This window comes from Juglans regia, chromosome 1 (genome assembly GCF_001411555.2).
Source record: "Juglans regia cultivar Chandler chromosome 1, Walnut 2.0, whole genome shotgun sequence".
Lineage (NCBI taxonomy): Eukaryota > Viridiplantae > Streptophyta > Magnoliopsida > Fagales > Juglandaceae > Juglans > Juglans regia.
In genome coordinates this window covers 36,961,022-37,076,289 of record NC_049901.1, presented here as the reverse complement: position 1 = coordinate 37,076,289, position 115,268 = coordinate 36,961,022, and the positions used below count along the sequence as shown (strand labels likewise).

Here is a 115,268-nt window from a genome sequence, read left to right as displayed (position 1 = left end):
TCTTCTTTGAACCCTATTACCTCATTGATAGCATCATCAATGACTATAGCTTCCCCTTCCTCCTCCGTCAAACAAAACCTCCCCCCACTATTCCTCCAGATCATTCATTGATGAAAACTTTTCTCACCTTCACACCTACAACTTCCTCTAGCTTCCCCCGTAACCACCAACACAGTGCGAATTACTCATTCGTACTCCACCGTACGTTTCTTTCACTCAGCTACGTAACCACTCACCTTGAACGTACGTAACCTCTTCCCACCACCTTTCCGTTGGGAAATGGTGTGGTCCCCCCCACTTCACCTCAGCCTCCCACTAGGAGAAACAGAGAGAAGAATATGATTGAAGTGTCCTTAATATAACCCTTATCCTTTTTTTTTTTGGTATATATTATGAATTATATTTTTCTCTGCTCTTTAATATTAAGACAAAACGAGTGATATCTAAGGTCGTAATTAAAACAAGGTTAATAACGCAAATAAATTAGATTTTTTTGGGGTGTAAGTGAACCATGTATATAATTAAAATGGCATCATTTTATATAAATCATAGAGATCAGAGGGCTTTAAACGAATATTCCCCAAAAATAATTTGGATTTAATAATAGTTGAAAGTCTCATGAGCATGATATCGACCAGCTTCTTGCATTTAAACCCAAAATTAAGCAATTTGGATTAAGATAATTAAATGAAAAATTAATGACTACTACTACTATATACGTACACATAATGGGAAACTAATTTAATTTAATTAAAACATATATATAATATATTTGACATGGAATTAAGTCTTTTAATTGGGTGATTACGCACTTTAACACAGATCAAGAACGTTTGGTTGCCAAACGTTGCTCTGAGAGATGATAAAAGCAACTGAATCCTTAAATTATTAATGTATCAGAAAATGATCTTTAATAATTATAACTAGTTGAATTTAGAAAAAAAAAGAAAAAAAGGTTGTTAATTAAAGTCAGATTAAACTAATTTAAACTTCATATAAAAATATGTTCCAAACCCCAAAGTGGGATAGCTAGCATGAAAGAGATCACCGTCAAAAATATTTTGAAAAAGAGGAATTCTATACATCATCCACTATTTACTTTCACATCCTACACGGTCTATAGCTTTATTGGTAAGTTTTAATTACTATTGGTCTCATGTCATCTCTAAATTATATAGTAGTAAAAACAACAAATAATAATTATCGCCAAATATATATAAGATCAATATATATATATATATATGGCACACCATAAGATATATAAGAAAATGATTATGATTATGCTTATAATTTACAGTACCCTTGGTTGAAGGATTATATATTAAATATTATGATAAGATCGTCTTCATGATATATATATATATATATATATATATATATATATATATAATTTTAGCCAAATCTGTTTGCTGCCTCTAGTTTAAGCTTGATCAGGTTTGGTCACTAATGCACTAATTTCGAACGGTATGATCACGTGGTTTGACTATTGTTTGGTGTAAAGCGTCGTTGTTTAAGGAAAGCAAAGCATGATATTATGTATATCTAATCACATCTTAATCGAGCAAGATTAGGTAAGCCTGACATGACCATGACAAGTTGATCATCAGCTTTATACCTACACATGATCAATTGTCAAAGGTAAGAATTAATTAGTTCCGATGATCGATCTCCAGTACTATATTAATGTTTAGCTGCAAACTCAGAAACAAACTGTATCTGCATAAAGATATCATTTGTTGCAGTAGTATTTATTACAGTTGTTAAAAAATATTAAAATTAATAGTATTTTTTTATTTATACTAATTTATATAGCAATGATTTCAAAATAAATTATACATAATGTGCAGGATGTATCTAGAAATTCTTCATAAAATACTTGTAATTGAGAGAGAAAAAGTTCAGCATGCAGTGGTACTTTTTACTTTTGATCAATATACAAATGGAACTTCAGGGAACTTGCTTTTGGCAAAGCAAGAAAACACTAATACTTTCGAGTTCGTTCTGTTGTACAATATCATGAGTATAATAAGTACTAATCATGAGACAATCCCAAATGTTGAAATGGGTTATTTTGTAATGCAAAGAATCAAAATGGGTAGAACCATTTTTTTTTTTTAAAAAAAAGTGAAGATCACTGAGAAGAGATTACTAGATTTCCATCTCTTTCTCTAATTTGTTCCATGAAATTGTGAATTCTTTTCAGTGCAACCTGTAGTGCTTGCTCGCTCATGTTGGCAAAACACACCCTGAACCAACCTGGTTCAGAACAATGGCAAGAAGATCCTGGAGATATATTTAGTTTCACTTCATGCAGCATAGGGTTCCAAAGAGCCAATTCACCTTCTCTTGTTTGGTTTTGCAACAATGGGCTTAGATTCATCCAGCAAAACAACCCTGCATTTCCTTTCAAACACTCAATCCCAGAGCTCCTTAGGCCTTCAATGATCATTTCATACCTCTTCCTTAGTCTCTCTCGGTTTGTCTTTATGTAATTCTCTGTGAACTTCTTGTCAGACAACATGGAGGCCAGGAGATGTTGTGTTTGGGAAGAAATTAAGGTGAAGCTCGACATCCTCCTAGCTGTAGCCACAACCTTGTCGTTGTAGGAATATATTGTCCCAACTCTAAAACCTGGAAGGCCGAGGTCTTTGGAAAGACTATAAACAATGTGTACTCTCTCTGAATCCTTGTATTGACGGGCTTCAAGGACTTCAGCAACGCTTATGAATTCAGACGATGAGAAAACGGATCCTGAGTAGATTTCATCAGAGACAAGATGGATGTTCTTGCGAGTGACAAAGTCAAGAATCTCCTCAAGAGTTGACCGTTGGATTGTTGCTCCTAATGGGTTTGAAGGGTTTGTGATTAGCACCCCTCTCACTTTGATGTTCATGGCTTCTGCATCATTATATGCAGCTTCTAAAGCCTGTGGAGTGATCTGAAAATTGTTTGAGCTGTGGCAGTGAATTGGTACAATTTTTACACCCGTCCTCCACCTTAAATCTCTATCTAATCTGGAATAATAGAATCATAAATTGACATTAGTTCAACAAAATGGACATGATAACACATGATCAGATGAACTTGAAAGTGATCAGAAGTTTCATGAGGCAGGATATATAACTTTTTCCTACCCTGGATAGTATGGGGTTGGAACAAGCAAAGCATCTCCAGGATCTGCCAGAATGAAGGTCAACAGCTCATTAGCAGCGGTCGCACCTGCAGTCAGGACTACTCTTTCAGGGTCGAATTTTGCACTCCCCCCTCTTATTTGTTCCATAAAACTTGCCATTGCCTTTCTGAATGATTGAAGTCCATGGTAATCTTGAAACAAAGCATTCTCTCTAAAGCCAGAGACACCTTTTCCCCAGCTAGAGGCTTCTGCATGCTTTTCTAGGTACTCTTCCAACAAGTCAAATGAAACCTGTTTAAGAAACAACAAAGAAAGTTACATGCAAATTCTTTGAAGTGAGGAAGTGAAATCAACAAATTTTCTAACTTTGCTTCTGCACTTTTTATGAAAGCTCTTGCAGATACTCACTTGATTTTCTGCCAGCCCCATCTGTATGACACCCGATGGATTACTAAGTTCATCATAAGGGTTTTCATCGTATGCTTTCCAGCCGGCAAAATACGGGGAGTCTTCCCCATGAGTGTCAGAAACTGCAACTTTTGATAGCCCCACATGAGCAGAAGCTGGTTGCTCAATCTCTGTAGCCATAACTAGCTTGTCTTGTAAATAATGAAGCCTCTTTTGTATTTGAGTAGAAAGCTGCTATGGCTATGAGAGATAAGAGATAAGAGAAGAGTGCTGAATGAAACTTCAGTCTAAGACCCCCTTATATATAGAAAGCCTATGACATAAAAAGATCCTTCACCAGCTCAGAAAAACGAAATATTAGAGAGAGAGAGAGACAGAGAGAAAGAGAGAGAGAGGGAATTAATATCAATCATTGATTCTGTAGTGTAAGCAAGATCAAACTTTTTAACAGATATACTTGTTATGTATATATGTGACAACTTTTAGCTAGTGTCATCTTGTCAAAGCTTTCTTTGTCCAATCTCCATGAGATCCATACGAATATATAATGGTAGTTGATGAGGAGTTAAGTTCTGATGACCTGACAAAGATACCAATTTACGCAAGATTAATTAAGATTCTCATGATTTGCTAACAAAATTGTGACAAAGTATAAGCTCCGGGAAGATCTGATGGCCCCACATATGTATTAATTCCAAACAACAAAATTTATAACCTCAATCGGGTTTTGAGGAATATTGCAGACCGGCCTGTGTTCTCGTGATCTAGTATCGTTTACAAGATTTGATTTGTTCTTGATCTGTTGCAGTACTTTCTTATAATGTTCTAATCATATACAAGATTATAGATCATCATCCATAAATATTCCACCTTACTTAATGAACATACATGCTATAAACATGGCTTAAATAAGTTACACATATATATAATATAATACGTACGTAGATTTTATGTTGAAGACTGTAATGCGATGTGTGTGCATGCAGTATACAGCCTATACAAGAGTATAGATATTTGTCAAGATTGTGTCGTTTTTGTGGAATATTAAACAACATTCAGAACCCCAAAAAAAAAGAATGCAAGATAAACTAATAATGAGGAGAATATGCTGCAATATTAGATCGATCGATCAACGACGTGGGGCTCAAGATATATATCATGGATATCCATGTGCAAGTACTCAACGGCATGAGATTTGCATTAATATTGATAGATATTGAATCCAATCGGCCTAGTGCGAGAAAGAGAACGTGAATGGATTGATTATGACGACTGTTCGGCGACTTTCGGCCTGTAAGGGAGGGACAAGTATCAATCGAAGGTCTTCACCAGATATGGGATTTCAATATTATATCATTTTTCTTATGATCACTTTTTGTTTTAAATTTTCAAAACGGCAGCATTGTCATGGGCACGAAATTACAGTAATATCTCTTTCTTACTGGAAGGCCCTTTTTTAACTCTCGTACGTCAAAATTAAAGAATCCCAAATCATTGGTTAGAAAGCCTGTAGTTGTCCGAATATTAAAATATAAGTACCTCATGATGCTTCTTGAGCTACGGCTTATGGCTAAGTACTAAAGCATTATTGTAGACATATGTCTCAGAAAAATGGGGGAAGGACTGTTTTGAAGTTGTCTTTCCAGAAACAAAATAAGACTTGGATTGCCAAAAGGATAATCAAGCAGTTCTATGCACAGTTTCTTCCATCTATAGTCAATGATGTGGGAGAGTGGGGGATCACCAAATGAAACTGGCTTTTTTCAGCTATCAAAAGCTCTAAAATATATATAATCATAAAGTTATATGAATATGTTAAAGTGTGTTAGGTAGCTTGCTAGGGAAAGCAATCTCATCACGCAAATTAAGCTCATTGCCGAGAAAGTCAGGTGTTTGTCATGTCCAAACTCCAAGTGGATTCCAAGTACTGCGAGGGAGCTAGCTAGCTAGCTAGCCGCTAGGGAGAATGTCATGGGAAGCACCCTTGACGTTAAGACTTGCACATATAGATGACTATGACAGGCCAATTGCATGGCTTTGTAGGGATCGAGCTGCTTACAAGTGTCCTTCAGGAATATGTCTTTTTCCCAACATAAAGTACTGTTTTAAACCAAAACCGGAAAAAGAAATCACGGGGCGGCTTACAAAAGGTTAAGATGTGAGCATTTTCTTTATTGTCAACACCCAGCTAGCTCACCAATGTCAACTCGTTGGAAAGTACTTGTTGGAAAGTACGAGCGTTGTTGCAAGGAGTTAGATTGTATAAATCTATGCACTGTACGCACATTATAATGGAATGTGACTCTAAGATCGTGGTCGATTGGTTGAAAAAGAGATGCTGTAGTTTGTGGTATCTTTGGGATTACTGGGATGATCTTATCCAGGAATTAGATGGCTTGCACTATCAGGTGGTTCATCAATTTAGAGAAGGGAACCAAGCGGCTGACTACCTAGCACGGAAAGGTGAAGAGGGACTTATTTGGAGCTTCTGTCAGAGTGGTGGTCTGCCAAGAGAGCTGAGGGGTATTCTTAGATTGGATGCACTGGGTTTGCCGTCAATAAGGAAGTCTGGAAGTTGAGAGCACGTACGTAGTACTGTAGCTATGGAGCTTTTCGATGGGGTTTAGTTTGGTTTGCTGGGTTTTATTTCTTTTTTGGTTTTAGGTCATGTTTCATAGGTTTTTTCTTGTTTGTTGGAGTTGTCTTGTTGTTTGGGATGTTTTATATATTCCACGTGTCCCACGGTATTACTCCGCCAGAAGTGAGAGATTTTAATAAAATTCGAAAATGATCATTCTTAGATATGTGACTCTGACTCTTTCTTTAAAAAAAAAAAAAAAATTACTGTGTCACTTCTTGTTGTTCAAATGAACTACAAGCAAAAAGAATGTGTTTTTTGTCTTAATTTGCATATGCATATATATTACCAACTGCATGCAGAATTGCCATGGAAGATTAATATGCAGAGTAGTACTTCAATATTTACATTTGATCACGAGTACTCATCAATGCAATGAATTGGCTAGCTAGCTAGGCTTCCCCATATTCTGGTATATATCCATTTGGATCTTCATGACATGTACACGAGTTTGAAATTAGTAGTACGTACTAATATTGAACATGATTAATCCTTGATATATAAAATGAGGTAAGATAATGCATGAGTGGGGTAGTACTTTCCTATAATATTTTTGCAGGCAAAGGTAAACTGTATCCGAAGGTGTAATGAGCATGAATCTGGTGGGAAAGATATAATACCAATTACAAGATGCCACGTGGAAATTAAAGATTATATTGATCTCATGCTAGGATCATGCCAATGAGATATTAGAACTTCAGAATATTGGGTAGGTCAGATGTTAATGTACTGATTCTTGGTCTAGTAGCCATAGGTATGAGGTTTGTAATGCCTCTCACCCGCTCCCTATCTTTCATGAGCTTCTTTAATATATATATATATATATTCAACGCGGCATACATACATATACATACATATATATATATATATATATAGATACTGAAAGTTTATATATTTATAGTGATGATTCTTAGCGTGTTTGTAGAAACACGTTTTGAGAATCCCATCGGATCCATGCAATGACATTTGAGGTAGGCAGTACTGCCTGCTGGTGTTCACAGATGCCTTAGCAGAAACTCCCCAATAATTTTCTTTATATTAGAAATTTCATGCAGCTCTTCCAAAATGTCATGTACTTTGCCCTACAGTACTATGCTTGATCTGCATATATATATATATATACGTGGTACCCAAAAGATGTTTTTCTCCTTGATTTCTTAATATTGATGCTGCAGTTGTAAGGCATTAAGTGTGATATATCTATATCCACCGGCTTCCACATAAGCTAGTTTGACTACCAACTACAGATCATGACCATTCAAAATCAATTTATATGATTCCTTTCTGCACTTATATTTTGTAGCTTTTTTTCTCATCCAGTTGCCTTATCGATTCCTTTGTTTTTAACTGTCAGTGAGCTTTAAAAACCAGTGTTTCTACTTTCTATGTATGCGCCAAGAATAACCTTTTTGTGGAGATGTGTCTGCTTCTACCCGGCCCAAACCATGTGCCTCTCCCCCACACCATGACCACTCAAAGACTCTCCCTCGATCAAAAATTTAAGTGTATATATATTTGCATTATTGGTTGAATTATAAGTTTATCGTGACTAATTAATATTTGCATTTTTTTAAATCCCTTTAAATATTTTTTAAAAAAATTACAAACTCATTAAAAAATACTTTATTATAAACCATTAAGTTAAAAAAAAACAAAAAAACACAATTCGGTAGAAATTCTCGATACGCATCCTCATCAGTGGCTTTATCATTTTTCTTATACATGAGATTAGATGAGATAAAAGTTAAAAGTTAAATAAAATATTGTTAGAATATATAAATTTTTTAATGTTATTTTTGTTTTGAAATTTGAAAAAGTATAATTGTTTATTACATTTTATGTGGGAGTTTAAAAAAATTATAATGATTAGATAAGATGAGATGAGATGATTTATGTAACATTCTATTGTCCAAGAGAACATGCATATGATCATGATAGTGATCTATTAGGTGATGTTTGGATAGTGAGACGAGATGAAATGAAATGGTTTTAGATGAAAGTTATAAATTAAATAAAATATTGTTAGAATATTATTTTTTAATATTATTATGATTTTAGGATATGAAAAAGTTGAATTGTTTATTATATTTTGTGTGAAAATTTAAAATAATTATAATGATAAAATTAGATGAAATGAGTTAGAGTAATTCTTGAATCCAAACCGAGGTTTTAACTTCTCCTCCCTATCTTTTCTCTTTACAATTTTAGAACATTCAACACTTAGATCTGAATGCGTTTGAGTGATTGCAAGAGAGCCTCAACTCCAATGTATACCTAATTAATAATTTGTACGTACCTAGGAAGATTGTAATAAAATAATTATAAATTATTTGCCTCAAAAGAATGACCAATTAATAATATCATTACTTAAAATAGCCTAGTCTTGTACTCCCTAAATTGTGATCCAAGAACATCCACGCACAGGCCAAGAGATAGGATTATTGATCCTTAATTTTAATTATTTCATTTTTTAATTGGCCTTTTTAATTATATAGATTTTAGTGTAATCCAGCTCCTCGCCAACCAGGCTTATGATACGAGTAATGCTAGCTATGAGTTTATATATATATATATATATATATATATATATATATATTTATATATATATATATATATATAAATAATATAAGATGCAGTACTAATTAATTTGTTTAATAACACATGCATGAATATGATACCTCATGCACACATCATGTCTTAAAACGAAAAGGAAAATACAACAAAGATGATGACTTTTTCTAATATTACTTGTGCAAGGAAGTACTACTAGTAATTCATGCATGATATCATCATCGTCATGATCATCTTCCCCGCCTGAAAAACCTGATTCATGGACAAAAGGCCACAGTTCTTCGAAGATCAGCACTTGGAATCTTCGAGGGGGACCTCAAAAGCCATTGGAGGCCGTAATTAATTCGTGTATAGATTGCTTGCTGGGGAGGGAAACATAAGATGTAGTTTATATATAAGGTTGTGATCATGTAATATATCTTGATCATTTAATATATTAAGAAATTAGTCTACAACTATGAGTTTTGGGTCAGATAATCATGTAATCAATATCAACTTCTGACTGTTGGGATCGATTAACATAACAAATCAGAAATAATAGTACTTATTCTTCATTTAAATTTTATCATTTTTATTCGCGCATGTAAGTTGTTGACGTGACATATTTTATGACTTTATAGGTTAATCACTCGAATTATCAATAATTTTAAATATGTTACATCAACAAAAAAGTGTTCCAGATGACAAATTTTAAAATGAAACACAACATCAGGAAATTCAAATTGAGGTCTAGATCAATAGACCAGACAAGTATCGTGTCGCCCTCGACCTCTACGCGTGATTTGAAGGGAATCATGATGTCGAAGTGTTGACCTTACGGATCACACATCCCAAACGTAACGCGAAAGCAAGTCATGTGAATGAGCATGCAACTTAAAAGTGTACAGTTATAAATGCAGCAGAGAAATAAAAAGGGCAGTCTGAATAGATAATAGTACCAGAAATTCAAATTACAAATTCCAGCAAAATAATCAATGAATTAATACATATATCCAACTAGATAAAAAGTAAATGCTAAATCAAGCTGCATGAGGGAAAAGTTCTTATGTCTTCACTCCTTAGGTGGGGCCGATCTTCCAAGCTCATGACCATCATCTGCATCAAAATGATCCTCTGCAGAATCGCAAGTGGGGACACCACAGTGAGATTTCGCAATCTCAGCAAGTAAAACCGATAGAATGACACCAAAAAATACAAACAAGAAAAAAAAAGACATATCACAACATTATAAAAAATAAGAGATTTACCAAAATTGCACAAAGCTAACGTCCTTCTAAACAATTTACAAAAAATGTCACGCATGCCATAAATAAACATTTTCATCCATTTAATCACTTTAAGCACCATGGTCTCTCCTAGGGATCATCCACATACCCTGGTTCCCTTTGTCACATCACGGGTGACGACCGTGCATGTGAATTCGTAATGAGTGATGTCCAGCTCCACACCCAATGCATACGTGACCAGACATCCTCTAACTTTTGCCAGTAGAGAGGCCACAATGTCGGCACAAGAGTGTTACCATCTCGTCAGAGCTCGTTGTCGCTCTACGACAATGCATGAGACGTCACTTAGTTTTACATGCTATCAAGTGATCAGAGGAGATTCACCGAGATAATGCTCCATCTCGACTTGGGATCGTGATACGCACACACCCATAAAAAATGCTTTTAATCTTTTGACACCAAAACACAATTTTTTCCAATTTCACAGCACAACCATAGAATAGAGCACAACTAATAAAATCATGACAAGTAATAATAATTAAAATGCAGATGTATGACATGCAATTATTGGATGACATGGCAATAGGGACAGAAAGAGATGAAGTTTAGGGTTTTACTTACCTTAGGCCAAAACAATGTAGTTTTGGTGAGGGTAAGAGGTTGGGATTTTAGACTCTAATTTATGGGTATAAGCACACGGATTAGGCCCCAATTTGCACCCATATCACACTAAAAATTTTCCAATTCAGACAAAATAAAAGAACACACTTCACACAATTAAACCCACTTACCACAATTTGGGCTCCAACCTCACCAAAGAAAAAAATACACACACATGAGCAAGCTTGGGCTTCACAGGTAGTGAAACTTTTTCTTCCATGGGCTATTAGCAAAAAGCAATAAGACACCCTTTAGATTTCTGTTTTTTAATACTTTAAGTTGACTCAAAATAATCAAAATGCTTCTAAATATCTGTTTTTTCACAAGAGGGACCAATGCAACCCTGTAGATTCTTCAATGTTATATATATAATTTTTGGGGGGGCCAACATAGTTCCGCCCCTGCGTATGATGGTGATGAAAAGGGTGATCTAGTTGATGAACTCAAGCAATAGAGTAGTGAGGCACGGTTAGCATAAAGATCCTTGAAGTGGGCGCCACTTGTGATGCAATTAGGGTTTGGATGATGGGTGAGGCTAGGGTTTGGATGGAAGAAGGGTTTTCAAAATTGTAGGAGGCAATCTTTGAGTGATGGGTTTCGGCTATAGCAAGATGTAGTAGATTGACTTGAAGAATGAGTGATTCTAGGAGGATTCCTAGAATCAATGGATCAAATATGATAAGTATGACCGGTTGGTCAAATAAGGGGATATTCGATTATGGAAGGGAATCGGGATTCCTAAAGTTTAGGAAACCCTATAAGGAAAGTGAGAATTCTGCTAAGTCAATGGAAATGGATGAAAATAAAGATTCCTAAAGTTTAGGAATCCTATTATGGTAAGTAGGGTTTCGATTAGGTCAATAGATGATGGAAGAAAGGAATTTATGAGAGGTGGCCAAATATGGTAAGTAGGGTAAACACTATGGTGGTCGAATAATGTATTTGGGGAGATGGAATGGATGCAAGGAAATTTATGAACACAACAGCAAAAAATATGAACACTCAAGAACTTGAATGAACACAAAGATAAACAAATCAATCTTGATTCACAAATTGGACAAAGTTGTAAAGAAATCTCATATATTGATAAAATGAATCACACATATTCACGAATTACAATGTATGATCCTCTCTTAAAAGATTCACGAATTGCACCTTAAAGAGCCCAAGTGCGTATGCACCGAAAAAGTGATATCAAGAACAATAGCCATCCTATAGGAAAATTATCAAAAGATGTAAATGAAATGACCAATGATCATATTTATAGAGATTACAAAGTGAAAATCCCAAAAGGTCCATTGAAAAATAATTAAATAAAAATAAATTAAAGCAATTAAATAGTCTTGCAAGGGCCATGGTGGCCTATGGCATGGAATGACCCATGGGTGGGCTAGTGTGGTTCATGGTCCACGGCTGGGCTGGTCTGGCTCATGGTCATTGGGGCACAACATGGTGCCATGCATGAGCCTGCTGGTGGGCACAACATGATGATGTGCATGGCCTTCTAATGGGCATGGCATGATGTCATGCATGGGCTTGTTGGTGGGCACAACATGGTGTCGTGCGTTGAAGTTGCATGGCCCAAGCAGGTGGCCTGGGCGTTGGCTCCACATGGCAGGTGGCCTAGAAGTTGATGCTGCAAGGCATGGGCTGGTGTCATGCGCTGGATGGCATGCCTGGTGGGCATGCCACTGGCCTTGCCTGCAGAGCACGAATTGGAGTCGTGCGCTGGATGGCATGCCTACTAAGGCATGCCACTAACCTCGCTGGGCTACTACTGCTAGGACGCGTGCATGGGCGTGCACAGGGGGTGCGCATGGGTGTGTGCATGCTGGGCCACGAGCTCGGCTGCGCGCGGTCACTAACCTTGCTAGGCATCTGCATGCTGGGCAGCGCGCTTGGCTGCACGCGACCAGTAGCCTCATTGTGCCCCTCATGTGTGTAAAGGCATGGGCCATGACATGCATGAAGGCTGGCTCTCGGGTTGTCTTGGCATGTCAAGGGCAGTGTCGAGGCGTGACCCAATGCCACTTTCCTAGGGTTTTGACAGAAGGTGCCCCATACTCATTGAGGGGAGGGGGGATTGGCCCCCTGGTTCATCCATCTCCCGCCATCCATCGCCCACCCATAGTAGAAAACAACCACTAAATTAAAAAAAAGTCGAAAAGCAACAACAAATCTATATATCTATCCCTAAAATCCATAGATCTATCATCCAACAACAAATCCAACAAATTAAAAAGTACAAACAGTGGCATACGACAAAAACAAAATATGAAAATAACTGCCATAGCAAATGAAAAGACCACAGCTTGAGCAAAGGAACTACAACCACGAAAAAACCCATGGCCACGCTTCAAGAACGCTGAAAATGTGGCATGAATCATTGATGATTTGAGGGTGGAGAGGAAAATTAGGAGGAGGAGAAGAAGAAGAAAATGAAGAGGAAGAGAGAATGGCAGACTCATAGAGAGAGAAAGAAGAGAGGAGTGAAGACGATAAAGGGAGAGAGAGAGAGAAGATATTAGAAGTGGGCTGGGGGCTAAGTTTTTTTTATATAATAATTCATAAATATAAAATGATGTGTATATATATATATACACAAGAATTAATTTTTATATATGTATGTATATATATATATATGTAATTATATATAGTAATTGGATTGGGTTGGGGCGAGGTATAATGCAGGCAGGCTTAGGCCTAGCTTGACCCTCACTCCCGCTACTTCAAATGTTGCACCCCCCGCATGGTGCGAGCAAGGTAGCCTGCGCCGCCCAGGCAGGATGACGGGGGGCGTGGGGTGGTACCCTACCGCCCAACCCTAGTCCAAAATCCGAGTGGAAAGCAACTTACTTGGCTTCTAAAATGTTGAGAGCTTTACAATGCCGTACTCTAGGCCATTTTATGAAGTAATTAATTAATGAGATCCTGCATTGACAAAGAATATACTGATTTATACATGTTCTCAGTATATCAATTAACAAATAATACCAAGAGATCCTAACATAACTCAAAAGTCTTTATAGTGTCATTAAGCTTTAAATAGATTATTGGGTGTTCGTAAAAGGGGAGTTTGGACGCTAGAGACACTCCAAAAAAGTTGACCATTTGCCTCTAACCCATTAAGGCTTCTTCTAAACGATGCCCATCCTGTCCATCTCCTTGCACCAAAATGCTAATGAGCCAAATGAATCACATGTCAACTTATTCCACACAATTTTATGCAGCTAATTAAAAAGAGTGATAATTGTCAACATCCATCTCGGAAGATAGAATCGGTATGAATCAATCGTGAGTGACAAGTATTGTCGTTCTTCATTTAAAATTTTGTCATCCCGAATCACACTTTCTGATATAGCACGTTTCAAAATGGTTAAGAAGCCACTTAAAACCACTAGGAGAATTTCATGTAGCATGAAATATAATTAGAAATGACAAAACTTTATAATAAAGACTAATAGAGAGAAAATATACTTGAGAGAAAATGTGTGAGCTCGTGTACGTACAATAAGCTCCTTTCAGAAACAGAATGCACATTTTTGCAGTGCAAGTAATCATCCTCTTATCCTAATAATTAATTTTTGAATTATTGATACTTCACGACTTGGACTGGAAATTGAAGGTCATGATCATAGGGCCTTGGCCCAACAGCACATTTCAAATTTCAATACCGTAGAAGACTATTTATACACAAGCTAATATGAACCTATTTATATAGCATTCTGTCAAAACAAACATTTATAGCCCAACTATCCATTTAACAGCCCAATCAACCACTTATTACAAGACAGCCCAATCAAATAAGCAAGCCCATGTACAGATAGGATTTTGACCCATAAAAGTTAAGAAGACCCAAGCGCTTACATCATCATCATATAACATCTTCTATACAATGGAAATATAATGGTAAAAACACTCAACATGTAACGTTCTAATGAAAGGTCTAAATTACATGATCTATATTTCAAAAAGACTAATTAATGATACAATTGGAGTCCTATTAGAATCTTATAAAGAGTAAGAACTTCTTATTCTCAAATAATGTGAGATCTCATACACTACCTATCCTTATTCATATCAAATGGGATATCACAGTAATGTTATATATAAGCTCCGAACCTGCAAATCCAAATCCTTTAAAAAAAAATCAAATCCTACAAAAACAAAAAAGTGAGAATTTCTGGTTATTTTGTTTATGTACGTGATACCATAAAATTCATATAACAAACTTTGAAATCACTTCATCCAAAACTACCTACCTACCCATAACTGTTTTTAACCAGTTAGAAGCAGAAGCGTTCGAATTGAGAGTGACGTGGTACGCGCACGTATATTATTATATAAATATGATGGCTCGGCTGCGGAAGCAAAGCATTCTGTACTGTGAAGTGTAAACCCTACAGAAAAACCCTAATTTTTGCTCGCAATAAAATGGTTCGCCGAAAGGGCAGCAAATCCGACGCGAATCAGAGCTCGAGCAGCTTCGGCAGCTCGCATCAGCTCCAGAACACTAAGATTCGCTTCGAAGACCCCGAGGATACCACCGAGAGCTCCAACCTCGACGACTCCATGTCCGACCCCGACGGCCATGATAAACCTATTGATGACCCCGCCTGCGACCCTGAAGACGTTTCTATTGTCCAAGACGATGATAAAACCAGTGCCGACTATTACTTCGATTCCTACTCTCACTTCGGTAAGGCTCCAGTACAGTCTTTCGGTTTGGTTTCCAAGAAAACTGGGGAAAAGAAAACTGAGAAAAAAATGAAGATTTTGAATCTTTCGTATCGCATTTTTTGGTTCGTTTATTGCTGTTTTCTTTGTGGAGGAAGGATTAGGGAAGATAACTGTGATTTTGGGCTGTCTTACTTCTCTGGGGCAACTCGCGTAGAAAGTGCTTTTGTTGTTTTTGAGTGGAAGCTTTTGTTTTGTTCACCGCAAGTAATGGAGCATGAACATATGTTTCTTTTTTATTAACTGATTTTTCCCCCAACATTGATGGCTTGTCATTTCTTTTAATCTAAAATATAATTAAATTTATTCCATTGCTTGCTTCCATACTATCTATTTAGATGTGCACGAATTTAGAATGCATATAACCTAACCATATTCCGAGTCTTATGTACGTCTTGGAGGGATGTTTTTTATATCTTCCTAGATCCACCCTACAATGTTGGCAGCAGATTCAGAGTTGTTCTGTCTTGTTTTATCTCTTTTTCCTCTGCTACAGGTATTTGCTCCCCCTTATGAGTAGGGGGACTGCCTTCCTTCGGATTCAAAATACCTAAGTGGTGCTTCACCTCTGTCAATAGTACTTCAACAGATTTAATACGTACACCCTAATGCGAGTTTGAATGGCTATGCAAGGAGCAGCCCCACTTAAGTAATGGCTACAGCCCAGCTAGGCCATTAAAAAAAAAAAAATGTCTTGCTGTTATGAGCTAAACAAGCTCGAAGTCTCCATTTAAGAGCTGATGCAATAGTTGTAGCTCCTTAATGCACTACTCTGACTTGGCAGTTAACCTACCTATGTTGGGTTTATCTTAGTTCCTGAATTGTATATGTGAGAGTGGTATTTGTTGTTGCTTGTAGTAATATTTTATATGGATGATTGGGTTCAAGAATGGATTCAGGTTGTCTTTTGTTCTGTTCCCTTTGCATTAGTTTATGTCTTGTAAAAGCTTATTTTGGTTTTTATGTGTTTTTGTAGGTATTCATGAAGTAAGTTCACACGATCTGGATGCAGGGTGGTGTTAGATTTCCTATTGCTAATACTCTGATTTTTTTTTTTTTTTTTACCATCCTTATATTGCAGGAGATGTTAAAGGATGTTGTGAGAACTAAGACATATCAAAACGTTATTTATCAAAATAAATTTCTATTCAAGAATAAAGTTGTTCTTGATGTGGGAGCTGGGACAGGGATTTTGTCCTTGTTTTGTGCAAAAGCTGGGGCAGAACACGTTTATGCGGTATTTTTTTCATGGTTTTTTGGCTTAAGTTTATTTGTACAGTTTGTTTAATAAATCTGTAAAATATGTTGTCTGTGTTTATTTGATCATGTAATTTGGTCACATCTGCTAAAATTGTACTACTTTACAAATTTTTCATTTCCAGGTTGAATGCTCCCAAATGGCTGACATGGCAAAAGAGATTGTTGAAGCTAATGGATATTCTAATGGTGATATTATTGGTGTTGATTTTTTGATTTTCTTGATCTCTTTCAGTGTTTTTTGGAGTTGCAGCTTGATGCATTTACTCATTCCTCATTTCTTGTTGCAGTTATAACAGTTTTGAAGGGAAAAGTCGAAGAAATTGAGCTTCCAGTCTCTAAAGTGGATATAATTATTTCAGAATGGATGGGTTACTTTTTACTGTTTGAGAATATGTTAAACACTGTCCTCTATGCTCGTGATAAATGGCTGGTAAGTAGTGGCTATATTTTAAATTCCAAATTGTCTAAATAGCTGATATTATGCTAGTGGCTTCAGCAATTCCAATCATGTCTGTCACTCTAAAGATATTTTGTAATTATTCTAATATTTGACTTCAGAAAAATTTCACCAATGATTCTAAATTTCACTAAGGGTTATAGCATAACTTTCTTCACAAACTCGAATATATGAAGGGAAAGTTGTTTCCTGAGAACCTTTTGTTCACACACATGGTCTGTAATATGCATGTTGCAATTATGTTGTCTGTATGAGGTTTTAGTGGCCTTAGAGTTGGAAGTTCTGTTGAAACATGTGAAATTTGGGCTATAGCTTGAGATCATTCATTTAGTTGTGGACAGAAAACTATGGTGGTGACAGTTGTGAGAGGCATTATCTCTTGCTTTCATATTCTTACTGGCCAACTTCCAAATACTTCATTCATTTGATAACTAAGGTTTCCAAGATAGCAGACTTCATCTTGCATTGTCATGCTTGGCTTGGTGTACTAGGCTGAAACATGTCTTACTAATGCATTCTGTACCATAGTTTCCATTAAATCTAGGTATAATTTATAAGAACTGATTTAGTTCCCCTTAGTGTGTTGGAAAAATCTTGATGACATTTGCTCATGCCCTCAGTCCTCTTCTGCATGCTCTATCCATCACATATTGGACTTACGCATACCATAATTAATCAATATCACTTTTACTTATAGAAAAGATTGATTAATATCACTTCAGTTCCTTGCATTGCTGGTATTTGTGTCCACATGCTCACCTCCATGGTTGTCTATTGTTATCTGGAAATTATGTATATTGGGAGTTTTTTTCAATCTTCAAAGTGGGGTGGTTTGTGTTAATTCAACCATGCTATAGTTTCTCTATGTCGGGAAGGTGGATTTTATTTGTTTTAATTCTTTACATCCATCCAGGTCGAGGACGGAGTTGTGCTACCTGACAAAACTTCTCTGTACCTGACAGCCATTGAAGATGCAGAGTACAAAGATGACAAGATTGAATGTGAGACTATTGGCAGTTTGCAAATATAAAGCGGATAGTATAGGAGCCATTTTTTATGTCTGAATAGTACAGGAACCTGTTGATTCTCATCTATAGTGTTGTGAAAAATTTAAATGCTGTCTTTTACTACCGTAACAGATGGTGCAGCATAATTTCTTTATGCTTAACTTTTCCCCTTGCCAATTTCATTCTCCAGTTTGGAATAATGTATACGGCTTCGATATGAGCTGCATCAAGAAGCAAGCCTTGATGGAACCCCTTGTTGACACAGTTGATCAGAATCAAATTGTTACCAACTGCCAGCTACTTAAGGTGGGAATCACAGGAACATGCTCAGCCGCAAACATATAAAACACTATTAGATTTTTTGGGCAGCGTATTTAGTTTGCTTTTTGTTGATGCTTTCTCACTGGGCCCTCTGAAGCGGTTACTTTGTTTTTTGGCTGATGTTAGTTGATTTGCTTCCATTCGTTCAGACGATGGATATCTCCAAGATGGCTCCTGGGGATGCGTCCTTCACGGCTCCCTTCAAGCTTGTAGCAGAACGTGATGATTACATCCATGCTCTTGTAGCATATTTTGATGTATCATTTACTAAGTGCCATAAGTTGACAGGCTTCTCTACAGGTTAATTTTATGTTCTTTACCGGTTTTTCTTTTGTTAATTTTAGCTTCTTTATATATTTTTTAGCATGTGGTGATTATGCTCTTTATGGCTTCAAAATAAAAGTCGTTTCTTTATGCCTGAGAGTTGGCATGTTTCATTATGCATTTGCTAATGCCCCTAGTATAATAATAGGTGTTATAAATTCATCTGACAACAGTGTCATGCCAAATTACTGAAGCATTGAGTCGATCGAATTTGTATTCATGATACCAATAAGACTTTTTTCTAGATTGTATGGTCAGCAGCACACTTGTGGTGATGTTAGTTTAACGAGCATGTCTATCTGGACTCTGCTGTTGTCATCAGATGGCATCTTAAAATGCTGCTGCTCTGATGATCTGACCTTCATGATTGAAAGGTTGAAACCAAGTGACCAAAACTTGTGGTTAACTTATTGGGGCTTCGTGTCTGCATATTGCTCGTTTATGTTTGTTTATTATGCCATTACAAATGCTAGGGGTTTGGATTAAGCCAAGTCTGTCCAGGTTTCAGTAATACAGGCTTTGGAAACAATTATTCAATATGTTTCTAATAAATCTGGAATATCACGCAGGTCCAAGATCAAGGGTTACTCATTGGAAGCAAACAGTCCTGTACCTGGAAGATGTGCTGACCATATGTGAAGGTGAAACATTAGTTGGGAACATGAGTGTTGCTCAAAACAAGAAAAATCCTCGCGACGTTGATATAATGCTCAAGTATTCCTTGAATGGTCGGCGTTGCGTGGTGTCGAGAATTCAATATTATAAGATGCGCTAGGATTTGGGTTGCCAATTCTTTCCGTTATAGAAGAACTTGAGAAAGTGTTGGGTTAGAGATCGTTGCACTTCCCACTAAGAACGGTTCAAAAGTGGGGCTAGTTTTCATCAGGAAGAGCAACTTCTCTGTAATTTCAGATTCCAAAGGATAATAGTGTGATGTATAACGCTAAAAAATTTTGGAATTTCATTTGTATTCACTGCTGCTCAATTAATTTGTCACGTTTCCGTGTGATTGATGCAAGTTATATCGTGTTTGCACTGTGTTTAGAATCTTTAAATTCCCTGTCACCAAAGAATTTTGTCATTGTTTGAGGTGTAGGAGCGCACTACATCAATGTGAAGAAGCTTCGTCATCATTTATAGGCTGTACGACATAATTATTTTTTTCGTTCTTTTTTTCAGAAAAAACACTTAATTTTGCTCCGGTGATCATTACAATGACATAATTCTGTGTTGCAGTAGAAATTAACAAGCCTAATCTCAAAAAGGTTGCCCCTTCAGCGAGAAAATAACCAACAGATTGATGATATAAAGGGAAAAGGTTACATAATATGGGCTTTAATCTGTTCTCAAATTCCTACCCAAATGTCACATTTTCTGTTTTACTCGTCCAAAAAAAAAAAAAAAAAAAACTCAGACTAACAAAATCGTGCAGATCCTTGCTTTTTCTGTAATGGTGTGTGTGATTAGGAGGGAGCTAAAGATCTGATTTGCTGGACTTTGAATTCTTTGAACCTGCTGTTTTCATTTCTCTCCACCACTTCCTCACCCGGTTGTTGACTTTGTATGCATGTTTCTTTAATGAGTCCCTTGCGTCTGTGATTCCTTTGGTAATCTTTTGTCTCCAATCAACCTTTGTATTCTTTTTCTCCCTCAGAACTTTTCCCTGTTTAAAAGGATTGTTTTAACTTTTAGTGAAAAGATATAACATATTCTCACAAACCAGAATCAAAGATGTGACTTTCATATTACCAATTTTGAGGGGAAGTTTTCGTCGTCGTCGGTGTCGTCATCGTCCTCGTCATCTTCCTCACCAAATTTATTCATGTTCATCAACTCATCCCTTGAGTACATTTTCATGCCAGGTGCTCCTGGCATACCCTGAAGCACAGAGAAGCAGAATAAAGGCCAATTCCAGCTTATAAAGAAGGCAGATGTTATAAAGCAATGACAAAATGATCACCTCCATAGATTTCATTATCTTTTCCATTTCTGCCTCTTTGGATGACTTGGGCACAAAAGGTTCTCCTGGAGTCCTATCCTGTACAACAGTAAGAAGATAATTTAGTGCTATACTGAATTTAAGCTTTAATCAAATGTATAAAACCAATCTTCTCGTTAACAATCTCAAATTACTTGATAGCCAACTAGTTGAATTATCTAATGATGGGACGAGTTTCTTCACGTCCATTCCAAGACATACAAGTATCCAAGTAATGGGAACTTTGGGCAGAATGAACTTGTTCAGATATGATACAAAAATGTATGGTCACATGTTAATGCAAAGCTATTCAGGGCTTTATTGCCAATCAGACAGAAGATAAAATGTTCAGAGATTTGACTTCTAAGCAAAAGATATGCTCCGTCTATGAAGGACTTCATTAGGACTTCATATTTTCTTTGTTTGGAGGTACAAAAGCATCATCTCTGGAAACCATTGTCACTAAAAGGTATTCCTCTTTTTTCATAACAGTACTTATGAGGTGCATAGGCCACATGCATGTATATGTAAGAGTCATGCAACTTATCAAAAAAAAAAAAATGTAAAGAGTCATGCAGACCAACTTGCTTAAGACCAGAATCATCCAGACTTAATTGATGTATACAATCTATTCCAAGACAACCAGTTTTTGTTTTTGGCTCCAAAAGCTCTAAATCATCACATATTGAGGATGTAAATCAAGAAAGCAATCGAATAATCACGGGGTTGAAAGGAAAGAAAGCACCAAGATTGAGCCATTTCACATGATTTAGTGAAGACGGGATGAAAGGTGGTCTACATAAATACTTATCAAACAAAAAAAAAGGTGGTCTACATAAACAAGTTGCCTACAAGAACAGTTACAGAATGCAGTTACCTTAGGAACTGGAGGTGGCTTGGTACTGCATGCTTTAGAAAGGTCTTTACATAAAAAGTTAACCAACGAATCAAGTTGTGGCTTGGAGCTATATAGATATTCAGCAACATCAGTATCAGAATATCCCATGACCTGGAAAATCCAAAAACAGTGATTTGATCATAATGCGAAGTGTGGCGTCCAAAATAATGTAAAAAGAGCCAAAAACCAAACAGAATCTTCTGGACAGTGACGCAATCCACATGAATGCCACAATTTAGAAGATGTTAAACATCCCATTTAGCTTTACTTGGCAGTATCTTAACCTGTGACCTCACCCAAACACAACATCAAACTCAAGTCCACCTTTGTACCACCTGGGCAAGATCCAGGGGCAGACAACTTGGTGCCAAGAATTCCATTAGATTTTAACATAGGACCTCTCTCATACTATTCAAACTCTACCAATTTAAATGGTAAACCAAATAAATAAAAAAAAGAAAGAAAACAATTAGCCAGTTTTGTCCATATTATAGCTACTTACTTTAAGGAAAAAGAACTGTATTGCCAATATAGAGTTACATTATAATAAGCAGACCAAGACATAAAATAATGCATATCAAGTGGCAAAATCTTACCTCTTGGCAAGCCCGCTCAATTGTTTTGCACTCCGAATTGCATTGTCCTTCAGAGTCTTGTTCCACCAGCTGAAAACAGACGAAAATAAAATGAGTAGCCAATTCAAGGCATTGAAAGTCAAAATTATGTTTTAGGTTGCCCCGAAAAGTAGAAATACATCAATACAAACTGGACTTATCATAAAGAAATTGTAAACTCATTTACAATCCTACCAAACACCAACCCCATAACTTCTATTAACAGTAATAATTGACAAAACCTAACTCAAAATACAAAATTCCAAATACGCAATTCATCAAACAGCTCCAAAACAAACCCAGATACTAAATTCTTCTTACCTCCAACTTATTTCCTTGTTCCACAACATCTATCTGTAAAATCCAATCCGCTTCAGCTTTCTTCAGATTACAAACATTCTCCGCTATCTCAATTATTTGATACTCTGAGATCTGATGACAGATACACAAGATACAACAAAACCACAGTGAAATTCAATGAAGGATTACCCACTTCTAAAATAAGCATATCGAAGGAAATACGAGGAAAACCCAGATGACAAAAACAATAAAAGTACCTTCTTGGGAGCGATCTCAGCTTGCTTCTTCTGGACCTGGTGGTACAACTGCGCTGCGAGCTTTTCACAGACCTGGCATCTGATGTAAGGAATGTCTTCCTTCCTAGCAACCGTCGCTGGTTTCTTGGAACAATGAGAGACAGGAATCCATGCTGAGACTAGCAGAACATAGACTCCAACGAAAAGCAGAGACTTCAAATACGCCATCACAGACGATCTCTCTCTTCAGAATCCGAAGAGAACAAGAACGCGCAACGAACAGTTAGCGGGAAAATTTTGTTAAATCTGCTAAGTGCTAATACCCAATTTGAGATCTTTATAGAACAAATTTCACAAGTCTACAAATTTTTTTGTTTCTCTGCCTCCTATAGTTGCACCGTCTCTCTCTCTCGCTCCGTGTCCCTCAGCTTACGTCTGGCTACGGGGACTGGAAAAAAACACTCGTTTCGCTGTTTACTCGTTTCCCATTGGATCCCTAGAGCCACGTAAAGTAGCTTCTACCAATAGAGTGCCAGATACCACGTGTTCAGCGTTTGTGAAAAACACGAATGCCCCTTTCCGTGTTGTTTGATACAGTTGCGTTTAAACTTGTGAAAAGTGAAAACTCAAATTATATTAAGATTGCGTTTGGATGTTAAAATGAGTTGAGATGATAAAATATTGTTAGAATATTATTTTTTAATATTATTATTATTTTAGAATTTAAAAAAGTTGAATTATTTATTATATTTTATATTAGGATTTGAAAAAGTTCTAATAATGAGTTGAGATGAATTGAGAGATGTTTGTGATCCAAACGAAGCTAAAGGAATAACGAAAGGATTACTACCACTATCATCTATTATTTTTTTTGTATTTGATTTTTTTTAATTTTTAATTTTTCTTAATAATTAAAAAAGTGTATATTAATAAGATTATATATTTTTTAATTTTATTTTAATAATTAAGAATATTAAAAAAATACTTAAAAAATCGATAAAAAAATAAATAAATTTGAAATGCATTTGGAAAGTAGAGCCTATATTAAAGAACCTAAAACTCACGCAATGTGCGCATTGGTTATTTATGCGAAAATTTATAGATTTATATTTAAATAAGGAGTAATATTATAGATCACATTATTATCCTATTTTGATCATATTAAGTGGTATGTAATACATTCATATTTATTAGATAATAAAAAAGTATATAATAAATGATCATTTAATAATGATAAATATGTCACATCATATTTAGTGAGATGGTAGTATAGTGTATAAAATTTTCCTTAAATGAGTATTGCTATTTGAAGATATTTACATTACAGAACATCCATATGACATAATTTGATTTATAAAATATAAAATTTTAAAATTTATCTTTTAAATTAAATTATATTATGTACATAATGTGTCGTGTAAAAGCTTTTAAATAGAATTATTCTATTTAAATATAAAGTATACATAAGTACTATTACACTATTCGAAATTAATAATTATAATAATTGGTCAATATATAAATACGTGAAAAACGTTAAAAAAAAATGAAAAATGCTACTCTTACCACTCATTTCTACCGCTCTATCCTACTGCTGTGATTTTTTTTTTTTTTTATTTAGTGATTAAGGAAGTGTTTTTTAATAATATTATGATTTTTTTTTTTTAAAAAATATTTAAAAGTGTTAAAAAATACATATAAAAAAAACAAAAAAAAAAATTTTTTTTGCCTAGCGGTAGCTCCCAGCGGGAGCTGAGAGTGGTGGACGTAGCAGCTCTCAAAAAATATATATGTCTATTTAAAATGAAGCATATGTATATTGTATTTAAAGCTTTGAGTGAATAATTAATCAGGTTTGTGAGTAAAAACTGTTAAACTATAGACAGAAGAGAGTAAAAGTAGTGTAATTTATCTATAGATTTTAAGAGGATTTAAAAAACACATTCCATCATTTTTATAAACTTTGGATGCTTCCAATGCCAACCAAATCTAGATAAGTTATCTTTTCCATATAACAAAAAACTAAATACTGAAATATAACAACCAACCAAATAGGGTAACCCAAACCTAAAATTTCATCATTTCTTAAAATTACATAAACCAAAAACAGAATTTATGAAGCAATTACAGTACTATTTTCTCTTTTGAATGTAGTTTAAATATCAACGTTTTTCAAAAATAAAATTTTTTTATACCATCATGTTCATATATAAAATAAAAACCACCATTTTCATCGTTCACAGATTCAATGACAATTATATATTTTAATATATTCAACATTAAGATTAACAAATAACTTGTTATGTTTTTCTTTTAATCCAACACTCATTTTTTTTTGTTCCGTAGAAACCATACTCAATATTGATATATATATATATATATATATTATATATAATACACAAAAATTATCCAAATAAAGAAACCTAAGGAGAATTATTACACACAAAGCAATAAATATGAAAAAACAAATAAAATGAATCCATAAAACTGTACCAAATCAACGATCAAGGAAAAAATATAGAAATTTCATGAGATTTGGTATAAATATACCTAGACAGATCGATTATGAACACCCATCATCATTCTATAAAAAGATAAATAAGAGAACATTCACACCTCTTCAAGACGTTTTCAATGGAAAATATGCCCGTTTGTTTGCCTCGATTTCTTTTTCACATTGCTTGACATTTATTTGCCTCTTCAATTTCCTTTTATATCGCTTGGCTACTGTTTTAAATATTGTACCGTAATGGTCAGTACGGTCGAAATATACTATACCAGCCACTAGTTTGATATAGGTATTACATATATTTCGTATCAGTCTACATACCGACCGTACCGACCTATATTTCGGCCCGTACTTGCCAATATTTCTGCTTTTAATTTTTTATTTTATTTTTTCATTTTTTCAAATAAATGAACAACTTGAATATTTTAAATTTGTTGAAAATTATTGAATTAACGTATATCTTTTAGTTAACAAGTTCAATTAAATTAAATTAATAGAAAAGTAGGGGTGTGCATCAATTTAGTTGGAGTTGGATTTAAGGGGATTCCCCTAAATCCGATACCAACTCTAACTTTGTCGAAATTCAAAGTCGAAATCTGATTTTAACTCCTACTTGTGTAGGCTCCAGTCTGACTCCGGCTCCAGTTTGACTCCGGCTCCGATTTGTCAGAGTGGAGTTGGATTTGGATTTTCTTTGGAGTTTTTTTTTTTTAGCTTTATATTTAACCCATTTTAAAAAAGAATTTTTTGTGTGATTTCAAATTTTAATTTTTTGAAAAAATAAAAAATTAAAACTAAATCATTCACAACTAAATTACTTCTATACTAATATCTACCTTATTTTTATACTAGACTTATACTATAATATCTAATTATATGTTATCATATTATAGTATTACATATTATTTTTTGTGCCTAATTATATGTCATTACACTATAGTGTTACATGCTATTATATTATACTATTATGTAACTTACTTATAACTTATTTCTACACTAGACTTATTTTTAATGTCTAATTACATGTTATTATATTTCAGTAAATTAGTTTATATGTTATTAATTTATTATACTAGACTTATTAATTATTTCTATACAAGATTTATATTACAGTGTTTAATTACATGTTATTATACTGATGTCTAACTTATTTCTAACTTAATTATATACTGGAATTTCTAGTGTTTAATCACATGTTATTATACTTTGGTAAATTAGTATGTGTTATTAACTTATTATACTAGACTTATTTAAATACTAGTGTCTAATTTATTTCTATACTTGATTATATATGGTAGTAATATTATGTATTTACATACACTAAACTATCATTAGTCTATTTATATTATAGTATAAATATATTATTTTATAATAATTAGCTCATACTAGTATATTATTGAATTTAACTATATAAGTTTTAGTTATATAACTATACTAGTATATATGATAAATATATGAATAAATACAAATTTTTATAACATATGTATAATATCGAAGTCAGAGTTAGAGTATAAAGTCGAAGTCGGATAGGATCGGAGTTGGTCCAACGACAGCTATGACTCCAATTGAAAAATTAAAAAAAAAAAATCTGACTCTAACTCTGTTTTTTCAGCGTTGGAGTGGAGTCATATTTAGAGTCGGATTTTCAAATTTTTGCTCCGTAAAGAGCCCAACTAATAAGTTTTTTTGTGTAATAAAAAATAGGAGAATCAAGCTGTGGGTTTTAATCTCTATAGATTTGTCATCAATTGGTATTAACAAAATGAAAGAGTAAAGTTTATGAATAATAGTAAAATAATAATGAATAGTTTAAAAATAGCAGTGAACTTTTTGTGAATAATAGTAAAATAGGAGAAGATCTGAGAACAATTGTGTTCCCAAACATAGCCTAAGAGTGACCATGAAAGTTTATATAAATCACTTTATTCAAATAGGGAGAGTACTTCTTACGGTCCAAAAGATTATAAACTCTTTGATTTGCTTTTAACAATAGGATGCCTAACTAAGAGAGATTGGGTTTATGTAGGTTGTTATGAGATATTCATAAAATAAATTCACTATTTTAATGGTAGATAAAGGAGCACACAGAAATTCCCCACTTCTCTTTCTCTAGAAAGAGAAAGTCCTGCTTCTCTCTAAAAGCAAAAGTCTTTTATCCTTTCCATCCTCCTGTTCCACCAGAGAGGAGGAGGATGGAACCTCTCTGTTCCATTTTTTATATTGCCTTTTTTCATAAGCTTTTTCTTCAGTTTTTTTTTTAAACTTTTTCTCTCTACCGGTTCGGTCTAGGCCCGACCTACCACTTTCCAGCGATTAATTGCTTGCATGCGTCCCACCATGCAACTCCTCAGTCACCAATCTACTGGTACATTCTAGAAATGGGGTGAAAATCCCAGCATGTGACTCTCACGCGTGGCTTGGCCCACACGTGGCCACCACACCTCGTCGCATCAAAACACCTCCGATAACTACACGTGCCATACCGATAGTTTCGTCATCCAAAGATCTATTAGATCTAACCCACCCCATCTCAATATCACCAGCACGTGGACGCCACACTCCATCATAGGCGAGAACAAAGAAATTTAGCCACCAACAATTTGTGCCAATCTATTTATCCCATTATGTTTTCACTTTCCTAATTGAAGATTTTGAGGCTAAGGACATTGGTCTCTTCTGCAAATATCTCAGGCTAACAACTGCAATGTACCACCAACAACCACCACCTCCAACGGTAGCATCACATTTTGCACAGTGAACTATAAAAAACCGTCATTTAGGACGACTTTGAAAAAAAATTAAAATGACTTTAAAACACTGGAATAAGAAAGGTGAAGGGAAAGGAAGGGTGGAAGGAGCTCTTACACCATTGGAATGGATACAAATTGGATGACTGGTGTTATTGGTTTAGAAAGAAGAAAAAGAAGATAGGCATACCAACTTTTTCCTTTACTGAAATGTTTATATGCATGGTGGATGACCTAGGGCTTGTTTGGATTCTAAAAATATCTCATAATATATATAACTAGTAGTGAAATGATTTGTAAATAATAATAAAATAGTTTGAATTAAGATGTTTAATTGAATTTTTAAAAAGGAGAGAGAAAAAGCTAAATAAAAATATTATAAAGTTAAAATATTATTTTAATAAAAAATTTTAATATTATTTTTTAAAAAATTTGAAAAAGTTTTATACGGTTTTGTATTTTGTTTGGGAGTTTGAGAAAGCTGTAATGCTTTAAATTTTTAATGATTAGGTAATGATTAGATAAAAAAGTTGAAGATTGAAATTGAAAAATATTTTGTGTTTTAGTGATGTTTGAAAAGAAAATATTTGAAAATAAATTATAATAGTTATATTTCCAAACGGGCCATTATTATTTTGTTTTTGTTTGACTTATCCCCCCTTTTGTGTTTCCATATTGCAGAGATCTTGGTAATTAAAATTTATTTCAAGAAATGTTTTCTTCAAATAGAATTTATTATGTGGATGGAAAATAAAAAAGATATTTTGTTGGGTGTTATTTTTAAAATTTTAAAGTTAAAATCCCATTTGACAAGGAATTACATTGTTATTCTACTTGTGACTCGGCTGTTAGGATTGTATTTTACTTTGTGCTTATAAAATGTGTTTTGGACATATGTCTGCTATTATTTAGATTAATATTGAATTTACTTCTTCCCTATGTTGGTAATTTATAAGGGCATCAATTATTGCTTTCATAAAAGAATATAAAGGAGCTTGGTAGAGAATTAAACTTTTTATATGAGCTATATTAGAAATCATCAACTATGTTTCGAATGTGTTTCGTACGTGCCACAAGCCTCCTCGGACAACTGGGGAATGGGCTTCTTAACCTGCACCAACACAAAGTCAAAGAAAAGCCCAGGGGTGGTCAGGGAACCCTCCGATGCTTAAGTCAGTTTTCGGAATTTTGTTAAGAGATTTTTGCCTGAATTCGTATGTACCTGGTGGTCTTCTTTTATACCAAGTATGGGGAGCATCTTGCATCTGTTGTCAGGGAGCAGTCTTATCACCTTCATGCTTCAGCCACCTAAGGCAGTTAATGCGACGTAGCGTACAGGAGGAAGGTAACTAATGCGGCATTGGTCTTTGACAAATATGTTGGTGACCTCTCAGCCTATGTCCTTTTCCACTCTCAGAGCGCGGGTGATGGTTACTTCTCTCGCACGTCCTTCAGAAGCTGCAACTCATGAGTGCCTAGGCGTTGCTGGAGGCAATCATTGTCACGTTGCGTACCGAAGAAAGGTAATTAATGCGGCATAAGTCTCTGAAAAATACGTTGGCGACCTTTTAGCCTACACAGATGGCGCCTGCCTTTGTCAACTCCTTGTCGAAGCTTCATCATTTTCCTCAATCCCCATTTTTATCACTTTGAGGGTTTCTTGGCCGGGTCGGCTCAATCCTTGGGCCGTTAGATGAGCCCCATGGGAAGCCTCTTGTTTCCCATGGGGCTCTGGGCTGAACAAACTCCTGGGCTGAGAGACAAGCTTCTTATTTTTTGTTGGGCTCAGCCTGTTGGGCTAAGGGGGATTTCATCCCTTCCATGCCGTCCTCATCCAAAATGTGAATACATCAACCATTCAATATGTGCTTTCTTTGATTACATGAACAAAATTTTCAATGAATTTAAAATTCTTAGAGATAAAACCTAATGTATGAGAGACGGGAAAAGAGAACGGACTCGTACAATTTACAAATTAGAAAAAACTAAATTAACTATTTTGATATAAAAACTTCTAAAAACATCAGAAAATCTTAAATGTCTTTATTTGTCCTTTCTTTTTCTAAGAAAAGTTTATTGTTTTGTTACTTGCATGATAATTTTGATGCATTTCAGTTAACCAAAAAGTTTAAATTAGTTTAGCCTTTTAGGAAAGATCTATAAATAAAAGCTTTATACCCAAAAGTTCTATTATGTTTTGGTACAATAATTCCAAACATACCCTAAAATGTTAGAGGGGTTATCTAAAGCATACTAATATTTATAAATGAAAAGATCACTATTCATTCTAAAAAACACACTATTTTTTGTAAATAGTAATAAAAGTGTCAAAGTTGTCATTTGGCTGTCAATTTAAGAAACAACTTGTAGTTATCTTTAGTAAACTCTGAGTCATCTGACCATTAAGATAGGTAAAAAAAATGCCATATGATACAATATCAACACTTCAATATAGTGCCTTTTAGCATATATAAAGACCACTCACATGCCAAAGACTTATTGATCCAGACCAAAAAATAATATATAAAGCTTCTACAACAAATGAGTGAAAATGAAAATCATACCAACTAAAGTTTCATAGCAAAGGGGCTGCTGCATACCGATTTCCACCATTGAAATTTCACATATTCAATTGTTCGAAAAACAGAAATTAAATTATCTTGTACAGAAATGTGAGATGTGTCATGTATGTAAGCATAAAAACAGTAGCAACAACACAAGGATATAATACTTTTTGGTTTGAAATTAAATTATCTTGTACTCAAATGATCAATGTTGCTCGTCGGAAAAGAAAGATAGGCTTAAAGGAACAAAGCCAACACCATGTCAAGAATGAAGGCACTTTTGTGATGGGCTGATGTTGCAAAATAGAGAAGGGAGGGAAATTCATTGTTCGAAAGGTCAGTTAGCTAACTTCACGATTCAAGATTCTTCTCTAACCGTTTTTCTCTTTTGTCGTCTTCTTGGAGGCGATTATGAGGCTAATGACCTAGGTGAAGCAGGTCAATCGTTCCTCACTCTAGTGGGGAAACTGCTGAGTCTCTGTATACTGAGGTACACAGAGGGTGGTGCTATGGATGGTTTGGAGAATATGTGGGAGAAACTGAAGCTGGGTGATGAGGAGAGTGAGCCTATCGATATTCCTTTGTGCGATAGCGATGAGCTAAAGAATTTGAGGGAAAGGAGTCTACTGGGGAAGGTCGTTGCTAAACGAAGGATTGGAAATAAGGTTATCAGAACTATTATGGAGAAGATCTGGAAGGTAAGTATACCACTAACTTTCCAAGAGCTAGGGAATAACTGTTTTGTTATATCTTTTGCCAATCGGAGAGACAAAATGAAGGTGCTGAGGGGGTGTCCTTGGTTGTTTGACAACCACCTATTTGCATTAATGCCTTATGAGGGGAAAACACAAATCCATTCGATGGATTTCTTCAATCAGGGTTTCTGGATTCATATGCACAATTTACTGTTAAATTGTATGAATCGTAGATGGGAGAGAAGTTGAGGGAATCTATGGGAACTGTAACATAAGTGGAAGTCCAGGAGGGGGAGGTAGTATGGGGGAAGTGGTTGAGGGTGAAGGTGATTCTGGACATTAGGAAGAGTTTAGGAAGAGGGAGAATAATTAATTTACATGGAGAAAAGCTGTGGATTTCCTTTCAATATGAGAAGTAACCTTGGATTTGCCTAAAATGTGGGTGTATTGTGCATAGGTTGAAGGGGTGTTTGAATGTGGAAGGGGGGTCTGGCCAATACGTACCCTGGTTGAAAGCAAAAATGGTAGGGAGGGGTAGATCTGAAAAAATGAGAGATGAGGTGGAGGAAGAGGAGGAGGAGAGTTTTATCCCTGAAAACAGTGAGAAAAACGAGGGAACTAAGGCTACTGGGCAGGAAAAAATTCAGAGTGAGTTAGAGAGGGTGACAGAGGAGGAAAGAGGTTGGGCTCACAATTTGGGAAGGGAGGAAGAGATACAGGACTCAGTAAATACCTCTATAGTTGAGTTTAACTTACATAGCGATGAAGGATGTGATGAGAAAATTCTGGGGGTATAGGAAAAAAAAAAGAAAAAAAAGGGAGGGCAGGTGTTTAAAGAAAAAGGAAGGGGAAAAAGTTGGAAAATGAGAGCTAGAGGGGAGGATAATAGAGGTGAGGTAAAATCTGTCCCCTCAAAAATAATGAATGAATGGAGGGAGGGCTGTGGGCTTGAGAAGGGAAATTAAAATAAAAAAAAAATAAAAAAAAAGATGAAAATGATGAGTATGGATTTGGTGGATATTGAGATTATGGCGGAGGCTGAAAGTCAGCCTCGCCAATTATTATGAATTGCCTTAGTTGGAACTGTCGGGGGTTGGGCAACCCTCGGATAGTTCAGGACCTTTGCAGTTTAGTAAAGTTAAATAAGCCCAATACTGTATTTTTAATGGAAGTTATGATAAAGGCAGGAAGAGTGGAAGTTAAAAAAAAAAAAAAAAAAAAGATTGGAGATGGAGGGTTGTCTAGCAGTAGAACCAGTTGAGAAAAGAGGTAGATTAGCTTTATTTTGGGGTAGAGGTATAAATCTGGAAATTGTACACTACTCTCAATGGCATATAAGTAGTATGATTAGGGGTGAGGGTGATAAAAATAACTGAAACTTCACTGGGTTCTATGTGCACCCTGATGTCTCGAAAAAGAAAATGTCTTGAGAGTTATTAGCTTCCTTGGAACCTAAGAAAGGTGAAGCATGGTGCATTGGAGGGGACTTTAATGAGATATTAATTCTGTAGGAGAAGAGAGGGGGTAATCTGAGAGATGAAAAGGGTATGGAAAATTCTAGAGATGTGTTAACAGAAAAGAAACTCTTTGATTTAGGCTTTGAAGGTTGCCCTTTTACATGGAGTAATAGGCATGGGGACCACACTTTCACTAAGGAAAGACTGGATAGGTTTGTAGCCAATCATGAATGGAGGGATATGTTTAAAAGGGTGAAAGTGAGGAACTTATCTGCTATTTGTTCTGACCACATACCTGTTTTGCGTGAGGCAAGGGATACACCTTTTGGGATTGGTAGGAGGGAGAGGAGATTCTTTTTTGAAGCCTCATGGGTGAAAGATGAGGAATGTGAGGAGGTGATGAAGAGGGGATGAGAGAGTTAGGGGTGTGTTTCTCAGCCAATGAGTAGAGTTCAGAGCTGCTTAAAATCATGTTGTGGAAAGTTAAAGGAATGGGCCAGAGATAAGGAAAATGATAGAGGGAAGGAAATTGACAGATTATCTGAGAAAATCAAGTTGTTGCAAGATAATGAGAGGCCAAGCAAAATTGGGATGATTAGGGGTTTACAAAAGCAAGTGGAGAATCTATTGGCCCAAGAGGACTTGAAATGGAGACAAAGGGCTAAGAAAGATTGGTATAAACTTGGTGATAAAAACACCAAGTTTTTTCATGCTTGTGCTTCTCAAATAAGGAAAAGAAATCATATTAAAAAGGTGGTGGATAATAAGGGCAAGCTATGAGAGAAACATGAGGATATTGAAGAGGCTTTCTTTAATCACTGTCAACAGGTATACCAATCTTCTTCCCCCTCGAGTGTGGTTATTGATTCTTATCTGTTAGCAATGGAGAAGAGTATTACTAATGAGATGAATGAAGATCTACAGAGAGTTTTTACTAGAGAGGAGTTGGAAATGGTTGTGAACTAGATTGGGCCTCTGAAATCTCCAGGCCCAGACGGTTTTAGGGCCTTTTTCTACCAAAATTAGTGGAAGGTGATGGGGGAGGAGGTGGTAGGGGCAGTACTTAGTTTTCTCAGGGGAGATGTAAACTCATTGTCAGTGAATCACACTCATGTGGTTCTGATTCCTAAGGTAAAAGAGCAAATAAATGTAGGGGATTTCAGGCCAATTAGTCTTTGCAATGTGTTGCATAAAATCATTGCAAACACACTTGCTAATAGACTCAAGGGGATGCTTAATCATGTGATTCTCTGAATCAAAGTGCATTTATACCGGGGAGGCTTATTATAGACAACGTCATTGCAGCCTATGAGATACTCAATTCTATGAAATTGAAGAAAAGGGAAAATAAGGGTAGTATGGCTTTAAAGCTGGATATTTCAAAAGCTTATGATAGAGTTGAGTGGAGTTTCTTAAGGGCAGTGATGGTAAGAATGAAATTTGGTGAAAGATGGGTGGGCCTAATTATGCATTGTGTACAATTAGTCTCCTATGCCATAGTAGTAAATGGTAAACCTGGTAGTTCTTTTGGTCCAACCCGAGGTATAAGGCAGGGAGACCCCTTCTCTCTCTACCTGTTCCTCTTGTGTGCAAAAGGACTAAGCACCCTTATAAATCAAGCTGAAAGGAAAGAGGATTTGAGAGGAGTTTTAGTGGCCAGAGGGAGGTATTGAGTTACACATCTGCTCTTTGCAGATGACTATTTGGTGTTTGGGCAAGCTACATGGCAGGAATGGTTGAAGATTAAAGAATTACTTGAGACCAATGAGAGTGCATCTGGGCAAAGTTTAAATAGGCAGAAAACTTCTTTGTTCTTTAGCTCAAATATCAGAGGAGATATAAGGAAAAGAATCAGACTAGATGTGGGAGCTGGAATTCAGAACAACTGTGAAACATGTTTGGGTTTACCTGTGATGGTTGGAAAATCTCAATACAACACATTTAGAGGGATAAAGGACAGGGTGTGGACCAAAATAAGCAATTGGAAAAATCTTTTTCTCTCACCTTCTGGTAAAGAAGTTTTGTTGAAGGCTATTATTCAAGCTGTTCCAACATACCATATGAATGTTTTTGAACTCCTTGTGAAACTGTGTAAAGAAATATATGCTTTAATGGCTAAGTTTTGGTGGAGTTTCCAGCAAAATGATAGAAAAATCCAATGGAAGAGTTGGGCTAAGATGGGAGTTGCTAAGTCAGAGGAGGGGGGAGGGAGGATTGGCGTTTAGAGAGCTTCAAAATTTTAATACTGCCCTACTTGCAAAAGAATGTTGGAGAGTTTTGACTATGCCAAACTCATATGTTGCTAGGATACTAAAAGATAAGTAATTTAGGTACCCTGACCTGTTGAAAGCAAAATTATGGTGTGGGCCATCAAAAATATGGAGAAGCTTATGGGGTCTCTTGAGTCACTAAAGGAGGGACTGGTTTGGAGGGTAGGGAATGAAGAGCAGGTGAGTAGATGGAAGGATAAGTGGATTCAAAATCTTTCTCAGTTTTGTATCCAATCACCTCAAAGGAATCTGTGTCCAGAAGCAAAAGTTAAAAAATTATTACTGGATGGAAGGTGGAATCACAAACTAGTATTCGATACTTTCCAGCAAGAGGAATCAGAAATGGTATGCGGTATCCCTATAAGTCAATACAATGCACCTAACAAGAGGATTTGGGCCTTCACAAATGATGGTTTATCTAGTGTTAAAAGTGGGTACCACTTGAAGAGGTCCAGGAAGGGCAGAGACAAAATGAGCTCTTTAGAATCTAGGATGGGGAAGGAGGTTTGGAATAGGATTTGGCAGCTCAATACACCAAAGTGGTGAATATATTTATATGGAAAGCCATTACTAATAGTTTACCTACCAAGGGGAATCTGTACAAATGAAAAGTAGTGGAAAACCCTATCTATCCTGTGTGTGAAATGGAGGTTGAATCTGTGTGTCATGTGTTGTGGAGTTGTAGTGCAGCAGGTGATGTTTGGGCTGATAAAGAAAGTCCTGTTCAAAAATGGCACAGAATGGAAGGGGAATTTATTGATCTGTGGTTGCTGATGGTACAGAAACTAACAAGGCAAGAAATTGACTTGGTGGCAATTGTGATGAGAAATATGTGGTGTAGAAGAAATGTTTTTGTTTTTTAAGCTAAGTTTAAAGGACCTTTAGAGTTGTTTCTACAAGCTCAAGGAAGTCTGAACACTTTTGCAAAGGCTAGAGGAGAACAAATTGGGATTAGTAAGGGAGGAGTGATGCAAAAAAAAAAAAAAAGAAAAAAAAAAAAAAGAAAACCTCACGATTCAAGTCAAGCCCTTTTCTTTGCTCACTTTTTAGATTTGGTCTCACTTTGTCACATCCAAAAATCAATTCCTTGGAGAAATTTTGTAACCCCCCGCTCCTCACGTTTAGTAATAAAGTCAATTTTAAAAATTCTTGGGAGCCTGAGTGCTATTACTGAACCTTAACTTAAAAATATTTTATTTTATTCTAAAGGAAGCTACTGGTACAAATGTTGAGATCATAAAAGAGAGTGCGTGGAAGCGTTTATTAAAATTTCTCAAAGACCGTGTCATAAAAATCATAACTTAAAATCTTTGTACATGATTTAGGCCACTGTCACGCCTCCCTGGACTAAGTTCCGTCATGCAGTTTTATCGTCATAATTATCCTGACCTAGGGTTATTTGAAAATATAAAAATAAACTAGAATGAGTCGATGACTCAGTAAGAAGCTCATCATAACGTAAACATACTTAATATAAAATTTTTCATAAAATATTTCATGCTGAGAACTTAAAATCATAACTGATCATAGTGATGTTTATGTTATGCATGAACAATTTATCTGAATTAACTGACTGATATGATTTATCTGACTGACTTGATTTATTTAGCTAGTCAACACACTTAATCATATATGCAAAGTTGTGCACTAACTTGCCCTGCTACAGCAGAGGAAGCTGACTGTGCAGTACTCTAGCATACAACGATGGACCACACTTACGTGGCCTGCACGCCTACCCTGAAACTGCATTGGTACCATGCTTCTGAATGGCCATTTGATTATACTGATATGATATTATCTTGCACTTGGATTTAATATAGCTTATGTGTCTTATGCAACGTAAGATGCATAATAAATACATAACTATAATATATGGAATGAAACATGATGAATGACGTGCTTGCAAATATCATGACATGCGTGCTACGTAAGCACCGGTTTCAAAAGAACTAGCTTTAATAATATTATATATAACTAGCTAACGAATGTTAATCCTAATTTATGATTAAGCTACTTACCTTGCAGTGTTATTTCCTAAAATTTCTAACCCAAAATCGATCACGGTGCTGGATTGAGAGGTTTATGTTTTTTTTTCAAATAACACGCGAAAGGGAAATGTTTATAGAGAGATTTAGGAGTGGGTGAAGACAAGTTTGAGTTAGACTCGGTCACAATCATTCAAGAAGAGAGTTTGAATTTGAAAACATGATCTAATAGTTTATTTAATATAGGATTGACAGTGGTTGAGACTATGTAGGGGACTTCAATCAGTGATGATTTTAAATTGAAATAAATTCTAATGGCCGATCTTTAACTTCTAAAAGGAGTCTAACTCGTTCAATAAATAATGAATAGAATTTAACCTAGTTATTGAACTTAATTAAAACTCCTAATCAACCTCAATAATTTATCGCTAATAAGCTTATCCAATATGGCCCATTAAATATAATTTAGGCCCAATAAAAATGATTAATAGCTTGACTTTAGAATTATTGGACCGAGTTGTTACGAATTTAGGGAAGTTTCTTTAATCATGAATAATTAGAATGACTTTTACAAGCATATGGACTTTTAAGTCTTGGCAGGATAAAAACTTCAAGGTATTTTCATTTAAAAACTTAATAATGTGAAAATCACATATATTCTTCTTATTGCAATCATTTATATAAAATCTTTGAACTTTTACACTGTTTTATGGGTTAAGAAAAATCTTAACTCCTGGAATGGATGGTCACAAGCCTAGACTAAAAGCTAAACAATGTCAACATCTTTCAGATTCTTCACTTTCGCGTGGTGGCCCGAAAGTAGTGCAAGATGATGGCCAACATCTTTAAGCTAAACAATGTCAAAAGCACACATCTTGATGTTTTGCATAACACTGGTACTTATGTCGCACATTTTGATGAATAAAATTCAAGAGTTAAGCAAGAGAGAGAGAAAGTAAGAGAGAAACCTGTAATGGATCAGAGTAGGAGGGAGTGGGGCAAATGGAGAAGTATCGGTGAAAGTGTGCAAATCTGGACGCAAGGTGGAGAAGCAACAGAGGGGAGCAGCAACGGAAGGTCAACGGCGAACAGCAATGGTGACAGTGAACGGAGAGGGTGGATAGGGTTTGGGGAAAAGAGAGCTAATAAGTCAATATTTTTGGTGATCGGTTTCAACCAATAATGGGGTGTTTAAACCCGGTATTAGACTTAGACCCGATGAACTTGACTTTGTTCGGGTGGGCCATGTAGGATATTACGGACGGATCGGGCCCAAGGTCTTTTATGCACAAGCCTAGATTGACCATTAAGATAGGTAAAAAGAAATGCCATATGATACAATTTAGATAAATCTTAAAGTAGGGTGAAAAACGAGATATAAGTTGGAAAGTAAGGTGAAAATTTTAATAGTTTGGTGGTACTTTGATAGAGTAAAGTAAGACAAGAAAAATGATTATTTGTGACAAGTTATTTGCAATGAAAATGATTATTTGTAATGAGAATAGACTCACTTTAATAAAAAAAAGTTATTTTTATCACAAATAACTGATCATGTTTAAACGGTTTTCTTACAATAAAATATAATTTCATCTTTATATATTCTTAACAAATTACATTAGAAGAGAGAGGAGGTGTTTTTTGTATCTGCTCAATTGACATTCACAAGAAGCATGGTGCACTTGTTATCATATAAACCTCAATATTTTACCAATCATGAAGCTAGTTTTTTTTTTTTTTTTTGTAAAGGTTTTGAGGCTATTTGTCCCGATTAATCCTATCCTTTTTTACATGATCTAGTAAACCATAATACCATGGCGAAGTCTTTTAATTATAATCTAAAAATCTCACGATGACCTAAAAAGATTATTGTGCAAGTGAAATTTCAAACTCTTAACATATAATATTGAAGTTAGTTTGCTCACTCAACCCAACAGCTGTCTAAATGAAAGCCTCCATTAATCACTGTATAAATCATGCATGCAGCTGCTTGATGAAACAATCCAGCTTTTAACTTTCCAAAATTCCAATAAAAATGTTCCATAAATCAAAGAGAGAAACATGGTGGGAGGAGGGAGGGGAAAGGGAAGGATAAATCCACTAGAAACGATTGCATTCTTCAAATGTTCTTGCATCAAAACCCGTGCCAACTATATATTTTTTAAAATTTTCATTCTTACTAAAATATTACAGATAAAATTAAGGGTAGGTGGCGGGCCACCAGATTTGGCCCGTATGCCCTCTCCCTCGATCTAGCCCTCGTCTACAGTGGGCGAGGGCACCTGTCTGCTCATGGCAAGGCGGGTGGGTAGGAAATTCCCACATACATTTGGGCATTAGGGGATGGGGATGGGGATGGGGCCCGGATTGGGCCCAAGCCCGCCTAGTGTTTCTCTGTCCAGCTAGTCCAAATTATATACATTAAAAAGTATATTTTTAATAAAACAACATCGTTTTGGTGTAGGGTTTTGTTTTAAAACCCTACTCCCTCCTCCCCTCGCATCTCTCTCTTTACTCTTCTAAGTCACTCTGCCCTATGTCTCGTCCATTCACCATCACAATATCTCTCTCCCTCTCCCTCTCCCTCTCTCTCTCTCTCTCTCTCTCTCTCTCTCTCTCTCACTCTCACACACACACACATATAGTGAGCGAGGGGCGGATGACTTTGGGGGCCAATCCACCCCTCGCTATCTGGACGGGGGCACTTGTCCATGAGGGGCAGGGGCCACCCGTCCAGGGGTGCTAGTTAAAATTATGCCACCCTGTCAGTTTTTTGCAAGTAACTTGGACTTTTAAACACCTTGAAAATAGGCTGTTGTTTTAAAGAAATTTTGATCAAATGCCCGTTGTGGTATGGGGTACATGAATTTTTCATCATCATCATCATTATTATTTGTAAAATAATCTATTATGATGAGTTTAATAGAAATACATTTTTATAATTAAAAACTGATTTTATATTTGAAAAGCCAGAAATTTAAAAAAAAAAATGTTGGGATATTGCAGCTATCACGGATTTTAAAAAAATTGCACATAAATTCTAAAACCAGGTACCTCATACCACAAAATATGTTTGACTACAGATTTTTATACTTTTATTGAAAATCATAAATAAATAAGTGCCAGACATGAAAGCTAAGAAGCTTTAAGGCCCACCAAATCCATGCGAATTGAACTAGAAATTTATTCAACATTGACCGATCGAGCAATACCTTTGCTTAGTAATTTGGCCACGATGATATCCATGATCTCCTGCGTTCTTTGTGTTGGCGTTTGCTTCAGGGTTAAGCTTTATTTTATTCTAAGAGAGATTTGAATTTGTCAGAGTTCTATGACGTAGAGTAAGATAGAGATAAACACATAAAATACATTGACCTAACTATCTCTCCCTCAACCCTACTGCTCAAACTTCAGCATCCTGGCAGTACTGTTTCCTTCCATCGATCATTTCTATTTCTTTTCTTCCTTCTCCCAATAAATATAGTCAACATCGTTTTTTAAAAATTCTATGTGTAGTCACTTTGCATACTTCTTTACGCACTCCATTAATATTATTAGTTGTGTCATTTTTTTTAATATAAAATAATTGTTTTAACCAATTACATTATTAGAATGCACAAGAAATATACAAAATTAATTGTATGTAACAGAACTCATCATTTTTAGATGCTAGTTATTGCATAGATCTCAAGAAATATATATATATATATATATATATTAAATTAAACGTACGGTGTGGTTCTAACTGAATGAATGATGCCTAATTTGGGGGAAAAAAATAATATAAAGTTATGAAGTATGTAATATGTATCGAAGTTTGGTATTCATGCATAAGATGAAGTGATTCGATCTAAATAATGTGGTCTTTACAGCTATAGATGAATTAATTAAGGCGCATGGTGGGTGAAGTCCTCAAAATTTCCAAACTTTCTTAAAAAGTATCTCAACAAGTGCTTCACAAGCATTGTCGCAATTAATATTTTTGTCCAAATCTATCCTCTCTCTCTCAAAATTATTTTCAGCAGCCACTATTCACCATTCCACATCTCACATCGTATGAAAAATACCTTACACCTTATGAAAAACATCATCACATTTTATGAAAAAACTATAAGTATGGAGTGTGGAAGTGAACAGTGATTAATGCATAACATTTATATATATATATACAATTCCGCTTTGGAGCGGTACTGTCTGTTTTAGCCTTTAGATTAGCAACCAATAAGATTTTGACATGTCAGCAATATACACTATAACACAATGAGGATCACTACATCAGAACATCGGGCAATACCCTACGTCTTTTACTTGTTTTTTTCTATACCCGTTGCAGTCATTGTTGCCCTCCCTGTACATGCCAGTAGCCCACGCTACAACCACCCACAGCCATTTCAACACCAGCAACAGCCACCTACAACCATTCCGACTCTAACAGTAGGCAGCCCGATGCAACCACCCACAACCATTTCGACGCCAACAACAGGTAGCCTGATGCCAACCAGTCAGCCACCACGCATTTTGTTGGCATCGACAGCCACCACGTAGTCCACTGTGACACCATCGTTGACCTCATGGATTCAAAATTTACAACCGTATCCCTAGATTCATCTTTAGCATTAATTAATGAAGTTTTATTACTCATAAAAAAATTTGTCAAAACTTGCAAAGTTGCTTGGAGATATTGAAATGGAGTATTAATGAAACCTTTTTCAGTTGATAAAATGAGGAGCATTTTGTCAGAACTTTGGATCAACGGGTTCTATACAAGGCCATCTTAAGCAAAGCAACTGTAATATTCAACACTAAAGGAAATTTTTTTGTGATTTGAGTCTCTGGTATATGCTAGTGGTATAGGAGCTAAGCCATGCATTAAGAATGAAGAGAGTGCAAATAACATGACATCCAAGGTGCAGGTTTTTGTGCAATTCGCTATCAAACACCGACGAGGGAAAGTTGCTATAGTTTGTTTTTTTTTTTTCCTGGTAGAACATAAAACTAATCGCTTTTCTATTGGTAATTATATATAGATGTAGATATAGTTTTCTTCAGGATGATGATGATCACTAAGATGAACTGGGAAAGAGAGGGATTGACTGATGAACTAGGAGAGTTAGAAACTACCCACACAATCCAAATCGACGTCGACTTCCTTCAATTCACGGCGTTACAATGGTTGCGGATTTGATGAGGGCGAGAGAGAGGGAGAGTGAGAGAGAGAGACAAGGGTGAGAGAATAGAGAGAGTGTGCTTTGGTGCGAGAGGGAGAGTAGGGTGAGAGTCAACGAGACAAGAATTTTTTTTTTTTTTTTTTTCATCGGTGTGTTGCATTCCATTATTAGTGAAATTGGTGGGTTACGTGGCCGGCTCTTATTGGAGGCTGTTTTTAGCTCAAGAATAGATGTACTAACTAGAATATTTTCCCATATATATCTTGCTTCTCGAGATTTCCGTGTATTATAAGGGAGTTCAACGCTATGCTGACATATATACTACACTCGATAATTCTTATCTCTACGATTTTCAATTGTTTTTTATTCAATTTCCCCAACATGGAAGATTTATTAAAAGTAAAAAATCTAAACGTTTGTGCTTTCGTGGGAAAGTTTTTTTTTTCCAAATTGAATAACCTAATTTAGAGATATACATGAATGATAATCTTATTCAGAATATTAAATATAGTAATGAGAGACACAATGATTTTTATAACTGTGTTTTAAAATACTAGTAAGGATTCTATGTTCAAGGCACGTATGCCTGGTTGAAAATGATATTACATTTTATCGAGATGAAAGAAACAGAAAATGTGAAATTATAGGACACGTAACAAATCAAATGTTTATAAATCATTATATTGAAGTCATGATAGGTCATTCAGTGCTCCCCTAGTTATAAAATCAATTAGACATGTACAAATTGATAATAGTAATTTTCTTATATATAAAATTAAAATAAATGCATTACAAGTAGATTAATTTGAAATACGTTACCATAGAAGGTAAAATAGTCGATATAATAAATTAAGTACCAACCATGAATTAATGTCTAAATTGGAATCTAAAAATAAGAATTGTATTTTGTAAAATAATAACAATATTAGTCCAATGACTATTATTCATATTTATGAATTATTGTGCAAAATATGATGAAGATAATTGCTATTTTTTCCAAATAATATTATATAAGAATAATAAAATATTTTTAAATCTTAAATAAATATAAAAAATATTTTTATAAATTATTATGCATAGAGTGCTTGCACCAGGGTGAGGAGTTTGCACTGGGACAAAAAAAGAAAATCGTGCTCACAAATCAAGACAAGCACCTTGAAGGGTAATTAATTATGGTTGCCCCAAGACAAGCACTACAAGAGAGGTGTGAAGTTTGCCCCTATGCGAGCAGAGACTAAAGGGAAAGTGTTCACCCACGGGAGAGAAAAAATATGCCCAAGGCAACCATAAATGTTGGCACGTAAAATGAGCAAAGAATGCTCATCCCTAGGCAAGCAAAGAGTAAAGGGAAAGTGCTCATCCATGGAAAAGGAAAATATGCCTAATACGAGCATAAGTGTTGGCACCCGAAGCGAGCAAAGAGTGAACGGCCCGGGTCAAGCAACAACAGCTCGCATCGAGTGAACATCTAGCACTGGGTAAGCAAACAGTGCTCTTAACCCTAGGTGAGCACCCTGAAGAGCAACAATGCTTGGCCAAAGCTAAGCATCGTGGGATGAGTGTGATCTCCACCCTTGGGTGAATAGAGTGGAAAGGGAGAGTGCTAGGCTTTGGGAGAGAGAAATTCACACTCGAGACGAGCATAAGTGCTAGCAGCCAAAGTGAGCAAAGACTGCTTGCATCGAGGCGAGCAACAGCATCTCGCACCTAAGCAAGCAAATAGTGCTTACAACTTGGAGCGAGCACCTTGAAGGGTAATAATGGTCACCCAAAGGAGAGCATTGTAGGAGGAGTGTGAAGCTTGCTCAAGGGGTGAGCAGAGTGGAAAGGGAGAGTGCTCGACCCTGGGAGGCCTAAGTTCACGCCCGAGCAAAAGTGTTGACACCCAAAGTGAGCAATAGAAGCTCTCACCGGAACGAGTAAAAACATCTTGATCTAGGGTGGGGGGGAATAATAGCTGGCACTAGGGTGAGCAAAGAGTGCTCGCATCACGGGGCAAGCACCTTGAAGAGAAACAATGCTAGTTCTAAGGCAAGCACCTGTCAAACACACATGTCGACCCAACCACAATCCAATGATAGAGATTTCAATGGCTTTTTATCACCAGAGTCACTCTTCTGATACTGCCTCGAGTTTCAGAGTTTGAAAAGCAAGAGACACAACTAGACCTAGTGGTATTCGTGTTGGAGATGTCATGTTATGACCATCCATAAGGACCAACAAACTCACACTCACACTTACGAAGAAAAGAAACGAGAGGAAAACTAAGCAATGACTTCATTTCAAACACAAAGGTCTCTATAACAGTGGTCCCTCAGCCATTCAAAGATAGAAACATTTGGAGTAAAAGAGCTGGGCTTTGGATTTTTGGTGTGAGAACAATTTGAGATCATGTGGAGAGGAAGCGTCTCATAGTTGAGAGAGTTGAGATTTTTATGGAACAAAAATAAAAAGGGAAAAAGAGAAGCATGAAAAAGAGAACAGTGGAAGAGATGATTATGTAAGGAAAAGTAAAAAACAATGTAAAGAAGGCATCGATGTCCTCGAACAAAGGGCAAGTAAAAGGACCAAAAAGGGCATCAAAGGCACATCTCCCGTTGCACAATCAAGGGTACTTTAGGCAAAAGCCACACGTTTTTCCACATTCGGCAGAGATAATCACGCTATTTCAAATCGGCTTCTACTATCAATCATAGGGATATCATCACGCAAAGCAAAACAAACATGCATTAGTCATAAGGATACCAACGTTTTCACCCAAAACACAACCGAATCGCAAATGATGATGACCGAGTTCTGAAGAATGATAGGTGTAATTTAGACTAGACAATCAAATGATGAAAAACACAACTAAGAGAAGTTAATTTCCCACGCAATACAAATTGTAGTCATGGAGCACAAATTGCTATTCCAAACTAACCAATCCTAAAGCTCAAGGGTAAAAATGTAATGTAGTCATCAAACACAAATTGTTATTCGTGGGCGAGAATCACTTTTATTGTAAAATAGATCAAATGATTCTATTTTATAGTTATTGTATAAGTTATTAAGTTATCTTATAAGCTATTTTATTAAAAAAACATATTTAATTTTAAACATAGTTGTAAAAAAGGATTGTGTGTTCTTTAGTTTCTTTAACCAATAAGTTTTTTCAATCTACTAAAAAAACATAAAATATCTCTTCAAATTTAGATAGAAAAGATACATGCAAGAAATAAATTTATAATATTGATCAAGTATTTAATATTGTCCGAATCTTTTTTTTTTCTTCCAAACAGATTAACTTCCATTACTTCAAAGGATTCAATTTACAGACCATCAACATACATTACATACATTAATAAAAATCTAACTAATAAACATAGAAACTTGGTGGGTCTTTCCTACTATGAAAATTCAATAAACATTGCGGTATTTTAATACAAGGTATATCTCCAAACACTGAGTTTGAGGATGCCCATTGCGCAATGGAATGCGCACATCGGTTCTGAACCTGATGAATCTTAACTTCTTTCTAGTTTTCAAAATTTGCAAGTAGTGTTCTTGAGTCTCTTATCAATCCTTCAATGATCCAATCTGAGTTGCTGCTTTGATACTCTAGAGCTGTGATTACCACCTAAGAGTCACCTTCAATAACAATATTCTTCCATTTTTTCCTTGTTGCCAAACTGATTCCAATAAAAGCTGCTAGTGCCTCTCCACAGTTTGAGTTACAATTTCTTGTAAATTCAATAACACATCCCACAGTATTTCATGTATGGTCCTTACACACTGTTGTTGTTGTGCTTCCTAATTTTCTAACTGCAACATCAAAAGAAATTGAAATCTGGTCTTTGGGCAGTGGATTCCACATGGAACTTTCAAGATTGTTTTTCTTTTCCCAAGTCCTACTATGCTCAGCGTAATTTCTAAGAACTTTTTCCACATATTGGTTTATAGAAATATTTTGGGATCCATGTGTAATCTGATTTCTATAAAACCAAAGATTATCCATTGCTAGGATAGCAAAAATTTGAAAGTTATGAGAATCCCAAGAAGGTATATGAAGCTTGGTGATTGAGTTCAAAATAGCCATAACCCAGTTTGAGATATCTTGCCCTACAATGGTTTCAATGCCTAAAGGCCAAGGTGAATTCCTCAAAAGAATTATTGAATATGGAAATGTTAAGAAAAGATGAGAAATTGTTTCCTCAGAAGAATTACAGATAGGACAAAGAATTTGATCTTCACTTGAGTGATGCTCTGTTTTAGCAAAGACCTAGTGGGAAGAATGTTATTGAGAACTTTCCATACAAACAACTTAAGACGATCCTGAACGTGCAAAGACTACAAAGCCTTCCAAGTTTGAGAAGAGTTATCATTGTTATGACTTTGAGTATGCATAGTTAGGGCAGCATATGCAGACTTAACAAAAAAGTTTCCACTAGAGTGATGAGTCCACTTCACTTCATCCCTCAGATTTTGGAAATTATACAAGGCAAGAGGAATTTTTTCTATTTCTTTGGTTGTTTCCTCTGAAAAAAGGGCTTGAAGCAACAAAATATTCCATCTTCTGGGCTCTTCAAGCATTAGCTCAGAAACCCTTAGAGTAGGATCCTTGAGAATTTCAGAAGAAGATGGAATAGAAAGTGGTGGAGACATAGAGGGGATCCAAGGGTCCTTCCAAACAAAAGTGGTTGCTCCATTATTGATCTGATAGTATAAACTAGAGGCAAGAAATTCTATTTGGTTTATCAACCCTTTCCAAACTTTTGATTGGTTTGGTTTGCCTTGAGCCTCTAACCTTGAGCTATTTTTTAGATATTTGTTTGAAAGGACCGTTTTTCATAGGCTTGTGTCTTTATTAGAAAGGGATCACCCTAGTTTGCACAAGAAAGCTCTATTAAAGCTAAAGGTTAGTCTGATGCCTAATCCTCCCAAAGATTTTGGTTTGTAAATAGAGTTCCATGATTTGGGAGTAAAGTTATGAGTTTTTTTTTTTTTTGGGATCGAATCCACACCAGAATCTCATAAATGATTTATCAATGCTTTGGGCAATTGATTTTGGAATGAGAATGCTGGATATCATATAAGTAGGGATAGAACTAGCTACTGACCTAATCAAAATAGTTCTACATGCTTGTGAAAGAAGTTTGGTTTTCCATTTAGCCAGCTTATTCTGAATTTTTCCCTTAATCTCCTCAAAAAGTTTTTTGTTACTCTTATCTAAATTCGAATGAGTGCCCAAGTACTTGGGATTTTTTTAGGATAATTTAAAATCCATGATAAACCTGATCTCTCTGATAGTGGATTGAGAATTTGGTTTACTAAAATGACTAGAGGATTTAGCTCTATTAATTCTTTGACCAGACCACTCCGAATATTTATCAAGACATTTTTGGAAAGAGTTTGCATTTCTAACTGAGGCATTGCCAAAAAGGATCAAGTCATTAGCAAAAAGAAGGTGAGTAATTTGAGGGGCTTGAATCCCCATCTTTATACCCTTTATGTTACCCAAACGTTCCTCTCTATTGATCAGACTTGAAAGAACTTCACTTCCTAAAATGAAAAGAAAGGGAAATAGGGGATCACCTTATCTCAATCTCCTAGATGACTGAAAATGCCCATAAGGTTCACCATTTATTAGAATAGAGAATGAGATAATGGTGATACAGGTTCTGATCCAATTTACCCAAGTAGGATGAAAACCAAGATAGTTCATAACACTAAGAAGAAATTCTCATTCCATAAAATCAAAGGCATTTCCATATCTATTTTTATCGCCATTAATCCCTTTATTTTCCTTGTTTTTTTTCCATAAAATGGAACATTTCTTGAGCAACAATAGTGTTATCCTGAATGATTTTACCAGGAATGAAGGCTAATTGGTAAGGAGAGATAAACTTATTGAGAACCAATTTAAGCCTATTAGCAAGTATTTTTGCAATAATCTTATAACATATTTGAGAGACTGATTGGCCTAAACTGATTAACAGTATTAGGAGAATCACTCTTTGGAATTAAAACAATGTGCGTGTGGTTAAGTTCTTGCAAAAAGTGACCAATTAGAAAGAAATTCTTAATAGTATGAATCACATCTTCCCTGACTACCTCCCAATAATGCTTGAAGAACAAACCAGTAAATCCATCAGGACTAGGAGATTTTGAATAAGGGGTTTGCTTGATGGTGACCATGATTTCTTCCTCCACATGAATTTTATAGAGATCTTCATTATCCAGAACATAATTTTTTTGGGAAAACAAATGCTCAAGGTTTGTAGGAAAATATGGACGAGAGGATTGGTAGATTTGACAAAAGTGATTTATGACCATTGTTTTTATGGTGGATGGTTCATTGACCCACTGATTAGAGGAGTTCTTAAGACTTGAGATACCATTTCTCCTTCTTCTAGTAGTGGCAGTCATATGAAAAAAACTTGGTATGAAGATCAGTGGTAGTTAGCCACTGCAGTCTTGACTTTTGTCTCTAAATGATTTCTTTCATTTTCAATTGCTCCGAGAGACACAATTTCAGATTTTCCTCTAGAAGCAGAGTAGCATCTGAGTGGTCCTCATATTGGATCTGAGATAGCTGAAAGTTGAGGGCTTTAATAGAAGATTGAATATGGCCAAAGCTTGTTCTGTTCTAGATCCTAATGGCTTTTCTTACAGCTTTTAGCTTTCAAGAAAGAATATAAGAAGGTGATCTTATATACACTTTCTCCCAATTTCTTTTGATGACCGAATGACAGCCAGGATCATGAGTCTAGAATTCCTCAAATTTAAAAGAATTTATGGCATTTTTTTAGACTGAAGTGTTTAGAAGGAGTGGAGCATGATCAGAAATATGAATGGGCAGATGAAAAATCTTAGTATCAGGGAAAAGTAAAGTCCATTTAGAATTTCCTATTGCTCTGTCTAGCCTCTCACGAATATGACTTTTCCCAAATCTATTGTTAGTCCATGTAAATTTTGAACCATCATATCCTAAATCACCTAACCCATGTTGATTCATGAAGAGACTAAGACCAATGAGGGTAGAGGGAGATGCAAAAGGCTTTCCTCCTATCTTTTCTTTTTGGTTTAGCACAATATTAAAATCCTCTAGTCCTAAGATTGGGCCTGGAAAAGCTACTACAATGGAATTTACCAGAGACCAGAAAGTCTGTTTCTCATGTGGTTGTGCAGGACAATAAACTAGAAGCAGTAACCATGGCATATGAATAGGATCCGAGTAAACTAAAACAGCCAATACATTACTTCCAACATGAACAGGTTCTACATCCATACCCAAACGCCACAAACACAACAAACCTCCCCATTTCTTCAGGGGAGGGACATGTAAATACATAGAGAAGACTAAGTTATTTACATACCAGCAGTTTTTTCATCACTTAGCAGAGTTTCATAAAGGAAAATTAAATCAGAGTGATAATTCATGATTTGAGCCCTCAAACTACGAATTGCTAGAGGCCGGGCTAAGCCTCTACAATTCCAAGATAATATTCTCATTTCTGGTGGGTGGCGGATTTGGGCCTACCACCTTAGCCTTTTCATCATCAGAAATCTCTTTCAGAGTAGGATATAGAGAATCGTTACAAGATATTGCTTTGCTTCCCACGACTTCTTCACTATAATCTTTTGCCAAACTTTGTGCAATCTTCTTCACTTTAATTGTCCTTTTAGGTCCTCGTCTTTTTATTGTCAAAGCTTGATCTGCATCCTCAATGTCTTCGATCTCAAAGTGTGAGTTCGACCAAGAGATAATCGCACAAAAGGTTGTTGCTATTTTCTTTGGAGGGATCTCCACCTCAAAGTATTCTAAACCCCTTTTAGTTGCTCTCTCTTGATTCCCCACTAGGTTTTTCAGTGTGCTCAGATTGGGGATATTCTCTGGAAGAGGGTTTGGTTTTTCCAATATTGGTGCTTTCGGGGTTGAGAATAAAGATAGAGATGTGGGTTCAGAGATGTGAGCTTGAGGTGAGAGTGTTTGATCTGTGGATTCTGTCTGAAGAGTTACGTTAGGCCCATTTGCAAAGGTGCTAAGAATATGTTCTTGGGAAAGGTCTAAAGAGAAGTATTCTTGGGCTGCCTTTGAGAGGAAAATTCTTTGAATGGTTTAGGGTTTATTATTTCAGTTAAGGCAGGCCCTTTATTAATTGTTGATGGGTCTTCAATGGGCTTTTAAGGTGAAACTGATTGGGCACTGAAGTTTGAACCTCCAAGAAAGTCAAAGTTTTTTAGGATTTGATGGTAAACAGATGGGCTCGAGACTTGATGTTTTATTAGGCTTCTGTAGTGGGGATAGGATGGGCTCCAGTTTTTTGGTTTTAGTAGACTTCAATGAGATGGCTTGTATTGTGTGTTCAGAGCTGAAGTGGCCTGCTGTACATTACAGAGGATCTCGTGAGGTAATTGCGGTTGAGGGCTCGAAGTGGGTTGGTTGTCAGGGGCAATTAGTGATGGGTTGATGAAATTTATTGGATTGGCAGAGGTTGTCTTGGCCCACTGTTCATCATTCCTTCCGCATGGTTTCACTTGCTTCATCTGAAGATTTGCACCCTTAGTCGCTTGCCATCCTTCATGGCTTTTCCACGATTCTGCATTAGAGATAATATTGTCCGAAACTTACATTATATGTATGGAAAATACTACTTGTCCCGAGAATGGGTTTCGAGACTTATTTTTCTTTTTTATTTTGTAATTAAAGAAGTATTTTTTAATGATATTGTTAACTTTTTTTTTAAATATTTAAGAGTATAAAAAAACAATAAATAATAAAAAGAAAGGCCAAATAGCCTTATCCATACCTATTCTCGGTGGGTGTAGCAATACTCTTATATGTATGTATAAGAGAATGTTGATAAATCAAAGAAATAACTAACAAAAAAGTGAAATAGATTTAAATGCATCGACAACAATTATGGTATGAGATTTGATATGCACGAGTCAATTTCCAGCAACCCGAGGCCGGACTAATTCAGTTAAGTAGGCCGCGTGAACTTTCGGGTTGGCTGTGAATGAATGGAAAACAGAATAAATGGAATTCGTAGCTGGCATTGTAACAAGTAGGCCAATCCACTCTATTTGTTTTGTAAAAATAGTTCTGTAAATGATTTTGGTTTTGGTTTTGATTTTTACTACATGCATTTTCTCGAGAGAATTGCCACAGTTATAAAGAGATTTTATGAAAATACATTTATAAATTGACATAGTTTCAAATGATATGTTAGATCTATTTTAAAATAAAAATAATTTTACAATATAACGTACCATATAAAGTGATGTATATTTACAAATTTATTTTTATAAAATCTCCTCTAGGCCATCAAATCTCTTTCCAGTTCGTGTATGAAATTAACTTTTAAGTTTATTTTGTTGAAGAATCGAAGTTTCATTATTAGTTTATTTAAAGATGATTTTCCAGCATCTTGTGCATATATGTATGGATTATATAAACCAATTTAGGTCTTTTAAAATTTTTTATATCAAATTTCTAGGGTTTAGAGTCGGGAAAAGATAGACATATAAACTAGATTTTACGACATTTAAAATTTTGGATATGAAGTGCTCGGTTAATATTAAATATTGAATAAATGTTATAGAACTCACTTCATATATTTATCGCATTTTCACGATAAGTTCTAGGATTTTGATCAAGAAATCTATGGAAGCTTTTATTATGCACACACTAAAACAACTGTAAGCTCAAATCAATAAAGATGAAGCTAAATAAGAGTTCAACATTGGGACCCCTTCAAAAACCACATGATCTTGATATCTCCATAAAACATCCTGTCTTTATTCCAAAAACAGCTCATCGGAAGAGGAGGAAGAAGTAGGGGCTCCTCGCTCTCTAAGCAGTCTCCAATGTCTTTGTTTCCTTCGAACAAGGATCCGAAGTTGGTGAAATTCACTTGAAAACCTTTAAGAAAAGCACCCAATGCCCTAAACTCTCTCGTTAGGCCTCGTTTATTTTCAGAAATGAGATAAAATTAAAGTTAAAAAGTTGAATACAATATTGTTAGAATATATTTTTTAATATTATTTTTATTTTAAAATTTGAAAAAGTTGAATTGTTTATTTTATTTTGTATTGAAAGTTGAGAAAGTTGTAATGATTAGATGAGATGAGATATTTTCCCAAAACAAACGAGGCTCGTTCTCTTACCTGCCTTTTATTTTGTTTTAAATCAAATCATGATTAGAATTATATATATATATATATATATATATATATATAGAAATGAAATTTGCAGTCTTGAGATGTGCACTTCATGCGCAGTTCCTTTAAAAAAAATATAAAAATCTAGAATCTATATGAAACAAAAAAAATTGTTAGAAGGAATTTACGAAATTTACACATTTTAAAATTACATTAATCAAATTCCAAATGGATTTAATTTCTTTTTATATATTTTTTAAGAAAAATCTAATTGTAAGCGATTCTGCGCACTAATAAGCGTACCCATTCAATATGATTGGTCAGAAAGTATATTTTATTGAAAAATAGTGTTAATTTGAATTTAAAATATGAAGACAATAATATTAGTATGCAGATTGGTACGCAAATTTGTTTGTACTCTATTTTTTATATCCAATACACTGTTTTCAAGTGTGCTTACATCATCAAAAGGACGAAAGAGTTGATCGGTCTCATGGATGGATCACATGCGTTAAAAAATGCACTTGATTTTAGGAGTGAAAATTGGAACAAACTTGCATAATATATTCTATAAGAACATGATATTTATTAATTTGGCAGTTAGATTAAGCAAGTATTGCAAAATTTGGTCATCAAAATTAGACTGATTAACCATTTGATCTCAATGAAAATCATAATTAGTATTACCCTATAGAATAAATCCAATGAAAAATCTCTATTTTAGTAAGATATGGGGGAGGAGGGGTTACATTGGTAGTTGGTGAAGATGTGAGGGGTGAACACAAAGGAGGAAAGATCCAAAATTGAGATGAACACAATGTATCAAAGCATTTATTAGCTTTATTTAAATGTGATTAATCATTGAGTCAAATGAAAGGCAAGCAACCCAAAATTTATATTAGCTTGAAAAGATTATGGGCCCACAAAAAATTAAGATTCGGTTTAATTTTATAATTTATCTCAATTTATCTCATTATTATTTATTATTATTTATTAATTTTAATTTATAAATTTTATTATTATTTATAATTCATCTTATTATTATTTATAATTCATCTCAATTCATGTTAGACCCAAACGAAACTTAAATAATATTTGAGTCAGCTGTGCAAAAGCCAAAAAAACTAGACACATTCATGGTCAAAAACCATAATGATTGGGCCACGTCACCCCAACACCTCGCCGTATTGTCAGGTTGAAAGTCAATAAAAGCCTAGCTTGGTGTTTTTTTTTTTTTTTTTTTTGGAGAAAAAATACTGACCAGCGTCACGGGGGGTAAAAAAAAAAAGAAATCAGTTGGTACGGAAGGTCTAAACGCGTCGGTGGTGGTTAACCGTAGGTTGTTTTTTTTAGAGAGAGAGTCGTAAATTCCCGAGAGAATCGCTTGGTATATAAGCCAAGGTGGCTATATTTCGATAGAGCACGAGACAGACATATAGAGAGAGAGATAGAGAGAGAGAGTCCTGGAGAGAGAGAGAGGCTGTGGGGGACTTTGAGACACAAAGAACTGCGGCCATGGCGGATTCAAATGATTCAGTTGCTGTCGATATAGAGGAGATCTATCTCGGCGGGAAGGTTGGTTTTTTTTTTTTTTTAAAGTTTTGTTGACGGATCAATTTCCAACTTTTTTCTTCTTTTCTTTGTTCCGATGGCTGGTTTTTAACCTTCGCGAGATTCTTTCTTTTTTTCCTGGTACCTTGAATGAATCGGCGGTGTTTAATTTATAAAAAAATATATATATATCGTTCTTGACTTTTATTATCAAGGGAAATGATTCTTTCCATCGATCTTTATTTGTTAATTTTTGTTCAATATCACAAATTCATTATTTTGGTGAATCTGTTGACGCATTTTTCTTTCTAAAAACTCCATTCATCATAAAGGGTATTCATTAATTTTATTCACTGTTTCGCCTTGTCTTGTAAACGTATTAAATGAGTGGTAGAATTAGATGGTTTTGGAATAATATTTTCTAAACTTTCCTTCGATTAATTTGGTATTCGATTTGAGTTGGGTTCTGGGGATTTTATATTTTCTTGTTATTCCCTGTCATTGTTTGTAGTTTTTTGTTTCTTGGGGGTGGGCGGGATGTTATGATACTGAGGGTTAAAGGCTTAACCGAATTAATATCCTCGTGAAAAGATTCCTTTTTTCTCGCATGATGCTTTTTAGCATAAGAGTAAACGCTTCCTTTAAGAAGTGAGTTCCTTTGATCAAATCGTGTTGCATCATCGAAGAAAATTAAGCTATACTCTTATTTTCTTATTTCTTGTTATTATATGGAAAACTCTAGCTGTTGCTTTGTGTTTCGGTTTCTTTCCCAGCTTTTCATGGTTTGATTGGTCTAAAGTCGATGTCTTCTCTAAGAATATGAGATTCAGTGCCTTTCTTTTAAACCATGTCTTTCTTTTTTTTTTCCCCTTGAAAAGTAAAGAATCAAATGAGTGAATCAGAATCGGTTGTTTGTTTTACCTATATCCCTTTGGAAAGTTAGATCGGGTCTGAAAAAGGTGTAAATGCACATGGGGAAGTTTGTTTTGGGAATTGAATTCTCTAGAAAAAGCTGGCGTTTTCCCCTTGACATGTACACAACAACCGATTCCTCTTTCTTAACTGAAGGCCATCTCTTTTCACAAATGCCTACACAGGTCGAGGATTTTATGATGACGAAACTGCTTTACAGTTCATCTCTTTGAATTTTAGTTTTATATGGTTATTTGCTTCTATGTTGTAGTAATGGGCTTATTTCTCTGTTCATAACACATATTATGATTTGTCATCTGCAGGAACATCTTGTCCAAACTGGCCGTGGTCCTGTGTCTGTTATAGTCTACGGAGATCAAGACAAGCCAGCGCTACTTACTTACCCGGATTTAGCTTTAAATCGTAAGTGCAGTGAAGTCAGTATGTGACCTTCTAGTAGCCCTTTTCTTCTAATCCTCTCTCACAACGATGATTCTAATATCAATAATTTTGAGCAGATGTGTCTTGTTTCCAAGGATTATTCTTCGTTCCTGAAGCAGCTTCTTTGTTGCTCCACAACTTCTGTATATACCATATCAGTCCTCCCGGACATGAGGTCTGTAAATGGTTGACTTGTCTTCTTATTTGGCTATTATTCTATCTGGAAAAATATATTGCATTCAATTGCAACTGAATGTTATTTTTTACATAGTTTTTCTGGACCTTTCATAAGAGTTCTTGCAGTTAGGAGCTGCTGGAATTTGTCCTGAAGATACTATGCCGTCTGTCGATGATTTGGCAGATCAGATCATTGAGGTTCTCAACTATTTCAGGTAATGATTAATATAAAATGTTTTTGGTGATTTATTTGTCAGTTTTTGGTATCCAAAGCTCATGAATTTCAATTGTTAAGTAGCATGCTGGATGAGGTTCTTTTTGTGCTTGTTAACGAGACAGAGTAGAAGGATTTATGCATTGATTATCTTCAATGGTGGTTTCTCAGGTGAGAAATTGTCTTTCAATTTGGTTTCTGATTACATTTTTATATCCTTCTTCAGGCTTGGTGCAGTGATGTGCATGGGGGTAACGGCTGGTGCCTACATCCTTACACTATTTGCGGTATGTACCCTTCTGGAGATAGTTTTTCCCCCCCTGAAGTAATCCAAGATTTTATTAGTAAATGCAAACCGCGTAGCCCAAGTAGATAGGAAGTATACAAGACGAACACCTAAATAGACATAGAAAAAGAGACAAGAAAATCATGGAAATCCAGTATGTTTTCAAACAATTCTATTATTTGGTACACTAAGCAAGGTTTCATGTTACAGATGAAATATAGGGAGCGCGTTCTTGGTTTGATACTCGTGTCCCCTTTATGCAAAGCTCCCTCTTGGTCTGAATGGATATATAACAAGGTTCTTTCCTCAGACCTCATTGTTATTCTTACAAAATAAACATGTATAAATCTGAATATTATATCCAAGGTCGTCTATTATCTGTAGGTGATGTCAAATTTTCTATATTTCTATGGCATGTGTGGCTTGGTGAAAGAGTGTTTGCTTCAACGGTACTTCAGCAAGGTACCCTACTTCTTCAATTGTTGTGGTTGGTAATTTCCTTTGCTCATACAACGTGGTTCTATTGGGTTGGTCGAGTGATGGGAAATTGTTGCAGGAAGTTCGTGGTGGTGTGGGAGTTCCAGAATCAGATATGGTTCAAGCATGCAAAAGAGTCAGTTTCTAAGCTAATTTTTAAATTCATATATGCAAAATGCATCCTCTGGAATTGGATTTGTCTTTCTGTTTCTCCTCTATATGGTGGACTGCTAAAAGGCGACACTTGTTTAATTCCCATGTTATATTTGTTTCCTCAGTTGCTAGATGAGAGGCAGAGCATAAATGTTTTGCGATTTCTTCATGCTATAAACAGGTAAGAACTGTGCCATAGCTGCGTTCTTAGAGTTATATATTTGTGCGCGTTTATATAAAAACGGTGCCAACTTTCAGGAGACCTGACATTACTGAAGGGTTGAAGAGACTAAGATGTCGTTCACTTATTTTTGTTGGGGATAGTTCTCCTTTCCATTCTGAGGCTCTCCACATGACCTCAAAACTCGACCGGAGATTTAGTGCTCTAGTTGAGGTATGTGGTGCGAAGTATGTGTAGGAGTATTCAGAAATAGTTGTTTTCTGCATTATTTTAAACTATAGTGCTCACATCACAGGTTACTCTTCTGATTTAATCCAGGATATATATGAAATTGAACAAGTGTACATGGGTGTGCATATCAAAGGTTGTGTTGTTTATGCAGGTCCAGGCTTGTGGATCAATGGTGACAGAGGAGCAGCCACATGCCATGTTGATACCCATGGAGTTCTTTTTGATGGGGTATGGGTTGTATAGGCCATGCCACTTCAATGACAGCCCAAGGAGTCCGCTCAGTCCATCTTGCATCTCCCCAGAACTCCTCTCTCCTGAAAGCATGGGTTTGAAGCTAAAACCGATTAAAACTCGTGTTTCACTCGATGTTTAAAGCCTAAGAGAGAAGATTGAATTACACATACTGCTCTTTTTCATCTTCCTGAGGTTTCAACTTGAAGGTCGACAGGAACTGCATAGATCATTTTAGTTCTTAGTACTAGAACTACATAAAGTTGATTCAGAAGATGTCCAATTTTTTTGCTCTTTTTTTCTTTTCAAGTTTAATTGAAAAGAATAGATTTGTTGGAGGGGTTGTAGATAAAGAAGGGAAGGAAGTTACAGAATGTATACATATAGGGAGCAGAGACCTGCATTCATTCATTTGTTGTCGAGGTAATCATTGACCCGTGTCTGTAAATTCTACAACGAACTGAGATATATTCATGTACGACAAGCAAATCAATAACAGGGTGGAACTATTCAATTGTTTAAGATGTGCTGTCTAAGCTCTCTCTCTCTCTCTGAAGCAATCAATAATTCTACATACAACTGTAAAGTGCGTAAACGTCGCATAATCACTTTGAAAAAGAGTGGAGTTCACTATTAAAAAATTAATTTTTTTCACGTGGATCCCATATTTTATTTATTTTTTTTAAAATAATTACGCGGTGATTACACAAATCACGATTGTAAATATCTTTTCTCATCAATAATTGGGTGGAACTATTCAATTTTATGTAGTTTAATATACAGCTTAATATTGAAAGAGAAACTTTTGCCTGGTGATGATACATATGTGCTAAGTTCTACTTCGACTTGGTCCTTCTTGTTTGGCTGCTGCCACTGAGACATGTATTTCCTTCTGTTTTGGTGTTGGAAAAAGGGTTTATTTTATTTTCTGATTAATCTAACTCTTGAGACATTTACAGAGTAGAATAAAAGTGGGGGCATGAATGTAGTATATAGCATTCCCAAAACCTCTCGGTGTTTTGGTTTGCAATTTAGACTTTCTGAATTTTGTGCCATTTTAGGATGAGATTGTTTGTGCTGCATAGTTTCTGGATGTTGATGATCCAATAAAATAAAAAAATAAAAAATAAAAAAGAGTAAAATATATTTAAGAATACTATGACTTCCTAGATGGATTTGTCATCAAGCATTTTCCTTTCTTCTTTGCTTTGAAGAGATAGATGTGTTGCAATTTAGAAATGCCTGCAACAACCATGTCTTTGCCATGCAGCAAAGAAGTCATTTTTTTTTTTGTTGATTGAGTGCTGGACTGCACAGTGCACACCCCTAAATATAGAGTTTGAGTATATAGCATTTAAGGTTTAGAGGGAGTAGTAATTAAGGTAGAGGGTTTTTTTAATGTTTAGGGAGTATGTTTTTCAATTTTCAGGGCTAAGGTTAGGTCTCGTTTGGATAATGAAAGTAATTTATCTCATATCGTCTCGTCTCGTCTCATCGTTATAATTTTTCTAAATTTTTATATAAAATATAATAAGCAATTCAACTTTTTCAACTCTCAAAATAATAATATTAAAAAATAATATTTTATTCAAATTTTATCTAAAATTATCTCATCTCATCATCCAAACCGCACCTTTAAGCTTGTTTAGTGTGATTAACTGGCCAACTAAAAATCAATATAAATTGGATAAATATGCTTTGGACGGTCCAATAACTTTGCTCGTGAGTCACAAGTGTGGCAAGCATATGCCATATGGTGGGTTGTTGCAAATTTGAGACTCACGTTTTCTTCTTATCTACTCCACTAATGTTAAAACCACAAAGCTTATGCTTGTTGACTCGGATTCAATATTTTGTAATCTGTCAAGTAAAAAGAGTAAAAATTCTATATGAAAGTCTTACACCACACACTTTCACCTAATCAACACGTGACTTCTCATTTTTGTCATTCTACCTTAATACTTAAATATGTGTGTTTAAATAGAATGAAAAAATTAACAAATGACATGTTGGTTAGGTAAAAGTGTATGGTGTAAGGCTTCCTTATAGCATTTCTCAAGTAAAGGTATTTCCAAAATATGGACATATGGTAATTAAAATTCATGATTACACAAGTAATTTTTTTTTATAGGAAATAAACTTCATTTCATCAATGAAAGAAGTTACAGTTGTGACTAGTCAATACAGAAAAAATTCTGAATACAAGTCAAACTACACATCTGTTGTACGCCTTCCCACACACAAATGTTTTTGCTACGGACATTGTCTTAACTTCTAGAAACTCTCATAAGAGAGTATCACTTTCTCTAAAAAAAAAAAAAAAAGAAACAACTATCCCCTATAGTAAAAGGTATCCAAACCCCCATTCTCCAAAGGAGGAGGAGGAGAAAACCACCCCATCCTCCAAAAAAGGAGGGGTTCTCTGCTATGGACATAAGTTCAATAGCCTATTTCTTTTATTAATAAACACAAACAGAGAAATAAAATTACAAACACTAAGAAAACACTGTAAAAAAGGGAGATACACAACACAAAGAGGCTGTAGGGGCGCTTGTAGGACATGCCCCAGTCGAGGAAGAAGCCAGCTAGACGATCGTGGATGTGCCGGAGGCACTAGATCCAGCAGTGCCGCGCGTGGTGCCCAAAAAAGAATCTTCACGATGGTGCGTGGCAGTCACGCACAGACTTCAATCGGCGCGTGTAGGAGACGCGCTGCTTCTTTGGACGCTGCGTTTGGTAGAACGATAGATCGACAGCCTCTGAATTCCCCTGTGAGGCGTGTGGTGTCCTCCGACCACCAGAAGGTCTCCAACCGGTACTCCTATTTTATTTGGCCTAAAAAAACAATAAAAAAAAAAAAAAAAAGTATTGGGCTGAGAGGAGTAGAAGGGAGGAGGGAGGGGAGGTGTTTCGATTTTTTGGTGAGTTTTCTAGAGAGAGAGGTAAGAGATTCTCTCTCTAAAAACGTCTAGAATATATTTCCTATAATTATATGATTACATAAGCCATTTTAATTACATGACATGCTATGATAAGATATGAATACCAATTCATCCATACTGAGAGTACTTAATAAACTTTTTGCAACAATATTTATCAATTTTTAAGTGTGGTCTTGGCAATTAAAAAATATATTTAAACAAATCTAGATAAAAGATTATACATTATTTTTGCAAATTGTTCAAGTTTACAACTAATTTATATAAATTTCTCAATATCAATGGCCTCATAATTAGAGGTACATCAAAATGTTAAATAGAGAACTTATTAAAAATATGTTTATATCTAGAAAAGAAACCTTGAGTATATTTTTATAAACAATAGTACTTACAGTTTTAGGATGTGCAAGCTTTATGCATTCTTTTTGAAAATGATAAGAAAAATTTGAAATCCACATGAAAAAAAATCAACTTTTTTTATTAGACTTTACTTTCTTCAAAATGATTGTACGGTCCTTACACAAATTAAGACCATATCTAACATTATTATATTTTTATTGAGATTTATAGAGCACCTTAAAAAAATTGTTTGAGAAAAAAAATAATTGTGAGCAATGTTTTCTAAATTTATGAATTCTTTTCAATTCTTATTCATTAAGAAAATCGAGACAAGAACTAAAATTATTAGACCTAATTATTTTGATGCAAAGATATTTGGACTAAAAACTAAAGAAAAAAGAAAGAACAAACAAACAAAAAAAGAGAGAAATTTTAAAAGCTTCTAATTGCCAAAGAATATCCCAATTCTCAGAAATTCGTCGCTGACTTCCACGCGTTAAAGGCAATGGGATCGCAAGTAAAATAGAAGACGGAATTACTTGAACGGAGCTGTACAACCAATCCCTTGTCATCTTTGCCAAAAAAGGAATCTTTGCAAGGGTGGGCTGCTCTGACCTCCTTGAAGCCCAGAAAATATAAAATCTTCAAGCTTTCGCACAGACCCGTCTCGATCTCTCTCTTCCCATTCCCTGTTGCCTAATAGTTCCTTGAACTACTCGATACCAGGAAATTCTTCTGTGTCTTTTCCTTAAAGCGTTGGTGAATGGAGAAGAAGAGGGACGGAGGAGATCAGATGGGTATGTTTTTTGATGGGGTTGTAGAGGCCATGCCAGTGTTTGCCAAGGAACTGGTTGCTGGGGGAGTTGCTGGTGGGATTGCAAAGACGGTGGTTGCACCCCTCGAGCGTATCAAGATTTTGTTTCAGGTACAATTGGGTTGGAGTCTAGATTCTCTTTGGTAGTATTGGATTCAGTATTGATTCCTAAGTTTCTTATCCTGTGCAGACTGCTAATGACGTTTTATTTTTGCTTTTTGGGGTTTTGTGTTTCTCTTCTTTCTTGTTTCTTTCGTTTGTATGTTCCGTCTTTTGTTAAATTGCCATTTGTGCAAAAGTTAAGGTATGACGAGAAGAAGTATGTTTAATTATTTGATTATATTCTAAACACTCACCTCTAGTGGATCAGACTTTTTCTTAATAAATTGGTCAAGGAATATTTAATTAGATGAAAGTGAAGTTTGAAGTGAGTGTTAACTATGTAAAATTACGCTTGCCCAAATGCTTATGCTCGTAAATTTAATCATTTGGTTTATATTCTAACATCTTAGACGGTTTATGCTTTTTTGTTTTTGAAAAAATGACTAATTTAGGATCTCTTGATTTGACTATAAATGACCACGTTTCGACTGTAATTGAAATGAGATTGTACGAGTTCAGAAGATGCGTTGATGGGCGTTTGTTGCAAATTTAGCGTGTAATTGAGGTAGTAATCAATTCTTGAGATAGGTGGATCCCCATTTCGAATCTTGCTTCAAGTTTCCATTTTCTTAATTCAACACATTGTGAGGATCAATTAAGTAGAATCAAGCAGGGGAAAGAAGAAAAAGGATGCGATATCCCAATAGTACACCCGGGCTCCCACCAGAGGGAGTGGTATTTTCTTTTGGGGAGGGGGAGGTGTTTGAATTACGTGCTTACTATCTTCATATTCTCTATGCATGAGCTTCTGAATGAAGTCCACGGGTTTGTAATTCAAACCATATAAGTGAAATGTGTATACTAGTTTTGATAGGAAAATGCATTTCTTATTTTAGAGTTTAATGGGGGAAATCTACTTGTTTCGCTCTTCTTTCCATGATATAGATAAAAGCTTATCACCTTTAAGTTTGAGGTTTTGATATTTTCTTCCTAGCCACTGTGGGATTTGGCGTTCAATGATGCCTTGCATATTTCTTAGTAATATTATATAGTTAGTCAAGGATTAACAACTAATGTACATATAACTTAAATCTATTCCTAGTCAAGTTCTTTTAGGTTCCTTGCAACATCATGGTCCATGGACGAGTAAAAGTCTATAACCATGATCTCTATAATTTCATATTTTGTTGACAATTATGGATCAACTATTGGAGAGTCTCACTCTGGTTTCTACCTGATGGTCCACATAAGATCAGTTTCATTTTCGTTTACCAAACAAATGGTGCCACTTTTGTCTTGCATGGCATTTTGCTCTGTGTCAAGATCTGGGTGCTGTCTAGGCTTCGTCAGTAATTAATTGAGCATAAATTCAGCACTCTTGGTAATAATAATGGTTACAAGGAATCATAGAGTGAAGGGATTAAAAAGGTAAGTTGATTTTTTGTGTGATTTAACCTGTGGTGGCCAGTGGTGAATTTCAGTGCTTGTTTTCACTGATATAATTGTAATATTTGAGGTTGTTAATTGAATTTATGATTGGATGCCTGTCACTATTTATGATTTTGGTTTCTATGGATCAATTGTCTTCTTTCTTAATGGTTTCCGGATTGGAAAAATAGTTTTAGCTAAAAATTATTTACTCAGCCTTCATGATTTTATGGATCACTGTCATAGCTCTCCTATGGCTTAATTATATTGTCATGATGGATTACTTTCCCATCCTTTGTGAGGCGAGAAAGGGTTGGGGAGGTAGGTCAGGGATGGGTTTCAGAATTTTATATTTTTTATCATGGGATACAGTATTTCATAACCAGGTCATAGGGATGGATAGGTCCAGATATTAACTAAGAGAGATATTGATAGAGCTGGTAAAAGCAATGATAACAATACTGAGATGTCTGAAGTAATTTTAAATTGGGGAGGAAATTCACTTTTCATTTATTGTGGGCATATTTTCATATAGCCAATTTCTCAATCCGTGATCCTGGTTGGGATGGGTGCCACAGAATCCAGAAATATAACAAGTTGGGACCTCACTGGAGTACATTTATTCATGTTCCATAAGGAACATCTTCCACCATGAAGTCGCCGTGAAATTGTGAGATGCGCTGGGCCATACTTGATTGTGAGTGCTATAAGTCACATGCCCAAGTTAACCAATCAGAACCCAACTTTTGTATACCAAGGCGAGGATAACTGACATCTTGTATTTGATTTTTTGTTCTTTGTTCTTTCATTTTCTTGCTTATGGCATGGTCCAATTCCATTGATTTATTCTAAGACTAAATTTCCAAGATTCCATGAACGTAACTTAAGAAATACTTGCCTAATTTTAAGAACATTTAGATTTCCATTTTACAGTGGCACAAAAACCTACCAACCTCTCATTCATCTCCTAGAGTTGCATAGGTTTATGTTGGGTATTTGTGAGCATATCCAACTCGGATAATTTTGGTTAAAAATATAATATATCTTCAATTTGAAAAGTTGGAGCCATTGTCTAGTGCAATGGTAAAGTCTCAGGCAGTCAAGTGCAAGTGCACGTGTTAAAAGTCTTTGAGAGTGGTCATTTCATGCAAATATATTGAAGGACGATCTCCTAGCCATCCCTTTGGGGAACCTATATAGGATCCATTTGTTGGCATATATCCAGAACGTAACTTTATGACTCGAAATCAATTTTAGAAAAAATATTTAATTGGAGTATTCTTTTCAAATGATGGGATTGGTTACCTGGCAATTTTCTCTTAAGTTGGTTGGTGCCCTCCAAGAAGTGGAAACAAACACCTAATCAAGTGGAATTAGCATTGAAAAATCACCTGTCTCTCTGATTAGGGTAGTGAATCAGCAATTTTATCATTGATTCTTCCTTGGGTAATATGATTCTGTATATTTCCAGCTTTATACTGCTGTTGAAGATCTATCATGGATTTAGATTTGATATATAGTTCAGTAATAAATAGATGTCCTTAAAAGCTGAAAAATATACATTTATAAATCCTTTTCAGACCAGACGAGCAGAATTCCAGAGCATAGGGCTGTTTGGTTCCTTTCAAAAAATTGCAAGGACAGAAGGGGTTATGGGTTTCTACAGGTAGATCCCTGAGTCAGTCTCATTTATACAGAGGTTGTTTCTGAACTATTCTGTTTCTGAGCAATGATTTATTTTGGTACTTGTCCTCAGAGGGAATGGCGCTAGTGTTGCTCGAATTATTCCCTATGCAGCACTGCATTACATGGCTTACGAACAATATCGCAGATGGATAATACTCACTTTTCCTGACATGGGGAGAGGACCTGTGCTCGATCTTGTGGCAGGATCATTTGCTGGAGGAACCGCTGTGCTTTTTACCCATCCTCTTGATTTAGTTCGGACTAAATTGGCTTATCAGGTAAGTGTGCTGGGGTGGATTGTTGTTGCAGAGATACCCGCTGGGTTTGGTTCCTCTAATCTGAGCCTTGTTTGAAAGTCTCTTTACATTTCCTTGGGCAAATGTCAACTAATATATATGTGATAGTGCAGATTGTTGGTTCGGCAAAGTTGAATGCAAAAGCAGTACTTCAAAATGAAAACATTTATAAAGGAATTATTGATTGTTTCTCGATGACTTATAAGGAGGCAGGGATTAGAGGTCTCTACCGTGGTGTGGGTATATATTTCTAAACTGCTTGCATCAGTTATAGCTGTTATTCTGCATTTTCTGTGGTTCTTCAACATCCTTGTGAGTTTTTTATATCCGACATGTAAATAACATTGTCAGCCCCATCACTATATGGAATCTTCCCATATGCTGGTTTGAAGTTTTATATCTACGAGGACATGAAACGTCATGTCCCTGCGGAGCACAAGAATAGTATTGTGGTGAAACTTGTATGTGGATCGGTTGCTGGCTTATTGGGTCAGACCTTCACATACCCTCTAGATGTTGTCCGGAGGCAAATGCAGGTTAATTACTGCATTTATATTTTGATTAGTGTTTTAAAGTGGAGCATCAATGGGAAGATTGATCGACCATCATAACAGGTTCAACGGCACTTGCCATCTAACAGTGCTGAGATAAAAGGAACAATAGAAACTCTTGTAATGATTGCTCAAAAGCAAGGATGGAAGCAGTTATTTTCTGGGCTGAGCATCAACTACTTGAAGGTTGGAAACATATTAATTGGGAATTCTTTATCATATATTTTCTCCATGGATAATTAAGTGTCGTTCTTCTTCAGGTTGTACCATCTGTTGCAATTGGGTTTACTGTTTATGATCTTATGAAATCCTACCTGAGAGTTCCATCACGAGATGAAGCTGTTATTGAGGTGGTATCCAACGGAAGAACTAGCCAACCATCATCACTTCCTTCTTGATAAAAACTCTTTACTAACATTTATCTTCTAGCGGCCTTCTTACAAGAGTCTTCAGGAGCTTCATAGGCCATTTTTTTCATATGCATATTCCATTCTTTTGAGTTGTATGATACCAAATAATGCCCATTACATCCATCAAAGTAGACCTCCTTCAAGGTCTAATTTCACAGTTTAGGAGTGAGATGATCCTTAACTTGGTGAACATCATTCATCAGGTATTCAGACTACCTCAGGCATTGTTTCCATATAGTCGTGATGTATTTCTCTGACAGGGATCACCCCAAAATGTACATACCAGTGGAAGATCAATAACAAATCTCTCTGCTGCGGTGACACAAGTGAATAATGATAATATCACAGAATAGTTTAGTCCTTCATAGTAATGTTCTTTTTTAATTCCTTTACTGATTAGTTCACTGGAACAGCCAGCCGGTACTACCTTGAATGGCAAAAAATGTCTCTTCTTTTCTTTTCTTTTTTCAACATATCTCTCTCTCTCTCTCTCTGTGCAGTAATTTTCGAGAATCTTGTTATAAATGTGAAAGGTCTGGGCAACTTAGGATTAATATCAAAGAAAGTGCTAACCATCATCTATTAGCAATATTAACCAACTGTTGTTTCCAGGGAGCCGGAAACTTAAATGTGAAGGGTTCAATCAATTGACGAGGGTAATTGAAATCTAGGAGGATGTATTTATCTTCATGTCAAGGATCAGCAAACACTACCTCTTGCGATTTCACACTTGGAGAACTCGATCAAGAATATTTATTATTTCAGGGCACCCATATTTGATCAGGTATAAGAACTGTCAAAATGAGAAGTACCATCCAACTTACTTCATGAAGCATGAGCCTTTGAAGAATCATAGAGCAAAAAAACACATTTGACCAGATGATGGCGAGTGCCATATCTGGTTCTTAAAGTTAATGTACAAAGATGGAGCAAAAGGAAGATATATTTCATACCGTGTTACATGTAAATCTTAGCATGCAAACACACGCTGTTTCAAAGTTAATGTACAACAAATTGGCAAATTACTGAACCTTTTTTCGCGTTTAAAGGTAAGAGGAATCTCAGTAGAACCATAATGCACGGTGAAAGAACTAACTACATTAGCATCAAGATGATAACTGCCTTACCAATAATCCCCACAAGAGCACTTTCCATCCTTGAAATGATGGAACCTCTTGTTATCCCTAACAATCAACTCCCTTCCAACAATTTTGGACATGATTTTTATGGCATTATGGCAGTCACCACAGATCCTTAGATTCTTAATGATCCTGAGAGTTGTCCTTGCCGGAGTACTAATCAAACCGTAGGCAATCGCCAAGCGCTCACTATGATACATTAAAGCCTGTTCTTTGGCCTCCTGATCAATGTCATGAAGCACGTATCTTGTATCCGGCACATATCCTGCTTCCCTCAACTGCCCATTCAGACCTTTCAACTTCTCAAATGCCTCTTCCTTGTAAGGACCGGCACACCGATACTCACTCAACCTATTCTTCTCCTCGATCATATTAGTTGCAGAATGCTTCTTCCTAGGGGGAATGGGGATCCTGTCAGCGACAGCTCTGGAAGGATCAAGACTAACTAACAACTCCTCAACGCGTTCTTCAAGTTCTATATCTCCATGAATTCTTGCATAATACCTAAGAGTGTCCCAAACCTCAGGCACAGGCTCAAACGGCATTTTCTCAATGAACTCTTCTGCTTCATTCAAATGACCAGACCCCCCAAGGACATCAATTACCGCTAAACAATGCTCCATTCTCGGAGCAATTCCATAGTCAGTCTTCATCGATTTGAAGTGTATTAACCCTTCTGCAACAGCTTCTGCACTAGCACATGCCGCTAAAACCGCCAAAAATGTATTCCCATTGGGCTGCAATCCAACCTCCCTCATCTCCTTAAATAACAACAACCCATCATTGCCCTTCCCATTCACTGCATACCCATTAATCATCGAGTGCCATGAACTCATATTCCTCTCGCGCATTCTATCAAACACTCTACGTGCTTCTTTCATACTACCACATCTCCCATACACCTCAATCAATTTGTTATTCAATTCCATGTCGCCACGAAACGGAGACCGTTTCAAGAACTCATGCACCCTCCTCCCAACCTCAACCGACTTAGAATTAGCACATGAGTCCAACAATGCACAGAAAACACTATAATCGGCACAAACACCTTGACCCATAAGGTCCACAACCGCTTCAACCTTAACCTCCCTAAACAAACTCATTAAATCAACGTTTGGTGTATCACGGCACAATGAGTCTCCGGAACTTTCGCTGCTTAGATTACTGTTCGTTTGTTGGTCATTCGAGCTGCTCTTCTTGTTGCTCTGTGAAAGATCAGGGTCAGTTTTGTACCGAGAATTGGACCGAGTGCTAGTGCTTTGGCGGTGAGAGACGCCAACGCGGTGGCTATAGACCCTGGGGTTGTGGGCATTTGGAATTGCGTAGTTGCAAAGAGGTTTGGATGGGGTGGGAGTGAAAGATAGCAGTGCCGGGGGTTGTGGGGTTAATGGAGGTCTGAAGTGAGAGGAGATAATGGAGTTTCCAGAGCGCTGAAGAGACATCAGAGAAGCCATTGATGGGAACTTGCAACTTGAGAGCAAGTACTTGCCGTAGCAACGCCTGGCTGTTCTGAGATGCAGATGCTCGACCACTTCGAATCAGTTCGGGCCCAATATAATTTCAATTTTTTTTTTTTTGGGGCAAATATAATTTCAATTCAATTCGTTTAATTGATGGATAATATAATTAGAGGAAACTACGTTTCTAAAAAGATATATAGATAGTTTTAATATTCATAAATATAATTATTTACATATGTATATATAAATTATATAATAGTATTTAAACAAATCTAAAGATTAATTATCAAAATTTTTAGATAAGCTACAACATATTATTAATTTTTGGTGATTATAATATAAATCTTGGTGTTCGAGTTTCTATAAAATTAAATGAAAAAATCTATTCATCATCAATTTTCTCGTCATCCCATGATATGACATTAAACGAGTTTAGATTGCGTTTGGGTAGTGAGATATTCTCAAGTATTCTGTGAATAGTAATGAAAAAATAATGATAAAATATTGAATAGTAGTAAAAAATATATGAAAAGTAATAATAAAATAATAAATAGTAATAAAGTATTATGAGAAAAAATACCCAAATTAGGCCTAAAACTTTAAACTCGACTAGCCTAAAAATAAAGTTTAACCACAGTCAAAATTAGGTTTGAACCCAAAAAATTAACCCAAGTTCAATTATTTATCATCTAAATGATTAATAGAAATAAAAACAAGTGAATGAAGTAGTTGAATTATTTATGTTTGGGGGATAATGAACTTAAAGTATTTCTATCTCTGTTTTTCATCTTCTATCCTTGATGAATATCTCAAATGCTTTATATTTCTCAAAAATCTTTTTCCTTCTCAAAGGCTAAATGAATTTTGAAGACTCCTTTTAGAGCCCTATATAAATATAAATATAAATATATTTATTTATATTGAATCTGTTTACAGTGAATTTTCTTTAAAAGAAATACTTTAAAATAGATCAATTTTCCCCAAGGGAAAATCTCCGGAACTGAAGTTTATACCTCCTTTTAAACAAAGAATCTTCTTTGCTCTCTTTTGGGGTCACAAACACTTAACCTTCTCCTTGTCTTCCTTCTCTTAATAGGGGGGATTGATTTTCTTATGTTATGGGCATGTTGTGATCCATAATATTGCACAAGCAAGGCTAAAGATTACATTAAGGCATGCCAATTTCATAGTCTATTTGAAAAAAAAAAAAAAAAAAGAAGAGCAATGTATCCTTTGCCAAAAGAAAGTCTAGTAGTTTTGGACTCGATGACCGCAGGTGAGGAGTTACAACAGATGGATGCAGGTGGCAAATTTGGCAAATTTGAGCCGCCTTTACATGAAGAAGAAGGTTGCCAGATGCACATTTGGTTGTCAGCAAAAATATTTGGCAGATATTATTTCCTCCATACAGTAATGTTTTCAGCACTGCCTGCCAGGACTTCAGAAAGAATGAAGATACGAACCATGACAAGGTTGATCATGCAGCTTGAGCTTTGATGCTTAGAAACCAAATTTACACTTGAATGCTAGAATGAAAATCCAAAGATATGATAGCCTACATACTGTAAATTATAGAAAAAGCCGCTAAACTTAAGCAAGGGCAATGCTTGAATTTGCGGACTCTGGAATAGAAATAAGAGACTAGAGAAACGAACTATGACCTCCCCCAAGTGGTACTCTTGGCTTGAATTCTGCAGATACAACCAAGCAAGGGCACTGCTTGAAGCCAATACTCTGAAACGAAAGTAATATACGATTCAGGTCCCAGTTTACACTGGACTAAAATTAGAGACTGTTTTCTTAAGAAGATTTAAGCCAATGTGCTGTGGCAAAAAGTTGAGAGGCTCTCTCTTTGTTATTTGATAGTTTTAAGATATACACAGGGTAGTCTCAGCTGCCTAGCTAAATGGGGCCTCAAAAGATTTCCAGAATATTTAATGGAAAGAGGAGTGGAGGCGAAGGCCAAAAAGTTTACTGCTTTAATAAACAGGTTCAGAGAAAATAAAGGATGGGAAGAGGTTCAATTTTCAGAATAAATCAGAATAATTTTTTTTTCTTTGACATTTGAAAAGAAAAGAAGATCAGAAGGACTTAAATTAGTTGCTATATTTCCTTGTTAGAAAATTGAACATGGTTGACTTACCGGGATGCTTTGTAACAGTCCTTGATGATTGACTAGGACAGGTAGGCCTGCTCTTGCAGCAACTGGGATAGATTTTAATGACAAGAGAGCTCTTTGTGCTGATAATCTTGCATAATCTAAACATTGATTGGTCTCCCCTGGTATTTGCTCCACTTCATTGTCTAAGAGAACTTGCTGTTGAAATTTCTCCGAAGTACTCGAGCATTTTGACAACTTGGCAAGATACAGCCAATCCGATTCAATCATGTGCCGCACATCAAATACCATATCATTACCAACTACGCAAGACCTACAATGACACTTCCAATGCTCCTCTCTTAAATCCAAGTTACATTGACCTTCCTCGGGAAATGCACTTCCCACAATTTCATCATTCAGTTTCCATGTGATGAAGAATCTGTTCATGAAGTAATATCCATACCCTGATTGAAGTGGTTCACTCCGCCATGGATTGGTAGATTCGAAATCAGGCTTTGCCTCAGAATCAGATGAGAGTTCAGTTTTACACTTGAAACGTTTTGTTTCTTCTCTCTGCAACAAGAGAATATTCCTGTATGTTGACTCACTGAGTATGGCAAGTCTTGTGGCTTCGCTTAGAACTGATTCTGATGTTACTCTCAGAAAATGCACATCTGATTCATTTAGAACTAGGCCATCTGAATACAACTTTCCATCCGCTATAATTTCCTCCAACTCACTTGGAGTACAGTTTCCTTGTTCTCCACGAGTGCATGCATGGACCGTTTCCATTTTTGAAGGCAAAGGACAATCAACAGAACAGCAGACTAAGATTTTGGTGCCTTTAGACCCAGGAGCTGGACAAAGGTAACAACCAGCTGCTGTAAGGGAGTTCTGCGTGTCAAGGCAGAATCAAGAATCAGTCAAGATCTAAAAATGAATGACTTCAGATACAGGTCATTTGCTTATATAAAAGATGAATTACATGTCTACAACTTCAATCTAATGGGAAACGCCAGGTAAGAGCGAAAAAATCAAAAGAAAATCAATATATTTGGATTTAGAAGCCTGGGAGCATGAATCAAGAAGACCTCTTCCATAAGCAAGGCCATCGAGTCAAGCTCTCTGTTTTAGGAAGCAAAAAAAATAATTGATATTTTTTGATAAAAAAAAATAATGAACAGAAAAGAGAGAGAGAGAGAGAGAGAGAGAGAATTACCTACCCAAAGATGCAGCAATGTTCAGAGCTGTAGCTAGAAGTTTATGGTATGGACCTAGTTCTATTTGTGATCTAAAGCATGTACAACATAATTACCTTGCAGTTGCCACTGCCATAGGAATGAAAATCTTTTTAAACGTTCCTTTTTTGATAGCAGATCAAATCTTGAATATAATTATTATTGTTGAAGAAAGTTCAAGTAAATATGCTAAATATTACAGATTACAGACATTTTTCAAGAGTGCAGATAAACATGAGTTTGACTATTAGGGTTGAGAATACTTAATTTTTTTTTATTGGCACCAAGTGTCAAGAACAGCATCCTGACTAATCCCATGGGTGCACAGGCTCTCGGCAAGGAGTTTCCAGCAAGTGCTCCTAGGGTAATTCAAGGGGAAAATCCCCCAAGTCCGATGGCCCCTAGAAATTGTTTGCACCCAAAGGAATTTGAGCCTTAGACCTGGGGTGAGAATACCCCCAAGGCCAAGGCCTTTACCACTTGAGCCAACTCCTAGGAGTTAGAAAAATATAATAGTTTTACTACAGGGCATGACAAAAACAAAAACATAGTAAACTCGAGAAAGAATTGGGAGGGGGGGGCGGGGTAACTGATCAAGTTCGCATAGAAGGGGTAGAAGGGAGAGCATGAAAAATGTGTGATTTTAGTCAAGCTTCTAGAGTTTCAAGCTTTTACCTCAAAACCCGAAACAAAATTCAATTTGACAATGAGTAAAATTACATCCTTAAAACAAACGTTAATCAAATGCAAATGATTTAAACTATGCACATTAGTGTGTAATTTGTGGACAGATCCATCTTTCAATGCATTTGGGCCATAGAGCAATGACCAAGACCAACAGATGACCACACATAGAATTAAGAACCATGAGTGAAAGTAGATGTACCTTGCATGGGAAAGTACGAATGTAGTCCAACAGCAATTTTGAAGCACTTCCTCTAACTGGCCGATACCTTTGTGAAATGAACTGAAAGATTCAAATGAATACAGTTTTAAAAAGAGCATCAATATATTACTTATAAAAAAAACAAAAAGAGCATCAATATATGCAATTCAAATCAGATGATTAGATAAAGAAAAAATAAATAAATCAACATGTCAGACAGCCCAGATGCTAAAGTGTTGTGGTACCTGCAAGACCAGGGCAAGAAACTTTGACATACATACGTCCGTAACTTTTGATGGGATAAGAGTCTCCAAATCAATAATAGCATATCCATGCTGCAAAGAAATACCATCAGAAACACCCCCCCCCCCCCAAAAAAAAAAAAAAAAAAAAAAAGAGAGAAAAAGGTCAAGAAAATGTAGGTTTAAAGAACTTAAGAATTCTTTTTTGATATACTGAACCCAAGTTTAAAATTTAGTTTATAATATATATAAAAAAAAAAAAAAAAGTGTACAAACAGCCAAGAAAGCTGCTCACCTCCACCACAGTCACTGCCTGATTTATCAATCTACTACAAGCTTGGTCAATATATGACCGTGTTCTTCGACAGGCAGAGATAACGGCTTGTAGCTCAGACTTGAAGATACCTGAAAAGTAAGAGGAGGATTATTTGAATATGTCAAGCCTGTGTTTGCAGTTAAGAAAAGTCAATCATATCAGTAAAAGAAGTAAAAATTTGGAGAAAAACACCACGTCTACTAGTAGAAAGTTAAAAGATTTAAACTACATAATAAAAGCTATCATTTTCATAAACTCACATGAGGAAAAATCCCTTAATGACATTCGAATCCTATTACGAGCAAATAAAAGACTTTGATTTGTTGGGTCTTCCACCCAATCCTGATGGTCCCCAAGACATATCTGCAAAAAATAGATCTGATGATTCAACACAAGTTCTGCGCTCAAGAAAATACATATTTGACAGATATTATATGGCTTCTACAGTCTAACCTTGTACATATCTTCTTTTGAGAAATTCAGGAGCGGTCGCACAAGAAGAATTCCGTGGTTATTTGAGACTCCACCAAAAGAATGTGTACATGTAGAGAAAATTTGAGAAGTGAAAGGCATGCCAGCAAGTCCAAGCACACCGCTATTGCGAGATAGTCTAAGAATGAATAACTCAGCCTGCATAGTGCCAAAGCAATCAATATATATATATAAACATATATAGCATTTGTAACAAGCCTTTAAAGTTGAAATCAACTTAGATGAAGATGGAGTACCATAAACACTATAAAATAACCAAATTATTTGTTTCAATTTTGAATTTACGAACAAGGACCTTATACATTCAGGAGAATACACACAAGTGCATGCATGAGCAGAGCTTTAGGCAAGCAGTTAGACTATTGTTTGGTTAAACCTGGTCATCTGCATGATGTGCAACAAGCAAAACACCAATCTGATGTTGATCACAAACTTTTTGAAATGTTTGATACCTGAAATACAACACAATTTCAAAATTTGCAAATCAACTAGCGGCTCTTCATCTAATTAACACAGTTTTGGATTTTTTTTTTTCAAAATTAAAAATATAAATCTAGAGATAACAATCAAATATTAGACCCCTAACTAAGTCTGCAAATACCTCATGTCTCGAGCCGCTTCTTGTAAGTGGCCCTGTTTTGGCCTACCATCTAACCAATCACAGCAGGCAATCTTACACCTGATTCCTACACATAGTATATGTTATACACTCTCCATATGTTGCCACTAAATATCTAATGTCATACACACAATTGAATCAAAAGAAGAGGGAGACACAAGGCCAAAAGGATGTCAATGCAAGGTTGTATACCCATTTGAGAAACCCGATTACAAACAAAGTTCGCCTCCTCTTTGCTTTCAGCACGTAGCCCATGATCAACAATTATTGCCAAAAGCCCATCAATGAAACCACTGCTATCTTCAGCAGCATTAAGGGCATTTGTTTTCCAATCGGCAGTGAGAACACAAAGTGCCATACTGTCAGGGCCTCCAGAGACTCCTAAACCTAAATATAATAAAATACCATTCATTCCTCAGCCAAAATGCGTTTCTGTTCTTATAGTAACAAGGGAGACCAAATGAAGATTAAAAGTAATGTTTTGTTTTTTTTTTCAAATTCCCAAAAACTCTTCAGCCATATCATTAGAAAATAGAAAAACTCTCTCTTTTGACAGGAAGATTTGATTTAAACAGCTAAACACTCGCCCAAATATTGAACGAAAAGAACAATTACACACCAATAATCGGAAATAAGTGAGAAATAAAATCATAACCAAACGAAGAGACAGACTTGTCTAAGGCAAACTCAGCAAACTGGTTAGTTAATTATATTTTCTCCTTAATAGTAACCACTCGTGAAAATTTCGTTTTTTATTTCTTCTTCTCCTCCTACATTTTCACAGGAACCAAACAGAAAGGGAAAGTGACCAACCTATTCGGTGGTGAGGTTTGAGGCCAGCCATGGCCATTCTCCTGGAGAAAGCTTCCTTGTACTTGGAGATGTCGATTGCGTCTTCAGCACTACGAGAGCACTTGCAGAGGAAGCGAGTCCAAATAAAAAAGTGAGGTCGAGCGAAGTTGTGACGGAACGTACGTGAGTTTTTGCATATTGGTGGGGTTAGTTTGGGGACGGGAGTTGAAATGAAGGTTGATGTGGTCGTTCTGGTTAGCCCTCGAGCCATCGGCTGCTGGGTGTGAGTGCACTCGTAGTAGTATTGCCGAAGCTGGAGACTTCAAAAATTTCTTCGTTATTTTCTGTAATTTTCTTTGTAAGCCTACCAAACCCCTGAATCAGTTTGAGAATAGTAAAGAACTACCATATTTTCCGCATGAGCATTGCTATTCATAAGCCCATACATCACACACCAAATTTTTTTTATTTTTTTAAAATTTTTTTAAAGTTTATTTTAGTTTTATTATTCTTAAAATAATTGAATTATTCTACTCATAATTCATATACCACACATTTAGTAAGAGAATAAAATTAAAAAAATCACAAAAAAGATGGTGTGTGGTGTATGAGGTTTAGGAATAGAATTTTTCTTTCCGCATTAATCCAACAGTTAAGCAATAGTTATATTTGCCCAGAAACAAAAGAAATAGCTTTATGCAATCTCAAAATGAGCTTGGTTTCAATGCCGGTACTGAAAAAACCAGCGGGAGTGAAGCCTACCTCGAGAATCTTGCAGTAAGACAGAGGCGAGCAAGTAGAAAGAAAGGTGCTGCTGGTTTCGAGGAAGAGAGACGAGACGATGAGAGAGGGAAGGGCGTATGCGTCGACAGACTCGACACCATATGTAACGTGCAAGATCTCTCGTAATTGATTAGTTCACTCTCTGGCAATTAGAGGAGCCAGTGGATATATCGGGAATATTGAGACTCGAAGAAGAAATTCGTTGTTGTAAAATGCAAACTTAAATACAGAAAATAACAAAGAGGCTTGTGTTAACAGCCGCACTAACCCCACACGAAACGTGGCCCAACATGGCCCGTACCCAACAATAAACGGAATTGACTCCACTAAGGACAACTCAGCCCAAGACCCGACTCAAAAAGACCACAATAACCTTAAACAAACAGACTAATTACAAGGCATATATAAGCCTCTTAAACGCAAACCCTAATTCATAACCCTACATCCTTCAGACAGCTTCCTCCCAAATCGGCGCACCTATTATTGTCTCCCCCTTCAGAAGATCTTGCCCACAAGATTTGGATAACACCATCGCAAATCACCAAGGTCCTCCCATGTTGCGTCATCTGTGGTGGCCCCCTTCCATTGTACCAGGAACTCGACTCCAGCCAGATGCCCTCTATTCACGAGTCTCCTCTGTAATATGGTCTATGGCTCTGGTGCTAGGGTTCCTTCAGGAGTTACTTGAGGGAGAAGAGGTATTGGCCGAACCTTGTCCCCGAGGTGTTTCTTAAGGCAAGAAACATGAAATGTTGGGAAAATCTGAGATTCTCGAGGAAAGTCCAGTGTGTATGCGAATTATCCTATCATTCGAAGGATCTGGGATGGTCCATAATAACGCCGTGACATCATCAAGTTTCTCTTCATGGCCATTGACATCTATTGATAAGGTCTTAGTCTCAGGTAAACCCATTCGCCTTCTGTAAACTCTCGTTCTGTCTTTTTTTTATCTGCGTATACTTTCATCTTATTATGGGCATCTTGCAAGTTTTCACATACGAGCTTGGCTATGAAGTCTTTGTTTCGAAGCTCTTTCTCCACTGCTTGCACACGAGTAGCTCCTGGGTCGTAAGGTAACAACCCGGGTGGGGGCTGCCCGTATACAGTCTCGTATGGTGAGATATGTGTTGAACTGTGCCTTGTTGTGTTGTACACATACTCTGCCAATAGTAACCATTTTGCCCAGTCTTTTGGCCTGTCACTAGAAAAACAACGTAAATAACATTTCAGATTTTTATTTGTTACCTCTGTTTGTAGGCAGAACTCATCAATAGTTCTGTGCCACATATGTAGAAAAGTTCTTTCCAAAATTGACTTGTAAATATGGGATCTCTGTCACTCACAATGGTTTGGGGCATACCATGTAATTTGAAAATATTTTCCATGAAAACCCTAGCCACTGACAGTGTTGTGTAAGGGTGTGTAAGTGACATAAAATGAACATATTTGCTTAGCCTATCCACTACCACCATTATAACAGTACGTCCTCCTGCTAGTGGTAACTCTTCAATGAAGCTCATACTGATATCAACCTAGTTTTACTCTAGTATTGGAAGAGGTTGAAGCAACCCTACTAGGTGGAGTGTTTCAACCTTATTCCTCTAGCAGACATCACATTTCCTGATAAAAGCTCTTAGATCACTACGTTGCCCAGGCTAGAAAAACTCTATTTTAACTCTTGAATTTGTCTTATGTACTCCTGTGTGGCCCCTTAATGGACTAATGTGAAAATGTTGCTGGATCTGTTACTGAAATGGTACGAGAGTTCCCAAATGCAATCTACTCTTATAAAAGAGTAGATTATTTTGGACCTGGTATAAAGCTAGATCCAAGGTTCCTTGATGGTAGAGGCTAATTAGCTTCTGCAACTGGGGATCTTGGTGGTAAAACTTCTTTTACTCTTCTATCCATGTTGCTTGCATCATACTAATTGCATGTACCTTTATGGTTGGATTGTATGGGATGCTGACTGGTTGGGTTAGTTTAGATGTGTTTGTGTCTTGGTGGATGGGATATGTTTGGTTTGGTGAATTATTTGGATTTTGGTTGGTTTGTTCTAAGTAAGGCAATATGGATAATACATCTGCTACTATATTTGTCTTCCCACTCTTGTATTCCACCATGAAGTCATACCCAAGCAACTTTGAGACCCATTTTTGCTGAGCTGGTGTTCCTACCCTCTACTCCAATAAATATTTTAAGGCACGTTGATCAGTGCGTACCTTGAAAGTTTGTCCCAATAAGTAGTGCCTCCACTTCCTAATAGCCATTACCAATACTAGCAACTCTTTTTAACAAGTTGATAGGGTTAAATTTCTTCCCTTTAAAGCTTGACTTAAATAAGCAATGATCTGCCCCTCCTGCATTAAAACTATTCTCAATCCCACTTCTGAAGCATCACATTCAATGACAAAACACTTAGTAAAATTAGGTAACCTTAACACTGAGGGTTTTATCATAACATCCTTCAATTTAATAAAGGCTTGTTGAGCCTTATCATTCCAACAAAATGTATCTTTTTTTAGTAAAGCAGTAAGTGGAGCTGCAATGCTCCCATACCCATGTACAAATTTTCTATAATGACCAGTAAGTCCCAAGAATCCCCTTAGAGCTTTAATTATTAGGCTCTTCCCAATTCTGCATTGCTACAATTTTCTGGGGATCAGTCTTCACACCCTCATAAAAAATGATGTGCCCAAGATACTCCACCTCATTACTTCCAAAAACACACTTTGAAGCCTTAGCATAAAACTGATGAAACTTAAGAATTTTCAAAATGTTTGTAAATGCTGCACATGATCTTTCAGATTTTTACTATAAACCAGAATATCATCAAAAAAAACCAACACAAATTTTCTTAGATAGGGTCTAATCACCTCATTCATCAACCATTGGAAGGTTGATGGAGCATTGGTAAGGCCAAATGGCATTACTAGAAACTCATAGTGACCCTCATGGGTCCTGAAAGCAGTCTTAGGTATGTCCTCAGGGTTCATCCTAATTTGATGATACCCTGAGCGTAAATCTAGCTTGGAAAACACTTGAGCCCCATGAAGCTCATCTAGTAGTTCATCAATGTTAGGTATGGGGTACTTGTCCTTCACAGTATCTTTATTAAGGGCACGATAATCCACACACATCCGCCAACACCCATCAGCCTTTCGGAGAAGAATATGGGTTTTGGCTGCTTCTAATAATACCCCCTTTTAACATTTCATATACCAACCTCTCAATTTCTTCCTTTTGATAATATGGATACTTATAGGGCCTTACACAAGTTGGTTTAGAACCGTATTGTAGAATTATCTTGTGATCATGACTCAAGGGTGAAGGTAGACCACTTGGCTCATCAAAAATAATTTTAAACTTGTCGAGAATTCTCTGCACAGCCATTGGAATGATTCTTTGAGGACATGTGTTATTTCCTTTTAAAAACTGAACCCAAACTCCTTTAGCAAAATTTCCTTTCAGTCCTTGCACATACTCAGCTTCTTCCACTACTCTGCTAGGTAACTATATCCCTCTCAATGTAACAACATCATTGTTCAGATTAAAACTCATAATTAGATCAGTGAAATTCCACACTACAGTCCCCAATTCCCTTAGCCAATCCATTCCCAACACAAGGTCACACACCCCCCCCCCCCCAAGCTAACGAGTACAAATCAGAAGTGTTGTTTAACCCTTGTAGTAAGAGTGAGACAGCCCTACATAAACCAAGGCAAGGAAAATTGGTTCCATCAGCCAATTTGACTGACTGTTGGGTTCCTTTTACTGGCAATCTAGCCTTCTTTGCTACATTAGAATCAACAAAATTGTATGTACTCCCAGTGTCAATGAGGACTATCACACTAGTTTTGTTAATAACCGATGTTATCCTCATGGTTCTAGGAGCCCATGCCCCCACCATAGCATGTAATGAAATTCCCAACAACTCCTTTTTTTCCTCCTCTCCTCCTTTCCCTTCTTCATTTTGAGTTATAGCCAATGACCCATCAGTCTTTTCCTCTTCCTCTATCTCTTCTATTTTCATTCCTTCTAAGATAAAAAGTTTGGGTCTATTACATCGATGGCCCAGTTGGAACCTCTCATCATAGTAATAACAGAGACATTTGTCCCTTCTTTCTTGCATCTGGGTAGGTGATATTCTCCTTATGGGTATGACTGGTTTTTTGTTATTATTGGGAAACCTGGTAGGATTATTTGGTAGTTTTGGTTGGGTCTAGGTGGTGGAGGTGGAAGTCTTAGGGTAGAAGGTGGTGATGGTAGTTTGGGAATCTGGTTTGTGTTTGTGAAAGCTGGGTAATTTCGGGTATTTAAGCCATGGTTTCTCCTTATAACTTCTTCTTCTTGTAATCTGGCTAGACCAAAAGCAGTAGGTAATGTAGTTGGTTTGAACATGGTTACTATGATCCTAAGATCTTCCCTTAGCCCACTCAAGAAGGTACTGATCCGAAACTCTTATGTCACTCCTTTTATTTTATTGGATAGTTCTTCAAATTGAGTTTAGTATTCTTCTATTGTGCTAGTTTGCCTTAATTTAGTAGATTGCCCCACAAGATCCTCATAGGCTAAGAGTTCAAATCTTATTCTTAGGGCCTCAACAAATTCATCACAAGTGTTAACTGGGCTTGAATCTCGAAGCCAACAATACCACGAAAGGGCCTTTGGTCATCTGGGGTGTTATAATAAGAGAAAAACTAATTGGCTTTTAGAACCCATTCAACAGGTTCTACCCCATCAAACCTTGAAAATTCTAATCTAAGGGATCTAGCTTATATACCCCGATTTCCCTCAAATGAAGGATTGTTACTAACCTTTGAATGCTGATTAGAAAAGCCTTCTCCATTATTTTGGTTTCCAGTCATCACCACTAGTTGTTCATAACTTGAAGCCAAGTTGTTCAGTTGCTGCAATACTGCTTCTAATATTTCTTTTTGCCTCTCTTGTTCTTCTCGCAGGTGCACATTCTCTCCCTTCAATGATGCCAATGCCTCATCAACTTGTGCTTGTCTGGTTCCCTCCACCATGTCGTAGGAACGCGGCTTTGGATACCACTTGTAACGTGCAAGGTCTCTTGTAATTGATTAGTTCACTCTCTAGCAATTAGAGGAGCCAGTATCCTCCCTCACTATATCAAGAATATTGACACTCGAAAAAGAAATTTATTGATGTAAAATGCAAACTTAAATACAGGAAATAACAAATAGCTTGTGTTAACTGCCGCACTAACCCCACACGAAACGTGGCCCAACATGGCCCGTACCCAACCACAAACGGAATTGACTAAGTCCACTGAGGACAACTCAGCCCACGACCTGACTCAAAAAGACCACAACAACCTTAAACAAACAGACTAATTACAAGGCATATATAAGCCTCTTAAATGCAAACCCTTATTCATAACCCTACATCCTTCATACAGCTTCCTCCCAAATCGGCGCACCTAGCACCATAGAGGATGAGATGCACGGAAATCGAAGGGTGTGAGCGCTCGGGAGTGGATTTTCTTAGCCCTTGCGAGCGTAGGCATAGAACATCCAATCCGATCTTAATAGAAAAATTCATACTCATACTCATGCTACACATAATTTTTTTATTTTTTTTCTCGTGACATACAATTAGTTTAAAAAAGAATAAACTAAAAAAAAAGTGTAGTGTATAAAAATAAGTGGAATAAAGATAAGACATTAAAATTAGATTTCATATTATTTATTGAATATTTAATGTCGTTCAAAAAATTTACCCGGACAACTATACATGTTGTAGAGTACATTTTACATGTCTATCACTCTCACTCTAGGCTTTAGAGTTCCATAAAAATTTTCCAAAAATATAAATCCACTAAGACTTACTTGATCTATTTTAACCAATAAGATTTGTATGTATTATACATCAGTTTATCTATTCTTTCTTTATATAAAGTAAACATTATTTTTTATATACATTACTAATTCCCAATTGCATTTTAATGTGTAGATTCCATATTTTCTATGAATGAACTTGTAGATGAATCTTCTCCAACTATAAGATTATCATATTTATCTACCAAAATATAGAAAAACTCACTTTTTTATTAATCACCAAATAAAGTAATAAAAGGGTGGAAATTATACAGATATTCAAACAATAAAATAAAACAATTATTTTAAAACACAGATCTATCAAAGCAGCAAATAATAGCACATCCACAGCTGAAGATTTGTGCAAGCAACATTCCAATCTACGCAGATGGAATAACCTAAAGCTCCTTTGTTAACGAGATTTATGACATATAGAAGAAGCTCCCGTGTCTTCTTATTGTATTCAATTCCCTTGATAACCAAAGCAATCAAGATAGTTTTTATAATGATCACCAACATAACAGCTGCTAGTATAATATCACAATGATTTCGAAGGAAACAAACATGTATTAGCATGGCAACGCTGGTGAGAAGAAAAACAGCAAAAATATAGCAAATCAGCTCAGCCTAATAGATAATTAACCCAATATAAGATTTGAGAAAACAGAAATCGTCAAGAATCTTGCAAGGTCCAAAAAATACACTAGTACACCACTTGTTCAAGTGTGTTGAGCAAGATCAGTTGTTAAGATCATCACTTTAGCAGCAAAGGAACAAGTTCAAGGCTCAACCAGAACACCATAAAGTCAACATTTTTACTGAATCCGTTGACAGAGATTCCAGGATATGCATTAAGACATTTCAGGTTAATAAGCTTAATGATAAAACACAAAATTACAGTAGCTCATAGAAGCCGAAGCATTTGTAGTCTCATCATATGGGCTAAACAGTATGTGTGATATTTGAAAAGTTCCATGCAGCTAGGCTCACATCTCCAGCTTCTTTTGTATTTTATGAGCAATTTTAAAAGTTTCGTAATTATAATATTATGTGTATCTTAAGTCTCTTTTGTGTTTTATCTGCATAATCCTTAGAAAATGTTTCATATCCAAAACAAACTACAAAATAATCGTCTTTTCCTCATGAAACATTAACAACTAGTGTCAATTAATGACAAAACTTTGTTAAGCAAAATTCCATGAAAACTATAAGCTCCATCATTTTAAATCCAAATGTTTCTAACGTATATATGTTTCTACTCATATGACGATCAAATAAAGACTGGGTGTTGTCTCACTTCAGTGCATCTATTGGAGGTGACTGATCCTTTCCTAAATTGCATAGACACCCCACCTTAAGCTAGGTTTCATCAAGCACAATGCTTGAGCCACATCCAGCCCAATGAGTCCCAAATCCTATGAAGAGTATTTATACTGTTTTTCCATAAAAGATTTCAAGACCTGCGGACCCAACAATATGAAACATGCACAGCTAGGAGTGAGAAAGAGACCTTCAATATCCACATTAATAAAGGCAAATAAGATAAACTAAAGAAACAAACAGAATAATGAGTAAATACAAATTCCAGAGTATGTATACATGCAAAGAACAGACTACATGATTTTGAAGCAACAATATGTCAATAATGGCAGACAAATGATGAGAAACCAACACCCATAAACCATTCGTAACGATGGCAAAACTGGAAGTTTGGTTGAGATGGCAAAGATAGTTCCACACCTGGACAAGCAATTTAATGCTTCCAGCAGCTCTTTATGGGTTGGTTGACGCAATTCATAAGTCAATCAGTATACAGACCAAAAAGGATGAGATAGTTTGGGGCCTAAAAAAAATAGAAGAATAGAAAACCAAAAAAAAGGAGAAGATAAAAAGCATTCCCTTCAGTCTGTAAATATACGAACAAATCTCTTATGGTCTATCAGCAAAATAAATTAGTTTAACTACAAGAAATGTTCAAAAGGTCAAGGGAGATGATTATCAAGTTTTCAAACACATTTTTTTTATAAAGCTGTTATTGGTTCAGCACTGAGGATATACTATATTTACTTATAAAAAAAATTACTTCAACATGTCTTTCCATATCTAAAGATTCATTAACATCACAAAAATATTAAAAAGGCATGAAAATACATCCTCTCATATCATAGATAAGTTTCATATTCTTACAAAAATAAATAAATATATATATATATATACACAAAGGTTTAAATCTACATTGGCACAACACATATTGGCAATAATGAGTCAATATATTACGTCAAAAATGAGCATAAGAAAAAAAATATGAATCTCTCCAATGATCGTTTACCACTGTTGTTGAAGACAGATAGGAATGCCCTAATAAATACCCCCTCAGAAGGCTAGCCACCACATAGCTGCATAAAGCACGCAGCTGCATTCATTATATATTCATCCTGTTCTGCAAGTTTACTTGTGAAGCCTCTCAAAAGCATCACAAAAACATAATTTTAAAGCAACATCATGAAAAAGGAACAAGCAAGTAGAGGGGCCAGAAAGATTAAAAAATAATACTGGAGCTGAACTTTATTTTTTTATTTTGTTAAAAAACAACCAGTTAATTCAAGAGAAATCAACAATCTCATAATTCCTCTTGGCATCATTTTTCTTGGTCTTCACTCTTGCAACAATTTCCAAAACCACCTGATAAATTAAACATACTAAGTTCAGCTAACAATGACATATAGACCAAGTTTTTGCTAAAGCACTAATGGTTAACTTGCTCAGTTTTTCTATCTTACAAGAGCTTAAGTTACTTAAGAAAAAAATCTTGCAAGAGCTTAAGTTACTCAAAAACACCTTCCATCGCTTCAAAAGCCATCCTAAAGTTCATAGCAGTTCTGAATAAACATGACCACCAACCTGCTGATCGGCAACACAAATGTCGAAGCTACCAGCATATGTGGCTGCACACAAAAAGAGAAAAAGAAAAAGAAAAACACATACACTCACAACACAAAAGATAGGTGGTTTCCATTTCTGTCTTCACTTCAAATACTCCACAATACCCTGTTTGGTAGGTACATAGGAAAAGGAAACTGAAAATAGAAGCCACCTATTTTCACTTCAGATGGGTTCTCATTGGCCACATTAACAGACTAAGAAAACTGGGCTAACACTATTTGTCTCTCCAAGGCAGGACCCTTCGAACCCCCAGCAGAGTAAACCTCGATCCCATGCACCACACTCTTGAAAGTTTCCCTACAACTATTTTGTCTCAATAAAACTGATATTTACAAAAATGAAAACATTACGGGGAAATCATTAGCTTAGTCGATTTCTATCAACTTAAAACCAGAGGTTGCACATCCAGAAAATGCCAAGTTGCACAATCCACATCAGCAGCGCTAGAAGATTCCAAAATTCCTTATTTTTGTATTTTACTGAATCAGTTGTAACATACTTATATTCCTTTTTCTACTTTTGCTCATCAAGCACTCACGGCACCTGTGCCTATATAAGCAATGCATGGCTCTTGTAAATGTCATCATCGATATACAGAATTCATGAATATTCAGGAAAGCATTCTCTCTTCATTTAACAATTTGTTACCATAAAAGGTCATTAGGATTTAACATTACAAAGCCAGCCTCAATCCCAAAGGCCTCTTCCACTCAAAACCATTTAAAAGTAGGAGAATTCAACTACATAACAGTTAACTATGTAATACAAATCAAGACTATCTCTCAGATTATATAATCTGACCATTCTGAGATGAAGGAAGTATGATCCATGGACTCCCCAGGCACATCCTCATGCTTGGCCGGCCGCTCCTTCCCTCCTACCAGTCTTGCTGGGTTCCCTACTGCTGTGGTCCGAGGCGGAACGTCAATCAGAACCACCGAGCCTGCCCCGATCTTCGCCCCCTCCCCAATCCTTACATTCCCCAAAATGGTTGCGCCCGCTCCAATCAGCACACCATCTCCAATCTTGGGGTGCCTGTCACCCCCAACCTTTCCAGTCCCACCTAGCGTGACATGATGCAGGATTGACACGTTGTTCCCAATCACAGCCGTCTCGCCCACCACCACGCCTGTTGCGTGATCAAACAGAATCCCTTTCCCAATCCTCGCTGCCGGGTGAATGTCCACTGCGAATACGTCAGAGACTCGGGAGTGGAGCGCCAGAGCAAGTGGCCGCCGCGACTGCGTCCACAGCTTGTGAGCCACTCGATGAGCCTGACAAGTAGTACATCATATACATAATTACCCCAACTTCATAGAAATATCATACCGCTGAATCTAAACCCCTATGCCATCCATTTCAATTAGGAACCTAGATGGGAGAAAAATAAGAGCGCTTAACACTGATCGGATACATTCAGTGAAGGTACCTGACAGGCCAAGAAGCCCTTGTAGTTGAGGAGGCAGTGGGAGAAGGAAACGCAAGCGGGGTCACGGACGTGGGCGGCGCGGAGATCGGCGACAGTGGCGGAGCGGATGTTGGCATCAGAGGATAAGGCGTTGAGGAAGAGATCGTAGAGGAGAGTGGAGAGGAGAGTGGAAGAGCACAGTTTGTTCCCAAGGTGGAACGACAGAGAGCGTTCCAGCGAAGAGTGAGACAGTATCGTCGAGTACAGGTAGCTCGCAAGCGCTGGCTCCGCCTCCGCATCGCGACGAGCCTCGGTCTTTATTTGAGTCCAAACCCATCCCTCCTCCCCCTCCTCCGCCTCCTTAATCTCCTGATCGGGCGGGTACATGAGCTCGCCAGCGGGCATGTCGTCGGTGACGGCGAAGGAAAGCAGATTTTATCCGAATCAAGACCGATACGTGTGCTTTTTGGGGCAAAAGGTGTGTTGAATGAATGAAGTGCGGAGTAACCTTTCAAGAATCGAAGAGATCTCGAAGGTATCGAGGAGAAGCCACATAGACCAATCGCGCGGAAAGACGTTTTGTTCTATGGCTAAGAACAACCGAGCGAGGCCACATAGACCAATCAGTAGTGCTACGGACAAACTACATTGACGTGGCAAAATGCAACGTCAGCAATTATATTAAAGGAAAAACAAAAATAGAAGAAGAATGAACAATTAAGCGGGAAGAGTGAAAACACAGCCCAATTCATTTTCAAGCGAAAGGGGAAAACGGCAGGTGCAATTCGCGGTTGGGCTCTTTGTTAGTTGCTAGTGAAGGTCTTGGTGCGATTCAAGCCGAAAGAGATCAAGGTCTGGTTCTAGAACTTAAGGTACGGTTGGTTGGGTAGTTTTGTAGCCAAATTTTGATTATCCTAATGTTGAGCTCTTTGTTAGGGCTCGTTTATTTTTAAAAAGAGATAAAATGAGATGAGATTAAAATTAAAAAATTAAATAAAATATTATTAAAATATATTTTTTAATATTATTTTTATTTTAAAATTTGAAAAAGTTGAATTATTTATTTTATTTTATATTGAAAGTTAGAAAAATTATAATGATTAGATAAGATGAGATTAGATGAGATAAGATATTTTCTGAAAATAAACAGTGAAGGTTGAAAAGCTCTTTGTGTCTCATTGTCCCAAGTTTCATTGTTTGGAGTCAGATTTTGTTTTTTTGGCTAAATGCATAAATTAGCTTCCCATCATTTGTTGGTCCACATTTCTATTCTCTTTTCTATGACTTTGAGACTGTGGGATCCATGGATATACTCTCACGATGTTTGTGAAATTTTCTGAAAGGAAAATTAGATTTGGTTCCATTTTTCTACATTTGGGTGGCATTTGTATGGTTATACATACGTAATTTGTCCATTTTGATAAAATTGGATGAGAATATAGCTTTTTCATGTGAAACGAAAGTTGAAAGCTATACAAACAAATTAGCTATTATCAACTAAATAGTAATGCCGGCCAAGCATAATATTTATTTTTATATATGGTTTATTCATGTATAGTTCGTATAGTAAGTTAATATTATACGTGTATTATATGTTTAGATCATATACTTTATTATATACATGTGTGAGATGAAGGCCTGATGCAAGAGGTTCTCATGTAACACCAAAAAGTGTACAAACCACAGCGATGAGAATACAAGAAAGTGTATAATTACCACTTCCATTCATTTTATTTTATTTGTATGTTTTTTATGTGGGTTTTACTTTGTCTACTATTATATTCACAAATGCAACTAAGAATTGATAGAACATAGCCGAAGACGGCAGATGGAACGCAGCCAAGTAGCTTCTTGTAGCAAGTATTTGAGATCCATTCTTAGATTATGTAATATTAGCCAATACACACGAATTAAATGGTGCGCATGCATGCCGCATGTCGGCTTCTTGATTGCGAAGCTAGGCTTGATCGTTGTGGAGAGCCAACTTCCTCTTGCCAATATCTTCTTCTCTCTTTCAAAGTTCTTCATCTTTTCTTAATACTTCTATTTCTCTCTTTACAAGGGCTTGCTCTTTATATTTACTACAGTCGAATCTGATAAGACTATAGTAGCTTCAGTGCGGATGTGCATCACACCTGAAAGTACTCGTATGATCGATATGCTGGTGGTTACCTCCTCCATGAGGATGCTCGACTGGGTTCATTGCCACACCACGTACCTTGGGCCAGCAGTTTCTCCACTCTGAACTTGTGGTATGCATTACCAGTCTTGAGAAGTGACTTCTCATGAGTTCTCCCTCCACCAGCAACCTGACCAATCATTGCTCGGCAGCCACTTGGAACGATTTTCTTGGCACCATATGGGAGTTTGACCCTGTTAGAACGTAGAAACAGACAAGCTTATGACCTCAGGCTCCTGGCTTAAGATTGTGAAATATCAAAAAGCTTTTTCTTAATATGTAATTGTATTTTATTGCATGGGATATTAAATACATAAAGCTTTGGTGCCATCCAAAAAATTGTAATGTATGTACCAAAGGTTTTGTCAGAGTAATCAACCTTGGACTGCAAAAAGAATATCTTCAAGCAGTAAGTATGCAAAGTTACCAGGATATAAAATGCATGCACGTTAATAGCTACTAGAGAAGTATCGCATGCAATGTTTATGCTGCAATAAAAAAACTCGACAGAATTTGAGAAAAAATATACATTGAAGTCAAAGAACCCAAGATATAAAATGCTTCATCACAGTTTGAAAAATGACAGTATTTGGCCATCTGAACAAGCTGGAGGAATGTTATGAATATATGAGATTGGAGCTGTGCACCTATGGTTCCAAGACTCCTTCACTTTCCCACAATCGATTCAGTTACAAGTCCGTGCATTCAATTTCAAAGAGGATTAAAAACATTCGAAATTTGCTCAGTACACCGAACATCACCTTATAAATGCCTAAAACCCAAGTGGCCAAAGTTTCAAACTGTGTGTGAGAAGCAAAAGGAGTAAGCACTAATCATACAGCTAGTTAACACCGAGTAGGCAATTTTTACATTAGAATAGCTACATAACTGCCTAAAAGAAGGAATATATACACATTATGTATCGTTTTCAATGGCGCTTAAATCGAACAGCACTATCATCAAAATTCATGTGAATCAAAAGGTAAAGAATATACTTAAAGTAATCAACTAAAAAACAACAAACCATAACAATTAATTAACATATTCTATTTTACAAGTGATAAATTAATCCACATATCACACAACTATAAACTATAACCCGCGGATCCCACAACTATAAATCATGATCCACGGATTCCATAACTATAAACGATCAGAAGTATAAAACAATAAGTATATTGCCAAATACTTAATGAAAATCAATACTCAAACCACCCAAAGAAAATGAGAAAAAGAACAAAACGAAACAATCACTGCAAAATAATATTTTTCCCAACACAGAGTGCAGATAAAACGCCCTGATTTGCTAAATTTCTCAAAATTCTTGTTGTGGTTGTTCTTGATCCTTTTAAATTCCCAGTTTCATTTCTGGTACTGCTTTTAATTACTCGTCTTCCCCTACGTTTCAATGGTGTTAAGTGGGAACCATGTGAACTTCTGCCAACTAAAATAGCGCCTCCATCAACAGAATTTCCCAATACAGTTCATATGATTTCCCAATTTGTTTTCTTAATGAAAAATAAGGGTTGGGGTTGGGAAAGTTACCTAGGATGGCGTTGCTTGGTGGATATCTGGATTGCGAATCTTCTTCGGCATCGCACAGCTGCGTTAGGTTTAGGGTTGGGAGAGAGATCGAGCAGGGGGAGAGAAACCAATTCATAAACAAAGACAAATGGAGAAGAAGAAATGAAGAAAGATCGAGCACGAGAGAAAAACGAAGAAGATCGAGCACGGAAGAGAAACGAAGAAGAAGAAAGGTTAGGAAGGAATGAATCGTAGTACAGAGAGCATAGAGAGTTCTTGGGAGAGAGATCAAGTAGTGACAAATGTAAAACGCACCGCTTTGCATTGCTAAACCCCATTTCTCTCGACTCTAAACGTACCATTTTATTTACTCCAAAACGATCTGTTTATTTCCACGTAGGATGTTGTCCACGGCTAGGCCCGACTCATGCCTGAGTTTAGAGTTTTCCTTAGATGAATACAATGAGAACCGACCTTTCAGGGCAGGTTTGGGGTGGAATGAAAATTTTGTATTTTATTTTAAAGTTTAAAATATTATATTTTAATATTATTATTGTTTTAGAATTTGAAAAAAGTGTATTGAGATTTGAAAAAGTTGAATTGTTTATTATATTTTGTACAGAGATTTGAAAAATGTGTAATGATGAGATGAGATGAGATGAGAATTTTGTGTTTTGTTTTGGTTACCAAACCTGCCCTTAATGAAGGATAATATTTTATAAAAAGGTTTTTAATAATTCTGTGATGTATATGAATTGACGTCTTTTTTTTTATATTTTTTTTATTCTGACAATATACTTATTTTTTTTTCTTTTTATTTCAATTTTTTTAAAATAAAAAAATTAAAATGAAATTACTCTTTAAAACAAAAACGCTTTAGAGCATTCTCATTATAAAATTCAACTTTAAGTAAATTTAACTAATAAAATACATAAAACATTCAATATATAATATTAATTATTTTAACTAATAAAATACATAAAACATTCAATATATAATATTAATTATTACTTTAATTAGAATATAATTATTATTAATATTAATATTTAATATTCTTAATTTGATTAGAATATAATTATTATTAATATTTTAATTAGTAGAACTATAAAATATGATAAAAATAAAAATTATTAAATTAATAATATTTTATTATTATATAAAGAGTAAATAGATAATCCAATATGGATGCAGACCAATGCTCATACTTTGCTAAAATTTAAATTTTTTTATCTTATTTTTTTATCTTTCTTTAACCTTATATTTTCTTTTTCCAGACAAATAAGTTATTGACTTTTTTTTATTTAAATCATTATTTCAGGTGCATCCTGGAACTAATGCACCTAGGGCTATTCCCTAGTATATATATAAAAGCGCCAATGTTGACGAAGTAAGCAGCTCTTCCCCTATCTTTTTTTTTTTTTCATTTTTGTCTCTACTTTTATATTTATTTTTTCCCTATGTTTTAGTTCTAACATTTATACCAATTTTGCCCATACTTTTATATTTGTTTTCCCTTTTGTTCTTAATTTTTCTTATCTTCTGTACGCATTTTATAGTTTCACCATTCGTTTTCTTTTTTTGACGTGTTCTATAACAATTTATTTCGATTTTGCCCTCCACTTTCTATTCATTTTCCTGCTCTGTCCTTGACTTCTTCCACGTTCTGGTTTTTTCCTGGGTTCTGTCAATTTTTTTCTCTAGTTCTTATCTTCTTTATCACTATTTGCACCAATTGCACCGACTAGTTTAAATTAAACATTTTTCTCGAATTTGTCCTGCACTTTCTATTCATTTCTTGCTATGTCCTTGACCTCTACTACATTCTGGTTTTTTCCTGGGTTCTGCCATTTTTTTTTTGTCCAATTGTTATTTTTTTCCCACCGCTTCCGCAGTTCTTATCTGATTCTATTTTTTTTCCCGTCGCTTTCACCGCTAGTGGCTTAGTATAACAGTAATTGTCATCTTCTTTATTTTCCACTGTTTATTATTTGATAAAATTCATTCCTCTCGTTGTTCTAATTTTCCCAAAGTTATTTATTTGCTTTTGGGTTCTAAATTATTTGTGAAATTTACTTCTTCATTTGTGGATTTCATAATCAACTTGGTACACTTCTATTTGCTTTTGAGCTCAGTTAAATATGAACTTTTTTATGCTTTCATGAAATAGTACATACACAACTCTGTCAAAAAAATTAAAAAAAAAATAAATTACAAACAAGAAAAAAATGTCCCTGAACAGTATTGTCAAAAAAATTTATCACTTTTTTTCAATTTTATCCTCCATTTTCAATTCATTTTCCAACTCTGTCCCTCATATCTGTTGGCTGTTGTTTGGTTTTCTTATCTTTCTGATTTTCCATTTGAGATTATCCATTTCACAGCTTTTTCCTCAGTTATACCGAGAGCCTTTTATATTTGTTTTTCCTCTATGTTTTAGTTCTAACATTTATACCGATTTTGCCACTGCTTTTATATTTGTGTTCCCTTTCTATCCTTAATTTTTCTTATTTTTTGTATGCATTTTTACGGTTTTACCCTTCGTTTTCTTTTTTTGACGTGTCCTATAACAATTTATTCCGATTTATCTGCACCTTGCTAACAATATGAAGTCTATTTTCTTAGGAAGCAATCCTTGTAAACTGCAATAGGGGGCCCTTGAACCACTGATAGAAGAAAAATATTTGAAGTTAAAGTACTTCAATTTTCTTAGGATGAGCCCTTCATGAAACGTGGGCTCGCTGTCGTTAAGAATGCAATTGTGGTACCTCACATTGCTTCGGCTTCCAAGGTAATATAATATTGATGGAACAATATCCAAAGTAGCAAGCTTAATGCTAAATAGTTACTTTAAATTCTTGTTTTATTTCGGAATTAATATAGAGTCACATAAGAATAGAGCCGAAGTTACTGAACCCAGTTGAGCATATGTGATGATGTTGATGATTCTAAACCACAGGCTAGGGCAGATCGGCTTGCACTATGACCAGAGACTCTCAACATAATAGATATGTCTACTATTATGTGCCAAACTTTAAAGAAGCTACCTTTATAGTTATAAATTTTTGAACATGTATATTGTGTATTACAAAGCAGTGTTATTCAGCCTGATAAGATGGTTAATCTATTCACAGAATCACAACAGGTATTAGTGAAAAGGAATTTACTCTGTTTTGGCAAGATCATCTAACAAAAGATTTCATTCACAAGATAAACGGCAGATGCATATGTCAATAAAAGTTCTCTCCCTGCTTACAAGTCTGGCATTGGCATTTCCTAGAAAATGAAGGTCACAAAATGTACTTTCATATTTTTGCAGACACTCTGTTTTGTGGAAGGTGTTTTAAAAGAGATTGCCCATGATGCTCATCTAATTCACAAGGTAACATATCTTTGACACCCCTTCTTTTTGTCTGCCTTTTTAAGGTATTTTGGTTCTGGACCCAGCATCAGCTTGGCAATATTCCTCATAATCACTAATTGGTCAATATTATCAAACAACACAGTTTGTTTGATTCAACATGTACAGATAAAAATATGTTGAATGTGGCAATCTCTTGTGGTTTACAATTGAAATACAAGAATACAAATTGCTGATAGAAGAACATGCTACTGATTTATAATTCATATATTGTAATTTTGTATTTTATAATGTAATGTATAAATACCAAATAATGTAATATGTAGTAAATTGCATTGTGTTGCAAGCATTTTAAATATTGTTTTTCTTTTTCTTAAATGCATTGAGGTAATAGTTGTTTCTAACTTTAGTTATTTTTTACATAAAATTTAGCTTTCCATTTTGATATATTTTTATTATTATAGACAACGTTCAACATACTTCTTGAAACATTTATTTTATAAAATTAAACAAATAGAGTTTGAATGCTACATCAACTTTATTTTGTGAAAAAATGTTCATAACATGTAGACTTTTATGTAAATTAAAAAAAAAAATGGGTTCAAGTTTTTAAAAATCTGGGTTCATCTGGATTCGACCCAGATCTGACCCGGATTAAACCGGTCCAAGTTCTGGCCCGAGTTTGAAACCCAGGGTTCCGGTCAAGGTGTACTTGGGTTCCCAGGCCAAAACTAGGATAAACAATCTTGAGAAAATCAAAGAAAGTTTAAGGGTTTAATGAAGTTGCTACTCACACAAAAATGGACAATTAAATTGGTGAGAAAAGTCGGGACGGTAGGGGTCTTTTCTAGAAGTTATTAAAATTAAAAACACGAAAGTCGATCTTATCTTCCCTCCATCCCAAAGGGACGGTAGGGGTCTTGATATGCCAAAAAACTTTGCCTAGAGAAGTTTCAAAAAAATAAAAAAACAATAAAAAAAAAAAATAGTATGGCTTTTAATAATGTACAGGAAGCATATAAATATATAGAAAATGTACAACCATGAACCATGCCTCAACTTCTATTAGGATACAAGCCACAACATCATTTGAAATACAATAAAGATCTGCACAACATATAGTTAAATGGGTATTTCTTACTAGGCAATCTTCGGGATATGATGAATTTCAGAAATAGGAGGAATTAGTGATTCTCCTCCCCCTGTGCTGCTCACACCTCTTCCTTCCATGAGCAGGACTCCTCATACAGACAGACCCATTCTGTAAGCTGACACCACATGTGAGAGAAGTTATTTCTGAGCCAAACCCAGCTGAAGAACTATCGGCCCTCATGCCTTTATGTTGCCAACACCTTTTATTCCCTTGGACTGGTTGCCTTCTACACTGAGAACCATTGTGTAACGTTGCTCCACATGTAGGGGCACTAGTGTTGCCATATTCATATTCACAAGAATTGAATTTCGAACCCGTGTCAGATAAATGGGATTTGTCTTCTGCTGCTAATTTGGAGCCCAACCCGTTCACTCTGAGCCCTTTGTGCTCATCACACCTTACTCTTCCTGTAGCTGGTTGTCTTGTACAGTAAATCCCATAACCTAAATCCACCCCACAAATAGTTGTGGTGTCCTTGCTGACAACAGAACTCTTTGAGGAAGCTTGAGTTTGCACCACTCCAGGTTTGCATAATGCAGAGGAATTTTGATCGCTACAACTGGAATCCAAGCCTGCCCTGTGCACATTTTGCCATTTTCCTACTGTAACTGACTCAAAAATAGATCCACGTATTCTCATACCTTTATGCTCATCACACCTTACTCTTCCTCTAGCTGGTTGTCTTGTACAGTAAATCCCATCACCTAAATCCACCCCACACATAGTGGTGGTGTCCTTGCTGACAACAGAACTCTTTGAGGCAGCTTGAGTTTGCACCACTCCAGGTTTGCATAACGCAGAGGAATTCTGATCGCTACAACTGGAATCCAAGCCTGCCTTGTGCACATTTTGCCATTTTCCTACTGTAACTGACTCAGAACCTAGTGTGCTCTCTGATTTACCTACTGTAACCAAAGTTGGGACCAACATTGGGATGGACCCATTAATTCGCATCCCTTTGTGTTCAGCACACCTCTTTCTTCTATCAACCGGTGGCCTCCTACAAACCAAGCCATCACCCAAGACCACCCCACAAAAACTAGTATTCTCTTCTATGACAATACTTCTATCCGATAAAAACCTAGGCAGCGATCTGCTAAATTTGAATACTGAAGATAGGAAATTGTCGCTCTCTTCATCAGCACGGGCACTCAATTTGTTCTCTGGTGATGGCAGCTTGCATGCTTTGATGCTAATGCCTACTTGCTTCTGACCAAATGGAAGAAGTTTTCTGACAACATTGGGAAATTGAGTAGTGTTTGCAGCAGTTCTGTCAAGTCTCCGAAGGATATCATTTGGTCGTCGTACACCATTATCGCTTGTGTTCCATCCATAATCAAATCTATTGAGAAGCTGAGCTTCTGTCTTCTCAGCCTCTCTCTTGTTTTCCATCTGCATAACAAGCAAAATAAAGAAAAGAAGAGGATATGGTCAAATACTTATATTACAAGCAAAATGTGCATCAGACCTGCTTCCATATATAAACGCAAGCATGCATAAACATACATACAGGCAGGCATATAACCACAACTCATTTTGCATAATCCATCCAAATGTGATCAGTATATGTAGAGGCATGAGTCTCTAGAATGTGATTATGCATAGAGATTTGATCCATCCATGCATGTATATTATCCCCAGAGCCATATTTAAAAAGAGTAGAAAAACTTCTTATAAATACAGATTCCATGGGTAGGAGTGTAAATCGGTCTAGGGGGGATGATGGACCGAAACTTTCAGTCCATCATTTTCCCGGACATCAGGTCCCTTTTATGTTTTGTGAATGCCTGAAGCACTTTAACTTTACCCTTTAACCAGCTAATGAGACTTGGTCTTTACAAGAGATGGTAGGAAATCTTTTGTGATAATCAATCGCATGGGTGCCACTAGTCTCAGTCAGTACTATTGATACCAACACAGAAGAATGCTAACCAGAAAATTATGTCATATCTCACTCAATAGAGTCAATGGCAACAAACAAACACTTCAATAGACAATGGAATCTGACGTAAAATGTCAAGGTAAGACTTCAATATTTAGAGAATTAGGTGGAGGATTTGCAAAATACTCTGGAATAGGTGAAGTTGGTTTAAAAATAAGGGCTAGCAGATCTGGTTACACTTACTATAAATCAGATCCATACAACGGAAAACAGAAAAGCAACTAGTAGTATCACACCAAGTAGATTCCTAGGAACGACTTCTAGTGTGAGAAAGAAGTAAACATTCTAGGTTGCTAAATCTGACTTTTCTTGTTCTCCTATACCCCATGAACTATAAGTGGCTGGTTTTGATCAAAGCCTCTAGTAGATACAATCACAGAAATTGACTGGTTCACTATCAAGATTCATTGAGGAATGAAGCTTATCATCATTTTGCGTATATTATAGGCCAATTTTCATCTAGCTTTGTGAACCTATTCTGTTCACACGATTGCTCCCTTCTTTCTACAAAATGCAGTGCTCATGAAAATAAATAACAAAACCAAGCAAAGATGGACTAACCGGAGCCCATCTAAAAACAATGGGGCAGCGTCGTGAAAATATCTCCTCAAACAATCCGGGCCCTTTCTGGAGAGATACACTCTTAGAGTAATTTGGTTGACCATTAGGGTAGCTATTGCTCAAATGAGCACCTGTCCTGCCATACCGCTGGAGTCGTGTTCTAACATTGTCAGCCTGACCAAGGTAAACCACGACTATGCGGTCTGGATTAAGTCTGCCAACCTCACGCCCTAACCCGGTCCGAGACACAGCAATCCCAAGCTCATATACTCCAGGGCCAGAACTTTTAGGAAGGTTGTGAACCCTGTACCTTTCAGCTCCTTCCTTTCCCAGTGAATAGTCTTCCCAATCGGAAGGACCTACAAGAATCTAAAAAGGTTGAACCAAAAATGAAAATATTGCACCAAAAAGGGCTAGTACGCCCAATTTAAACTAACATATATATACGTAGAAAGCACAATTTGACGTCCCTCCCTCCAGCATTGGACCAGCATGTTTGATAATATGTTAAGAGGTTTGCTACTCATCCTCCTACACACCACACATCACATTTTTTTTTTTTTACTTTTTTTATTTTATTCTTCTTAAACTTATTAAATTCTTCTGCTCATCGTTCATATTCTACACATTTGATAAAAATAAATAAAATAAAATAAAATATGAAGTGTTGGGATGATGAATAGAATTTTTCATATTTAAGAGAAAAGGAAATAATCCCACGACGGAATCAGAGTTCAATAGGCAATTCTCAACAAATTTAATAGAGTGAAGAGTCGAGATTTGAGCAGTTCTACAGATAATGAGTGAAAGTCGAAAGGGTAAACATGATGTTGAAAATAATGCGCATAAACATCGGGTTTAGGGCATGCGAACTCACGTTTTTTAAATCGGGAAAAAAGACAGAGCAAAATACCCATTGATTTCACAGAGAGAGAAAGGCTTTTGAAGTTTGAACCTGCCATTCGGAGAAGACGGGGTCGTGCTTAGTCCGATTCCAGTCCTCCCTCTTCAACCTGGCGGCAGCGACTGACGACACGTCGCTTGCTACCATTTTCGTTGGCCCGGCGATCGAAAGGACCACCGTTGGTCACGCTGTTTTGTAACTGATGAGAAATTATTACTACGAGGACCGCTTTATGAAAAAGCAAAATTGATCAGTTGGTACGATAATTTTTTTAATTTTTTTAATTTAATGATTAAGAAATTATTTATTTTAAGATATTGTGGATTTTCTTTTAAGGATCATGCTACAGCTTCTGTTGGATCTCCTGCTGAGAGCTATAGTATATATTTACATGTATTTTTTTTTTAAATTATTTTTTATATAGATTTTTTTAATATTTTTAAAAAATAAAATGAATTTAAAATATCATTAAAAATACTTTCTTAATCAAAAAATTAAAAAAAAATTATTAAAAAATATTTTCTTAATCACGAAGTAAAATAAAAAATTATTTTTTAATAATTTTTTATTTTATTTCGTGATTAAGAAAATATTATTTAATAATATTATATTTTTTTTTTATTTTTTTAAAAATATTTAAAAAATTTATATAAAAAAATTAAAAAATACACATAATAAAATACATTAGAACTCCAGCACGACCTCCCAGCGCGACCTCCCAGCGAGAGCCCAATGAGAACTCTAACATTTTCTTTTTTTTAAAAAGTTAAGGGTATATAAAACTATTAAAAAAATAAAATAAAAAGCACTCGGCCTTATGGGAACCCCCACTTTTGCTCTACACCCACGATGGTATAGCTCTCACCACTCTATCCATGGACATTGCATCCTTTGAAAAATGAGGTGAGAGAAATTTATAAATAGAAATAAAATAGTTTATAAATAATAATAAAATAATTTATAAATATTAGTAAAATTATTTAAATTAATATGTTTTATTGGTTTTAAAAAATGAGAGAGAAAATGTTGAATAAAAATATTATAAAATTATAATATTGTTAGACTATAATTTTTTAATATTATTTTTGTTTTGAAAATTAAAAAAGTTGAATTTTTTTTATATTTCGTTTGAAAGTTTGGGAGAACTATAATGATTAGATGAAAAAGTTGAATATTTAAAATTGAAAAATATTTATGTTTGAATAATGTTTCGAAAAGAAATTAGATGTGATGGGTTCCCAAACGAGACTTAATGAATGTTGAAAGTTTGGTTACACAGATGAGATGAAATGAGATGAAAGTTGAATAAAATATTGTTAAAATATAATTTTTTAATATAATTTTTATTTTTATATTTGAAAAAATTGAATTATTTATTGTATTTTGTGTGATAGTTTGGAAAAATTGTAATAATTAGGTGATATAAGATAAAATGATTTGTATAACCAAACTAGGCCTAAGTCTTGATTTGGTGGGTGAGCACCTGCACCTTACCTACCCGGCCCATCCAACCGCACTCGCAAGCTATCCAACAGGCTATCGAACAGGCTGCTTGCGGCCGGTAAGTTTAAAACATAATTTTAACCTCATTTTTATTATCTCCCAAGTCTTTTGCTACTTAGCCTTCCTTTTCTTTTTTGTCTCCTCCGACTCTCTATTTCTTCTTCATCTCCTTCTCACATTTTTCTAGTTTCTTCTCGTAAACCCGTGGCCAAAGCAGTGGGTCACTCGAGTTAGTTATGGCCAAGAGACCCACAATTAAGCCGTAACCGAGTTTTCCATGGCCATGGTTTGGCCGTCCTTCTCTTTGTGAGATCCAAAATGGGTGGCCTTCAAGAATCACCATGGCCACAACAAGACGTGTCTTTGGGTAAGATGCTCTTCATTGCAAATCTTTTTTTTTTTTTTTTTGAATTTCTAGTTGGTTCTATGCATTTGAAGTTTGATCTATAATTTGAGAATTGAATGTGAGGGTTTGGGGTTAAATTTGTGAGTTTATATATTTGGAATTTGGCTAGGCAAAGTACGGATGGTGGGTTGAAATATCCACTAGTCGTTTGATGGGGACAGATGGACAGTGGCTCAAGGTGGGGTGGAAAATGACCACCTTGCCCAAACGGGTGTGGGGATTGGGGGATAATTCTACTTACAGCACCCTATGTATTTTTTTTATTGGCATTGGGTGTCCAAAAACAAAGTTTTGATGAATTTCGTGAGTGCATAGAATCTCGAAGAGAAGTTTTCCACAAATGCACTAAAGACAATATGCACACAAAGTGTTTGTAAAAAAACCTCAGTAAATGAGTATCTGAGAGTGTTCTTGTTATCTATTTTATAGTAAAGTACAATATTACAAGATGTATATTGCCGTTAGACACATTGATTTATACATGGAAAGTGTAAATGCAAGGATATGAATATTGAACCAAAAAAGGAATTATCTAGTCGTTGCATGTGATGGACTTTCCTTTGAGAATTTGGGTAGCTGTTGCATGAGATGGTAAGTCTTCTGATTGTGTGGATTCTATAGTTGTTGCATGCGCTTCACTTGGTAACTCCTGTGATTGTGTGGTTTGAGTTGATGATGGTTGGCTATTGTTAATATGCCCCCGCAAATTGTGCCAAGGCACGAGACCAAGTTTGGTGCAAAGAGGAAAGAGAGTCGAGCGTCCAAGTAGTTTGGTAAAGAGATTAGCAAGTTGTAAAGAGGCAGGTACATGACGGGTATGAAGAAGACCAAGGGCAACACGTTCACAAACATAGTGGTAATCAATCTCAATATATTTGCTTCGAGCATGAAAAACTGGGTTAACGGTCATGTAAGGGCGCTAAGATTATCACAAAGCAATAAAGGTGGTGTGTGTAGCTTGATGTCGAGGTCACGAAACAGAAAGGAAATCCAAGTGAGTTCAACGGTGGTTTGGGCCATAGCTCTATATTTAGCTTCAATACTCGAGCGAGAGACAATATGTTGCTTCTTTGCAGACCAAGAAATACAGTTCCTGGCAAGAAAGACACAATAACCGGTCATAGAGCATTGGATGAGAGAGCAACCAGCCCAATCTGCATCAGAAAAGGCATAAAGATCAAGTGTAGAATTAGAACTGAAATGAAGTCCAAAATCAATTGTACCTTTCACATATCTAAGAATAGGTTTGACCATTTTAAAATGAGCTTCAATAGGAGAGTGCATAAATTGAGATACAAAATTAACACTGTATGCAAGGTCAGGACGAGTAAGAGTAAGATACTGGAGAGCACCAACAAGGCTGCGATAATGGGCTGGGTCTGAGAAAGGCGTTGTTGACTGAAGGCCTTTGGTTTTAGCCATCATGGGAGTGCCCATGGGCTTACAGTCAATCATTTGAGCATGGTCTAAAATGTCCAGAGCATATTTAGTTTGGGTCAAGGTAAGGCCATTAGTAGTTTGAGCAATCTGAATGCCCAAAAAGTAATGGAGAGGACCTAGATTTTTCATAGCAAACTCACTACTAAGAGTCAAAATAAATTCATGTAGGAAATTAGTAGAGGAACCAGTGAGTAAAATATCATCAACATAGCGTAACATAAGACAACCACGAGCAGAATGATACATAAATAAAGAGGAATCAGCAGTGCTACAATGAAAACCATAAGTGAGTAAAAAATTGCTAAACTTATCAAACCATGCACATGGGACTTGTTTTAAGCTATACAAAGCTTTGTTTAACTTACAAACATGAGAAGAGTGAGTTGGGTGAACAAAACCTGGAGGTTGATCCATGTAGATGGTTTCATGGAGGTCCCCATGGAGAAATGCATTTTTGACATCCAACTGACAAATGTCCCAATGATTGATTAGAGCAAGCGTGATAGCAATCCGGATAGTGCTTGGACGAATTACCGGAGAGAAAGTTTCATGGTAGTTGATACCATATATTTGGTGAAATCCTTTTGCTATTAAACAAGCTTTCAATCGATTAAGGGTTCCATCTGCATTGAGTTTAGTTTTAAAAACTCATTTGCAACCAATAACAACCATAGAGGAATCACGAGGAACAAGAGTCCATGTATTGTTAGCATACAAAGCTTGCAATTTATCAAACATAGCTTGGGTCCAACCAGGGTGAGTGAGAGCTAGCAGAGCAGATGGTTTTGGGTTCTTCTGGTATATTGGAGAGGTCATGGAGGTTGGCATATTTGGGATTGGGTTTGTGAATACCGGCACGGGAATGGATGATCATGGTATGTGTAACGGATGGAGGTGGGTTTGGTGAAGGTGAAGTCGAGGGCGGTGAAGGAGAAGATGGGAGTGCAGGAGTGGAGAACGTGGAGAGAGGGGAGTTGAGTATAAAAGCGGAGGAGGTGATGGGTGTGGGTAAGGGAATATTTAGTTCGGGAAGAGGGAATGAAGTAGTAGAGGCAGGGCGGACTGAAGGTGGCATCACCCAAATGTCAAAAATAGACAAGGTCGGGTTAGAGGGTGAGGGTAAATGAAGGTTACCAGGCTATTTATAAGAAAAATTAAGTTTATAAAAAACATGACGAGAAATGTAAGTACGACAAGTAGGTGGATGATAGCATTTATACCCACGATGCCAATCACTATAGCCTAAAAAGACACATGGCAAGGTTTTTGGATAAAATTTATTGTGCTTGGTATCCTAAGTATATGGATAATATTTGGAGTAAAAAACAAACAAGGACCAATAATCAGGGAAAGTTTCATAAAGAATTGAAAACGGTAATTGTAAATCTAGAGTAGTAGTGGGAAGGTGGTTAATTAAAAAGGTAGCAGTGACAAAAGCTTCAACCCAAAAACGTTTTGGAACACCACTATGGAAGAACATCGTCATACCAAGTTCACGAATGGTACGGTGACGACGTTCCACAGCACCATTTTGTTCAAGGGTATAAGGGCATGAAAACTGGTGAATAATGTCTTTATTTTTTAAATGAGAGGTAAAATGAGTATTAGCAAACTCACCACCCCCATCGTTTTGAAAATTTTTGATTATTTTATTAAATTGACATTCTACATATTTTTCAAAAAATAAAAAGGCTGAGAAAAAAATCATATTTTTTACGAGGCGGAATAAACCACATAAATTTAGAAAATGCATCAACTAGGCATGCATAGTAATGAAATTTACAAACAGAAATAATAGGGGCAGATCCCCACAAGTCACAATAAACTTTATCAAAAATAGCATGGGTTAAACTAGAAAAGGGTAAAAAAGAAAATTTGCTCAATTTGCCTAGCTGACAACTTTCACAAATAGACTGAGATTTATTGGAGCCAGTAATTTGAATAAATCCTTTGGATTTTAGGATTTGGATAGCAGAGGCTTGAGGGTGACCCAAACGCTGATGCCACATGTCTTCAGAGGCAGTCGGAAAAAGGGGTAGAGAAGTGCGCTCCATAAGGTGCAGATAAGGTTTAAAGATTACCTTTATGACGTCCGCTCATTAGGACACGGTTGGTCTTTCGTTCCTTAACAACAAAATCAACACCATAAAATTCACAGTTATACAGATAATCATTGGTACGTTGCCCAATAGATAACAAATTTTTTGCAAGTGCCACCACTAAAAGAACATCATGTAACTTAATTCTAGTGTTACCATGATTTATGTACATATTACCAACATGAGTAATAGCATGGGAGCTACCATCCCCAATAATAACAACATCAGTACCCAAATAGTGGCGTAAATTTTCAAGCATACCTGGATTACCTATCATGTGAACAGACGCTCCAGTATCTGCAATCCATTCATTATCCAGAGAAAAATTTTCCAACGTCATTGCTGCTAAAGCTTGAGGAATATCATTATACTGGTACGAGTGATTAAATCGGTTCCAACACTTAAGAGCAACATGACCCTTTTTGCCACAAATTTGACAGATATCTGGTGGGTCTTGGGCCTTAGCATCATTGGGCCTATTGTTGGGCTCATGTGTAAATGAAGCATTTGAGGAGCCCACAGTTTGAGAGCCCACATTTGGAGAGGTTCTACCTGACTGAGTGGTGGGAAGAAACCCACAATGTGTGTGTGTATGCATATATATCTGCATTTGCTACAACAATATTATGATTCTGAGGATTAAATGATAATGCTTTTTGATCTTTAACCCATGCCCATTCATCAATCAAAAAATATGCTTGCACAACTAAACTAATAACCCTCGATCGTATCCCTTCGAAAGAACTTATAGTACTCCCTACCAAAAGAGATTCTCTCCTGAGCAAGAAACTGAAATAAACATACAAACCAAACCAAACAAGCTTACATATTAGAAAAATCTCACAAATTCAACAAAAAACCAAAACAAACATACAAAGTTACAAATCAAACTAAAGAAATAAACAAAATCTAGAAATAGGCGAATCGCACAAATCTTCAGATCTATGCACAGACATCTATGCACAGACCTATTGGCCATGACTGCTATCTTGGGTGATAAAAATATGTGCACAGATCTCCAGAGATATCTGGGCAGATCTGTATGGTCCATGATTGCGACCGTGGATCATTAAACTCGTAGATTCGTCACAATGTCACCCACGACAATGGAGAGAAGTTCTCTGCCGACTTAGAGGAGGAAGAGAAAAAGAAGGGAAGAGGGAGGAGAAGATAAAGGAGAGCAGTCTGGCACTAAAGCATGAAAACTTGAAAGGAAGGGAGAGGGGAGAGAAGAGGTGAAGGTGGTTGGGAAGAGAGAACGAGAGAAATGAGAGGAGAGAGAAAATATCATATCTATAATTATAGTTTTTTTTTAAATGACAGTGTTTCATTATAAATTTATTATATATATCTCTTATATATATAAATTGGTTATGAAATGAAAAATCTTGTTTTAACGATTTTTATTATTTTTCCATTAACTAAGTTAACAACGTTCGTCCAAAATTAGCATTATTCCCAATTTGCCAGAATTAAGTACCATTAATTGCTTACCATTGATTATTCTCCCTTGACATGAGGTAGGTAGGGTTCTTAATTGGCATCTTGCCATGCAGTTCGACCAATTAAATGCCATCCCATGTTAATATCATTAGTCAAACCGCCAAAATGGTAGTTCTAAATTGTACCGATGCAAAATATAGTTCTCCAGTACTTATTATCAATAAAGTTTAATCGACGAAAGAGCAGAAGAACAAAAGTTTAAGTTTACTTACTTTCTAAATATTCTTTCGTATATATGTACTCTATTATAATAAGTGATTATCTAACTGTAAATAATAATTTTTATTTTTTTCTGTTAACTTTTCTTATTTTTTTGTTAAGTCCGTTAAGTTATATTTTAGCAAAAGACTCTTCAAATTCTTGATCATTTGTTATGTAATTCTTTTGTAGATTTTAACGAAAGATCATGTTCTATCAAAAGGTCTTTAAGACCCTTAACTATTTGACTTTTTCTTTTTTTTTTATTTAAATTATTATATTATGTGCATTCCGAGACTAACGTACCGGAGGCCGTTCATTAGTATATATATATATACTAGCAGTGTATTTACGTGCGATGCACGTTTGCCCTGTATTAGGTTATTCTAAAATATAAACATCTAGTGTAGAATAAGAGAATTTAATGATAAGGTCTATGAAGATAATATAATTAATTGTTTAAGTAAATTATAATTGTTTAAAGTCTCTGATAATAGATTTAGACAGACTATATGTTTAAGCAAGTCAGGAAAGTGAATATTACATAATTGTTTTTTTGGTTACTGAAAGTAGAGTCTAAAACGGCTAAATATTACATAATTGTTTCTTTTGCTACTGAAAGTAAAGTCTGAAACAACTAAATATTACATAATGGATTCAAAGTAGTGTGTTCTCCTCATTCACAGCATTGTTCTCCTCATTCACAGTATTTATGGAGAGAACGTTGAAGTTTTTGTGACGTTATTTTTGGAGTTGATCTAAATCTGCACCCAATTGTATGATCCATTTTTTTGTTGAACATAATTTTGCAATATTTTGGATATACGGTAAATGTTCCTGTATGGTGAATAAATATAATGTAAAAGATATTTTTAATAACTTCCTATTTGAATATCTAAAATTAAATGTTTTTAAAATATAAATTGGAATATGAATAAGTTGGTTACCTCTCCTGTATGTTCCATTAGTTCGATTGCTGTGCAACCTAGAGCTTCTTCTGCGATTTTACCGAACATGACAGCTCCTAGTCGTCCATTACCATCGTCAACGTTGATGTAAGCTCGACAGTTATATAAACAAACTATATTTTTTAGTCTGAATGATTAAGCAATAATTTGAATATAATATAAAATTGATTAAAGAAACATTTACAACGTAAAATATGAATATAAGATGTATACCGTGGTTGTGCATTACTCATGTATTTGCAATGATAACATTGAAAATTTTCATTTTGTTCATATCCAGTCCCCTTTTTACACCCAATGCAGGACATGTAGAAGAATATTTGATGGAGATCAACCACACAAATAGTTGCTTTAATCCAAAATTTTGCTTTCTACATTAATTTTGCAACAGATATATATTTTTAGTGGTTGTAAATAATATGTAGCCTTAAGATAATGTTAGAAATGTACCGTCATTGGTTGTAATGATTTAAGAAAACCAGCAAGATCATCAAGCTTAATTATGTCTTTCATGTCAACATTTGATGCCGATGCTGATGCTGATGCCGTTGTGTGATATAGATTTTTTTCAACGATTTCTTCAAGCAGTGCATGGTTTAGCATCGTCCTAAATATTTTTAGAATAATTTAAAATGAATGAGAGAAATCATGGAGGAAAAGATATAGTAGGTACAAATTGTATATATATATATAATAAAGTAAGAAAGAATTACCATTGACATAATGGAGTTGTAGCAGGGATGGCAGGTTTTAAGGTAAATACACTTGTTGGTTGAGACGAAAGAGAGAGACCTATATTATAAAGAAAAGAACTTTGTTAGTAGATAATAACATTCTATTTTTAATAAATGCTGATATTATAAGTTGTGTAATATACCATTGTATGAACCAACTTTTATACGTGTTGCGAGTAGAGTTGGCTTAGCTTCAATAATATCAGAGATTGTTCGGCATTCACCATCCACAAATCGACTCCACATAGTCAACCATATGGGCATTAGGCTGTAAAATTTAGGAGAAAGTATTTAAAAGTGTAGCATGATGAAATAATATTGAAAATAAGTTAATTAAAGAATTTATTAATATCACATATATAGTTGAGAAATCTTTTTTACCTCTGGTCGATAACATATATTTCTTGAATTTTTGTTGGCCCATGTATTGAGATAATTTCTTTAAGAGGTTTCATGTATATTGTGATCGCCAGAACAGCTGTCCAATTATGTTAAATTTTTTTTTGTGAAAACTGAATAAGAGTATCAAGATGTACGTTAAATATATCGATGTGATATTTACCTATTTCAGTTCCAGTGTCTTTGTAGTCATGCAGATTGGTGAATGGGATAATATCATATTCTGGTGGTTGTAATTCCACTTCGTCATCTGGAATGTTTTCGATGATTGTTCTTGAATTTAAGATCCACTGGTATTCATGCGCTTCAATTCTATGCCTGGGATCTAAAGGCTTAACATAAGCATTACTGATGTAGTAAGACCGGAAGATATGTAACATGTCATTACGTAGGTCTATATTTTTGCCGAAAATTGTTGCTTGTAGTCGGTTGCCCTGCATAATATTGTATAAATGAATAGTTATTTGTATTCTATTGATTGTTAAATAGTATTTATTAAATATATATAAGATTTAATCTAAGAATATAATTAGAATGAATCTATGTTGTAAGGGGAAAACATATTTATTTTGGATATATCATGTGAAAGAATATAATATAAATATTAAGTATATTTTTGCAAGAATGATAATGATGTCAATGTGTTACCTCAGGGTCTATCAATGTCAGATTTTGATATTTTGTCGGCGAATGTTGTGCAGTACGTTTAGGAGATTTGTCTGACACAATCATCTTGATGCTCCAATTTCTTGTACTTGGAGTAATGTCTTTGATTGATGTATAGATACTTCGCATGTTGAAGCCTACTTATGAATGAAGAGAAAAAAAATATTAGTTTAAACAATTGAATTTAAATAAAACAATTTCAATAAAAGAAAAATAGGAAGTTCTGAAAATTACATAATGGAAAAACAAATTGTATTCAATTGAGATGTATATATTGAAATTTGATTACTTACAGAAGTTTATGATGGATATGCTAGTGTTAGTAATTCTTTATAAACAATATTATTTGTTTCAGCTTCTTCACAATCTTGAGTTGATACTGGTCTTATAAGAACTTTTATTGAAGCAGAAGTCTTGGCTCTTGATAGTGCTACATAGAGTTGGCCATGACAAAATACAGGTTGAGGCAAGTATACACCAACAAAATCTAATGTCTGTCCTTGTGATTTATTTATTGTCATCGCAAAACTTAATCTGATAGGAAATTGTGTTCTTTTGAATGGAAAACCACTATTATCGTCTGCATTTGGCAAGAAAGGAATCCTTGGTATGAAAACTCTTTTTCCGGTGTGGTGACCAACTACAATTTCAGCATCAATGATATTTCGTTCAAAGTTGCGACAAATAAGACGTGTTCCATTGCATAAACCTTCTGAAGGATTGACATTTCTGAGTAACATGATAGGACAATTTTTTTTTAGTAACAGCTCATGAGGTGGAAGTCCATTTGGTGTCAATGTATTTAAAAAATCCTCCATGATTCCTTGTTCTGATGTATCAATCGTTTCATCGAAGCTATAGTATTGTGTAACTGTATCAGGAAATCTTTGAATAAGTATTGTATTTATCTCATCGACATAGTTGTTCTTTTGTGTCAAGATAGCTCGATTTGTCATTTCGGATAAATTTTCTGAATAGCTGCCAATATCTTGGAAGACTGCATCGATCAGATCATCTAAAGACTCTACATCATTTTTGTAAGGAATGAGCATTTCATTGGGAATTTTGATCTTATTCTCAATTGTGATTGGTGTTGTTCCATTTCCGACCTGAAGTAAATAATTTGAGAAGTTTGGATCGAATCTTGCTCGCATATTTTCACTCAACCTAATCTTAGTTAAAGTAGACCACAAATATGACGATGCTAAACTGGCATTAACTTCTTCTTGTCTTGTGCCTTTACGAATCACAGGTAAGACTTGACGAAAATCTCCACCGAATACGATAATTTTTCCACCAAATGGTAATCTTGAATCAGTTATGTCTCGTAACATTTTATCCAATGCTTGCATACATTCTTTTCTAGACATAGGTGCTTCATCCCATATGATTAACTTTGCAAGACGTAACAATTTGGCAAGAGCACATTGTTTGCTTACACAACAAGTACTATTTTTGTCAAAATCTAATGGAATTTTGAAGCGTGAATGGGCTGTTCAACCCCCAGGTAAAATAGATGCAGCAACACCAGACGATGCAGTTGCAAGAGCAATTAAGTTTCTTGATCTTACTGTAGCGAGAAGTGCTTTATATAAGAATGTTTTCCCTGTTCCACCCGGACCATCAATGAAAAATGCAGCAGATTCATTTAGAAGTACTTTCTGCAAAATTGATTCATATGTGTGTTGTTGTTCAGAATTAAGACTCATCGAAGCCATAAGATCTTCTTCTGGCATCAGAACTGTAAATTCATCATTTATTTCTCTAACTTCAGTTTCGTTCTGATCAAAAGAGACATCATGTTCTATTAAATGAAACATGTTTATGTCTTTTCCCATCGATTCAAGTGTAGAAGAGATGCTTCGTAAGACTTTTGTCCTAATATCTGCTGATGTTGCAACACTTGTTTGGAAATCACTTGACATATCTTGTTCAAAATATTCCCAAAGTTCTCTAGGATTTGTTGGATTCCAGTATACTAAAATTGTTGCAAATAACCGTCTTAAACTGTGTGGTATTTGGTATAAGGAAGCCTCTTGCATACAATCTTGTAAACTGGTATCTCTTTGTAACAAACCATGTAATGTAGCTGCTTCACGAAAGGTTGGTGCAGTGACATTGCCAACTGTTTTGATGTGGTCAAATGATAAAGGGCCTCTTATATGATTTAACAATATCCGTAAGTAATACCTTTCACTTTCGAATGGACTTGCTGTAACAATGCGGCCTATAATAATTTTCTTCTTTCTTGGAGTCCATATTTTGTGTTGCTGGTTCCAAACAAAAGCTTCAGGAAATTCTTTGTACAGTAGGTTTCGTGCATTTTCATTAGCTTGATTTGTTGAAAAGAATTCAGTCAACATTGATTTTGCCGTAAAATCAGATCTCAGAACATTGTTAAGGTTGTCATGTGCATGAAAAGCTACCAGATGTTGATCTTCAAGATGTAGATGTAAACTGTAAACTGATGGATGCATTTCATTAAGAATAAAACCGTATATTCTCCACATAGCTTCTGGTGGAGCAATCCATCTGACTGATTGAAATTGTTGGATTTCATCTATATCTTGGATGTTTTGTCCAGGAATCAAGTTGAAAGCAACACGATCATGACCTTTATAAATGTACTTATAAAGGTATTTGACTGCTTTGATTGTTGAGCAAATTTCTACATTCAAGTGACAATCAAATTTTGCGAGGAGATATGGATTATGTGGAACAACCCAACGGTTATCTAAATCTTTACCTCTGACTTTGACAGTCATTCCATTATCACAACGTTTGTACTGTGGGAAACAATCGATTCCAACGGTTGTGTTAGGTACAAAACCTTTTGGAAAGTAGTTTTTACAACTGCCATTTGCTTTCATACACACATTGTTCGGATTCAGTACTCCACAGGGGCCATGCTTCATATGTCTTTTTACTGTCTTGTGCAAATGTAGATTTCTTTCTCTGTCAGGTATTTCTGCTGATACAATTTCATCAAAAGATTCTGGAGCATAGATTTTCCAATCTCTTTGTAGTATGATCAAGAAATGTGCATGTGGTAGTCCTCTTTTTTGATGTTCAATGACATATACATATGCTGAAACTTTTCCAAATATCTCCCGTTTGAATAATTCATCCTTCAGTTCTTCTAATTTTACTTTAAAGATACGTGCAATCAAATCAGGACGATTTTATGTTTTTTCTTGTGGACCCAATTTATCTAAGATTTCTTTCCAACTTGGGTTGCATGTCATGGTTAAAAAGATGTCCGGTTTTCCAAAGCGTTGGACTAAAGCCATTGCTTCCATATATTTTTTGCGCATATCTCTTGGACCTCCAATAAAAGAAGAAGGCAAAATGATGCGTTTACCAACTTTAGAAGCATTGCTTTGTCCAATTGATAGACTGTCAACTATTCCTTGATATACTTTAGATCGAATCTCTTGTTACTTATTACGAAAATAATCCAATCTTGACGTCTCAATTTTTACGTACATATCAACAACAAACTGCTGCAGTAAACGGCCCGAGAATAGTAAAATAGATTTTGTATTTTTCCTAATTTGAAGTTTGTAGCAATAGTACTCGCGACATGAGACAACCTGTTGTTTTCTATTTTTTTTTCAGCACTGTAAGATAATAAATTTAATAAATTAGAAATATAACATTGTTATATTAGAACAATTAAAAGTTAAAAGAAGAATAATTATTTTAACTTTCTTGTTCCTTTATAAGCAGTTGTTCTGCTGATACTGATTGTTGAGGGTTGACTGATACTCTTGTTACTTGTTGTGGTAGTCTATCACCTTTCTTTATTCTTAATATTCCTTGGTGCCAACCAGTATCACCAAAAGGAAATAACAATGGATATTGCAGTGCATCATAACAGCCAAAATAGTATTGGACTATATGACTTCCACCTGCATGATTGAATACCACAATATTTCGTCCTCTCAAATGTTCTGAGTCATCATCTTTAATCCAAATGACTGCTACTTGAGAAGCTGACGGAGTGTTAAAAACACGCTGATCCAAACCCACATCTGATCTAATATATGAATTTTGTGATTTTCCAAATTGGGCGAATCTCCAAGAGTTCGAAAGAATGTTGAGTATGGATTAACATGAAGAATATCCATAAGTTGAGCAACAGTTGATGAATCCAATCTTCCAATGTCATAAACATGATTGTTCAATTCATGTTCGGTATCATAAAAATATAGTTGTAGATATGAAGGATGTTCATTCAAAGGAACTAAGTCATTAATGTAATGATAAATTTGACCTTGAGCTCGAAATGTGTAAATACCTCTGTTCCTTCTACACAAATCTCTATCAAATTTAACTCCAAATGATGTGAAAGTAAATTTGTTGTTGTATGTGCGAACATACGTAAGAAAGTTGATAGATTCAACTGTGTTAGAAGTAAACAAATGGTAAAGTTGTTCTGGAACATCATTTGTAGTTAAAGAGATTGTTCCATCGGCACAACAAAAACCCTTCGTTTCATGTTGAAATCTTTTTGCTTCACAAAATCTACAGAATGGTACTGATGGTAAGAGAGTTGCCTCAAATGGCACTGTTTGTAATATTTTCCTATGACCAGCTGATTGTTGATGTTGATTTCCTATGGAGGAAAAATGAATCATAAAGATGAGGTAAATTCTTAAAGTTGCTATAGTTTCTAATAGTGGTATCATTGAATGAAGTTGTATATAAGAAAGGAAAAGAAGGAAAATAAATACGATTTAATTTTATACATCTTTCTTACCCCTAAAGAGAGATTTTGTTGACGTAATTTCAACTGTATTTATTTCCTGATAGAGTGCTCCAGAACTACCAATATTAGAACTATATTCAAATTGTTCAACGGAAAATATATCACTGGTTCCAGCTTCGGCACGAAAAGTGCGTTGTCTTTTTGTACAATATGGCCTGACTTCTTCATTATTGTGTATGGATTCTATATGATCTCCCAACACATTTGTTTCATCGTGAACAATTGGTTGGGAGAAAAATTGTTCTTCATGTTGAGTAGTATCATTCGTAGAATTCCTTTGTTGCAGATATCTTTCTTTCTTTTTTTGTCGTATATGTTCTCTTTTTTCTAAAGAAAGAGTCTCATATAAATTGTTTATCTTAAGATGTTTTGTAGTACTTTGGGAATCATTTTAAACAAAAATCAAAATTATAAGAATATCAAAGAACTAATTAATCATATAATGATAAATTTGTACTAATTTATTAATATAAACTTACCACTTTTCATTTATACATGGAATGAAATAATTCTTGTTGATAACTGGATAAAAGAGAAACTCATAATGATGCAAATTCAAAAACTTTTTTAATCTAAGTATGTATTCCAACAGAATAAAACCACTTATTGAAAAAGATATATTTATAACATCGTTGGTTACCTTGGTAGTTTTGAAAAAAGACTAAAAAAACTCAATCAACTCAGCAATTTTAACGAAGCTGTAAAAAATGGATAATGAAAATTAGAAATGAACCACCAATAGATATAGAAATTATATAACTGTTATAGCATGAATTGCAGATGAAGAAAGTAGAAATAAAAAACTTACAATTAAATTAAATATTTAAACAAATAAAAGGAAACAACAAATTTTGAAATTCATGAGAATGATATATTTTATTTGCAAGTTTTTATATATATTTCTTGTCTCAAGTTTTTATCAAATTCTTTAATTAAATTTTCGATTTTTAATAATTTCAACATTTTAGTAATAGATTATGTATAATTATATGGGTAAAACTGTAAATATTGATGTAAGTATTTACATATAGAATTAAATTTGTCGGTAAAATTTTATGAGCAATTTTATAGCAATTTTTAAAATTTTTTTTTCTATAAACATGCATATATAACTAATAAGATATAACATTTGATTATGTCGAAATGTAATTAAATTATATGATTATATTGATTAATTCAATTAGTTTTATTATATATTATGTAATCAGAATAAATTCTGAGATTTTTAATTTAGATATAAATAGCAAAAGGAAAAAAAAATTGCTTAGTAGTAAAATAATAGTAAAAGAGGTATAATTACATAATTATAATTTAAAAGTATTTTAACCTTATAATATTTTTTATTCAACTGTTATGTCTCATTTTTTAAAATCCAATAAGTATTTAATCTAAAACTACATTTCTATTATTTACAAACTTTCTTATTAATATTCACAAAATTATTATTTTATTTTATTTTTCAAGCATCTTTTAGAGTATAAGTTTATATACAATATTATTTTTAATAAGTATGTACTCTATTTTATCAAATTCTTTAATTTAAATTTCAATCTTTAAAATTTTTAATATTTTAATAATTGATTATGTATAATTATATAGGTAAAACTGTAAATATTGATGTAATTTTTCGAATATCAAATGTATTTTGATTGAAAATTTCAACATTTTAATAATTGATTATGAATAATCATATAGATAAAACTGTAAATATTGATATAAGTATTTACATATAGAACTAAATTTGTTGATAAAATTTTCCTATATTAAAATTCTATATGTAGCCATTTTTATGTATTATTTGTACATTTTATTAATGTGATTGACTGTGTTACAATTTTTAATATAGTCTTTGCTGCTAGTTATATTATCTTGAATACATAAGATTTAAATTTTAAAAATTTATTTTTTAAATTAAATTATGTCATATAAATAATATATAGTGTAAAAACCTTCAAATAATTTTTAAACTAATTCGAAATTATAATTTGAAACAGTTCAAAGTTCATGCAGAATAAATATTGAATAAATGACATTAAATAATTGACTTAAAAAATTCTAAAATCATTGAAGCAAAATAAATTATTTCAATTATTAATTTACAGTATGAGATACTTTTATAAATAGTTAGTTGTTGAGATATCTTGTTTCCACTTTCAACTTATTAATATTCACAAAATTATTATTTTATTTTATTTTTCAAGCATCTTTTAGAGTATAAGTTTATATACAATATTATTTTTAATAAGTACGTACTCTATTTTATCAAATTCTTTAATTTAAATTTAAATTTTTAAAATTTTTAATATTTCAATAATTGATTCTGTATAATTATATAGATAAAACTGTAAATATTGATATAAGTATTTATATATAGAAATAAATTTGTTGATAAAGTTTTCCTATATAAAAATTCTATATGTAGCCACTTTTATGTATTATTTGTACATTTTATTAAGGTGATTGACTGTGTTACAATTTTTAATATAATTTTTGCTGCTAGTTATATTATCTTGAATACATAAGATTTAAATTTTAAAAATTTATTTTTTAAATTAAATTATGTCATATAAATAATATATAGTGTAAAAACCTTCAAATAATTTTTAAACTAATTCGAAATTATAATTTGAAACAGTTCAAAGTTCATGCAGAATAAATATTGAATAAATGACATTAAATAATTGACTTAAAAAATTCTAAAATCTGTGAAGCAAAATAAATTATTTCAGTTATTAATTTACAGTATGAGATACTTTTATAAATAGTTAGTTGTTGAGATATCTTGTTTCCATTTTCAACTTATTAATATTCACAAAATTATTATTTTATTTTATTTTTCAAGCATCTTTTAGAGTATAAGTTTATATACAATATTATTTTTAAGAGCAATGCTAGGTACAGTCCCCAAGTGGGGACTGCATGTGCAGGCCTAAGCTATTTTAATTTTAAAATTTTGTAAAATTACAAAATTATCCCTCC

The 115,268-nt window shown here is 35.4% G+C and overlaps 12 protein-coding genes across 20 annotated transcripts; 3 read left to right on the top strand and 9 right to left on the bottom strand.

Moving 5' to 3' along the window:
- Positions 1-2,085: 2,085 nt before the first annotated feature.
- Positions 2,086-3,742, bottom strand: LOC109009229 (1-aminocyclopropane-1-carboxylate synthase 7-like). Its single transcript, XM_018989632.2, has 3 exons — positions 3,542-3,742; positions 3,135-3,424; positions 2,086-3,014 (listed from the first exon to the last, which is right to left on the bottom strand). Exons 1-3 carry the CDS (start codon positions 3,719-3,721, stop codon positions 2,132-2,134), a joined length of 1,353 nt encoding a protein of 450 aa, XP_018845177.1. The 5' UTR covers positions 3,722-3,742; the 3' UTR covers positions 2,086-2,131.
- An 11,256-nt stretch (positions 3,743-14,998) lies between these two features.
- On the top strand, positions 14,999-19,773 carry LOC109009942 (probable protein arginine N-methyltransferase 1). Its single transcript, XM_018990613.2, has 9 exons — positions 14,999-15,335; positions 16,350-16,360; positions 16,455-16,610; positions 16,756-16,819; positions 16,921-17,063; positions 18,004-18,091; positions 18,288-18,403; positions 18,568-18,718; positions 19,312-19,773. The coding sequence occupies exons 1-9, from the start codon at positions 15,071-15,073 to the stop codon at positions 19,515-19,517; spliced, it is 1,200 nt and encodes a 399-aa protein (XP_018846158.1). The 5' UTR covers positions 14,999-15,070; the 3' UTR covers positions 19,518-19,773.
- Positions 19,774-20,021: 248 nt separating this feature from the next.
- LOC109009947 lies at positions 20,022-23,201 on the bottom strand. The gene is made up of 7 exons (XM_018990616.2): positions 22,790-23,201; positions 22,554-22,664; positions 22,215-22,283; positions 21,598-21,729; positions 20,703-20,780; positions 20,492-20,620; positions 20,022-20,405 (listed from the first exon to the last, which is right to left on the bottom strand). Exons 1-7 carry the CDS (start codon positions 22,994-22,996, stop codon positions 20,217-20,219), a joined length of 915 nt encoding a protein of 304 aa, XP_018846161.1. The 5' UTR covers positions 22,997-23,201; the 3' UTR covers positions 20,022-20,216.
- A 30,522-nt stretch (positions 23,202-53,723) lies between these two features.
- Positions 53,724-57,676, top strand: LOC109009931 (protein NDL1-like). Its single transcript, XM_018990604.2, has 11 exons — positions 53,724-53,875; positions 55,087-55,186; positions 55,282-55,379; positions 55,508-55,596; positions 55,822-55,882; positions 56,092-56,178; positions 56,266-56,343; positions 56,438-56,494; positions 56,637-56,692; positions 56,770-56,905; positions 57,075-57,676. Exons 1-11 carry the CDS (start codon positions 53,816-53,818, stop codon positions 57,294-57,296), a joined length of 1,044 nt encoding a protein of 347 aa, XP_018846149.1. The 5' UTR covers positions 53,724-53,815; the 3' UTR covers positions 57,297-57,676.
- Positions 57,677-60,935: 3,259 nt separating this feature from the next.
- LOC109009909 (mitochondrial carrier protein CoAc2) lies at positions 60,936-66,543 on the top strand. 2 transcript variants are annotated; one of them, XM_018990594.2, is made up of 7 exons: positions 60,936-61,357; positions 64,357-64,442; positions 64,533-64,740; positions 64,872-64,998; positions 65,110-65,294; positions 65,373-65,495; positions 66,332-66,543. In XM_018990594.2, exons 1-7 carry the CDS (start codon positions 61,196-61,198, stop codon positions 66,368-66,370), a joined length of 930 nt encoding a protein of 309 aa, XP_018846139.1. In that variant the 5' UTR covers positions 60,936-61,195; the 3' UTR covers positions 66,371-66,543. The 2 variants fall into 2 exon arrangements, with proteins under 2 accessions (XP_018846139.1, XP_018846125.1); XM_018990580.2 differs by lacking the exon at positions 66,332-66,543 and adding an exon at positions 65,570-66,084 and having other exon boundaries at positions 60,938-61,357.
- A 103-nt stretch (positions 66,544-66,646) lies between these two features.
- On the bottom strand, positions 66,647-68,445 carry LOC109009902 (pentatricopeptide repeat-containing protein At2g15690, mitochondrial-like). The gene has a single exon (XM_018990568.2). It carries the CDS (start codon positions 68,310-68,312, stop codon positions 66,843-66,845), a length of 1,470 nt encoding a protein of 489 aa, XP_018846113.1. The 5' UTR covers positions 68,313-68,445; the 3' UTR covers positions 66,647-66,842.
- A 935-nt stretch (positions 68,446-69,380) lies between these two features.
- Positions 69,381-75,849, bottom strand: LOC109009883. Of its 5 annotated transcripts, XM_018990548.2 has the most exons (12): positions 75,767-75,849; positions 75,026-75,379; positions 74,405-74,599; positions 74,195-74,279; positions 73,970-74,045; positions 73,555-73,731; positions 73,362-73,464; positions 73,081-73,190; positions 72,789-72,878; positions 72,544-72,624; positions 70,462-71,313; positions 69,381-70,052 (listed from the first exon to the last, which is right to left on the bottom strand). In XM_018990548.2, the coding sequence occupies exons 2-12, from the start codon at positions 75,273-75,275 to the stop codon at positions 69,960-69,962; spliced, it is 2,112 nt and encodes a 703-aa protein (XP_018846093.1). In that variant the 5' UTR covers positions 75,276-75,379; positions 75,767-75,849; the 3' UTR covers positions 69,381-69,959. The 5 variants fall into 5 exon arrangements, with proteins under 5 accessions (XP_018846093.1, XP_035545955.1, XP_035545970.1 ...); XM_035690062.1 differs by lacking the exon at positions 75,767-75,849 and having other exon boundaries at positions 75,026-75,382; XM_035690077.1 differs by lacking the exons at positions 74,195-74,279; positions 74,405-74,599; positions 75,026-75,379; positions 75,767-75,849 and having other exon boundaries at positions 69,386-70,052; positions 73,889-74,041.
- Positions 75,850-85,180: 9,331 nt separating this feature from the next.
- Positions 85,181-86,563, bottom strand: LOC109009875 (serine acetyltransferase 5). The gene is made up of 2 exons (XM_018990522.2): positions 86,003-86,563; positions 85,181-85,847 (listed from the first exon to the last, which is right to left on the bottom strand). The coding sequence occupies exons 1-2, from the start codon at positions 86,384-86,386 to the stop codon at positions 85,356-85,358; spliced, it is 876 nt and encodes a 291-aa protein (XP_018846067.1). The 5' UTR covers positions 86,387-86,563; the 3' UTR covers positions 85,181-85,355.
- Positions 86,564-87,672: 1,109 nt separating this feature from the next.
- On the bottom strand, positions 87,673-90,022 carry LOC109009866. The gene is made up of 2 exons (XM_018990515.2): positions 89,706-90,022; positions 87,673-88,354 (listed from the first exon to the last, which is right to left on the bottom strand). Exons 1-2 carry the CDS (start codon positions 90,020-90,022, stop codon positions 88,150-88,152), a joined length of 522 nt encoding a protein of 173 aa, XP_018846060.1. The 3' UTR covers positions 87,673-88,149.
- A 4,071-nt stretch (positions 90,023-94,093) lies between these two features.
- Positions 94,094-97,822, bottom strand: LOC109009830 (protein EFFECTOR OF TRANSCRIPTION 2-like). 4 transcript variants are annotated; one of them, XM_018990465.2, is made up of 3 exons: positions 97,654-97,822; positions 96,699-97,067; positions 94,094-95,587 (listed from the first exon to the last, which is right to left on the bottom strand). In XM_018990465.2, exons 1-3 carry the CDS (start codon positions 97,747-97,749, stop codon positions 94,211-94,213), a joined length of 1,842 nt encoding a protein of 613 aa, XP_018846010.1. In that variant the 5' UTR covers positions 97,750-97,822; the 3' UTR covers positions 94,094-94,210. The 4 variants fall into 4 exon arrangements, with proteins under 4 accessions (XP_018846010.1, XP_018846042.1, XP_018846032.1 ...); XM_018990497.2 differs by having other exon boundaries at positions 96,699-97,057; positions 97,654-97,756; XM_018990487.2 differs by lacking the exon at positions 97,654-97,822 and adding an exon at positions 97,576-97,636 and having other exon boundaries at positions 96,699-97,057.
- Positions 97,823-100,417: 2,595 nt separating this feature from the next.
- Positions 100,418-101,767, bottom strand: LOC109009222 (uncharacterized mitochondrial protein AtMg00810-like). Its single transcript, XM_018989619.1, has 2 exons — positions 101,621-101,767; positions 100,418-101,038 (listed from the first exon to the last, which is right to left on the bottom strand). Exons 1-2 carry the CDS (start codon positions 101,765-101,767, stop codon positions 100,418-100,420), a joined length of 768 nt encoding a protein of 255 aa, XP_018845164.1.
- Positions 101,768-109,014: 7,247 nt separating this feature from the next.
- Positions 109,015-110,283, bottom strand: LOC118348762. Its single transcript, XM_035691142.1, has one exon. It carries the CDS (start codon positions 110,281-110,283, stop codon positions 109,015-109,017), a length of 1,269 nt encoding a protein of 422 aa, XP_035547035.1.
- Between the last annotated feature and the right edge of the window lie 4,985 nt (positions 110,284-115,268).

Bases quoted from the DNA above. Each gene is read 5' to 3' on its own strand.
- LOC109009902 (XM_018990568.2), bottom strand. From the start codon at position 68,312: ATGGCTTCTCTGATGTCTCTTCAGCGCTCTGGAAACTCCATTATCTCC.
- LOC109009931 (XM_018990604.2), top strand. From the start codon at position 53,816: ATGGCGGATTCAAATGATTCAGTTGCTGTCGATATAGAGGAGATCTAT. The intron at 55,883-56,091 runs GTATGTACCCTT...TTCATGTTACAG, and splicing joins ACATCCTTACACTATTTGCG to ATGAAATATAGGGAGCGCGT. The intron at 56,693-56,769 runs GTAAGAACTGTG...GCCAACTTTCAG, and splicing joins TTTCTTCATGCTATAAACAG to GAGACCTGACATTACTGAAG.
- LOC109009942 (XM_018990613.2), top strand. From the start codon at position 15,071: ATGGTTCGCCGAAAGGGCAGCAAATCCGACGCGAATCAGAGCTCGAGC. The intron at 16,611-16,755 runs GTATTTTTTTCA...TTTCATTTCCAG, and splicing joins GGGCAGAACACGTTTATGCG to GTTGAATGCTCCCAAATGGC. The intron at 18,092-18,287 runs GTGAGACTATTG...TTCATTCTCCAG, and splicing joins CAAAGATGACAAGATTGAAT to TTTGGAATAATGTATACGGC.
- LOC118348762 (XM_035691142.1), bottom strand. From the start codon at position 110,283: ATGACTGTCAAAGTCAGAGGTAAAGATTTAGATAACCGTTGGGTTGTT.
- LOC109009909 (XM_018990580.2), top strand. From the start codon at position 61,196: ATGGAGAAGAAGAGGGACGGAGGAGATCAGATGGGTATGTTTTTTGAT. The intron at 64,443-64,532 runs GTAGATCCCTGA...ACTTGTCCTCAG, and splicing joins GGGGTTATGGGTTTCTACAG to AGGGAATGGCGCTAGTGTTG. The intron at 64,999-65,109 runs GTATATATTTCT...TAACATTGTCAG, and splicing joins AGGTCTCTACCGTGGTGTGG to CCCCATCACTATATGGAATC.
- LOC109009875 (XM_018990522.2), bottom strand. From the start codon at position 86,386: ATGCCCGCTGGCGAGCTCATGTACCCGCCCGATCAGGAGATTAAGGAG. The intron at 85,848-86,002 runs GTACCTTCACTG...ACTACTTGTCAG, and splicing joins AGGGCTTCTTGGCCTGTCAG to GCTCATCGAGTGGCTCACAA.
- LOC109009883 (XM_018990548.2), bottom strand. From the start codon at position 75,275: ATGGCTCGAGGGCTAACCAGAACGACCACATCAACCTTCATTTCAACT. The intron at 74,600-75,025 runs GTTGGTCACTTT...TATTATATTTAG, and splicing joins CAAACCTCACCACCGAATAG to GTTTAGGAGTCTCTGGAGGC. The intron at 73,732-73,969 runs GTTTAACCAAAC...GGCACTATGCAG, and splicing joins CACATCATGCAGATGACCAG to GCTGAGTTATTCATTCTTAG.
- LOC109009222 (XM_018989619.1), bottom strand. From the start codon at position 101,767: ATGACCTCTCCAATATACCAGAAGAACCCAAAACCATCTGCTCTGCTA. The intron at 101,039-101,620 runs GTTGTTATTGGT...TTGGGCATTCAG, and splicing joins TTCCTCGTGATTCCTCTATG to ATTGCTCAAACTACTAATGG.
- LOC109009947 (XM_018990616.2), bottom strand. From the start codon at position 22,996: ATGGCGTATTTGAAGTCTCTGCTTTTCGTTGGAGTCTATGTTCTGCTA. The intron at 20,621-20,702 runs GTGATCATTTTG...TCTGTGCTTCAG, and splicing joins AGATAATGAAATCTATGGAG to GGTATGCCAGGAGCACCTGG. The intron at 20,406-20,491 runs GTAATATGAAAG...CCTTTTAAACAG, and splicing joins AAAACTTCCCCTCAAAATTG to GGAAAAGTTCTGAGGGAGAA.
- LOC109009866 (XM_018990515.2), bottom strand. From the start codon at position 90,022: ATGGGGTTTAGCAATGCAAAGCGGTGCGTTTTACATTTGTCACTACTT. The intron at 88,355-89,705 runs GTAACTTTCCCA...ACGTTCTAACAG, and splicing joins ACCAAGCAACGCCATCCTAG to GGTCAAACTCCCATATGGTG.
- LOC109009229 (XM_018989632.2), bottom strand. From the start codon at position 3,721: ATGGCTACAGAGATTGAGCAACCAGCTTCTGCTCATGTGGGGCTATCA. The intron at 3,425-3,541 runs GTGAGTATCTGC...TTTCTTAAACAG, and splicing joins TGGGGCTGGCAGAAAATCAA to GTTTCATTTGACTTGTTGGA. The intron at 3,015-3,134 runs GTAGGAAAAAGT...CTATTATTCCAG, and splicing joins CCAACCCCATACTATCCAGG to ATTAGATAGAGATTTAAGGT.
- LOC109009830 (XM_018990465.2), bottom strand. From the start codon at position 97,749: ATGGTAGCAAGCGACGTGTCGTCAGTCGCTGCCGCCAGGTTGAAGAGG. The intron at 97,068-97,653 runs GTTCAAACTTCA...CAACCTTTTTAG, and splicing joins CCGTCTTCTCCGAATGGCAG to ATTCTTGTAGGTCCTTCCGA. The intron at 95,588-96,698 runs GTTAGTCCATCT...CTTGTTATGCAG, and splicing joins TTGTTTTTAGATGGGCTCCG to ATGGAAAACAAGAGAGAGGC.